The 104,847-nt window shown below is 51.9% G+C and overlaps 6 protein-coding genes and 1 long non-coding RNA gene across 17 annotated transcripts; 4 read left to right on the forward strand and 3 right to left on the reverse strand.

The window, feature by feature from the left end:
• Positions 1-2,554: 2,554 nt before the first annotated feature.
• On the forward strand, positions 2,555-7,859 carry FADS6 (fatty acid desaturase 6). 3 transcript variants are annotated; one of them, XM_059864288.1, is made up of 7 exons: positions 2,555-2,696; positions 2,918-3,273; positions 4,025-4,191; positions 4,413-4,593; positions 5,435-5,622; positions 6,151-6,330; positions 7,227-7,859. In XM_059864288.1, exons 2-7 carry the CDS (start codon positions 2,925-2,927, stop codon positions 7,374-7,376), a joined length of 1,215 nt encoding a protein of 404 aa, XP_059720271.1. In that variant the 5' UTR covers positions 2,555-2,696; positions 2,918-2,924; the 3' UTR covers positions 7,377-7,859. The 3 variants fall into 3 exon arrangements, with proteins under 3 accessions (XP_059720271.1, XP_059720273.1, XP_059720272.1); XM_059864290.1 differs by having other exon boundaries at positions 4,070-4,191; XM_059864289.1 differs by having other exon boundaries at positions 2,577-2,696; positions 2,921-3,273.
• Positions 7,860-10,302: 2,443 nt separating this feature from the next.
• FDXR (ferredoxin reductase) lies at positions 10,303-20,362 on the forward strand. 4 transcript variants are annotated; one of them, XR_009488895.1, is made up of 13 exons: positions 10,303-10,528; positions 10,813-10,910; positions 12,027-12,122; positions 13,301-13,423; positions 13,949-14,062; positions 14,574-14,675; positions 15,945-16,052; positions 16,223-16,307; positions 16,928-17,130; positions 17,443-17,614; positions 17,876-17,927; positions 18,013-18,186; positions 18,892-19,031. XR_009488895.1 is itself a non-coding variant. In XM_059864284.1 (12 exons), the coding sequence occupies exons 1-12, from the start codon at positions 10,318-10,320 to the stop codon at positions 19,020-19,022; spliced, it is 1,617 nt and encodes a 538-aa protein (XP_059720267.1). In that variant the 5' UTR covers positions 10,303-10,317; the 3' UTR covers positions 19,023-20,362. The 4 variants fall into 4 exon arrangements, 3 of the variants coding, with proteins under 3 accessions (XP_059720267.1, XP_059720269.1, XP_059720270.1); XM_059864284.1 differs by lacking the exon at positions 17,876-17,927 and having other exon boundaries at positions 18,892-20,362; XM_059864287.1 differs by lacking the exon at positions 17,876-17,927 and having other exon boundaries at positions 10,372-10,709; positions 18,892-20,362.
• Positions 20,363-26,705: 6,343 nt separating this feature from the next.
• GRIN2C (glutamate ionotropic receptor NMDA type subunit 2C) lies at positions 26,706-41,820 on the forward strand. Its single transcript, XM_059864601.1, is given in 14 exon segments — positions 26,706-26,772; positions 26,775-27,324; positions 31,423-31,846; positions 33,375-33,976; positions 34,492-34,606; positions 35,163-35,374; positions 35,487-35,655; positions 35,982-36,135; positions 37,448-37,573; positions 37,659-37,888; positions 38,097-38,257; positions 38,827-39,014; positions 39,547-39,779; positions 40,176-41,820. Coding segments are annotated over 14 exon segments (4,641 nt in total). The 3' UTR covers positions 41,586-41,820.
• LOC132336773 (uncharacterized) lies at positions 34,802-39,562 on the reverse strand. Its single transcript, XR_009488947.1, has 3 exons — positions 39,161-39,562; positions 35,967-36,182; positions 34,802-35,592 (listed from the first exon to the last, which is right to left on the reverse strand). It is a non-coding gene; the product is annotated as an uncharacterized LOC132336773 (long non-coding RNA).
• A 3,398-nt stretch (positions 41,821-45,218) lies between the features above and the next one.
• TMEM104 (transmembrane protein 104) lies at positions 45,219-88,518 on the reverse strand. Of its 4 annotated transcripts, none has more exons than XM_059864605.1 (10): positions 88,400-88,518; positions 86,979-87,103; positions 85,058-85,179; positions 83,081-83,162; positions 82,081-82,180; positions 81,629-81,709; positions 77,289-77,388; positions 76,400-76,505; positions 60,092-60,185; positions 45,219-48,744 (listed from the first exon to the last, which is right to left on the reverse strand). In XM_059864605.1, the coding sequence occupies exons 2-10, from the start codon at positions 87,021-87,023 to the stop codon at positions 47,975-47,977; spliced, it is 1,500 nt and encodes a 499-aa protein (XP_059720588.1). In that variant the 5' UTR covers positions 87,024-87,103; positions 88,400-88,518; the 3' UTR covers positions 45,219-47,974. The 4 variants fall into 4 exon arrangements, with proteins under 4 accessions (XP_059720588.1, XP_059720587.1, XP_059720586.1 ...); XM_059864604.1 differs by having other exon boundaries at positions 76,400-76,508; XM_059864603.1 differs by having other exon boundaries at positions 82,081-82,183.
• Positions 88,519-88,902: 384 nt separating this feature from the next.
• Positions 88,903-92,318, forward strand: NAT9 (N-acetyltransferase 9 (putative)). The gene is made up of 6 exons (XM_059863983.1): positions 88,903-89,278; positions 89,959-90,068; positions 91,017-91,151; positions 91,372-91,431; positions 91,602-91,696; positions 91,784-92,318. The coding sequence occupies exons 1-6, from the start codon at positions 89,202-89,204 to the stop codon at positions 91,928-91,930; spliced, it is 624 nt and encodes a 207-aa protein (XP_059719966.1). The 5' UTR covers positions 88,903-89,201; the 3' UTR covers positions 91,931-92,318.
• A 2,405-nt stretch (positions 92,319-94,723) lies between these two features.
• On the reverse strand, positions 94,724-104,635 carry NHERF1 (NHERF family PDZ scaffold protein 1). 3 transcript variants are annotated; one of them, XM_059863980.1, is made up of 6 exons: positions 104,163-104,635; positions 98,033-98,194; positions 97,116-97,269; positions 96,539-96,579; positions 95,916-96,014; positions 94,724-95,804 (listed from the first exon to the last, which is right to left on the reverse strand). In XM_059863980.1, the coding sequence occupies exons 1-6, from the start codon at positions 104,553-104,555 to the stop codon at positions 95,634-95,636; spliced, it is 1,020 nt and encodes a 339-aa protein (XP_059719963.1). In that variant the 5' UTR covers positions 104,556-104,635; the 3' UTR covers positions 94,724-95,633. The 3 variants fall into 3 exon arrangements, with proteins under 3 accessions (XP_059719963.1, XP_059719964.1, XP_059719965.1); XM_059863981.1 differs by having other exon boundaries at positions 94,724-95,786; positions 104,163-104,633; XM_059863982.1 differs by lacking the exon at positions 95,916-96,014 and having other exon boundaries at positions 94,724-95,786.
• Between the last annotated feature and the right edge of the window lie 212 nt (positions 104,636-104,847).

Here is a 104,847-nt window from a genome sequence, read left to right on the forward strand (position 1 = left end):
ATCTCTGCAGACGCAGCGCTCAGTGTCCGGGGAAGGGGAGGTGGTGGTTTTGGGAGTGTCTGGCTGAGGCAACCAGGGGATCTGATGGTGTCCCACTGCCAGCGCCTGCAGCCTGAGCCTTCCTCCCCCAGGGAGGAGGAGGAGGGTGTGCAAGATGGGCTATAGGGAGGGAAGGGCTGCTGAGGGAGCTCCATCTCCTCACCACAATCCTAGGGTGCAAATACTGCAGCCTTTCCATACTCCTGGATTTGGGCTGGAAGCTGCACTTCTGGGACTGCAGCAGGTGCTGTCCCACGGGCCGGGGGGGACCCTGGGAGGGCTCAGCAAGGAAGCCCTTGCAGCCACTGGGTCCTGATCTCTCGACATGCGTGTCCGTGTGCCAGGATTAAATGGCCCGTTTTCTCCTCTCTGGGGAGCAGGGACACGGGAGGAGCTTGCTGGGAGCCAGATTTGGCCTTTCTAGGGGCGGAGTGGGTCAGATGAGGACAGTGGCAGGGTCTGATTCCCATGGCTCCCTCACCATGGCAGATGCCTGGGGAAGCCTGTGGGACCCTCGTGGTGCCCAGGGCAAGGGACAGCCACAGGGTCAGCAGCTGCTGGCCCTAGCTTGCTGCTTCAGGGATTATGTTGATCCGCTCCAGCTGCCTGCTGTGTGCTGAAGGATTTCTGAGTCTTACACATGTTTTCCCTGCTAAATTGGAGGTGTTTGTGTCCACAGTGCAAGGGCCAGATCAGCATTTGCTTTGATCCCTAGGATTCAGCTGGGTCAGGGGAATTGTGTGACTTGGCCTGTGCGGGTGGGAAATCAGATGTTTAAAAGTTTCTTTTGGAAATGGAGCTCTGTAAGGCAGATTTAGGGCTACAATCCTGGACCTGCTGACTGTCCTTATGGCTCTGCAGGCTCTTCTTACAGTTTCTGGTCTGTTGTCAGCATTGTGACTCCCATCTTGGCTGTACCTCTTTTGAGTTCAGCATTTTTCCTCAGAAATCAAATTTCAGCCTCTCCTATGTAGTTTTCAACCCGTGATTTGTTCTCCTCACCCAGGTGGTCTCTGGTCCTAGTGGCAGCAAGGAACTGAGTGATGCCATGCACTTGCCTCTCCCTGTGCCAGCTACAGTGGGATCCTCATGGATCATGTTGGTCTTGGATGTGTGGGTGATCCCCAACCCCTGCTCCTCCTCAGCTGCCCCCACATAACCAGTTCTGCCCCATTGTGCAATGGCAGTTCCAGCACAACTCACCCTTGCCCCTGGCAAACAGCACCTTCGGAACAGGGCTGTCACCCTTCTGCCACTGTCCCTTGTGGTATGACAATGCAGGTATGTGTCTCTCAGGAGCAGCCCCACCTGATACACCTTTGGGCTTGACACCTGCCTCCCCTGGCCTGGCAGAACCCATGGGTGCTCTCCCAGCTGTGGGCAGGTGGCAAAAGCCATTCTGCTCATCAGAGTGAATCACTGTCTGGGCTTCACACACCACCTGATTCCTCAGTGCCCCTGTCTCTAGAAAAGGTCTTTCCTAATGCACGTTCTTACAGTGGAAATGAAACCTCAGCAGGTCTCTGACACACTCTCAGCTCTGCCCCTTTTGCAGCAGCTTGCATTTTTTTTTTTTTTTTTATTGTAATATTTTTTTTCCAGAGAATGGTGACAATTCCCTGGGGCTTGGTGTAACTTGAGTGTGAGGTTTTCTTCCCTGCAAATCACAGCAGTGATGTGATGTTACTGGAGGTGCTGAGCCCATCCCAGTTTGGGGCTGTGATATCCTAGTGATGGGTGCAGCAAACCAGCCTTATTTGTTGCAAATCCATACAGATTTGATTGATGTCAATGTTCATTAAGGTTTTGGTGGATCAGTTGAGCTGATTTGAGGTTTGGCAAGGAGAAATAACAAAGCAAGAAGAAATCCAGTGCCACAGCGAGGAACAATGTGATTTTAGCTTTCCTTCATAAAGAAATATGGCTTTGGAGGTTCTGGTCTGTGCAGGGGCACCCCCAAAGCTTTTGGATGCCAGTGTCTGGGTGATGAGTCAGGAGGCAGTGATGGAAAATGGGGGAAATTCATACAGAATCAGGTCAGAAGAGAAGAGAGACCCTGCAGGGGTCAGAGCTGGGTGCCAGAGCTGCAAGGGGCAGTTTGGGGTGGCCTGGTCGCTGGCAGGTGCTCCCGGCAGAGTGGAGGTGCTGGGAGGCTCCGCGGCAGCAGCAGTTTGGGCAGGCGGACACACGCACCCCCTCCTTCCTGCAGCCTGCTCCTCGCTGTGGAAAAGGCCGGTTTTCTCCCCAAAACGGCTCCCACGTGGGACATGCAAAGTTTGCTCCCTCTCCCTGGCAAAAGCGAAACCCTAACCCTGTCCTCAGTGCTCCGCTTGGGTTTCTCAGGGCTGTTCCTGGCACTTGGCTCCTCCGCCTCCAACACATCCATCGCCTCTCTACATCTTTTTTCCACTCCTTCCTTCCTCTGCTGCCATCGCTTCCCTGGGCCCTCGCCGAGCGTCCTCCGCACGGCCCCCGCCGCCACGGCTGCTCCCCTAAATGGGCTGCGAAGGCGGATAATCGCCACGGCTCATCTGCATTCGCCCTCCTCCCAGTCCTGCCTGCTCCTCCTCCTCCCAATCCCTACTCCGCCGGAGCGCGGCTCTGCGCCGCCACCCTGGAACGGGCAGCGTCGGGAGAGCCGCCGAGCCGGGGCTGCCGTGAGTAGGGGGCTCTGGTGGCTGTGCTGTCCCTGTGCTGGGAGGCTGGGTGGCTCTCCGGCCGTCTCCGCTGGCTGCGTTCTCCTTGGATTGTTTATTTTTTCCATCCCTGTCCTTCCCGTGTCCTTCGGCGGCAGCAGGAGCCGGCGAGCCCGTCCGCGGTGGTTCGGGGGGCTGGGGTTGGTCCCCTGGGGGTGACAGCCTGCGTGGCGTCTGCTCAGCAGGGAGATGCCGCTGGAGGATGGGGACCCGGTGAGGCCGAGGAGACGGCAGGTCAACGCTGAGGTCAGCGCTATCCCCCGGCTCAGGGGGATGGGGGACCCCTCGCTCCGGGGCACGACAGCACCTGGTGGCAGCAGGATAGACGTGATGGCCGAGGGCTGGGAGCCGGGGCCAGCACTGGGTGATGGGGATGTGACCCCCGGGGGAGCCCCACAGCGAGCATGGCAGCCCGAGGAAGCCCTGATGACCGAGCTTTCGGAGCTGGTGCAGAAGGTGGTGAACAGCAGCAGCTGGTGGGAACGGCACGGCGTGGACATCAGCATCCTTGCCTGCAGCTTCCTTCTGCTCCCAGCAGGTAACCTGGCTCAGCCCCCCCAAACCATGGCCTGGGGTGGGGGGGGGTTCCCAGGGGTCCTGCTGGGGGTCCCAGTCTTCTCATGACTGCTTTGTGCTGGGAGCCTGTTGGCATCTACTGAGGTTGTAACCAAGCCACAATAACTCTTCCTCCCCATGACTTGGTGCACTCTGACCCACAGCAGGTGACAATGACACCCAAGGTACAGCCTGGGCTGAGGGCACAGTGGTATCTGGAGTAGAGGGGATGGTGCCCAGGCAGATGTACACAGGGCAGGACAGTGGGTGATGTGTCCCACCATGGGACATGGTGGTTTTGGTGGCAATGGCCCTGGCTGTGGTGGGTGCAAGGGAAAACAGTTGAGTGTGGGTCTCTGGTGGCATGGCTGGAAAGCTGGGGCCTTGTCTTGATGTTGAACTCCTGGGGATGCTGAAATCCTGGCAGAGTAATGGCACCAGTAGATTCCCACAACCCAGAATTGTGGGGTGGAATCAGGCACCTGCAGCACTCGTTGCCATCGAGGCTGGAAGTGGCCAAATCTTCAGCACAAGGATGAGTGTGGCTGGTCAAGTCATGAGGATGATGAGGAGCCAAACTCTGACTTGCATGGTTTAAATACCTGTAACTACGGCTGAAGAACAGGTTTAGGGCAGTGGCTGCCGTGTTTGGGTGTAGCAACACCTCCAGCCTGGCTCAGAGGGCTGCAGGATGTGAGCATGGCCAAGCTCCTGCCCGGCTGGTTTCTCCACAGGGTTCCTGTGCCTGCGGTCAGCCCAGGCCATCCCTTTCCTGGCAGGTGTCCTCACCCTTGGTGTGGTGCATCACACCCTGACCATCAAGGGCAGCCACCTGGCCAGCCACAATGCCTTGACTGAGTCCAAGTTCTGGAGCAAAGTGTGGGCTATCTTCTTCATTGAGGTGAGTGGGGCAGCCCCCAAAAACACCCCATCGGCACCTTGTGGTGGCGGGAAATGTTTGGAATGGTGGGAAAGGTTTCTGGTGCTTAATTCTTGAAAGTCCATTTCCAGAGTGGTTTGGGGTCTGTGGGTTCCAGATCATCTCCACAGGTTCTTCCCACACAAGCCCAAGCCAGGCAGTGCCCAACCCTGGCACCACAACTTTTCTCTCTTCCCTCCCAGCTCTGCTCAGCTTTCACAGTCGAGCAGGCCACCTACAACCATGTGAAGATTCACCACGGCTACACCAACATCATTGGCCTGGGGGACTCCAGCACGTGGAAACTTCCTTTCCTGAACCGCTACGTTTACATGTTCATCGCTCCTCTCGCAGTGCCCATCCTGACCCCTCTGGTTGCCCTTGGTACGTGTCCCAAGCGCCTTGGGACAGGGTGCTGCGTATGGGAAGCTCGTGACTGCCTAGATCTCACCCCACCCAAGGGTCCTGCTTTGTTTGGAGGCATCACATTAACTGCACCAGTCCCTGGTGGGACACTGCAGGAAGGGCAGGAGATGCTGCACTTGCCCTGGGGACCACATCTTCTGCATCTACTTTCTGCTGATGCTGAGAAAACCCTTCACCTTTTCCTGGGCTGGATGTTGAAATCTCTGGCAAAAGCCATCATGAGCCTGCAGCACCCCAATCCATTCTCCTTTAACTCATCTGTGACCATAATGGGGTTCAGTCTCACACGTGGGTCACAGGTTGATCAGAACATCACACGGGCTGTTTGGTGGCCATGCATGGGTTGGAGGTTTGGGGTGCAGCAAGGGCCAGACACAAAGAGCTTGGGCAGAAAAGGTGGTGGCTCCAGGGAAATAATGATGCCAGAAAACAATCAGGGAGAAGAGCCCAGAAAGCAGTAAGAGGCTGGGGAAGCAAAGCTCTCCAGGCTGCATGACCCAGCTCTGGGCAGTGCGAAATGCACGAACAATGACTTGGCAAATTGTAAGAAACGGAGGTGCGTCCAAATCCCCTGAGTGATGTTGCACAGCTGGATCTGCTGCTCTGGGGAGTCTCTCAGACCCACACCCCAACAGTTTTATAGGGTTTGGGCCAACCTGGAGGATGGGGAAAGTGAGTTCATGGGCTGGGCTGGGCTGTGGGGCTATTGGCACACTGAGCAGCCTGACTGCTGGAGCAGCAGTGATGGTAGGGAAACATCAACACCTCTCCCACGCGCTGCCTCCTCTTCCTTGTGCAGATTTATTGAGGAACGTGGAGTGGAAGGCAGCTCTCCGGACCCTCTGCTGCATGTTTCTGGGGTTTTACTACCATTACTGGCTCCTGCTCCACGTCTCAGGCTTCCAGTCGCCGTGGTCCGCCCTGCTCTGCATGCTGGTCACCCGCTCCCTCCTGGCCCATCCCTACATCCATGTCAACATATTCCAGGTAGAGACCTGAAGCTTCAAGGTATCCCAACAGTGCTGGAGATGGGCAAGCCACCACCCACTCATGCTGCTAGCTGGAGTTTGCGTGACCTTAAGGCATGTGGGTTCAGTTGTCACCTCCCGTGTGCTGATGTCACCAGGAGGATCAGGCTGGTGCTGCCGGGTGGAAGTGGTGGCCCTAAGAAAATGTCAGGGCAGATGAATGCAAAAGGTGTGAAGATGGTGTCCTCTGCAATGGCTGGGAGGGCTGATGTGTTTCAGGTGGTGTTACTGGCCCTGGGGTGGGGAGAGGCTGGTGGCTCTGAGTGTGGATGTGTTGGGGGAACAGAGCCTGGGAGCTCCTTGATGGCTCAATGGACAAACACAAGATGGAATGACTTTAGGGACAAACCCAGCTCTTGGGCTGACAGAGAGACCCCAAAATGTGGCTCTTTGTGCCCACACACAGGCAGAGCTGCCATTGGCTCTGCTGGGAAGAGACTGGGGATGTGGCAGGTGCCTCAGGGTGCCCACCCTGCCTCTCCCACAGCACATTGGCCTCCCCATGTTTGCGGCCAATCGCAAACCCAAGCGGATCCACCTCATGAGCCTGGGTGTCCTCAACCTGCCCCGCAACCCCCTCCTCGACTGGTCCTTCGGCCACTCGCTCATCAGCTGCCATGTGGAGCATCACCTCTTCCCCAGCCTCTCTGACAACATGTGCCTGAAGGTGAGATGACTCCAGGGGGTGACTGGGGGGTGACATGGGGACAAGAAGTCTTCCCTCCCCCTCCTGCCCCCACTGCCAGACCTGTCTGTGCTGCTCCTTCTCATGTTGGACATTGCTTTGCAACAGTCCCTAACCCATCCCCTGCCATCCCATTCCTGTTCCTCCTGGGTTTCTGCTCCCTGCTCCTTCTCCTGGTCCCAATTCCAGCTTGCAGCAGCCTTCCAGCAGTCCAGGATCCTCCCAGTTATTCCACTGGGAAAATATCCCCAGCATTGCACAGTGCAGTTTTTGGTTCAGACAACATCCAGGCAAACCTCCTATCGTTCTGGTCGTGCCCTTACTTGCTGCTCTGAGGTGTGGGGTGTGTTCAAAACGTGGGCTCTGAGCACTGCCTTGGCTGGAGGGGATGCCAAGGCAGGTCCATACATCACCCTTCAGCACAGGATCACCACAGCAAGTGCTGTGCCTTTGTTTTCAGTGTCCTTTGCTTGAGCTCAGAGGGCTGGCAGGACCTACTTCCCCCAAAGAGGTGTCACAGGGAAGGAGGTCATTAAGCCTGTGGCAGCCTCCCAGTCCCATCAACGAGCTGGCTCTGTGGGCCAATAATGATGGGTGTGAACAATGAGCATTCGTGGCTGGCTCTCATTAGAAGCCTCATTAGGGCATATCTCCTAATTTGGAGCCCTCCAAAGGTGTTTTGCCAGGGTGAACTCCCTGTGATGCTGCAACTGGAAACCACCTTCCTCTTAATATTCACAGCAAAGATATTGCAGCTGGTGCTGCCTGCTCCAGCCCAGCTTTGGGCACGTGGGATGGCTTTTCTGTGCATGTTTCAGGCATCTTGTACAAACACCAGGGCACCCTGCACAGCAGTGACGTTACCTTTGCCTTTGCAGATCAAACCCATCGTCTCCCAGTACCTGAAGCAGAAGAAGCTGCCCTACAACGAGGACACCTACAGCTCCAGGCTCTGGCTCTTCCTCCAGAGATACGAGGAGCTGATGGTCCATGCTCCCCCCATAACGGAGCTGGTGGGCATCCAGTGAGGACCCTGGGGGCTGCAGCACTTGGGGGGGCTGTTTCCTGCAGGGACATTCAGAGGGATGGTTCTAGCAGGACCAACACCTCCATGAAGTCACTGTGTAGGAAACATCTCTCCCTGAAGTCTTGCTTTTGACTAGAAAATGGTGCAGAGAGCCATTGCAGGGAGAGAGCCAGGTGGTGCAGCACCTGGGACAGAAAAATCAGGGTTCCCCACAGTCATCCCCAGCCAGGGCTTACTTTTATCCACTCTGCCTTGACCCTTGGGGAGAGGAAACCACCCCATCCGTGGGGGATGCGGCACCCCATCCAGGACATCCAGAACTGAGAAGCACCAGGATCTGTAGGATGGAGCTGCAGCTGTTTGGTCGGGGTCTCAGAGAAAGGGTGGATGTGGGGAGGGGGCTGTGATTCTTCTGCTTGTGCTTTGCCTGACTTTGGGCTAAACTAGGAACAAAGATTTGTTTCAAAGATAAGTTCAGCCTTAACGCTTTGGAGTGGATTTCCTTTATCATTGGATTTTTTTGCTGGAGGAAGTCTGACTGGTATCCTGTGGTGCCCAGGGTAGGAGTGGGGGAAGGACCCCCACCCCATGGGGGGTGTCTGTGTTGGGGTGCCAGAGGTGACTACAGACCTGGTCATTGCAATGGCAGGAATTTATCAAGGGAATCATCTGTCAGAGGCAGGCAGGTGTCAGGGCCTGGGAGGCTTTCCCTGTTCAGGGAGGGTGAACTCTGCCCCCTGTGCTGCTACCAGGGCTGGGATGCTCATGTGGCCAGTTCAAGCCACCTATGGGAAGCTGTGTCTGCCTTTACCAGGCTGCTCTGTTGTCCCAGACCTGCAAGACCGATGACAAAGTCCAGCCCAGGGTCACAGTGGGGAGCTGGCAGCAGAAGAGGCAGATGGCCAAACTGGGAGTGGTGTGGTTTTGCTCTCAGCCTGGGGTTTTGCTCTTTGATTTGAGCTGTCCTCCCATCCAGCCTGCACCTCCCGCAGTGCCACATTGTGGATTTATAAGGCTTCACAGGCAAATGTGTCCCAATGCTCAAGGATGCTCTGCCCTGGTCCTGGCCTGTGGCAGAGTGATTGTTGCAGCAGGCAATCCATGGTGTTTTACTCTGCTTCTCCTCCACCAAGTGCGGGAGCCTCCTCAGATGCACGGGAGAAGTGTCCCTGTGATGTGAGACTGGAGCTGGGATGGCCATGGCATCCCTGTGCAGAGGATCCACACTCAGGACAAGGAAGAGTGGCCCTGGACCATCCACTGTGACCCCTTTGGCATCAGAAACGTTGAATTATTGATTTATGCTGGGCTGGGGTCCAGGGGCTGCTGATGCACTGATTTGGTGGCATTGCCACCTCTCTCCAGGCCCATGTGGGTCATCATACCAGGACATTATGGAACACCCAAAGGGCAAAGCCCATCCTTTGAGCAGGGCTTAGGCTGGGTCTGTAGATAGGGGAGCAGCTGGAGGGGCATGGCCAGAACAAATGGCCTGAATGGTCTGGGAGGTCTAAGACCCTCCCCAGAGTGCCCCCCCTCTCCCCCCCCCTTCCCCAATTCATCTCTTAGAGCATCAGAGACATCAAAGTTAAGATAAAAGTGATGAATTATTGACATTCCCAGCTCCAGCAAAGGGGTGAGAGAGCATTAGAGGTGCTTTTGGTTCAGGTAGGGTAATCTTAACCTCACATGTTCCTGTTTGCGGGCACAAAATGCTCTTTTGCCCTCTCCTGCTGCAAAGAGGTCAACCCCCAAAACGTTCCCAGGCATTGGTCGAAGCAACAGCTCTTTTCTCGGCTGGATTTTATGGATGTTGTTTAAAGCAATGTCAGCTGAAGGCAAGTGTTTGCAGGTCCCTCAGCCAGCAGGAGACAGCCTGTGATTTGGGAAATAGATGGATCATTCCCTGCCAGAACAGGTGGATACAGAAGTTAATGGGGAAAAGGGAGAATTCTGGAAAAAAAAGGAGGATTCTGACTCATGTGCTTGAAACCCTCCAAATTTAAACTGACTGCTTTTGTGGATGACCTCTGTGGTGATATTGGGAGCCTTCAGTCTTGCCTCTCTGGGCAGGCGCTCAATGATTGCTGTGCTGACCTGAGGATGAGGGTTTGGAGCTGTCAGAATTCCTGGTCCTCACCACAGCTCCCCTGAAGGAGCAGGTGCAGAAGGAGGCACAGAGCCAGCTGCTATTTCCAGCGTGCCTTTGCAGAAAGCCATCAACTCATTTCCAAGACCAGGAGAGAAAGTGTGTGAATTTTATGATCCATATTACAACTGGCTCCTGGCCGTAAACTCCTCATGGTCTTAATTGTATTTAAAAAGCCCCATCAAGCACTTGCCTGCGTGCTCTGGCATCTGGTCAGCTTTTAAATGTCTGCTGGGCCTGCTGAGGTGATTTTTCTGTCTGGTGTGTTGTGCAGGGTCTGAACAAGAGATGTAGTGTTCCTGCACGGGAGGTGAGAGCACCAGGATTTGAAATGCGCTGAGTGATGGGGATGAAGGAGGAAATAAAGCAGAGACCGTGGGGACGCTGGGGCAGTTCTGTTAGCATCATTTATCCACTCTCTCTGGCATTAATGTTTTACTCTTTATTGAAGGACGCTGGGGTTTTCTCGTGGCAAGAGCAGGGTCACAGTGCAGCGCGTGGTTAAAATCAGTCTGAGGTTCGCTTTCCCCGGTAGACCTCGGCAGCTGGTGGCTTTTTGGGCGATAATGGGGCACAGGCAATTAGCAGCATCAGCGATGATGATGCTGCGAGCGCGCCGGGTACCGCGGACGGCTCACCATAGAGAGCGGCGGAGCGAACGGCCGCCAGACGGCTTTTCCTTCTCAGCCTCTCTATGGTAACACCGCGTTTCCGGTCAGCCGCCGTAGAAATTGCGAGCTGCCATTTGCTGTCAGTGCGGGGGCGGGGCCTGGCGGCGGCGGGAGGAGGGGTTATGCTAAGCAAGGCGCTGTGCCGCCTCACGATTGGTCGGCGAGGAGGGGGGCGGGACCCAGCGGCGGCAGTGGAGCCGGGCCCGGGGGGACGCGTGGCCGGGGGAGCGGGCCCGGAGCGTGACAAGCGGGGCAGCCGCGGCTGCGGGAACCGCGCCCGCAGCCCCTGCTGCACCCCTGGGGCTGTGAGAGGCGCGGGGCCCAGGGACCCCGGTGCGCGGGTTCGGGGATCTCGGTTCTGGGCTGTGCAGCAGTTGACACCCGGCGGCCCCGGTCCGGCCCTAAGCGCTGTCCCTGAGCTCGAGGCGTTCCCGCCTCCCGGGTGCGGTACATAACCCGGCCCCGCTCTGCTCCGCCGCGGCCATGGCCGGCGCGGGGGGCCGAGCTCCGCTGGGTGGGTGCCGGGCTCCAGGGACGGGCCGTGCCGCCCCTGGCAGGTGGCAGCTCGGGTGGCAGCTCGGGTGGCTTCACGCCCTGCCTGTCGTTCTCCCCTGCAGGTCTGCGGCGGTGGCTGTCCTCGGCTGCCCCGGCGCCTCGGGTCTGCGTGGTGGGCAGCGGCCCCGCTGGCTTCTACACGGCTCAGCACATCCTCAAGGTACCGCGATGGGATCTGCCCGCGGGGGAGGGCAGGGACCTGCCCGCCGAGGGCATCTCTGCCCTGCCTGCCTCTCAGCAGGTTCTGGGGTGGCTTTGTGGGCTCCTGGCCCTGCTCCAGCCAGGTCGGTGTTGTTGGGGGGCGACTTGGGGCTGCCCAGACCCTACAAAGACCTTATGGGCCTCTCTGCTTGGGGTCGGTACCGCTGCTTTCATCCCTGCCCTGCCCCTGGGTTGTCCATCCCGTGAGTTTATCCCATGTGACTTTTCTAGAATCAAATATTCAGCAGGAATCTGCCTCGTTCAAAGCTGTTGTCACCCAGAAGGAATGACATTAACTGTGTGTTTAAGGTAGTTGTGTGGGACCTGCTGTCCTCCCCCAGCAGAATTAAGACACATGGGTGATGCTTTACCTCGTGTCTGCAAATTTCAGTGCTCTGGGGAGTCAGGTCTGTTGGGAAATGAGACCTGAACACAGAACTGGGCTACTGGCACCCTCCAGAGATACAGCAGCTTAACCCCATCATTAAACCATGCTGTCCTGTCTCTGGAATGTGTTGGAAAATAGCTGTTACTAAGCCTCAGGGACGAATTTCAGGGCTGCTTAATCTCTGGAAGAGGCTGACTCAAAATACAAGATAACAAAAGCCTTGTAGCTAAGTGTCTGTCTAAGGCTCTGACCCTGAGGTGACTCAGCCAGGCCATCGAAGGGCATGGGCATCTCTGCTGGGGACTGGGAGATTTCTGGCAGGTCCCCCAGCACCCAGGGTGCTGTACTGGCTGCTTCCCAGCTGGCATGGGGGCTCTCTGATCAGCCCCCCAGGTATTGGATACCCACCAGGTTAGTGGGGAAATGGAGCTCAAGACTGGATAGGGAGATGGAGCCCCAAAAGATGGACTTGATGGTGGTTGGGGTCACTCTGTGCTACATCTTGTGGTCTGAGCTGGCAGTAACAGGTGCAGCATCATCCTGCTCATGGAAAAGTCTGGAAGAGGCTGTGTCTGGCTTGCTGCAGCCCATCCTCCTGCCCTTTATTTCCCCCAGCTGCAGATGAGTGTTGCTAGGCTCCTGTGGCCTTTCTGTCCTCATCCTGGCTGTGACTTTCTTCTCCTGCAGCACCATGGCGGGGCCCTGGTGGACATCTACGAGAAGCTGCCTGTTCCCTTTGGGCTCGTCCGTTTTGGAGTGGCCCCAGACCACCCTGAGGTGAAGGTTGGTGCTGGCTCCCTGCCCTTGCCTGTATGGTTGAGTGTTGTGACAGTGGTGGGTGCAGCTGAGGTGGTCACTGTCCTTCCTGGTGCCCCAAGCTCTCTGTGACATGGAGCTGTCAGGCCAGAGAGGTCCAGATCTCCTTGTCCATGCTAAGGCCACAGACAGGTGACATGGGACACCTGGCATAAGGGCTCAGGACAGCGGGCCAGAACCAGGCTCTTGTGATGGGAAGTGCTGCTCCTGGTGCTGATCAGCCTGGCCTAGAGCAAGGCCAAGGAGCACAGATGGGTTTCTGTGTCCCTGGGCTGCTCATTGCTGTTCATTTTGCCCCTCAAGCAGTACCCATTCTGGGAACACACATATCTCCTCATGGGGGCCATAGAGTTGGGCTGTAGGTGTTCTCCTGGGCAAAGAAAAGTTAAACCAAGGATTTCCCAGCCATTTTCCTTTGCCTGGCAGTGAGTGGTACCCAGGAGTACCTGCTATATCTGAGCTGGAGTGGAGGTTGTTGGAAGGGTAGGACCCAGGAGATCCAGACATGGGAGATCCAGACACAGCAATATCTTGAAATGGTTTCCTCTAATCCCTGGAGGTCCGAAGACCAAAATGCCTGGATCCCTTTGTGTCAGAGGGGAGGAATGGACATTCTGCAGACACTGCCCCAGCTGTTACGGTGGTGTCCATCCTGTCCCCAGGCTGAGTCCATCTGGGGCTGCAGGGGTGGGAGTGGTGGTTTTGCTGTGTAGCCCTGATCACTCAGAAGAAAACGGCCTTCATGCCATCCTGTCCTGCATCCTCTCTTGAGGGAGGGGCTTTCAGGAAGGGTTGAGATGAGATGCCAGCAGAGGGGACCAGGTGGGCTGCAAACCTCGCTTTTCGGAAGGAGTTTTCCCCTGCAGTGGGGTTGAATGTACTGGGAAGGTCCTGTCCTCCCCAGGTGGGTGCAAAATATGGCTTTTCCTTTCACAGAGGGTGGTGGAGAGAGTGCCAAGTCACAGCTGTGCTTATCTCCCTGTGAGTTATCTCTGGCTGTTGGTAGATAAGAGTCTCAGAATAACTTGGTGGGGATGAGGCAGTGAAGCATCTCAAGGCTGGAGGGGACGGGCACAGGGATCTCCTGTCAACAGCAGGCCTTGGCTCTGGCTGTGGATGTAACTCTGGGTCTGTGCTCTCTGCAGAACGTGATCAACACCTTCACGCAGACGGCGCATTCGGAGCGCTGCTCCTACTACGGGAACGTCACCGTAGGAAGGGACGTGACTGTGCCAGAGCTGCGGCAGGCGTACCACGCCGTGGTGCTGGTGGGTACCAAACCTAAGTGTCCCAGGGGTCCTGGGAACGCCTGCAGGGTTATTCTCCACTGGGATCTTGGGAAGAGTGTTTGGGTGAGGTGTTTCTGGGTGCCTTGTTACCATGGGAAACTGTTCCAGCCTTGGGACAGCTCAGATGCTCGCAGGCTCGTGCAAAGCACTCACAGGGGGCATGTGCTGGAGCTTGGCATCAAGTGCAGTCTCTGAAACCTCTCTCTATGCTGGCCAGTGCTTATTTTAGCCTGCCATGGATTTGTCCTTGCTGCTCAGTCCTCAGCTTGTCAAGTTCTGCCTTGGACCAAGGACGTCGAATTTGGCTCTGGAGCCCAGGATGATGAGGCGGATGAAGCCCCTGTGCTTGGGCTGTGTTTAGCCCTTCCACTGAGTATCTCAGCCTTTGGGAGGGGATATCACAGCCATGCAGTGATCCTGGCAGCAGCTAGAAGGAGAGATATGTGTTTTGGTGTCAAACCCTGCACATGGTCACATCTCTGACTGTGTCTGCTACCTCCTCAGAGTTATGGTGCTGAAGACAACAGGGTCCTGGGGATCCCAGGGGAGAACCTCCCTGGTGTTTACTCAGCCCGAGCCTTCGTGGGCTGGTACAACGGGCTGCCTGAGAACCAGGATGTGAGTATGGCCCTGTGCTTCCCTGCCCTTCCTCCCATCCTTCTTTCCATCCCAATACAGGCATTCAGATCCAGATTAAGTCCTGAAAGGCCTGCAATTGGAAAAGATTATCAGGAGCCATGTTAAATCCTTCTTAGATGGTAGAAATGTGAACAATTTGTACATCAGTGAGAGTAGATTAGCTAGCTCTGCATGTTTGCAGCACATTTTGGCAGGGCCAGATGGGAACCTGTAGGGGTGATGCTCTGCTTACTGAGGAGGCTTTTTGGCCAAAAGAGCTCCTGCTCCCAGGAGGGCAAGAAAGGTGGGAAGAGGGATCGTCTGGAGTGCCTGGAGCAGCTGTGTTGCCCTGTTTGCTTGGGGAGGAGACTGGTGTGGAGTTTCCCAAGCTGCATCACCTCTTTTTGGGGCAAAGCAGGGTGGAAGGGAATTTGGGTGGGAGGAGCAGGTCTAAAGGGTTGGACATTGTGGAAGCCTTATGGATTCATCATAGCTGGGTCTCCCCCCACAGCTAAAGCCTGACCTGAGCTGTGAGACAGCGCTGATTCTGGGTCATGGCAACGTGGCACTGGACATAGCCCGCATCCTGCTGTCCCCACTGCATCTTCTCAGGGTGAGTGATGGCTGCTCTGCCCCATGAGGGCAGCCCACACCCTAGATTCCCTCCTTGCTGTGTGGCTGCTGGCTCTCAGCCATCTCAGATAAAACCTCAAATACTGTCTTTGGGATGTTTCCCTAGGGAAGGCGCTGCTTGTTGGGTGCACCCATGGATTCACAGTCTGTAGGGAGTGATCCAAGGCTGTGGCCATGACTTGGATGATGCTGCAGAGGCCTCTGGATTGCTCTATTGGCATCCAAAGTGTTGGAAATTGAGCATCATCCCTATGAGAAGCAAAAGAGGAGCCACTTTCCCTATTCCACCAAACCAGAAACTTCTGTTGGGGTTTATCTTTTTCTACTGGAGCTGAGGGCAGCAGCCTGGTTTCAGCTGGTGGCACTGGGCAGACTGGTGGACCTCATCCCTATAGACAGCTGGGAGCTGGTGTGCACCAGCTGCTCCATACAGCTGCTGCCCCAGATGTTGGCAGCAAAGGCTTTCCCTCTGGGAGAAATGCCATTAGGTTTGTTACATCTGTGCAGCAACTTCCTGTATTAATATCTAAATTAAATTATAAAAGCCCTCAGACTTGGAGACCCTGCCAACCAGTGACTTAAGCCAGCTGGGAGCAGTGCTGCAAAAGACATGGCACTGGTATGAGTGCAAGGGTGGGCAAGTAGTTCCCTGATAGGAATGCTGATCTGGAATGGTGTATCCTGGTGACCTTGTGTCTCTCCCATCGTGTTTTCTCTGGAAAAGATCTTGCAGACTAGATAAGCAGACATGATTGAAATAGAGCACAGGATTTCTATGAGGTGCCAATGCCAGGGTGAGGCCTGGCCATGCTTGTGCTTATGCTGGAGCTGCCTGGGGCAGGCAGGTGGTGATTTGAGCTGTGGTTTGCAGCAGGTTTCATCCAGAGCCTGTATATCCTGAGCTGGGAATTTCCCCAGCAGCATCTGCAGGCACCTCACAATGGAGCTCACTGAAGGCTTTGCTCTATTAGCCCCAAGGTGAACCTGCTGGGTGGATCCCCCGAGGCAGTCACGGGGTGCTGGCTCGTTACCTCTGGTGCATTATGGCCTCGGAAAGAACATTCAGTGATGAGGGACCAGCTGTGCAAATAGCTCTGTGCAAAGGGAGATGACTTGTTTCCCATCCTCGCTCGAGCTCTCTGCATGCACAGCCAGCTTTTCTGCTGATTTTTCACCTTCAGAGGTTGTGCCTTCCCCCCAGCTCCCTCCAGATCTGCCCTCATCCCACTCTGCTGTCTCTGTTTTGCAGAAGACAGACATCACTGACAGCTCCCTGGCAGCTCTTGCCTGCAGCAAGGTGAAGCGTGTCTGGCTGGTTGGGAGGAGGGGACCTCTCCAAGTCGCTTTCACCATCAAGGTGAGGCTGGAGGTGCTGCTGTTTCCCAGAGTTGAGCCCCAAACTGCCAGTCCCTGGTGGGGAGAGTGGATCCCAGGCATCCTCCTTCCTGCACCCATTTCCTGGCTCCTAGGGGTTTGGGGCTGTCCTCTCTCTGCTGGAGATTGCATTTTCCTGCCCACAATTTCCAGGAGCTGCGGGAGATGATAAACCTGCCTGGTGCCAGAGCTGTCCTGGACCCTGCCGACTTCACAGGCCTCGAAAGTGCTGTCAAAGGTGAGGGAAGTGTGCCGTGCTTCTCCAGACAGGGATTCACCTTGGCAGGTGAGCAACCAGGAGTGATCTGCAGGTGCCCAGATTGTACATCAGAGAAACTCTTGTCCTGTACTTAATGCCTGGCTCACAAAGGCTCAGTTACCATGGTGTGTCATGTCCTCAGAGTGCTTGGAGGCACCAAGATAAGGGAACATTGGGTATCTCTGTTTGTGCAGCCACTTAGTGCTTGCACTCTGAGTGATGAGGGCAGGAGGCTCAGGAGGGCTGAGGGAACCTTGCAGGGGAGATCTTAAGGCTGTTGATTTAAGAGCTTCCTGTAGACCTAAAAAGAAAACACTGAGTTCAAGGGTGTCCAGAGACCTGCTCTTCTCCACGGGCTACTGCCTCCAAGCACCAGCAAGACAGAAAATTGCAGACTTTGATTTGTGTGTCCCACTGGCCTGAAGCCTCAGGAGGTCCCCTGGTCACTTTGACTTGCAGTTTGTCGTCTCAAAGGTGTCAGGCTCCCACTGACATGACAGACTCACATACTGACACTGCCCTGACATCGCCTTGGCCCAGTGCTGTGTCTCAAGGGGCTTTTGCTGATTCCTGTTGTGAAGATTTCTCTCTTTTCCTAGATGCTTCCAGGCCCAGGAAGCGACTGACTGAGCTGATGATCAAAACAGCCCTGGAGAAGCCAGTGGAGATGCAGGCAGCAGCAGCAAGGGCAGCAGGCCCCCGGGAGTGGGGGCTGAAGTTCCAACGCAGCCCCCAGGAAGTGCTGCCCAGTGCTGATGGGAGGAGGGCGAGAGGCATCCGCATGGCCCTGACCCGCCTGGAGGTACTGGGGGCCTGGTGGCCTTGGGAGGCTGGGGTGGAGCAGGACACATCCATCCCTTGGGAGTCTCCCCAAAGACACCTCTCTGTTCCCTGTCTGTCAGGAGTGGCCTCTGGCGGGCTCTTAAGGAATCTGGTACCAAAAGAGCTTCTGGTACCACAAAGAGTTTTTCCAAAGGAACCTCTTTCCCTGATGCTGCTTTAGAATGGCCTTTAGCAAATAACCAGGGGTCAAAGATGCCATAGGAGACTGGAGGGGGCTGTTGCTCTGCAGTGGTGACTGTGGCAGTCAGCAGCATTTTCCTCCCTCTCTCAGGGCTCAGGTGACTCTGCCAAAGCCATTCCCACTGGAGATGTGGAGGAGCTGGAGTGTGGGCTGGTGCTCAGCAGCATCGGCTACCGGAGCCTGCCGCTGGACCCGGCTGTGCCCTTCGACAGCCAGCGCGGGGTCATCCCCAACAGCTCGGGCAGAGTGGAGGGTGTTCCAGGTCTGTATCCACAGGGATTTGCATGGGACATGCTGAGCACAGCTGGTGGGCTGGGGGCTTTGGGTGGGAAGTTCATTCACCAAGGGCATGGATATTGCACACCTTGGAGAGTGGAAACTGAGGGCATGAGCTGCCTCTCTCAGGGGTTAAGAGCTGGCCAGTCTCCCTCTCTTTAGGGCTGTCTTGTTTAGCACAGGGGATTTACTGCATCCTGTTACTAAAGTGACACAGCCCATGTAGCTGTTTTGTGCTGATCTGTAGGTACACAAACTCCTGCCACAGCCCTGTTTAAGAGTCTGTTCACATCACCAAGGTGGGGAAGAGGGCAAGGACTTGCAGCCAGAAGGGTCCAAGGCCATCTGCTGACCTGAGCCTGGCTACTCCATGTGCCCCTGCAGGTCTGTACTGCAGCGGGTGGGTGAAGAGAGGACCCACAGGCATGATCATCACCACCATGAACGACAGCTTTGACACTGCCCAGTCTCTGCTGGAGGATCTTCAGGGGGGTGTGCTGGATATATCCCCTTCCAGAGAAGGCTTTGGGCTTGTGGAGAGCATCCTGCACAGCCGAGGTCAGTGCGAGGCTTGGTAGCAGCCAGCAGGAAGGTTCAACGCAGCCAAACTCCTCCTGGATCTGTGAGGGAGCAGAGTGTGAACCATGGGAATGGATTTTACTGCTGTTTTGATGTTCCAAAGCCCAGGGAGAACAGGGCTTGAATTCTCTCAAATACCTGTGTCATTGCTAAGGTTAATGACCACTTTCTGGGAAGGGCCAGTAAAAGCAGCACAGACCTTGGGTAAAATGTCAGTGTCAGCTGCCGAGACAGTAAGCTATTGCTCTTGAGTGGTTTTCCTAGTAATCCTTCCAAGCAAGTTAGGGGAAAGATTAAAATGCCCAGGAGAGTAATTTGCTGTAGCTGTGTTTCAAGACATTCAATTAAAGTGTGTGTGTGTGTGTGTGTATGTGTGTGTGTGTGTTTTGCCTCTTCAGCTGTCTGAGGTTTAACAGTGAACTGGAAGCATTTTGTCCCCCTGAGGTGGTTTGTACTCACTGTTGTTACGGCTCACAAAGGTCTGACTGATCCGAGCTGACTGGAACCTGCTACCCCTCTCCTTCTGGTGTTAGGAATTATTTCTTCTTTGCGAGGCTGAGCTCTGACACCATGTCGGAAAAGGGCAGCTTTGCTGCCACATCAGGGCCCTGCCAATGGGGAGGTGAGGCTGAACTTCTTCTTATTTGGTTAAATTCTCTCTCCTGTCTCTCACCATTGCCTCAGGGGTCCGTCCCGTTTCCTTCTTGGACTGGGAGAAGATTGATGCTGCTGAAGTGGCAAGAGGCAAAGCTACTGGCAAGCCCCGGGAGAAGATCGTAGATCCTGCGGAGATGCTGCGGATCATCGGTCACTAAAGCAGCAGTGGTGGGACTGCGTCACTGGGGTCCTGTTGGGGCAACACCAGTGGGTCATGAGCAGAGCCTGGGAGCACAGGACTTCTCTCTGGGGCTGGTGGTGGCTCTGGAGGAGTGTGTGGCACTGGGGCCTCTCTGGTAATAATGAACTCTGGGTTCCCAAAGTCTCAAGACTGTTGGCTGGCCCCACATCCCTGCAGCCAGCTACCATTCCCAGAGGTAATTCTTGTCTGTCTTTGAAGCATTAATGAATCATGCAGTGCAGGTGAAGGGAGGTGTGTGTGCACCTGGGGAACTCCTGGCCAGCCACTCTCTCACAGCAAATCACATGGAGAAGTTTCCCTGTGTCTTGCTGCTTCCCCTTTAAGCCACAAGCCAAATGGGTTTGTTGCCTTGTCATTCATGCCAGAGCAGGCATCTTTTAATTTTTTTTTTTTTTTTTTTTTTGGTTAAATAAACCCTTCTAGGGAAGCCAAAATGGACCTACAACTTGAGTCTGGGTTCTTTTGTCTGCCACTGCCTCGGAGCAGCCCCCGAAGTGCTGCGGCTCCTGCAACGTCCCAAGGCAAGGCAGCTCTGGGTGTTCTCCACTTATGAGCTCTACACAAGTAGAAAAGGGCATTAATTTGCCTTCTACTTCCCACAGTTAATTTGCCTTCTGCTTCCCACAGTCTGTCTTACAGGGTAGATTGGGATAGCAAGCATGTAATTGCCTTGTTCGGGATCGTGAGGGATCCTGTGTCTATTGGTACCTGCCAGTGCTGACTGGTGCAAGCAGTGCCTTGAGTTCTTTCTCTCCTTTCACTAGTGGGGTTATTTTTTTTTTTTGTCTGTGTGTTTTGAAGCTTATTAAATGCTTCTCTTAGCCCAGATTGCCTACGGTGACGGTGTCAGGTTTTAAGCCAGATTACAAACCGTGAGCTGTAATCTCCTTTTATCCCTGGCGCAGGGGCAGCGTCAGTGGGGCCCCTTCCCTGGCTGTCCCCAACCCCCCCGTGCTCCCTGCCAGAGCACTGCAGGATTGCAACCCCTCCTCCCTGGCCTGTGGAAATGGTGACAGTGGCAGTGGCTCTGTGATGGAGGCAGAGGAGAGATTGAGCTAGGGCAACCTCCACCTCAGCCCAGCCCTCTCACGGCAGAGGACTTGCCCACAGGGCACTGTTCTCTCACCTCATCTCTGTCTCAACTCAAGGAATGGAGATCTCTGACTTCTCCCTATTTTTCCCTTTTTCTTTCCCATACTTTTCTATTTAAATCTCATTTGAAAGCTCATTAAGAAACTCAGGAAATGTGATAATGGGAACTCGTACTCAAACGAGCAATAAAGCTTTTGTGGAACAGCTGTTTGTGTGATGTGCTCTCCTTACGTCTCGTGGCTGATGCAGTCCTAATGCTGAACTCTTGAGCAGGAGATTACATCAGTGCTGGGTTCTGAGGTGAATCAGAGCTTTGGGAAGGGGGAGGGGGGCGAGGGGGGGCTGCACCTACCGCGGGGAGCAGCAGTTCAGGTTGGCAGCCCAGCCAGGAATGTGATGGCAAAGGGGTTGTTGTGGCTGCATCGAATCTGAAGATTTTGGGAAGAGAGGAGATGGATCCTCTCCAGGATTTTCTTCCACAACACCTTGAATGTTGATGCCAGGCTGCTTTTGTAGCCGTGGAAAAGGCCGCTGTGCTTGCACTGAGCCTGGCATGTGGCTGTTCCCAAACTGAGGATGCTTTGGATAGTTTTTGGGCTGTGATAACAGAATAACAGGAGTGTCTGTCCTTGCTGAGCTCAGTGACTTTGCTCAACCCTGAGCTTTGCCAAGGCTCTGGGGTTAATGCTGGTCTGTGGGAAAACCATGGGATGATGAAGGTCAGTGAAGGGCAGGGACAGGGGACTGAGCCTCATGGGCAGAGGAAGGATGGTTACAATCATGTAAATTCTTATTCAATGCATCCAGCTCCCTTTCCTGTGCTGCCTACGAGCCCAAGCCCCAGCCTTGTGTTCAGGTTTCTTCTGCCTCCCCATCCTCCACAGGGCACCGGGATGCATCCACCACCGGGAAGGTCCTTGTCCCCGCCGCCGCGTCGTTAGGTGGCGCTGGGAGCCTGTACCGGGAGCGGAGGGGCCGGGCGAGGATGGGGGTGACCTGACACCCCCGGGGCCAGGTGCTCCCAGCGCTCCTGCTGCCCGCAGGCTCCGGGCAGCTTGAGGCACCCTTGCAGGCTCCCGCTCGCATCCGGGTTCTGCTTTTAGGCATGAATAACCTTGTGTTTGCCCCAGGTGTGTCCCTACCGCGGAAATGCAAGAGGGCAGCCTGGCTGGGCAGCCATCCTTTCGCCCTCCGCTCTCCTGAGCTGCCACAGGAGCAGCTCCAAGGCCGTTTTCTGACGCAGGTGAGGAACTGGAAAGGCGATGCTGTAAGTGACACCCGTCTGCTGTTGGAAAGAGGCCTGAAACACTGAAAGTCGTCCCTGCCAGCTCTGCATGTGGATTGCCCTGCTTGGATGAATTATGGCTCAGCTTAGCTTTAATGAGGCTGCACAAAGCTGCTGGAGGTCAGCATGTGGTGAGCGATGGCCTGGAGAGTGGCTGGACATGACTCCCTGCTCCACGCTTCCCTCGCTGTCTCCTGTGTGCTTCTCTGCAAGGCAGCCAGGCTGGCTGTGGGGCCAAGCTTGTCACACTGTGGGGTGGTGGCATGGTTTCATTTGGGTCTTTGCAACTTCCTCTTGTCGCTTTGCACTGCTGTGCCTCAGTTTCCCTCTCTGAAGATGTCTGGGCAAGCTCTTCAGGCTCGCGGGCTGCCTGCGGGCTCCTGCCTCGGAGTAGCGGGTCTGGCATCCCAGAAGCTCCTGTTGATGCTTCATTTTCCAACCCCTCCCAGAAGACAAGTGCAGATCTCTCACTGGCTTTGCTAGTTGACTGCCTGCTGAAGGTGGCCTCTTCCAATGGGTATTTAGAGTCCACAAAGCAGGAGGTGTCCTGTGCTCTGGAATAAGGGAAAAACCACTGGAGTTGGATCTCTGGCCTGGCACTGAGGAGCTGTGTTGCTGTTTAAAAGCCAGCTCACGCGACCAGAAAAATGGTTGAAAAGGCTTTTCCCCAGCGAGGCTAACACACGATTTTCCAGCCCCATCCCCGGAGCCGGCGTGGCGCAGGGGCGGCGGCCGGCCGTGTGCCGGCCCCTCGCCGCATGAATCACCGAATTGCGGCACCCGCTGCCGGGAGGGAGCCCGGGCCAGTCCGTCTGCGCTGGGGCCTCGCCGGGAACAGATGGCTTCAGAGAGTGCTGACTTCAGCACCTTGGCTGAGCACAGCTCCGGCCCCTGCCTTAACCCACCCTCACTTCTTGCTCTCCCAGGCAATCCCTCATGCTCTTCCCCTCCAGATCCATCCCTAGCCCTGGGCAGGGATGGAGAACACGTTGGCATACCAGGCTCTGGGGTCATTGGAGTTGGATACCAGCCCCACTGTGCCCAGGAAGCCACTTCACTTAAGGGACAACATCATCCCTTCTCCCAGAGGACCCCAAGCACTTCCTTGACTCCAGACCTACCACAGGCTCATGGTTTCCCTGCCCAGTCTTACAGATCTAGTCTTGCCAGGGTTCTGCACTTGCCAAAGTCTTGTTCGTGGTTGAAGGGTTGTGCAGGGTCAGGTAGTGGTGCTGCAAGTCCAGATGTTTTTCCCTCTGCTTGGGGTGAATGACTTTGGAAATTGGGGCTGCATGAGCCCATTTCTCAAGGTCAAGAGAGGAGCAGAGGTGTAGGAGACGCAAACTCCAAGCAGCTGTTTCCAGGAGTTATTTAGGGATACGACAGCAGCAAATAAAGTTATTGGCGGGTGATGGCTGGTTACGCCCCAGAAAGCAGTGATTTCCTTCCTGCTTGGGAAATTTCCATTTCCAGCAGCTTTGTCTGCCTCATCTCCAGCCACTGGGGCAGCCCTGCAGGCACAGACCACCCCAGGGGGAGGAATTAACCCTGCAGGGATAAAACCATCCGTGTTTATTTTTGCTCCCTTAATTACTGTGAGGGGAGGACATGGTGGCAGCGGAGCTGTGCCAGATTGGAGCTGCACCGGACCCGTGCCAGGCGGGCACCATGCACAGCACTATCCTTGTGCCTTCTGTCCCACCTTTCTCCTTACTCCACTCTCTGCCTTGATTGCTTTTATGGCTGCTGGGACCCAAGATACCAGCCAGCTCTGTGTGATTATTTAAGCACTGAAGCCCTGAATTCTCTGGGGGGTGGGAGCAGACAGGGGAGGTGGAGAAGGAGGGGTGGCCCTGTCAGCTCAAGGTGGCAGAACATGGAGGAAGATGATCTACACCTATGTTTACATCTGAAGTGAGACCCAACAGGACAGGGACAGGAATAGGAGCACCTGGGCTCAGACCTTCTTAAGTTTTGGCCAGACTTCTTGGGAAGGAGAGGTTGGCAGCCAACAGGATGGACTGAGATGGATGCAGTACTGGGGTGAGTGCAGGGCAAGGAATGGGTGTAGGTCCATGGCCAAATCCCATGTGTCACAAGTGTCGCCTGCAAGACTCAGCTCTGGCAGAGGAACCTGTGGGCATCTGATGTCAGATGAAAGTAGTGGGATGCAGATGTTTGTGGGGACAGCCCAAGAGGGCTGTGTCACCCAGATGCCACCCGGTATTTCCAGAGGCAGCTCTGGCTTTATGCTGGCAGTGCACAGATGCAGGTCCTCTCCTTCCCCAAGTACTGGTCTAGTATGCACATGGATTAGAAACCTTACAGTGACTTCCTTGCAGGAGCAGGAGGCTGATGCTGGGGTTTGCCTCACAGAGCTGGAGATACCAAAGCCTTGGTGTGCTTCTCTCCTGGCTGAGGGTGGGTGATTTGAGTAGGGTCTGGGGTGCAGGTTTATGCTGGAGGTGGGGGTTCCCAGGAGCTCTGCAAGGCTCGAGTTCTGGGGGAACCAGAATGGAGAGGGCTGGGGCAGGATGTGGGGCTTTACCCGAGTTTAGGATGTGAGATGCCAGTGGGGCTGCAATGGGCTCTGAGGAGGCTGCATGGAGCCCAGGGCACTTCTCTGACATCCCCCCCTAGATGGGCCAGTGCAAACCTGGGAAACATGAGTCCCAACACGAGCCTTCCACATTCTCATTGCTCCCCCGGCCTGGCTGCCAGCAAGCAGGAGGTGGCTGCACACCAGGAGCTGTCAGAGAACCATTCCTTGCATTTATCAACCTGCTTACAGAGCCTCCTGCAAGAGGAGATGCCAGGGAAAGGTAACGAGGCGATGGAGAAGCTGGCTGAGCTCCCTTTTGCTGGGACTGTGCCGTGGTTAAGGGACCAGCTGGGATGCACACTGGGCCACTAGCACAGCAGTGGGAAGGAGGAGGATGAAGGTGGGGAAAGGCACTTGGTGCCTGTGCTGTCCCCACCCAGCCCAGAAAGCTGGGCAATGAGGGCACAGCATCCCCTGGGAGAGTGGCACTAAGAGGCTGGGGAAGTAAGAGGAAAGTGCAGCTGCATTTCCTGGGATTGTGGACTCCATCCTGGGGTGCCAGTGGTGCTTCTGTTTCAACCTGGGCCTTTGCAGCCATCAGGGCAATTAAAAACAATATAAATATCTATCTATCTATCTAGCTATCTATCTATCTATCTATAGGACTTCAGGTGTTTAGATGCACAAATAAATTAATTTGATGATGCAGAACAGCCCCCACAAGCTGCATCATGTGTGGTGACCCAGACCCAGCAGGAGGTTGGATTTGGGAACTCACTACCTTCTCCCAGAGAAAAATGTTGGGGTTTTCTTTTTTAAGACATTGAAGGACTTTTCCAGGAAAACTGCAAAACTGCAGTTGGGCTCTCAGGGCAGTTGCTCACTGCAAGCCACTGGACCCAATGGAGAGGAGATGTGTCTGGGGCCTGGCATGAGAGTGCCATCACCAGTCCTTGCCCTCCACTGCTTGTCCCCACTTCCAGACACCTTCCAGCTGTGCCCAGTTGTGGTCCAGACTTGGGGTTGTCTCTGTTTCACGTGTGGGGATTGGGCTGTGATGGGGATTAAATGCCCCATTGGGATGGGGATGCTGGGGAGTCATAGTTGGGATGGTGGAGCTGGGTATTGTCCCAGGTGTGGGGCTGCTGCTATCCCCTCAGTCCTCCTGGAAGCTCTGCTGGGAAATATTTGTGAGCCAAGACCCTCTGAGGGATCCAGTCCATGGACCAGTCAGTCCTGGGAGAGATAAATGAAGACCCTGAGCTGCTGGAGGAGTAATAAAGGCATGGGAACATCTCAGTGCTTCTATGCCAGCCCAAAGGACCAGATCCCTGGAATGCTGTCCCACAGGCTCTGTCACGCCAGATCATGAAGACAGCAGAAAGGGTTAAATGCAGCCACTGCCTCCTTCAACCTTAAACCCAAGATCCGCCCTTTTGTTGACCTGGGAGAAGAATTTGAGGGGTTGAGGACCTGTTGCCAACCCTTAAATCTCCTTTTGGGCAAGAGAGTGGACAGTGCTGCCCAAATCAGGCAGAGGTGGGCAGCCTGAGACTGGGGGAGCAGGACATGGCCAGCAGGTACCCAGGACAGGACAGATTCTGCATACCCCATTGCCCTGAGCCCTCACACTGCAACAACCTGAGAGATTTTGGCTGATTTGGCTCCTGCAGAGAGCAGGTGCTTCTTTATAGGGATTAAAATGCAGACCTAGATGCATTTTTTTCCTTTCCTCTTTTTTTTTTTTTTTTTTTTTTTTTTTGGTACCTTTCCACCCCCAAGGTGCCCCAAAGGCACCCACAGCACCTGGGCAGAAGGTGGCCAGGCTGTCTCGGGGACCAGGGATGGTGTGTGGAGGTCCTGGCAGCTCATGGCTAAGCACAGACAGAAGGTTTTTAGGCAAGTTGAAACCTCTCTGGAAACAGTCTCTCCAAGCCCAGCAGCCACAAGGATGCTGTTGCAGGTGGCTGCAGTGCCAGCCTGGGTGGCAGATACCCAACACCCAACACATTTGGGTGGCCCTGTCCCTGAGCCAGGCATCTGTCCCTGGGGAAGGCAGAAGGGCAGTGCCTGGGCACGGGCACTGCTGGCACCCGGCTCTGTTGGAGAGGGCAAGTGCACTCGGGGTGATGCCCAGGGTTTTGGTGGCTCTGAGCCGGGACATGGGGAGATTTGAGAGAATCTGCCTCCCACAGTGAGGTCTGAGATGAGCTCTAACTCCTGCCAGGTCCTGCCAGAGCCATAGTCCATCTGCCTGCAGCCACCGGCTCATTTTGGGGCAGAGTGGGCACCATACAGGGACAAGGGAGCCCCAGCAGGGCCCTGCCTGTCTCCCCCCTTCCTTCACTGTGTCTCTCCCCTTTTCTACCCCCCCGCCCCATCCAGTCCCCCAGTCTGGCTTGCTCTAAACCAGTGCTGCGGGATCAGCTGATGCTTTAATACTGGCGACAGCTGGAGGATGCTGCTGCCTGCGGGGGCTTTGCTCAGTGCCACCCCCCTCCCTGTGACCGATGGGGACCCTGAGGCTGTCCTGCACCGGCTGGGGGGCACCATGGTGGGCAGCTGGCCACTCTCCACCAGTTCAATCAACAAAGGGATGGAAGATATTGGCGGGAGGGAATGACTCCAACCGCATTCCTCTAGCCCTCACCGGGGCTAGGGACGGGCACTGCCCAGAGAGGGAGTCTGTGCCATTTTACCATGGGTTTTCCCTCCTGGAGATGGAGGAGAGGGGCGAAGGAAAAGAGGCGGTCTTGCCCCCTTCTCTCTCCGGCACCGGGGCCGGTCCGGTGCCAGGAGAGGCGGGCCGGTTTCTGGAGGGAGGGCTGCCTATCCCCCGTTCCCCCCCTTCCACCGGGGCTGGCGGCCAGCCCCGAAGTTGCGGCGAGGCGGGAGGACACACGTCCTGTCCTTCTACCGCCCCCGGGCTCCCCCCAGCCTCCATCCCCGCATCCCTCCCCCGCGCTCCTCCCGACCGTCCCGCCCGGGCAGCCCCGCCGGTCCCGGGGCGGGGGGAGATGGCTGCCAGGGCTCGGAGGTCGCCGAGACACCTGCTGCCGCCGGGCCCCCCCCCGTGCACACCCGCTCCGCTCCCGCTCCCTCCTTCCCCCGCTCCCGTCCCTGCCTCCAGCCGCCGCTGCAGAGCCGCCGCCGCCGCCGCCGCCAAGGACGAGCCGGGACCGACGGCGGCCGCCGGAGCCCCCCGCCAGCCGCGGCGGGGGCCGACCCTGCCCCGGGGGGCTGCCCCGCAGGAGGAGAAGCTTTGGAAGAGCCGAGCCCCCGGTGGGACGAGCCCCGCCGGAGCCGCGGGGCATGTAGGCACCGAGCAGCGGCGGTCCCGTAAGTACCGGGCGGGCTGGGGGCATCCGGGGTTCGACGGGCTCCGCTGCCACCCCGCCACCGCCTCCAGCAACTTTTAGGGATGAAGCGGTTGTTTTTTTTTCTGGTGTGGGGGTTTTCCCTGTCCGTCTTCCCCTACCTCAGCTTCCCCCCGCATCCCCAGAGCTCCTGCTCCCAATCCCGGGCACGGGACAGAAATGAGCCTTAATCCTGGGCGCTGTTCTGGGGGGTTTTGTGGGGAGTGGGTGGCAGGAAAAATTGAGGAGACCTCCCTGGGTGCCACCAGCCCTGTGTCCCCCGCCGCCACCTTGCGTAACCCAGCGGCAGGCAGGACACTTGGCGTTTATTTTTGGTTAATCCATATTCGACCTTTTTAAGCTGCGTTTCGGTGTGTGCGTGTGGGGCCCTGACCATCGCCCCGGCCCGCAGCCCCCGGCCCGCAACTGTTGCTGTCAGAGGTGCGGGCGAGGAAGGGGAGGGTGATGAGGAAGAGGAGGGTGATGCCGGGTGGCGACAGATGAAGGTTGAAAGGAGACGGTGCTTGCCGAGGGCTGCCAGTGTTTCTCTGTCCCGAGTCATCCCCCCTGCATGGGGACAGGGATGGTGATGAGTTGTCTTTGAGGAGGTTTTGCTGCTTTCTCCCCTTCTGAGGGGCTTCAACGAGATCTCCTTGCTCCACAGGGATGTTCCCACCGGGGCAATCAGAAGCCCTGGCACATCCTGGTGCCCTCCTCTGTGCCCCTCTCCTCCCCACATGGCTCCTGCTGGGTTTGGCTTTGCTCTGTCCTTCCCATCCATCAGCAGCAGTTCCCCATCCCCTGGCGCAGGCTGCATTTTCCCTCTGATTTCAGGCTCAGACACTTTTTTTGGGGACATAAGGTTTCTCTTTCCTGAACAATATTTGCAGTTTGGAATTTTTTTTTTCCCATTCTGGAGGTCAAAATATCTGCATGAGCTCTCCCTCTCCTGGAGCAGGGAAAGGAGTGAGGGCAAAAAAAGGGGGTTTAAAATGAGGGGCAAACTTTCCCTGTTGCATTAAAATGGCATTTCAGGGTCTGGTGAGAGGTAAGGGTTCTATTGGTGTCTTTAGCATAATGTTTCTGTGAATTGAGTGCACCAGGGGAAGTTGTGCCTAGGAAGGTGGTTAACCTGCTCAAAACTACCCCAAAGCAACAAAAAACAAGTGCCAAAGACACCAAGCTGCTTTGTGATGTCCTCTGGTCCTTGGGGAGGCAGCCAGGAGGTGGCATTGCCTTGCCCAGGCTCCTGGCCATGGCCACCTTCCTCCTGACCCTGACTGGCCACTGGCCCTTCACCCGGATGGAAAACCTCCCTTTTGGGAAAGTCTTCTCCCAAGGGACCAATTCTGCACTGTTTCCTACAAGGGGTTGGAAAATTTGGATTTTCTTTGAAGTTGGCAGGGGCTTTGCTGCGTTATGCTGAGCCCAAGAGCAGCCCCAGCTCTGGCAGTAGCTCTGGAATGGGATGAGTTTCTCCTCAGCCTCTACCACTTTCCTGCAATCTGTCATCCCCCCCAAAAAGCCCCAAAATTCTCCTGTACCACTCTAGCTCAGTAGGAGAAACAGTGGGCTGGAAACGCATGGTGTTAGCTGGGCTGGAGGAGCTGGCTGCCCTTTGCCTCCCAAATTCGGCCATTTTGGAGCAGCCCCATTTCCAACCTGCACATGCAGCCCTTGCCAGCCATAGGCTCTGTGGCCTTAAACCCCTCCATTCTCTTCCATGTCCACCAAAGGCTGTGGTGAGCCAGGCTGACTCTGTATGGAGGCACCAGGTTCCTGGGAAGGATGGGAATTCATTGCCCTGGTTGTCTCAGCACTGGCTGAATGGTGGGATGAGCCCATGCCCACCTCCCCTCTGCTGCTGCCATTGCATTTCAGCTGTGAGGGATGGAGATAATTTCCACCTGCGGCTTGGTCCATGGGAAACCAGATTGCTCAGCCCTGTCCCCAGTCACAGCCAGGAGCAGGGGGTGGCAGGGCTTGGCATTGCAAGGGATGACCACTGGTCTGTGCCTGGATTACTCGGTACTGGAAGAGGCTCCCAAGCTTAGGCAAGAGCCGAGTTGAGGAAGAGGAGGATAAGGTCCTGGAGTAGGTGAGGCGCCAGGGCTGGCACAAGCAAACCCAATCAATCACCACAAGGGCCCAGAGTATATTTAAACGTCCTTGAGGAGGGCTCAGACGGGCAGTGCTGCTGGCAGGGCAGTTCTGTTTGTTTTGGGTGGCGTGTTGCTCCCCTTCCTCTCTGCTCGGGTAGCTGATGCCGGATTCCCGATGAATTATTTATCACAGGACTAAAAATACTTGGGAATTCACAGTGAGGAGCAGGCAGTGCAGGCTGCCCTGCCACTGAGCTGGCCGTGCCAGAGCATGGGACGCTGCCAGCATGGCATGACTCACCTGCTGCCCTCACTGGCCAAGGGGCCCTGGCTGCGGCCGTCGGTGTGGCATTGTGGCTCCTGCAGCTCCACCAGCTGTGATGTGGAGTGGGGTGGGAGATGCAGTCAAGTAGAGTGAACCCCCTGGGTGGTGGTGGGTGCTGGGGGTGGATGATTCCCTGATGAAACTCAGCTGGTTGAGAGAGCTGCTGCCCGGCGAGCATCAGTGCCTGGACAAGTGCCCAACACTTCCTGGTAGCCATGGGGTACAGGAGGGAAATGCGTAGTTTGTGTTCCCTAGAGGCAGTAGCCCCAGTGCTCAAATCTGTACCGAGCAGCTCTTGCAGGGTGCCCAGCTCAGCAGCTGTTTGGTTTATATCCTGCATTTTCAGTCCAACATGCTGGCAACGTTTTTGCAGTGTGCTGAAGGGGTCTCCGTCACTGCGGCATGGAGGAGTGTTGGGGTGCAGGTCACTAGGGCAGCCCAGATCCCAAAACCAGCCAAGACTCAGTGAGAGGAGCATCTGGCTGTGCTGGAGACACATTAAGCAACAGCAGCTTTTAATTGCAAGTGACGTTTCTTAGCACCAGCTGGCACCTTGCTGCATGAAGCAACACTGGTGTGTGGCTGGTGCCACTGTGGAGGGCTGCTTGTCCCCCTCCCTGCTGCCCTGCTTGGCATGAGGGTGACTGCCCTGGGGGAAATGGGGCTCAGACGGGCTTGGATACCCCTGGCCACAGGTTGGTTTTGCTGGTGGTCCCCGACTGGTGAACTCCAGCACAGGGGTGCTTCTGTGGGCAGGCATGTGTCCCACTTCAGGGGACTGTCACCTCAACTGCTGCAGCATGAGCACCCACTGGCAGTGGGGAACTGGTGATCTGGCAGGGAGGATGTGCCTGAACAGTCCCTGTGAGCCTGGATTTGGGCTGTAGTGAGCACAGACACAGTGTGAAGGGTGTCCCATCGGGGTGGGCACTGCCAGCAGGGGACACACACGGGGGGTAAAGAGGAGAAGAAGGAAAGCTGAAGGATGCTGTGGAAAACTTGGTGGAAAAACTTGGAGATATGAAGCCAGATAGCTGCATTGGTTGGGATTTTGTGGCAGAGAAGGGGCTGAAGTAGGGTGGTGGGCAGGAGACAGGCAGTGGGACAGGCAGGGGACCAGCTACTTCAGTGACTGTGATTTGCAAAACCTCAACAAGCAGGGTGCAGAGCTGAACCATCCCTCAAGGGCAAAGCCTCTGAATATTGAAGGTGGCTGGCTGCTGCAGAGAGAGGCATCAAAGAGCTCCCAGCCCCTCCTGGCAACCCTTGCATCTGACTCTGTCCCTGGCTGAAGGGATGATATGGACCTGTGTAGCAGTGGTGGCTTTTGGATGGGGTGGGAGGGCAGTGGGAGGGAGATGGTGATGGCGAGATGAGGACAGGGTGGTGGTGAGAAGCAGGGACTGGCTGTGAAGGGTTAGTGGTTGATAAGACTGGAGACAAGTGACACAGCACTGAGGTGTACAGTGGGTGGTGAGTACAACCCTGTGCTCATTCCTTCACCACATCCAGCATCCAAAGGATGAGGGTCCCCTCGTTCCCTGGGGTCAACCCTCAAAGGTGATGCCCCAGGGCAGTGGGAAGGGCGGGGGTGAGTGGGGCTGGGGGTGCTGGTGTGCAGCTGGTTGCGAGGGCCTGTGTCCTGTGCTGGCAGGGACACGCTGGTGGACATGGGCAGAGCCCCGGCGCACGCTCTGCTACTGTCGATGGTGCTGGGCTGCTCGGCTGCCTTCACGGACATCCTGCTGCCAGGCCCTGAGGAGCCCGTGGTCAACGTGGCCGTGGTGTTTGGGGGCACGTCCTACCCCCTGCACATCCGCTCCCGCCTGAGCCCCCAGAGCTTCCTGGACATGCCCCTGGAGATCCACCCCATCACTGTTGTCGTCAACAACACCAACCCCAGCACCCTCCTCACCCAGATCTGCGACATCCTTGCTGGCCACAAGATCCACGGCATCGTCTTTGAAGACAATGTGGGCACGGAGGCCGTGGCCCAGATCCTTGACTTCATCTCCTCCCAGACCCAGGTCCCCATCATCAGCATCAGCGGCGGGTCTGCAGTGGTCCTGACCCCAAAGGTGAAGTACTCACTTACTGTTTCCAGGGGGCATGAGAGAAATGAGGAACTGTTGGAGTGGGGTAGGTAAGGGATGTGGAATGGTGGAGGGCAGAGGAACTTCTGGACTGCAGCCTTTGTGATCAGGGGCAGGAATGGTGAATCAGTGGCTGTGGCAGTGTGACTCACTGGGGTGGTGGGACATGGTGGGGACTTCAAGAAGGGGCCCTGTTAATGGGATGTGGGAGAGGACATTAATGCCCAGTGGAAGGACCTTCCCTGGTGTGCTGCTTCCTGTGCCCACCACGGGACGCTGGGTTGGTGGCACTGCAGCTACTGGGGCAGTGGCAGGGTTATCACAACCTTATCTTCCCCCCGCCATGCTGGGGCTGGATCCAGCCCTGGAATGGCTGCGTGGGCAGCATGAAGAAGAAGCCTTGCTCAGCTGTGGTGGTGATCTCAGGTGCACCGTGGCTGACACAGGATTTCTGTCTTCTCTGCTCCTCACTGGCATCAGACACTGTCAGTTACTGTCCCCTGCCTGCTGGGAACTGCTGGTGGCAGGGAGAGCTGGAGTCAGGCTGGAGGGTCCTGGGCTTGGAGATTTGGTCTATCTCCTCAACCCGCCTGACCTGAGTGCTGGAGGGGTTTCAGTGCTTGCTCTTTCCTGTGGCTGGAGGTCCTGCCCTTCTTCAGGGAACAGATTTTGTGCTTTTCTTGCATAGTGGTTTGGGGTACAATCCCCCTGGATTGCACCCCCACAACCCTGCCTATATTCACTGGTGCTCATGGAGCACCTTGAGCACATTGTGGGTGGGTGGCAGTGGGTGTGATGGGCTCTGGTCGGTGCAGTGGACTCAGGTGGGTGTAGAGGGCTCAGATGGAGCCCGGAGCAGTGGAAAAATATCCATGGCTTTGCTGTCAGGGTGATTTTCTGCAGCTTTCTTCAGGAGTTGCGTATTTCGGGGTCAGTGGAGGGATCTGTCTCCTCCTCCCTGTCTGGGATTCTCTGGGGCTCACCCCAGACTACTTCTCTGGAGGTGGGGAGGGTCTGGGTGGCAAAATCTGCTGCCTGCACGTGACCTTTGGCAACTGCCATTCGCTGAATCATTTAAGACAGAATCAGACCAATTAAGGTTTGCTAATGAGAGGCCAGATGGCCAGGGAGGTGGAGCAGGAGGGAAGGAGCCACACAGGCTCTGGCTGCAGGTAGTGAGATGGAGCAGGGATGGGATTTATGCTCCTGGCAGAACTCTCACCCACCTCCTTCTCCTGATTTAAGGAGAAACTGATGATCTCCTTTGGAGGATGGAGAAATTTTTGGTCAATATGCTAAGAAATGGATGTGAGGCTGCAGGAGTTGACCCTTTGCATGGGGTGAAGTTCTTTGGAGGAGCATTAGTGTGGTTTTGGGTGTCTCCAGCCCACGGACCGCACCGGTTCATGGCAATCTTGAACTTTTCATGATGGCAAATTCAAGGAGGCTTGCATGGGTGCATGAGACCTGGATCATGATGCCAGAGCAGCCCCTGATCCCTCTCCTCTCTCAGGAGCCCAGATCAGCTTTCCTGCAGTTGGGTGTCTCCATCGAGCAGCAAATCCAGGTGATCTTCAAGGTGCTGGAGGAATACGACTGGGGCTCCTTTGCTGTCATCACCAGCCTCTACCCAGGCTATAACATCTTCCTGGATGTCATCCGCTCCTTCACGGATGCCAGCTACTTTGGCTGGGAGCTGCAAGAGGTGCTCACCTTCGAGATGAGCCAGGAGCAGAGCAGCTCCAGGACGCAGCGGCTCTTGCGCCAGATTGATGCCCAGGTCCTCATTGTTTACTGCTCCCGAGAGGAGGCTGAGTATCTCTTCTCCATGGCAGAACAAGTTGGGCTAGTGGGGCCAGGATACATCTGGATTGTGCCCAGCATGACAGTAGGCAACATGGAGGTGCCGCCCTCCTCTTTCCCAGTTGGCCTCATCAGCGTGGTGACGGAGAGCTGGAAGCTGAGCCTGCGGCAGAAGGTGCGGGATGGCGTGGCCATCATTGCCATGGGGGCAGCCAGCTTCTTCCGTGCCCATGGCTACCTCCCAGAGGTGGGGCGGGGCTGCTGGACCCCCACCAGGGCGACTGCCACCGCCACCAACACAAGCTTCTACCGGTGAGGACTGGGGACCCCCTGGGGTGGGTGTAAAATGGGAGGAGTGGGGAAAAGGTGAGGGAAAGGGCAGGGGAGGAGGGGGATGGAGCTGGTGAGCAGCAAGGATGATGCTCACTGAGGGCTACAGCTGGTAGTCCATGCCTCTTGGCTGCGATTCTCCTGGAACATCTCCCCAGAGATCTCCCACCATCTCCCTTGCCTTTTCCCGTGTTTCTTGGCAACTCAGGACCCCTGGGGGTCTCAGAAAGGCTATCACAGCTCTGTGGCACCTCAGGGCTGCTTTAGCAGTCTGTGCATCCTCAGCCCTGCAGTGAGCCATCATCCCCGGTGCCTCCTTGCTAGAAGAGCTTTCTCCAGCTCCCCTCTGCCCCTTGCATGGGGATTAAAGCTGGTCCCCAGCTCTCAGCCCCACATGTGTCCATGGGACCTGTGGCAGCCTGGGTGAAGGTGGAGGAGGAGGGCTGTACAGCGCAGGGCTGCACAGCCAAGGGCTTACAGACTCTGTGTCCCACCAGGCACCTTCTCAATGTGACATGGGAGCACAGGGACTTCTCCTTCAATGAAGGTGGCTACCTGGTCAAGCCCACCATGGTGGTGATCACGCTCAACCAGCACCGGCTCTGGGAGATGGTAGGACCCCCAGGCCCCCTGAAATGGGCACACTGTGGGGTGGCTGGGCATGGTGAGCCTGAGGCCATGCACAGGCTGGGGTTCCACCCTGGGGTGGGTTGTACCATGCAAAACCCTAAAGTAGCATGGCTAGCCCCAAAAGTACCAATGGTGCAATGGTGGGGGTTTGCAGCAATGATGAGCACCAAAGCCCTGGCAGGAGTTGGCAGTTTTTCCTTGCAATTTGGCTGATATGTTCAAAAAAAGTCAGAAATGCAGATTCCCACTTCTGGAGAACAGCAGCTTGACACCTAGATCTGAAACAAGATGCATGGAGGGGTTTTTTGTAGTTTGAAAGTATTTTGGGTAAAGTTTGGCCAGGTCTGTGCTCACCCGAGTGTGAAGCTTGGGGCTCAGGAGGAAACACCCCACCCTGGGTCCATGAGTGTGTGGGGTAAGGGATGCTGAGATGGGGCTCACAAGGAATAAGCCCCAAGGGTGGGAGGATGGATATGGGATCATGCGGGACCTCCAGAGCCCCTAACTGGGGTGACCATGCGCTCTCCCTTGGGGGCAGGTGGGCAAATGGGATAAAGGCATCATCCACATGAAGTACCCGGTGTGGCCCCGCTACGGCTCCTTCATGCAGCCCGTGGTCGATAACCGCCACCTGACAGTGGCCACCCTGGAGGAGAGACCCTTCGTCATCGTGGAGAACACAGACCCCAGCACGGGGGTCTGCGTGCGCAACACCGTGCCCTGCCGCAAGCAGACCAACTCCTCCCAGAGGTGAGCAGGGACATGGAGCTTGGCAAGACTGGCCACCGCTCCCTTGGCACGTGTCCAGGGTGCTCAGAGCATCTCTGTTTGGTCCAACCCATCTTTACTGGTGTGTTTCCAGTGGTGATGGCCTTGTGGATCCTTACACGAAGCTGTGCTGCAAAGGTTTCTGCATCGACATCCTGAAGAAGCTGGCCAAGGCAGTGAAGTTCTCCTACGACCTCTACCTGGTGACAAATGGCAAACACGGCAAGATCGTCCGTGGGGTCTGGAACGGCATGATTGGTGAGGTAGGGACGAGCATGGCTCAGACCCCGCTTCGACGCTCCCTGGAGGGCACCACTCACCCCTGACCTGGGGCTTTCCTGGTGGAGGTGGGATTTGTGGTGGGACTGTGGGCAGGGAACAGCTTGGCATGAGCTCCTCCCTGGAGGAGTCATCAGATGAACACTTACAACCTGTGTCTGTGCCCCTGATCACTTAGGAAGATAAATTTTTTTTTAAAGGCAGAAATAAAGGCTGGAAATGCTGGAGATGAGGAAATGCCTGGGGAAAGTGGTCTGGGTCCCCCTGCTTGTCCCTCTGCCCATCCCAAGCTCACCTGCCCCTTTTCCAGGTGTACTACAAGCGTGCAGACATGGCCATCGGCTCCCTCACCATCAATGAGGAGCGGTCCGAGATTGTGGATTTCTCCGTGCCCTTTGTGGAGACGGGCATCAGCGTCATGGTGGCCCGGAGCAATGGCACCGTGTCCCCCTCCGCTTTCCTGGGTGAGCCCTGTGTCCCTCTGTCTTTCTGCAGGCTCATCCCATGCTTCCTACAAATGCAAATTGGAAATATTGTTCAGTTTTAACAACTTTCAAGAAAAAAAAGCCTAAGTCATAAGGGAAGGAGATTGTGTTGTCGGCTTTGGGGCTTCTTTCTTCCCTGCCTGAATAATCCTTTTATTATGGAGATGGAGGCTGGAGACTAAGGCTGGGCTCAGTGGTTTTCTCCTCTTCATTTTTTGTGTGGAGGAGGGAGGATGGGGACGTGGGAGGATTTGCCAGCTTGGGGCTCTGGTTTGGGGACCCATCTCTGCCACCATCACCAGAGCCAGTGGTTAAGCCAAGTGTAGGAAACCACCAGTGCTAAAAGTTTTATTTAATGACTTTTACACCAGCAAAGCTGCAGCCTAGAAAGGGGAGGATGGGCCAATGTCGTCAGGAAATTCAGCTTAGGCAGGGCTCTCTGCACTTGGCAAGGGCACAGCAGCAATGTCCCAGCTCAGCTGGCACTGGGTTCTTGTGTGGGGAGGGTGCAGGAGGGTGCTAGGGATGCCATGGAAGCTGGGACCATCAGCCTGGGCACATCCTCCTCATCCTGTCCCCCCCACACCATGAAGCCCAGACTCCCACGGAAGCAGGGTCCCCTTCACCAGCCCCAGGTTCAGACGGAGCATCCTGCCTTGGTTTGGAAGGGTTGGGGTCTGCGGTCCCCATGCCCCTGTGTCTCCTGCCTCTGCGCTAGTGAGCCATATCCCCATCAGGGGAGGCCTCTCCTCCCTGACAGCAAAGGACGCTCTGATAAATGGGCCTCGGCTGCTGCACGTTGACAGCTCGGATGCATCCCCAGTGCTCCTGCTGCTCCATCCCAGATCATCTTGGGCAGGCAGGGGCTCATTGCCTGTCACCACTCACGGGGGGCTCTCCCCAGGGCTGAGCAGGGCTGGGGGCTGCTTCTGTGCCTGATGCAGGCAGAGTCCTGTGGCCAGAACCATCATGGGGGACAACCTGAGATTCCATGGGAAACCCTCCTGCAGTGACCCTGGAGATGGGTAGCATTTTGTAAAGATCTCCCTGTTGGTGAGAACCTGCTTTGGTCTAGGCAGGGAAGCATGGCTGCATCCCCTAGCTGTGTAGCAACCCCCTTCCCTCCTGATTTCCTGTAGAGCTGCTTGGCCATGGTGCTGCCAACCTCCAACTTCTCTCCAAGGAGGGGCAGTGTTTAGGATGAGCCCCATCCATCCAGGAGGGCTCCTGGCAGTCCTCAGAGGACCAGGGGATGTCCTTGGAGGCTCACAAAGTTCTACTTGCTTTGCAGAGCCTTATAGCCCAGCCGTGTGGGTCATGATGTTTGTCATGTGCCTCACTGTGGTGGCCATCACTGTCTTCGTGTTCGAGTATTTCAGCCCCGTTGGCTACAACCAGAACCTCACCAGCGGCAAGAGTGAGTTGGGAAGGTGGGAGCTGGAAGGGGGGGACATGTCCCTGGCTGGGCTGACAAATCTCCCCTCTGATCCCTGTCTCTGCAGGGCCGGGAGGTCCCTCCTTCACCATTGGCAAGTCCGTGTGGTTGCTGTGGGCTCTGGTCTTCAACAACTCAGTCCCCATCGAGAACCCCAAGGGCACCACCAGCAAGATCATGGTGCTCATCTGGGCCTTCTTCGCTGTCATCTTCCTCGCCAGCTACACGGCCAACCTGGCTGCCTTCATGATCCAGGAGCAGTACATTGACACTGTGTCAGGGCTGAGTGACAGGAAGGTGATCATTGGGGTGGGAACCCTAAAAAATCCCTTAAAAAAACCCTTTTTGAAGTTACTGGCAGTGATGTATGTGGAGCTACACATCACTGCCAGTTGGCTGGGCATGAGTGCATGAGTAGAGGGCTGGCTGCGGGGAGGGGACATGCTGGGGACAAGGAAAGACATGGGCACTGTGTGATGCCACCCCGTGGGGCTCCCCATTGCAGTTTCAGAGGCCACAGGAGCAGTATCCACCCTTCCGCTTTGGCACTGTCCCCAACGGCAGCACCGAGAGGAACATCCGCAGCAACTACCCCGACATGCACACCCACATGGTGAAGTACAACCAGCGCTCTGTGGAGGACGCCCTCACCAGCCTCAAAACGGGGTATGGCTCCCTGAGATGGCATATGGCCCCCCCAGATGGGGTATGGCTCTCAGAGCTCCTCCAAATGACCCCCATACATAGCAAATATGGCCCCCCCAAATAACTATGGCTCCCTGGAATAGGGTACAGGACTTCCCAGATGGAGAAGGGACTTCTCAACTGGGGTACAGCCCCCCTGAAGTTGGCTGTGAGCCCCCCAGGCTGGGTACAGTTCTCCCAGACAGGGTATGGCTCTGTGCGTCTTCCCTGGATGAAGTTCAGGACCCCAAATATGGCACAACCTACTGCAGATGGGGTACAGCTTTATATACTTCCCTCGAAAGGGATGCAGCTCACTCCAGATGGGGCATGGCTCCCCCAAGCAGTAAAACTCCCCCCAAGACTGGGGTCTTCCCCTCCAAGTGTGGTTACAGAACTCCAGGATGGGTCAGGGACCCCAAGAGAACATAGAACCCCCTCCAAATAGGTTACAGCTTTCTCCAAGGGATAGAGCTCCCCAAATAGGCACAGCCCTCCCCCACTAATGGGCTTTCAGACCCCCCTCACCCTTCCTTCTGTTGGTGGGGCAGGAAGCTGGATGCCTTCATCTACGACGCGGCAGTGCTCAACTACATGGCGGGCAAGGATGAGGGCTGCAAGCTGGTGACCATCGGCAGTGGGAAAGTATTTGCCACCACGGGCTACGGCATTGCCCTGCAGAAGGACTCGCGCTGGAAGAGGGCCATTGACCTGGCCCTGCTCCAGTTCCTGGGAGATGGTGGGTGATTGAGTGAGCTCCTCCTCAGCCCTGACCCCATCCTGCCCCCACTCCTGCCCTGCAGATTAACCCAGGGAACAGAGCTTTGGTCCTCAAACCCTCTGCAGCCTTCACAGCTGACATCCTCATGGCAGGATGGCACTCACTTCATGTGAATCCGTCACTTAGCCAGCTCCTTTCAGGGGATATGAAATCCTCTGGATGTTGTGCGTGTCATTCCCTCTGGGGTTGTAAAATCCTGGCTGTGCACTTGAGGGTCCTGAGGAGAAGCCTGGGTAGAGGAGAGTAAGCATGGCTGGCTGGCGCATGGGTGGGTAACAGAGTCGGGAGAGGACCCCCCTGGAGAAGGACAAGTGACTCATGGGATGCTCAGGCCAATGCAGCAGCAACATTAGGTGATTCCAGCTCCAGAAGGTCAGGGGTCTCTTTATTCTCCTCCACCCACAGTAGGGTGGAAAGGGGCAGGGATGTGCTTGGGAAGATGATTCCCATGGGTGCATTTTCAACCCCTGCACTGTTATGCATGTCCCAGGTGAGACCCAGAAGCTGGAGACAGTTTGGCTGTCAGGGATCTGCCAGAATGAGAAGAATGAGGTGATGAGCAGCAAGCTGGACATTGACAACATGGCTGGGGTTTTCTACATGCTGCTGGTGGCCATGGGGCTGAGCCTGCTGGTCTTCGCTTGGGAGCACCTCGTCTACTGGAAGCTGCGTCATTCCGTCCCCAAATCCCACAAGCTTGACTTCCTCCTGGCCATCAGCAGGGTGAGGGATGCTGACAAGGGCTTTTGAGGGGCCCAAATGTCTTCACACAGTGTCACAGAGATGGACACGGCTTGGTGGGCATTGTCCTTTGACCTGCATGGGAAGGACTGGAGATGTTCTTGTTGATATGAGATCTTGGTGAGAAAAGCCAGGTTTGGGGAAAAGGCTCAGTCCTGGGAATGACCCCACATCCTTATCAGCAACCCTGGGTAAAGGGGTGATAGAGGATAGTGTCACCCACGTTGACAAGTCCTGGGGATCCTGGGGAGGGGGCATCAGTGCTCTGAAGCTACCTCAGACTCAGTAGCATGAATTCAGCTCAGCAGGGTGGGCTCAGGGGGGCAGGACCCCACTGATCTTGCTATTGATGGGGGGGGTCCCCATTTCTCCCCACAGGGCATCTACAGCTGCTTCAATGGGGTGCAGACCCTGTCGAGCCCCGGCCGGGCACCCACACCCGATGTCACTGCCAGCTCAGCCCAGGTCAATGTGCTGAAAATGCTGCAGGCGGCCAAAGAGATGGTGACAACGGCCAGCGTGGGCGGCTCACTGGAGCAGGCCACCCGCACCATTGAGGACTGGAGCAACCACAGCGAGCGCCTCCAGACCACCTTCTCCCTGAGGACACCCCAGCTCGTGGTGCAGAACAGCACCGGCGCACACCGGGGGCCGCCCTCCGGCCCGCACGCCGCCGAGAGGCTGGGGAGAGCCTACGCTCCCAAGGGTGCTCCCCTGGGGCTGCCGCTGCCCCAGCCCATCCCCGTGGAATCCCATCTGCACGGGGAGGAGAATTGGAGAGAGGAAAACGAGCATCCCCACCTGCTACACCCCCTGAAGTTTCGGGGTGGCTGTGTAGGGGATGAAGCTCTCACAGGTTTACCCCACCTCCTGGTGAAGACTTCCCCAGGAGGGGATTATGGGGAGCAGATGCTGGTGGGGAACCATGTCGGGGCTCCCCTCCCGCCCCCCACATCCCCCAGGGACCTCCCACCACCGGACATCTACAGGGAGCACAAGCGGCCGTCGGGACGGCCGGACAGGCTGCAAAACAACCCCTTGCTCCAGAGGGACGGGGCACACGGGGGCTCAGGGACTCTGCCCCGGCTGCTCTCGGCAGCGGAGAAGAAGCGGGAGGTGGGCAGCGCCTTTCTGCCTCCATCCTGCTCTCGCGGAGCCTTCCCGAAAGTCACCAGGACTTCCAGAGCAAGGGGCGAGCTGGCGCGGCCGGAGGCGGCGGGGATGGAGCGGGAGAAGCTGAGCCGGCGGGCGAGCTCGGCCAGGGCGCCCGGGGAGCGCGGCGAGAAGCGGCGTCCCGCGGGGCTGCGGCGCTGCGGGGCCCCCCGCCCGGCCGCCCGCGCCGACGTGCCCGACCTCTTCCCCGAAGCCGAGGCCGGCTACGGCTGCGGCTCCCGCTGCCCGCAGGCCGCTGGCCGGCTGCCACCGAGGTCGCCCGTGACAAGGCTGCCGTCCTACCGGGAGGCTTGCCGGCAAAACCCTGGCGCCACCTTCACCGTGCCGGCGTGCGCTCCCCACGCCTGCATGAACTCCTACGCCAACCTGCCCCTCTACGCCAGACACCTCTCGCGGGGGTCCGCACCGTCCCGGGAGCACCCCGGGGTGCACCCCTGTGCCCGGGGATCCGGGCGCTGGGACAGCGCCTGCAGAGACTGTGGGAGGCGCGGGGAGCTGGCTGTGCTGCGGGCGGTGGGGGCGGAGAGGAGGGACCCACCGGTGGCCCGCGGGGTAGCGAGTCCTTGCGCCGGCGGGTCCTGGCGGCGGGTCTCCAGCCTGGAGTCGGAGGTGTGACGGGGGGACAGGGGGGTGTCCGCACCCCTCTGCCTGCCCTTTGCCCGGGTGTCCCCATGGGCCAGCCAGCGGCTCCTGGCCGGGCTCCGGCCTCCCGGGGTCCTGCATCGCCGGCAGCGGGATGCTCCAAGCGGCTCGGCGGGTCCCGGTGCGCTCTTTTCGTCGTCACGTTTTGGTTTCATTCGAAGGACTCGAAACGCCATGTCCAGGTCATTAAAAAGATATTTTCAGCTGCCTGGGGACCCTTCTTCCATCCTCCGGGGCTGCCCTTGGCATCATGGATTCCCATGAATATTCGTTGTCCTGTGCATCCCCTCCCCGTCCATGTCCCGTTACTGTCGAGCCGCGGCACAGAACTCGTCCACCGGCAAGGGAAAGATGGAAAAGAAAAATGGCAGCTGCTCCAAGGGTTTAATTAGGAGCCGTCAGCCTGTGCAGAGGCTGGAGCCAGATCAGGCTTTGGGGTGCCGGGCACTGATAGCCCTGATAGCCAGGCTCGGGTCAGTGAGTGATGCTGTCACGGCTGCAGACGGCAGCCTGGCAGGGATCTCCAGATTGGCACGGCAGCCCCGGGAAGGTGTGCTGTGGGGAATGAGAAAGGGAAAAATTCCTCCCACCTTCCCAGGCTGATGGAGCCATAAATCAGATGTGATAGATGAGCCGGGTTTAATTCTTCTCTTCATGTACACCAGACACAGTCCTTTCCCTGCCGGGCTGGGGCACGACCAGAGGCGGCCGTGACTCACAGGAGCTTCAGGCAGGGGAGAGGGTCTTTGGGAAATGGAAATTGAGGATCCGGGGCCCCGGCCTAAAGCCAGGGCTTTGCCAGGCTGTTCCAGCCCCATCCCAAAGCAGCACCACCAGGACTACACAGCTGCCCATGACTGGCTGGCAGGCTGTCCCAGGGTCCCAGGCCAACCCTCAGCCCCTCTTCCCAGCTTTGGCATTGCCTTCCTCCATAAAATGTCTCCCCAGGAAGCTGCTCTAAAGCTTTTCTCTTCTCTCTTTTCTTTCTTTTTTTCTCTTTTCTTTTCTTTTCTTTTCTTTTCTTTTCTTTTCTTTTCTTTTCTTTTCTTTTCTTTTCTTTTCTTTTCTTTTCTTTTTTCTTTTCTTTTCTTTCTCTTTCTCTTTTCCTTCTTCTTCTTCTTTTTTTCTTTTCCTGTCTATTAAAACGCAGTTGTTGGGGGTTGCTGGCAGCCACTGACTAGCTGGGGCCAGTAACAGTGAGGGGACAATGGCTGGGACTGCTCCAGGATACCCAGCCCTGCCTCAGGGATGGTTGCAGAACCCTGAGGAGATCCAGAAGGGCCCGGCCACGCGTGGTCCAGGCTCAAAAGCATTGGTAATATCTGTCTGTCCATCCATCTGTCCATCAATGCATCCACCCATCTGTCTGGGGTTAAATCCAGCCAATTCCCCCAGCCTGGCTGCCATCACACACTGGTGCTGGCACTTTAAGTCCTTTTACTTATTTATCATTGCAATTGTCTCTTAATGGCTTTGGCAGCCCCCCCAAGCCTCCTGGCGAGGGTGGGAGACGCTGATGTATAAATAAAAGCCATAAATTAATAAATCCCATTGAAGAGGAGGGTATTCATCCAGGCTGCCACAGGTGATGGCACCCATTCACCCGGGGCAGCTCTTCCCAGCCAAGTGCCCCAGATGCCCCCTGGAGTGACAGGCTGATCCCCAGGAAGCTACAGTGTGGCCTTGGGAACCTTCCCTCAAATTGTGGCTCTCTGGCTCGAGGAAGCTATCATACACAGCTGCAGTCAAACCTGAGCTGAGGTTGGGGCTGTGACAGCAAAGGGGAGCAGAAAACAAAAAAAAAAGTAGCAAAAATCCCCAACCCACGTTTTAAATTAATTAATTATGTCCCTAGTGACTCAGCAGAGGCCAAATGGAGCTGCTTCATGTTTTATGGAAGGGCTTTGCTGCAGGAGACTGAGGACAGCAAGGGACAGGGCAAATGGGGTGCAGAGGGTGCTCCCAGGGGAGGTGGCCCCAGGGCTGGGTGTCAGCCCTGGTGTAAGGCCAGGGCTATTCTGGGTGCTCCATGTGAATGTCCAGGTCCCTGGCCACCATGGTGGCATTTGCATAATCATCTTTACATGCCAATTGGGATGGAAAAACAGAGTTTTTCTCCCATTTCTGTGCCAGGTGCTGGGCACTGGGGGGAAAGGAGGTGTTTGGGGCATGACCAGTCCAGTGCAGGTGAGACCTGTGACCTTCAAGGACCAAGGAAGGACCAAGCTGCTCCTGCAGAATTTCCCTGCTCATAGGTACATCAGGGACAAACCTTCAGGGAAGCAGCAGTCTGGAAGCACCCTCTGGCTAGGCTTTCCAAAGAGGGGCTGGGTAATTTAGTGTTTAACAGACGTTGAGAAATATTATTTCTTTTTGGTGAAATTGTCTAATCAATCACTTTTTAATTCAGCCTGCTCTGGCACCCATTGTACCCTGGGAGGCTGTGGGCTGCTATGCAGAGAGAAATAAGGCTGGATCACTGCTGGGTACCCACCTCTGGGGCTCAGCCCCACTGATGGGGGCAGGCACTGTCCTCCTAAACCCACCTCCTGCCTCTGCCAGCTCTGACATCTCCATAGCAGGTCCTATTTTCCCTGCCCCATTGCTCAGCATCGTAAGACCCATCCTAATGATGAGAGGGGAAACAAATCAGGCCAACACAGGTCAGCCACTGGGAAGAGGTTCCAATGGCAAGGACATACTGGTGCTGCTGGGGGGAGATGGTGACTCCGGTTAAGGCAGAGGAAACTGGTTAAATCATAAACCAGGACACATATGGGGCCAAGAAGGTGCTGGGGACAGCTGCCATGCCTGTGCCCAAGGATGCCTGAGGGAGCAGCAGGTGCAGCCACCTCCGGGTTCCTGCCTCCTGCCAAGGCAAAGCCCTGGCACAAAACCTTCCCCAGCTGAGACACTGCAGCAGGTGCCCTTCCCTGACCCACTGACAGCTCCTGGGCTGCCCAAATCCATCCAGGGGAAAGGCTGGTGAGCACTTTCCTGAAACTTTCAAACAGCTGAATCCCCTCAAGGACATGTGGCTCCTTGACGGTGGTGAAGCTTTGCCTAAAGCCTCTTCTCAGGTTCAAAGTTTTTCTTTCCCTGGTCATTGCTGTGCCAAGTGCTGCAATAGACTGAATTCCTCTCCAATGCCAGTTTGGCCTCAGATTTACAGCCGAAGCCCCAAAATCCACTGCTGCTTGTGAGGTCCTTCGAGAGAATCACAGTAGAAAGTGTTTATTTCCATCATAAAAATCTGCTTTAATATTTTAACATAAATCAAGCTGCACTTTATGGTGATAATAAATTTGCTGGCAGAAACTGCCTTTGCAGCCTGAGGCAGCGGAGCAATTCAATTTGTTTGGCTTTAAGTGTAAGAAGCCGTAATTGAGAAGGGGGAAGTACAGATGTTTTAATTGAGTTTGCAGCTAGCACCCAGAGTTGCAGTAGGCTAATAGAGAAGAGGTGAGGGTCTCCATTACCCTCTCCACTTGCCATTTCTCCTTGGCCTGCAGCCCCATCTGTCATAGCCATCCCCTCCAGGAACAGCTGCTCCGTGCCTAAGCATGAGGAAGAAAGGGATGGAAAAAGAAGTCAGACTAAACCAGATGTATAATGTGCATTTTATTGGTTTTAATCCCATTTTTTAAAAACTAATTACAGTCAGGACAAAGCATCACATGTGAATCTGCAATAATGAATTGTTACTGCTGATAATGGCCAAATAAAAATAGACTTATTCGTGATGAGTGAGAGGAGAGAGCTTATGCCCTGCACCATGGGGTCACCCAGTGTCCCCTCAGCCAGTGCTGGCTGCACTGAACCATTCCCTTCTTTCTTTTTCCAGTAATTTTTAAGGCATTGATATGTCATGTTTTATATGAAAAATGTACTCTGCTGTAGAGTTTTTTTCTGTTAATCACCCCAATTCCTCGGATATATTTGTTTTGCTGCTGTGCAAGGACAGCAGGTGTCTGGGAATTCATGGTTATTTATTTGAGAAGCACACATGCTCCCTGGGGAGCACAGTAAGGTACCATGGCAAAGGCTGGGGCTGGAACACAAGTGCTCAGCATCCCATTCCATCCAATACCTGGATCAAAGCAGCCCTTGCAGGTGCAGCCCCTCAGAAGTCACTGTCACACATTGTTGAGGGGGAGAGGGGGACACACAGGCCAGGGAAGAGAAGGCACATCTTTAAATGTAAGAGATGGCAGGAAAGTGGGTGCCAGGCTGGGCTCCCTCCTTCCTGAGAAGGGAAGGGAGGGTGAAAGGAGATGAAGTAACAGAACAGCTCTGTTTCCTGGCTGCAATGAAATCTGAAGGCAAGAAACTGAAATGGGCATGTGGAGGGCAAGAGCTGAGGCAAGGGCCTTGCAACACATGGGCAGCTCAGAGCAGACAGCTCTCAGCCCCTCCACGAAACCTCATCTGCACACTCATGCAGAGGAACAGCCCCCTCAGCCTCTCCAGCTTCCAAAGGCTCATTTCATCAGCATTCAATTCTCCCTCCAGCTCTGCCTAGCTCCCAGCTGCCACACAGGTGGCTCCCAGCTCAGCTGCCCCACAAATCTCACCTCCAAACTGCTTCCTAAACAAGACACCAGCACCAGATACTTCTAAAATACCTTCTTAATCTGGTACTGAAAACACCACATCAGCTTTCCAGGAGCACTTGGGGATGTTTAAACTCACTAGCAGGGGCTGCAAATGCCTGTTTAGGATCAAGCTAGAGAGAAGATGAACAGTCTCTCCAGATTCTCCCCAGGCAGCTCAGCAAGGGCACAGTGGAGGTGCTCAGGCTTGAGAGGTGCAGGGTTTTGCTTTAAAAGCTATGAAGTAGTTTTATACAGCTCCAGGTACTTGCATATTCCCCCAGGAGGAGCACTTCAGGTCATATGGAAACCAGAAAGTCCTACTTGAAAACAGAGCTTGATTAAAAAGAGCTGCAGTTCAAAGCTTGCTTTAGTGAGAGATGACATTTAATACTGCAGCAAGTGCCGAGGGCAGGAGGATCTGATGTGCACCTGGCTCTGAACCTGCTTTGATAACAGGGGGTTTAAAACAGTTCAGGCGAAAACTTTTGAAGTTCTTCCTTCTGTCAGGAAACCCTGTATGATCTGTGCCCCAGGGCTTCTGAACACGGGACCTGGTGACAAAGTGGGGTCTTACAGTGACCACAGTCATCCTAAAAGCAGAGCCTCACCTAGAGCTGCCTAAGGCAGGAGCAGCCCAGTTCTGAAAGAAGCAGAGCAGGAGCAGCCTCAAGCCTACCTTAACCCTGTGCCAAAAGATCAGATGGGGTCAAGCCCAGTTCCAGAAGGGTTTCAGGTTTTGCTCCCTTGTTTTGGAAGCTCCGCTGCTGCAGACAGGGCTGAGCCAGGGCACAGCCGCTTCCTCCTGGCACCAGCCCATTCCCCTGAGTTAACACCCACCTTGTTTCAAGGCTAATTACCCAACGCGGGAGCCGGGAACGCATCAGTGTGCACAGCCGAAGCCTCTCACGTGTCAGAACTGGGTAATTAGCACCTCCCCAGCCCACACCGATCCCGATATCAGCCCCGGGCAAAGCTGAGAAAGGGAGAAGGGCTCTGCCAGTGGAAAGCTCGCAGTCGCGTGCTGGTACTGAGGGAAACAAGGCTGATTTCCCTTCCAGTAGGAAGAACTGTATCCCTGCATGCAGAGGGCCATTGCTCTGCCCAACTGAGCTGTCACAGCACAGGAGAACAGGATGGAAATGCAAATGTAAACTCCCAGGCTGGAGAAATCCAGCTTCAAGCAAAAGATCCCCTATTCCAGGCAATGTGCACAAACATGATAATGCTTCTAGAAAAAGAAAATGTAACAGCACATAATTATTTCCTTCTGAATTAGGTATATTTCCACCCTTATGTTTTCCTTTAGCTGGCACAGGAGGTTGGTCTGAAGGAGTCTCAGCAGAAAGAAGAGACTCAGTTATCCCAAGCTCCTGCTGGATTCTGCACAGCACGTTCCTGCCTTTGGGAGAAGGGACATTTATTGATGCAGCCAAGGCTCTCTCCTGTGTGCCGAGACCTGCAGCACACAGAGAACCACAGACAGACAGACAGAGAATGTGCTGCTCTGACAGAGCCAAAGGCAGGAATGCTGGACACTGGTTAACGGTGCAGGCTGCGAAGGGCTCAGCCCCAGGGCTTTGTCCGAGAACCAGAACTGTAACAAGGCTGAGTCCACTCCACCCACACCCAAAGTGGAGTGAAGAAAGTCTGTGTCCCCAAGCCAACGGCCTGGAAACTTCCCTTCATACTGCCTCTCCCCCTCACTGCACAGCTCCAGAGGGGGAGCTGAAATGCTGGAGTCGCTGGAGCTCCAGAGGGAGTGTGCTGCTACCCTCCTGAGAGCTTTGACTCACTCAGGACAATGTTTGCAGTCACAAATATGAAGCAAGAGAAACCCCAAATGAGCACGAACACAATCCAGAAGCTGTGCCGGAAAGGAGAGAGGTGCTTGTTCACCGTCCCGCTGCCGAAGACCAGCTGAGTGTCCTTCCGACTGCAGTAGGCGAGGAAAGCTGGGATGAGATACTGGATCCCATTCCCAGCATAGGCTCCTGTGATCCCCACCAAGGACTCCAGATCGTGGGTGCAGAAAGCCACCAGCACTGGGGGAATCAGCGTGATTGCAGGAAAGACAATCCTATCCACCACCCACGGGTAGGTGCCCCCCTCTCTGTGGAAAAGGGTCTTCCAGTTGTTGCGCAGGGTCACTGCAATGATGGGGAAGTTGGTGCTGATGGTGAAGACTGGGAAGAGGCCCAGGAAGTACCGAATGAAGGCCACGCTGATGATCTCACAGTTGGTGAAGTTGAGCGTGTACATGTCCATGAGGGTGTCATTACGGAAGCAGTAAATGGCAGTGAAGGACAGGAGGCTGTAGAATGCCAGGATCAAGATGTAATCGAGCAGCACAAGCTTGTTGACGTGCTTCTTCTGGGAGATGGGGGTGATGAGAGATGGCAGGGAGTGCTGGCACATGAAGGAATAGACGCACACCCCAAACAGATTGCGAATGCCCGACAGCTGGGCCATGGACGGGTGACCTTCAGCTTGGCCTCTGCTGATGCGGATGAGGGCCAGAATAATCATGAGGATGAAAGCTGGAGAGAGAGAGAGAAGGTCTCAGGTCAAGCCCAGGCCCACACTCCTCATGACCTCCTTCCATTGCACTGGTAGTCTTGGCACCGGCTTTCTCCTGCTATGCAAGAGCATCTCCTTATCTCTTTGAGGCACCACCTTATCTGAGGGTGCTACATTAAAGGCAAGGTGCACAGGAATTAATCGTGATTTGCTGTCAATGCCAGTCAGCAGATAAGGGAATGGGCTCAGACATCTCCCTCCAGTCTCCTTCCCACAGGGACTCACCCTTCCACCCTCCCAAGAGCACAGGGCTGTGCTGTGCCCTTCAGAAGCAGAAGACTGACATGGCTAGTGAACCCTAAGCCCTCAAGGGTTTTGTCCATGGATGCTTCTGCTGCACACACACTGGTTAAATACTGTCATTTCAAAAAGGCCTAAAGATGTTTGAGCTCTGGCTCTGACTTGGCTCCAGTCAACCCCAGCAACAGTCCTACACATTTCTAACTGGTGTTTTCAAGAACTCTCCTACATGCACAGAAGCAGCAGCTACTTGCATGGGACAGATTTCCTGTCCCAGGGATCTGTCAAGCATGATAGAGCAAGAACTAGCCAGCCATTTCCTGGGTAGAAGGAACAGGCTGTCTGTAGCTAATCCCAGGGTGGAGAAGCCAGTCTGGAAGGGACTAAAACAGCACTGAAAGACTGCTATTAAAATTCATCATTTCTAGACACAAAGTCTGCTTGTCTACCCTTCACTTATGTCAGGAAAAAGCCTAACAACATTTTACAAAGCTTATTACACATAAAAACATGCCAGGGACAAAATGAATTGAGGAGATTGGGCTAATGCCCTTACTACTCTGAGGGTGCAAATTTGAGCCAGAGCAGTTACTGTGAGACTCTCATTCCTACCATGGCATATAAAAGCAGTAGAAAACTAATTCTGGTGTCACAAAAATTGCATCAGCCTAGGAAAGATGATTGTCAGCTGCTGGAGTTAACAAGTCATGGGGAGAAAAGGACCTGCCTGGCAGGGCAGCAAGCAGTGAGATTTACAGTCTGGTGCTGCAACGGGTGAGCCACTGTGGCTTGCACAGAGCTGTCCTTGTACCAGTCTGAGGCACAGGAACAGAGCCATGAAATTACCAGGTAATGAAAAAATCAACAAAGTGCTGAAACAACTACTAGAGACAACTTTGAATGTCATTAATATAAATCCAGAGGAATTAAACAGAACAGTGCACAGTTGAAGTCCATAGGAGGCTGGCACCAGTGCTAGGAGATGGGCAGGCTCACCATGGGGTGACAAGATCACAGGCTTGCTCTGTGCCCAGTCCTGCTCCCCACAACAGGCGGCTGGAGATGGGAAACCCTGCCAGGGATGGGACTAGGGAAAACAGTCACAGCCCAGTTAGTGAATGCTGCCTCTATTGTGCCCAGAAAGATCAGATTATTCTCACTGAACATTGCCTCCCATACACCCCAGCACTCTCCAAAACCCTCTCTCAGAAATTCACGTTCTCCTGCAGCAAACACCAGCTCCATGCTGAACCCTTCCCAAGCCACATGCTGTATTTCACCCTGTGCTGCCTCAGGAACCCTCTGGCTTCCAGCTGTTTCCCAGTGACAGGGCACGTCTACCAGCCCTCCCCCAGCACGGCACCGACAGCAGCAGATCCATTTCTTCACGATACTGCAAGGCCAGGTTGTTTTGGGAGTGCTAGGTTCTACTTCCTCCCCCAAGGGCAGTCACAGAGAGCTATGGAAGGCAACAGCTCATTGCTCTGGGGCTGTGCAATTCCCCTTGCCTTCACTCAAGCCCAGCAGGTGAGGGGCACTGTGAACAGGGGTACAGTTGTTGTGCCTCCCCCACTGCTCCCTGGAGGGGAGATGCTTGCCAGCCATATCTGCTCAGCAAGAGACCCAGAAGAGCTGTGTTCCAGGTGATGTGACATGGCTGCACTCCCTGGGGTTGCACAGGCTACAAGGAAGAGAAAAGGATGCCCTGAGTAGTAAGACAAAGCAGGCTGGGCAGCTCTGGAAATGTGCTGAGACTATTCCTTTCCTTCCTGCCTGGGCAAGGTGGTCAGGCTTTGCAGGCCCATCCTGAGCTGGTCATCTATCTGGGCTAAGACGTGACTCAGAAGTCTCACACCTCTTCCCCTGCACACTAGACAGTGGATCTCCTCATGCTCTGCTCAACACAGTAATGAGTGATCTATTTCCATCCCCCAAACCCACTCTCACCACTGGCACAAAGCCCCACGTTCTGCATCAGTGACAACAGGACCAGGTCAGGCAAACTTTCAGGCAGGCAGCACCCCATCCTTGAAGCATCTCCCACAGATGTCTCTGCCCTGACACATGCTTTTCTGGCAGGGAACACTGAAGGAGCAGAATTCTTGTGGATTCCCTAAATGATGGATGGTCTTTGGCTTATGTAACTAGAATTTAATATATTTGTTTTTCATTAAATATGCATTTCAGAAATTTATTATAATTACAAGGAGTGAGAATCCAATACTAAGATCCAAACAGTTTTGCTTCCAGCAAGGCAAGCTCTGCTTCTACTGCCTGAGCACTGGTGCTCTGCAGAAGCAAGACCCTTGAGAGGAAACGTGCTGAGTAAACTGGAAACCCCCCTTTCACAATTCTAGCCTCAGAAAGGACAACAAAAGCTCTGCCCCATGGTTGTTTTCTCTCAGTCCCTGAAGCAGAAGAGTTTCTCACTCCTGGAACTGGAAAGCTAAAACACTTGCCTGTCAAATTTATCTCTCTGTCCCTAAGAAGAGGTAAGCAAAAAAATGAAACTCTGAAACCTAGATATGGTTTGGCTGATAAGTCAAAATGAAAAGAAGATGACAGGCTGACAGACAGGCAGCTTTGAGAAGAAAGAGGCAGCACAAGATCCTCAGGCACACACAAAGCTCCCACTCACTTCCCCTACCTGGGCCAGCAGCCTGAAGGCAGGGTCACACAACACTATTTCATGTCACGTACTGTTGTCACATCAGCTGTCCAACAGCATTCCTTCACCACAAGAATCCTGGTGAAGACATGCATTCCTCTCCACACAGAACAGAGGACACAAGCAATGTGTTCCAGGTATGAAACACCTTCAGACCACGATCAACAGCACCCAGAGTCACAAAGCAAGGTTCACAGTGATGGCACCTTGGATTGTTAGATGGTTACATGAAAAATTTGCTTTAAGCCTTGTTTTATATAAATGCTTAAAAAGCAATCAAGGGTTTTGCTTGTCCTGATTTTTCCACAGTGTTAAACACACTCCAAGCCCCCACGCCACAGGCTTGGCAGTCAGCAAGGCACAGAGGCAACCTCTTGTCTCATCTCTTCTAGATGTTCAAGCATCATTTTTAGTGAAGGATCTAAGTGAGACTGAGGAAAAAAAAAAAAAGAGGGGCTACACCATAAAGGAAAATTGTGATGAATCTCAACCAAGCCATCCAACTGTCTCTCCTGCAGACTCTCTTTGCTCCCCTCACTATCTTAGGAACAAATGTTCTCAGATAAAGCAGACCTTGCGGTCAGCTACTGCTCCTCTCCTGCTTGACTCAGGAGATGTTGATTCAGAGACAGGGCAGTTCTGCTCTGGTTTTTGCAGGTGAAGTAAGGATGAATATGGATGAGCAGACGTCCAAAGTAGTACAGTTTGGGAAATACGTGAGTCTGGGGATATTAAGAAATACATTTTTGTGCATTTTGATAGAAACATAACAGAGCTGCAGAGAAGCAGAGAAGATAATTTGGCCATTCTGAGTTTAAGGATCATTTTACAGAGTCAGAGAAAACACCTCTGTAAATGAAAAATGGTGTTTGTACATGAGTTTCATCTCTCTGCAGAAAGGCTATTGCAGAAAAGAAAATAAGTCCAAGCCTCAAATACATTTTTTCCCCCTGTCATGGTAGGTTCCTGCAAGAACTTATGCTCAAAATGAGCTTCTGGTTTAACACCCCTTGCATCCCTGCAAGACACGGTACTTGTGAGATGTTCACATCTTCTCCAGCCCTGTTGCAACTCCCATTCCTCTTTCTATAAGGAAAGCCTGAGGAGAACATCACCACACCTGCCACCCCTTCCAGGGCCCAGAGAGGCAGTGGTGTGCAGCCACCCCACGCCTGGCTGCTCCCCTACCCCCAGCCATTTGTCTGAGCTGGTGCCATGACACATTTGTGGCAGGGCCATCCGTCACTGCTAGCTGACGGCATGACAGAGCTTTCCTGTCCAGGCAGAGAATCAATATGCCAGGAAATAATGATAATGGATCACCCTATCCCAACACACGCTGCTTGCTTCCCTTTTCATACATTAGGCACAGTGATGGATTCCAGGAAGAAGACATTTTCAGGAGCTTCCTAAACTCAGCCTCCTTGGAAAGGAAACCCAGTCTCTTTTTTTCCCAGTCTTTTTGGAAAAAAAAAATCTTTTGACTTGATACAATCCTGTATCAAGTCAAAATACAGCAGGCCACTCTTTAACAGAGGAATAGATCTCATTTAGTTTAATATTAGGCAGTTTTTTCATAGAAAGGGCACAAAATCAGGAGCATCTGCTCTGTACACACTGAAGGGGCAAGGAACACGTCAAGACCTTCTGCATCCCCACATGACACTTGCGCTGTCTACTTCCCTGCTGATGTCTTTCTAGGATGTTGGTGCCCCTTCTCAGAGCCATCTGGTTTCCAGCAGTGATGTGGGCAAGCTGAAGAGCCCACTACAACTCTGGAACCACCAGGCTTTCTGGATTCTTTATCATTTGAAACATTAAAGCACAGCTGGAGTCCAACATGCTGGCAGAACAAAGTATCTGAAATTAAGACATTGATTTTTAAATTTAAAACTCATTTAGCCAGTTTCTCTTGCAGAAGCTATATCCTGCCACTTGTTCATGACCTCCAGTTCTCCACAAATTCCAGAGCAGAACTGATTAACTTCTCCAACCTTCAGAGGGGGTTTCTATATGAATTGACAGTAAAGAGGTAACATGAAAACCAGGTTTGCTCTATTAGATGTGGGAGCTGGAGTAGTTAAGGACTGGATTTGACAATGGCAGAGCCTAAAACACTAAAACACTATCTCTAGGAAGATGAAGGATTTATGAGTGCAGAGACTGTGGGGAAACAAGATGGATATGTTCATAGAAGACAGCAATTCTCCAGAGAGAAATGTCAGAAGGAAAAGAGGAGGGAAATTACTTCCTAGAAAAAAAGGTATGTGCAAAAGTTGTGGAATATCACTGTGGCTCCTTCCTCTAATGGAGAGCAGAGACTTGTCTGGACAGTGTTACCCTCCCTGCCCCAAAGCCTGAGGGAGGGTCCACATGGCAGGGGACTGTTGCTTATACACAGAAGTGTGACACAGCTTACCAAGAAAGCAAGAAAAAGCCTCTCAGGCACCTCAACTCCTCCAGGTCTGGTTTGCTCCTGCTGCAGCCAACTCAGACACTGCTGCCTTGGACCAGGTGGAGCCCCTTTTCTTCACAAAGGGAAATTCCACTTAAAAAGTACTACCAGGAGTTTTTGGCAATCAAAAGCAGTTCAGTGGAGCTTCTCTGCTCTAAGGGCATAATTTCCCTGCTTTTCTTCATCAGGCTTGCAATACCATAACCAAGATTTACAAGTAGTTTCCCTAACGGTGGTAACAACGCCTGCCATGAAACCAGCGCAGCTGCCCCTTCTAAGCCCACATCAGCTGGTCCCACAGACATCTGCACACCAGCAACAGTTCACAGCAGAAAAATGGCCTTGCATTCGAATGTTTATCACAGATGCTTTTTCTCAACATACGGGAAGGAAAGAGCAGCCAGTGAGGCTTGTTTGCTTCTGGGGGAAAATTACCTGCATAGTTTATGGTCCTCTCTCTGCCAGTCACCTTTGGCAGAAGAACCATAAAAACTCTGTAACCAGGACTCTGCTCCCAGCTCTGCTGCTGGCTTGGCCTATTAGCTCTGACAGTCACTTCTCCCCATGTCGTAATATATTCTTCTGAGAGAAGGGAATAATACTCACTTTGGTGTCACCGTGAGCCCAAACTACGGCTGTGCATGCTTTGGAAAGCACTGGCTGCAGAGCACCCATGTCCCATAACATCCAGGTGCTCTGCAGACTTTGCCACATTTTGCCCATCCTGCCTTGGGCCCTACACAGCAAAGTTTTTTATCACGTTGTTCAACCAATGTCCACTCAGAACAGAAAGCAGCTTTTCATGCCACAGCTCCACTCTAAAAACCTGAGTGGGCACCATCATCCAGACCCTTTCGCAGGGTTGAATATTCCCTTACATGTCCAGCTCCCCTTCTTCAGCTCTCAGGCCCATCAGTGTCTGTTGCTGCCTAATAAAGTGGTCTTTTCAGGAGCATCAGCTCCTCAGGCAGGATCTCAGTGGTCCCATCCAGAACAGCAAATCACTATCCATCTGTGTCTGAAGCTCACAAGGCTCTTCCTCACACAGGCACTGCTTCACCCCGTTGCCTCCCACAAACAGCACTGAAATGAGCTCCTCAGCTGACAATCCCAAAAGCAGGCATGACAGAAGCACAGCATTTTAACTAACTCTTCATAAATATATTCACTTCTCTTAGTGAATTATTTACCCTGGGCTCTAGCAGCAGCTTCATCTGCTCCGAAAGGGATATAAGAACATGAAGTAACTTTGTTGAAGCAGCATGTCAGAATGAACATGCAACAGTGTCCTGATTTACAGTCCAATTCCCTCATCCTCCTGTATGCCCTGCAGTGTGAAAAGAGAGGGGCAGAGATCACAAGGACCCCTCCTTAAGCTATTTGCAGAAAGCTCAATTTTTGATGTGAAAAGAGGCCACCCACCTTGAGAACTGTGGGCACTGGCAGGCTAATTTCTCAGCAGGAGACTGGAAATGCAGGACTTCAGATGACTGTGACTCCCTCCTAAATCAGCCTCCTCTGTAATTCTCAGTCTCAGTACTTGAAGGGATATAGCACAGTGACTCCAGGTTTCTGCAGCGAGTCAACTCCAGCACAGATAACTCTGCTGCTAAGGATGGCAGTGACAGTTACCTGAGACTGCTCTCAAGGTGAGATGGTCTGAGACCAGTTCTCTGCAGAGCAGTGCTGTAAACAGCAGAGCTCTGGTGGAAAGAGCAGAACTACCAGAGAAACCACCAGATACAGAAAGTCAGCCCCACTAGCATGCTCTGGACAGCCCTTTCCTAGTTTCTGCCCCAGAAGCCTTCTACCAAGTATCCTAGAAAGGGATGGGATGGAGAAAAAAAGGGTTTAACACAGACTACCCAGAAATTCTTGTTTGCTTTCCCTCTATCTTATTGGCCAGGGGAAAGAGCTGGGGTAGAGATTTTATTCCTGAGCATGTAATTGTGAGATCATTGTTTGGGCAGGGTTGTGAAGGCTCTGTCTCAAGGGCTGCATTAACTTGAATAGATGTGGTGTGATCCAACAGGGAGAGAGAACTGAGCATGTTCAACCAAACCCAGAAGCTTATTATTTCATGAACTATCTCTTCATTAAAATACAATACTTTCTAATAACTTCAATACAGCATCATGAGCAGCACACAGAGCACAGGCCCCACATGGGAGCTGTCTGGGAACATTTGGCAGAGACAATTTAATAACAGAGATAATCACACGACCAATGTCTTTAGAGCCAGCAGTCCTCACCTATAGAGCTGGACATCTCGGGCTGCAACAGGCTGCAATTAATCAGGTTAATACACAATAGCCCAGTGTTTGCTGCTCAGCTCCACCAAGCTCTGTCCTTTTGTTATCTTTCCTAATCCATATCCTATCCCATGATGCTGCTAGACAGTTATTATCCAATATTATCCAATAATGAAGAGGTAGGGCTGTGCCCCAGTGAGCTGCATCCCCTCTGCTGTGAGAGGCGTATGGGACTTGCCTGGATCAGTCTCTCTTGTTGGGCTGTGCCCTTCAGCAGCTTACCCCTAACAGTACCCACTTGATCAGGATTGAAGAAATGAGAGGGAAAAAAACCAGCTAGATAAGCAAGTCTCTTTAGAGAGCAATCCATTGCCACCATAGATTTAAACCCTCCAGGGAAAAAGAAGTGTCTGAAATCCAAACAGCTCTAAATTTATTGATGGCTCAGTTGGTTTAGCCTTCTGCAGAAAGCCCTGCTACAATAACTTTGTAAGAGACCTGGAAACAGGGAGAACAGAGATCTCTAAGCAAGGGTAAGGCCAGCAGTTCAAGCACCAACTGCTGCACGAATTTAACCATTGGCACTCACCAATGCCAAGAGACAATCAGTTCTGCAGCCAAGTGTGTAACTGCTACTCTTCAGAAGACTGGCAACAGCTCGATTCCTCTGGAAGCGCTCTCTGCCACCAGCCCCACTCCACCTGGAGACACAGATCCACCCTCTGTGCTCCTATCACTCCTGGCAGGGAAGTGCCTTGCCATGCCAGCCTTCCTTCCAGATGAGCTGTCTGTGATCAACAGGCCCAGACAGGGAGAGCCCATCTGTCTGGGCTCTCTAGCAGCACAACACTTGGGCTTGCAAGCTCCTCCTTCAACTTTCTCCTTATAGAGGCTTCAGAGGTGCCTGTCCTGGCTTAGTCCCTTATCCTGGGAGGATGCCAGATAAAGGGCTGATCCCTGGAACATCTCCACATTCTTTGAACTGGTCCTTTTTTAATTTCCAGCTCAGATCTCAGTGTTTAAGCCTATTTTTCAGAGAGAGAATGATTTTATTTTTTTTTATCTGTAAGGTGTGGAATAAGACTGCTGTAGGCTTTGATAGCTGATGTGCTGCTTGTGATGAGCACAAGGCTCTGGAAGAGGCTGGTGACATTTGATTATCACTTAGATCAGGAGAAAGAGGGGAAGCAACTTTCAAAGGCAAGGCTGACACTGTTACAAACACCAGCAGAAATGACCTTCACACACAGCTAGCTCTCTCTGCTGCCAAGAACCATCCTCTCAGCTGCTATCATCTGAATCACCAGTACACCTGGGGCAGCGCTGCTTTACATCAGCCTCTTCTGCTCAGAAATCCAGGGACTTTCCACCTGGTTGGGGAGAAGGGTGTTTAGTGGGTCCTGTGAGAGGCACATTGCAAAGTCTGTAGTGACCTCCCAGCTTAGGAGACTTGCTTTTTTTCAAATCATGATGCAGAGCATGGGTCAGATTCCCATCCAAACCAAGCCAATGAGCACAGGTAAGCTGAATAAGCCCCTGTCCACATGGGAAGGTTTTCTTTTGCCCACGCAATAAACAGATATGTGGGAAGCTGCAGTGTTGCTCTGCTGCTCAGAGTGCTTTGCAGAACCACCCTCAGCACCGCATGGCTAAAACCAACCCAAGGAAGGTGAAGGAAAGGCACAGTTTATACCAGGACAAAGAGTTCAAATCTGGCCATTGGCATGCAGGCAGGAAAAGTCCAGAAGACCACAAAACACTACCCAAGACCATTCTTTAGGATCTAAGCTCTCTAAACACCATCCTGTGTTTAACTCACAGCCCTGCTTTTGAAGGAGAGAACAGCAGTGATGTGAGGACATGGGAGAAGCCAGTTTGACAAATCTCAGCAGTATGGGACTGATCCTTAGCCTGGGATTTGCAGCAAGAGCTTTTTCTCTGCTCCCTGCATCACATGGCTTTTTGACAAATTGTCTTTCCCAATAAATCTATCCCTCATTGTACACATACGGAATCCGTTCTTCTAAGTAGCCACTGAGGTGCTGTCAGGGTCATTAACTATCATTATCTGGGGCAGCTGTTCCCCAGCGTGCTGACGCAGGAATCAATCAGGCTAAAGCATGAAATTCCCCTACACTTCTCCAATCACTGCCTTTATCCCTCTCCATCAAGCCATGAAAGAGAGGAACAGTTCTGCCATCACACCAAGGTTTAGCAGTCCTCGTACTGGAAGGAGCTGGCTAAAGGGAAACCAATGGCAGATGAGGCAGGCATCAGACAGTCACAGAGATAGGATGAGGTCTGACTGATGTCTTTACCAGGAAAGAGGAGGCAGGGTGATTGGAATCAGGCCAGTCAGCTGAGCAGAGATCATTCTTATAAAGAAAAAAAAAACAACAAAAAATCCCCACGCAAAACTTCCTCATTTCCTTTAGTACCCCTTAATGAGATAACTTCTTTCTCTGAAGAATGGGGGGGCTTTCAAACCTTTCATGTGCTCAGACAACAAAGGAGAAAAACAGGCATTCAGGATTTTCACACCATCCAAAGTCAGGATTCATTAACTCAAACTGTTCAACATCTTAGACTTGAGAGCTTAAAATCCAACTTAATTTTCCTGAGTGTCAACTGCTTAACCCCATCTCAGGAATTCTCTAGAACAGAGGATCTCTATTCCTCTGCAGCAACTGCCAGCCACCTCCAAACAGGATGAATTCACAGAGGAGGGACAAAATCCAACTGCAGTCTGGCTAAGACTATGTGTGTAATGGGAAATAGTTGGAGAAGCAGCTTTTCTTCTTATTCCAGTGATAGGTATAAACAGAGCTAATTCTGTGTCTGAATGGTCTGTATTTACACATCAGGAGACTGTTAACCTGAAGAAATGCTGATCATTAACCTGCAGAAATGCTCTTTACTAGCCCTGAGCATCAGTCACTCTGTCTAGGTGACAGAAAAATAGACAAACCTGAACATAAACCTCCACAACCCACACACACCTCTCAGCCTTTAACAGCATGTACACACAAGCCAGACATGAGGCAGCTGCATCTTTGAATGACAGGCATTGGGAAAAAAAAAAAAAAACAGGAGTGATGGGAATGATCTTACTTCCCTTAAGGGAATGATCTGTCTTCCCAGAAGTTCTTGGCAATATTTTGGAAAGAACTTATGGGAGCAGGACTTCCCAAGGACAGCACACATTGGTTTGGGGGTTTCCAATGCAGCACATCTTACCATAAAGGAAGACCAAGGAAAATAAATGCAAGCAGATGATAAAACTAAGGGTAGAAAGTCTGAAAGAAATGCCTTTTTTCTTGGATCAAAACAAATACTGTCCAAAGTCTGTTGTGCATATGTGTGAGAATAAGAAACTTCCAACTGGTGGTTATCACAGCCAGCACCTAGACAGGTGACTCTGCCAAACCTCTTCTGCCCCTCACACAAACCAGACTAAAACCTCATTTACCAGCCACGTCTGATGGAGAACAATTTGTTTTATCAGAAATTTCATCCTAGACTAAAACCTTTCTCCTCAAGAGATTTATTACGCCTGCACAACTGTCCTCAAAGAGGTTGTTTTGACAAGCACTTGCTTCCAAACAAGAAGCTCTTGCCAAAGAGAAATGTCAGTGGCGTGACTCGGGTTCCATCAACGGTAAAGAGGTAGCCGAGCCTCTGCCAAGACTCACCTATCCATCTCATGAGGGATGTCATGATTTGAAGATACTTGGTCTTCTGCACATTGAAGAAGGTGAAAGGACCCAGGAGGAGGGTGAACGCTGCCTGGAAGGACAACAAAATCACACATTAGATTAAAAACCAGAAATTCTGCCAGCAAGATGAATTCATCAGAAGAGCAAAGCTTGTGTTGAAAGTTCACCTCCAGACATGTCCGTTTGTCATGAAGCTTTCTCTGTTGCCTAATTTTACAGCTAAATTGGCTGAGACACAGAGGGTCAAGTAAGCTGTTGGATCAGAGAACATGCCTTGGGCAGAAGGAGAGCTCAGGATCCTCTTGGCTCTCAGCCGTTTGCTATCGCTGCTACAGCACTCCTTTACTGACACATTTCAGTAAACGCTCTCAGTACAGCCTCACAGAACATTAAATATTAAACTGTGCACGCTGAGTTTAGGTATGAATAGCAATAGCCCTCACCAGTCTACTTCCATTAACATTGATGGGGTGGCTTTGGCATATCCCAGGCTGAACAGCAATGGAGCCAAGTCTGCCTGGAACTTTCCCCCCACCATGTTTTAAGTCATGTTTTAAAACATAGAGGGTTTTTTATAACCATAAAAACAGATAGTAGGAAGCTACAGTGTAACAGTTCAGCTCTTGGAAGCTAAAAACCTGTGCAAAATGAGGGAAAAAGTCATCAAAGAGATACTCAGAGAACTTAATTCAGTGTGGAAAATAAAGGTTCTTCAATGAAGAACTTCCTCCCTCCCCTCTTGGATGTCTATTAAGAGACCAGTGTTTCACAGAATCACAGAATGGTTTGTGTTGGAAGGGACCTTGAAGACAATCTTGTTCCACCCCCTGCCACGGGGAGAGACCTCCCTCTAGACCAGGTTGCTCAAAGCCCTGTCCAACCTGCCCTTGGAGACTTCCAGGGATGGGGAAAATTAAATTGGGGTATACTGCAGCACCAGTCTGTTGCATCTCTTCCAGCTGGGCTGCAAAATACATCCAACAAACATCCATCCTAGGAATCTGGACTATACAGCTTCCCATGAGAGTTTCTTCTAGCACCTCCTATCAGCCCATGCCCTGAGGTGACATGTCCTGTGCAGCACTGTCACCTCTGCTCAAAGCAGTACTCAAGCCTTACCTACCCCAGAGAGAAGAGAAAAGACTTCACTGCAGGAAGAAACAGACCCTGGCTGCAGTCTGAACATTGAGATTGAGAGAAGCTACTTATAAGAGGGAGACAAAATAGGTGTTAAGAGAAGAGAGACCTGCCTGTCCTCCATGGGATGGCACCAGCTAGCAATACACTAACAGGTCCAAATGCTGTAAGCACGCAGTGCTTAGAAAGCCACAGCACACACAGCATAGGTTTGTAGAGCATCCCAAAGAGATTTTTAAAGACAAATATTCAACATTAATATTTACACATTGCTCTTTTCCATGACTTCTTAAAGCAGTTCAAGAAAAGGTGTCACCAGAAGCGAAGAACTGGGACTCAGAGGGGCAGGTCTGCCAAGCCTCAAGGTCTCTGTCAACCCCAACGGAGTCAGGACAGAACAGAATCCAAGCTATTTTAAGACTAGCACAACCCCAAAAAACCTTTTTTGAGACAGTTTTAGAATATCTGCAAGGCAAATTGGAAATGCCTTGCATCACAAGTATTCTCAGGTGACGAAAGTAAACCCAGAAGGAGAACAGGGGAGAGAACCCTTGGTTTGACCATGTTGCTTGGTGGGGATATATTTTGATCTGAGACCATTGCCTACACCAAGTCTTGCTTTTACTGCTCAGATTAAAAAGAAAAGGACAGGAAGCATGCACAGAATTCAGATTTGTGAAGCAATTGATGGTTGTTGGATGAAACGCTGAGATCACACGGAATACAATGCCACAGGCATAACTGGCAAGACTAAGAGCCAAATCAGGTTTAACAGTTATGGGACTTGAGGTTTTAACATAGGAACAAACCAGTCAGTTACAAACCTTTTTTTACTATTTTCCCTCTTGTTCCTTTATTCTAATTGGGACCTTAACTCCACTCTTTTCTCTTTAAATAAAAAACTGAGTTATGTTAAACCACGACACCTGCCTACTATGGACTGCCACTCTATCCTAGAGCAATGCACAAACCCCAACAGACTAAAGAAACCTTTGACTTAAAAAGTGATGTAGGGCAAGGGCCCAAAGCAAACAGAAGTTGACACCAACTGTCTTATTGACAAGTATTCTTGAGTTTGTGACTAATCTCTTTCAACTTTCTCTCCCAACACTGCTCAACACAACCTCCCCTCAAATCAATTTACTACTCTTGCATCAGAAAGCGCTGAGCACAGAGAGACGGACTGAGGATGTGATAATTAAGGAACAGGTGTCTGCTGCAAATAAGAATGCTCCAGAACCAATTGGCAAAACAGCCCCTCAAACCATAGTAAGGATTGACACAAAATCACCAAGCATCAAAACAGCTGGGTCTGAAAACTAGATTTGTCTCACCCACCGAGGAAAGGAGACATGTCAAGGTGGATTTGGGGCTCAGCTGCTGAAAAGCATCCTGAGGTACTGGAAGAACCTGAGTGTTCTTCACTTTTTGCAGAGCACCCTAAACAACCAAATCCATTCAGCAAGGTTTTAAGCTCTCCTCCTCTCTGGCCATTACTGCTTAACTCATGGGGAAGAGATACAAGTTGTGCTTGAATGGTTGAATGTACCCCCCCCTCCTTTAGGATGATCAGTGTCTTCTGTTCTTAAGCAGATCCTGGTCCAAAAGAGCCAAGCAAGAGATTAATTCTAGTGCAACAGAAATTTATTACCTTCTCCATTTGATATCCATTAGTGAACCAAGATGAATATCCATGGATCAATACAAACAATGCTAAGACCTGCAATGAGATGAGGTTGTCTTGCTTTGAAGGAATTTGTGCAACCACTGTTAAGGAAGGGAAGCTACAGAACACACTGGACTGCTTGGAAGATGAAAGCCTGAGCAGAACTGGACATTAAACATCCAGACCAACATCATTTTGAAGTGAAACTGCATGCAGCTCAACAGGATTGAGCACAGGGCAGGAAAAAGGGGCCAGTTTCTCACCAACTGCCAGGACATGAGGACAAGGACTTAGTCCCTGGATTAGAGCTAATCTCACCATCAACCACCAAGAATCCCAAGGCCAGGAACTCTATTTAAAAACACATCCCCAAAAGGATGAGAAGAGACCACAGTGCTTAGCAGGAGAGTGTCTACTTCCTCCACCTCGCTGTGCCAGACACCTCAATCCTCTTCCAACCCATTAAGTTAATTAGTTTCATAAGTTCTTCCTAAGGAAAAAGTAAGCCCAAATAAGCACCTCAGACATATACCCAAACTTTCCATCTGATGTTTTCCAAGCTCCAGTCTCTCCCAGAGGGAAATAATTCACAAAGTACCTCATTACACATGTAATTCACACAATCTAAAACCTACATAGAAAACTGTACCAGTCAGCCCTGTCAGAAGTCAAATATACAGAGCCCTGGCACATGAAAAAAACCTTCCCAAATTTTCCAGTTCACCTCTTGAGTCAGCTGAGATATTTTCTACGAGTTTATAATTCTCTTCCTAAGATTCAGCAAATAAACCCACCCAAAGCAGAATGGGCATAGTCTGCTTTGATTAAGATTTTTCTGCTAGTGAAGTGGTTTATTAGAAACGAGCAGGCATAAGGGGCTGATTCATTACTAAACTGAAACAAGGTAAAGGAATGCTTCCTTCAGCTAAGGAGGAGAACTGATCTATTAAATGCTGTCTAAATTCACAGGATGGCAGAGAGAAACCATTACACTGCTTTGGCACAGGGCTGGTTATTAAGAATGATTCCCTCATTTCCCTCCAAGCTCCTCCATTAAATGGGAAAGGCCAGGTAAATCACCAGGCTCATAGTGAAGGGTATGTGAAATCCACACACAGCAAGTAAATGTAAAATTCCTTATTTTTTTCTTCCTTTCTCATGCTAAAAAACAGCATGAAAATCCAGCACACTAAGGACTATAAAAAACTGTGTTTTTCTTGCTTTTACTGACATTTCCAGTCAAAAAAAAGAGAAACCAGTGATGGTAGAAGAAAGAACAGCAGCTTGTCACCCTGAATTACGCTCTTCCCTGCAGGCTAGTAGGAGCCAGAAGCAGCACACCAGCTTGCTCAACCCCTGGGGGGGGTCTTCAAATCCATTCCTCCCACCAAGCCAAGCCACAGCAACACAAGCACCAAGGTTTGGAATCTTCCCTGAGCTGGCAACTCAGCTGATAGCACTTTCCCAGCCTCTGCACCTGTCAGTTCTCGGTATCTCAAAATGAAAAAGCAGGCTGGTCAACTTGAGTCTTCTTGCCACGGGGGAACTAACTAGGGCTTACCATTGCCAGGAATATATTTTTATATATATTTATATATTTCTAAAAGTATATTTTATTAAAGCTCTTATGTTAAAACTTGGTTACATAACCTTGTTTATTGGATTATCTTCTAAAAGCAAGAGTAAGATCAAGCGTTAATAGGACATCTGGTTGGTTTTTATCAGCTTAGTTGCAGCCAAGAGGACCACCAAGACAGCTCTCAACCACTAAGTGATGGCCAGCTAATGCCAGGAGTCTTTCAGACCATACAAACATGCTTTAAGCCAGTCAGAGGGCTGTTTGACCAAACGCGTTCTTTATTGACCTGAAGGGTCCATCTATCACTGAACCAGTACAGTTCAATAGCTTTCATCTGCTGCTCAGCATGTGGCTTTTACAGCAGCAGCCAATATAGCTCAGGAAGCAGAATTAGCATCCAAAATGTGTCTGATTCATGTATTAGATACAGTAGTTACAGCATTATGGCTAGTGCCTGCATACATTTGCAAGAGGACCATCTGAAAAACCAGCCTCATTCATAACTGTCATCAGAACTTGCTTGTTTTCATGCTACACAAACTCATCTGTAAGAATTGCATCTGTTTTTGGTGCTTGCCAAGTAGCAAATTAAAAACAGTAGCTATTTCTTCTTATTGATTCAGAGCCTTGAAACTTTCAGAAAGATTGCGTGGAAGCAGGGTATTTGCCTGACCAAAGTGAGACCATGATTGTTAAATGCAAAGAATGTGCAAAAAGCAGAGCAAAAAGCGCAAGAGTTTTTGAATAAAATAATTTGTGCAGCACATCATACCAATGAGAAGTTACTAAGTTTCAAATAACAGAGCAATGATCCCTCAGTTTTAATATGAAGATGGAGGTGTTGTAGTGCTCACTCCTTAGATATCCATCTCCCTTTGGGCCCCCAGCCACCCTACCTTTTCCTTTCCTCCTCCCTGCTTTTTAGACCCTCATTCAAACCTACAACCCACCCCAAACCATAATTTCTTGGGAGTTATTGCTTCCCTTTGATAGAAGTTACAAGATCTCAGACAAACTTCACTTGAGGATGGTATCAAGCTCCATCTCTGCAGATACTGATGTTAAGATTTCACAGCTGTTGAGCAATGGCACCACTGCCCAAGACAGCACAGCAAATAACTCTACTCTAAAGAGGGGTATGATAAGAGCTCATTAAAAAATCACTGGTTTAATAAAATGGATCACTCTCCTTGGTAGACACTTTGACACTTTTGCAAGGAAGCCAAGGGTGGAGTGCTTGATACTGCATTGTGGGTACACAACATTCCCACAGCAAAAGCTGACACCAATAAGACACAGGCTTGACTGGACGAGCACTTCCCAAAGGAAGCTTTGCTTGATTCAGTGCTCAGATACAAGGAAAGTCTCCTTGAGCATGGCAGGAAAAAGCAGACATTTCTCACATGCTGTCAGAAGTGGCAACTCTGACACTCGTTTTGCTTCTGCAAGACATCCCCGAGCTCAGAGCTATTTCACAACTCAGATGAGCACTAGAAGGGACACATGAAACAATCCAACAAAGCCAGACTGTGCAAGTACAGAGAGCAAACAAGATGTCAGGGAGCTGGGATACTCTGTTCCCACCTCAGGTGGTTTCCACTAGAGTGTGTCACATGTAGGGAAAAAAGAGGTCCAAAAAGCAAAACTGCAATAATTGGCATGGGCAGAGGTCAGAGTTGGAAGGCTGAACCAGACCTATCACCTTTAGTAATTCCTTAGGAACTGGTGTTCTGTTCACATCCTCAGGGAATGTTTAAGGCTGACTTTGCAGAGAAATGTAAAATGCATGGTGCTTTCCCCACTCTTGTTTGGAACTCCTAGATAAAGAAAACAGCTTCATGGCATTTCAGACCTACCTGCAGCCCCCCCAAGCACACGCCTGCAGCCTCTGCAAGCTCTTCTGCACCCACTTCACGTTATGGTTACTGCAGTGCTACCCCAAGGTGGGCTCCAGTTACTCCTGCCAGGGCCCCAGGGCTTTTCAGCTAAAACATCTTAAGGGAAAAGGATCCCCTCTGCCATCTCTCGTCCCCTTCATTAGGGTGACAAGCCATGTTTCTGTCCTACATGAGCTCATATCTCAAGCTACAGAGCCAGATGGCCCATCAGCAAGGGCGGCCATCCAAGCTTTCCCTGGTAAAGCTTTACCCCTTGCAGCGGACAGTACAAATATAAATACATGGAAAGAGTCTGATTGTTCAGGAAGGAGCTTTTTAGAAAGCTAAGAAAAAAAAAAGCTGAAAATCCACAGCCTCTCAAGGCTAGAGGCAAGACTGCAGCAGGGGCTGTGCTGATAGGCAGTAAGTTATCAGCAGACAAGCTGTTATGAAGCTCAGAGTTGGTTGAAAAGAGATAAACCAGCCACAGAACAAGGATTGCTCAAAGAAGTTGAGAGGCAAGAGGGATTTTAACCTCCAGATCCCCTGCAGAGTCAGGAAGTCACAATGGAGGGAGGCCACAGCCACCAGACAATCCACAAGGACTGAAGAAACAAGGGCAATTATGCTTTGGGTACAGCAGGCAGCTGCCACAGCAGCTCTGGTAATTAACGTGCTGCTCTCAGGACACCTGGCAGAGCTCTATAATCATAACTCACATCAGGCATATTCCTGGCACTGAGGAACCCTCATCCACCTTCTTCCCCAGTTACTTGAGGCAGGGAGGAGGTATCCTCCAGGAATTAAGACCTCGGTTGCTGCCAGGCTGGTTTTTGCCAGTGAAGCAGAGGCCTTTCACCCACAGCACCCTTTAAGCTGGATGCTGCCTTCTACAGTTCCTGTGCCACAGTGATCCTAATGCCGCTTCCAAAATGGAAGACCTCCTGCAAGGGATGAAAAGAAGTGCTTGTATCCCCAAAGATACCAACTTCAGTGGATCTGAATACTATCTAGAGGTACCAAAGGCTCTAGCCCAGCACCAGCATTTGATTCTAATTGCCCACCCAACAAAAAGGTGTAGTCATCCCAGCTCCTTAAGCTCTGATCTTGCTGGTGATCCAATACACCAAAAACCAGCTATGAACTGGGCAGCCTCCACATGCAGCTCTGGGAGGCCAAGGCAGAAGCAGCACATGGACAGCAAGGCAGCACTTGAGGGTGCTGCTCTCCTTTCCTCTCCCTATCCTTACTCAGGGCCACAGTCTGTTTCTGAAGCTCGTCAATCTCTGAGCACCAGGAACTTTCCACTTTGGAAAGAATACCCTAAAATACCAGTTATTTCTGCACTTAATTTGAAGGAATTCAGGCACAAAGTGTTCTCAGAAAGTCATTAGGTGCAAGGATTCTGTTCCTGGGATACCTGGGATGTGCAGGATCACAGCCAGTGGCAAGCTTACACTCTCTGGGGTAAATACACTTCCATTATCATTTTTCACAACAAGAGAAAGATAGAGGCCAGCAATAACCCCGAGGTGACTGGCATCTAATTTTTCATCATTGGAGTATTTATGGCACAGCCGTTTGCAGCATCTTGTAATCACTTTACCACCTCCTTGACCCCTGGCACCCCCTTATTCTGCATCTCCTAATTGCATCTGAACAAGCAGGAGGGAAGCAGCAAAGTGAATAGATGCAGGAGAGCTGAATGCTTGGGTTGTGATACTTGGAAGGACAGCAGAGGAGGTGCAGAGCCAAAATTGGCTGTACCCCCCACCACCAGCTTGCTCTGATCTCCCACAGCATATGAAAGTGGAGCTTTCCTCCTTCCTGACACTGGGTGACCTTGAGGAGTTGTCCTCTGCCTCCCCAGTTAATTAGCACGGTATGAGAGAATAATGAGTTTCCTCCAAGAAAGTGTGAGGGCATCATCTTTATACACAAATACAGCCCCAAATTCCTGCATATTTGTAGCCTCTCCTGGCAGGGCATTGGCAACTACAATAATATTTATATTGACTACAAAAGCCCCTGGGTTAGACAGCGCAAAGCAAGGGAGATGAGGACCAGCATGACACGGATGCACAGAGGGCCCTGCAAACATGTCAAGCTACAAGCTGCCAGGGTTAGGAGGTACTTGGGTTCAGCAAGGATGAATGTTCCTGACGGCCGCTAAGCCCTTGTCTGCCACAACACCAACAGTGCTTTCACCACTAAGCTGTTTGTTCTCTTTACTTTTCTCCCCTACAAACTTCTCAGCTGAATTTCTCAGGATTCTCCAGCTGCCTGGAGGATGTAGCTTCAGGGGCAGCATCATCCTGCCCACTGTGTCAAGCAGGAGTTGCCTGAAGGGAAGGAAAGTCTCTCACTTTAAAACTACTTAGCACAAAGGAAGAGATAAAGCCTTGTTGCACAGGGCTACTGGGGTGTCTGTTCACTTCCAGCCTTCTTCCCTGCACAGTGCACACCAAACAGGTGCAACAGGCTTGGGAGACCAGCTCTGCCCCAGAGCATTATACCGACTTCAACTTACAAGATAAATCCCAGCTGCATTATTTGTATTTATAGTCCTGCTTACAGAAGCATGAGCTACGTGTGGGATTTGCTGATGTAGTCCAAAAATCCACATTTTTGGATAAGAGTGTCAGTGATCTCACTCAGACACACAGTGCAATTTAGGATGGCGTTAAGTTGCAGACTTATTTAGGAGTAAAAAGATATATGGGTCTGTCCAGAGCTTTCTTCCACAGCTTCTGATAACGTTCATAGCAGCAGAACTGCACAGTTCTGCAGTCCTGATGCTTTCTACCTGTATATTAAAGAATTAATGGTATTTTCAGGGGATGAGAGATCAAGACTGCTGTCTTACTAGATGAAAACAATGATGTGAATCAGGCAGGCAGCAAGGTCAGACCTCTGTTTAAAAACAAAGCTGGTGCTAAAGCACCAAACAATACTGTAAAATATGCTGTTAAGAAAAAGGCTCATATTGCATTTCCCAGGGGATTGTTTAGCTCACTTAACAGATCTTCTCCAACTCTGATTCCTAGGATGCTGTCACAATCACTGCAGAAAGTAACACTGCACAGGGGAAATCTATTTTACTTATTTTCTACCAATGTTCTGAAAACCTAAGATTTGTGGCTCTGCTGGAACAGCCTAGCCCAAGAAAGAAATTTTAAAATGCCCTTTTAAAACCTTTACCACTTGGTGTAGGGAGTGGGTGATCACATATATTAGTTCTGACACCTGCCCTATTCGGGAGAGATTGGTCTCCAGCATCAGGAGAGAACAGTGTCAGCTTTGGTACCTTGCTGGCCAAGTGAGCTGACTCCAAAGGACAGCTTTATTCAGGGAAAGCAGCAGCATGGCCTCTCAGCCCTGGCAGGGTGGCTGTGCTGCACAGCAGGGCTGTGGTTTGAGCCCAACATCACCTCTGGTAAGCTCCCAACTGCAGAATGTGCAGAAAAGCAAACAGAGATCTATGTAAAGCCACTGCTTCAGCCAGTTTGTTTAGTTGGTTTGTTTCCAAGGTTCATGATTGCCATCCAACACCACCTAAGTCAAACCAAGCACTAAAGTGTACAGGACATTCTTCCTTGGGGAAGCCAAGAGTGTCTGGGCTCACTGATGGCCTCTGCCCATTGTATCTCTGCATCTCCTGCATCTTGTTTCTCTGAAGGGCTGGTACCACCTGCAGCACACCTGGCTGTGCATTCAAGCAGCACCACAGGACCCTTCCCTTCCAGACAGCCCTTGCAAGCCTGCTGGTGGTACCAGAGGGACACATTTGGTCCTTTGGGAAAGCTCAGCATCCAAGTGACAAGCACAACCCAAGCTCCACTTAGGAAAAACACACTTCTCATTCTGAAGTGAACAGACAGTTCTGTACAGAAAACACATTCCAGTCCCCTGCACTATTGATTTCCCAGTGAAAAGAGACAAGCTAATCCATTAATGTTAGCTGCTTCAAAGTGTGGTCTTGCAGTTGCTTCAGTCTGGTCCCAGAGGCCAATTCTCTCAAACACCCAGTGTTTGCCTTCTGGCTGGTATTTCTTTTACTCAAAATACCATCAATTACAAGGAAGCAAGAAAAATCACCCATCAGAAGCTGAACTCCAGCTCTTAGGTCACTAGCACAACAAGTTTATATTTCACTTCCACAACACCATACTCATCTGCCTCTCCTCCTGACAGCTCAGGAGGAACCTTTTTTTCACAAGTCCAATTATTATCTGAAGATCCCTTTGCATTAGGAAACACAAGGAGTGCAGCAACCTCCAGTAGAGCCAGTTTATCTGTCATAGGCATATGATGAGCAAGCAATTGAAAGGATTTATTGATGAGTCCACAGAAGAACGGACCAGGATGAAGGAGGCAGGATTTATGCCATATTAACAAGGCTGTGTGCCAATTTCAACCTATTAGTTGCACAATAAAAAGAGTTGAGACTTGCCTTCACATCCCACATCCAGACACCATTTATTTTAGCAGAATTTGGCTCCTATCCCTCTTCAACCACTTCAGACCAAAGCAACAACTTAACTGACCTCACTTTTTGGAGGCTGAGTAGACAAGAGGGATAAGAAGACTCCAGTCAGCCTCTGAGACAGGGCTTTTAGCCAAGCAAAACTGTATTTCAGGGGCACCTATAACAATTTGGCCTACTGATATTGATACTTAATGCAGTACTAATTTCTCTCGTGTCACAGCAATGCTTCAAAGCTCAGATGCTCTGTACACACAGAAATGGCACAATATTCTGGACTCTTGAAAAGCTTTTTTCTTATTTTGAAGGCTTTCAGAACTGCCTTTATGCACAGAAGTAGCAGCTGCCTTTTTTGTACATTTATTTCTAGATCAGTATCGCAGTAAACCACATCAAAACATTTGTGTTAAGGAAAATAATGCAATATTTTTGGCAAGAAGGTTTTACCATGAATAACTTCTTATAGGATATGCAGGGTGACAAGCTAATAGTGCCCCAGTCCTGCTGCATCCTTACTGCAAGCTGAAGTAACCTAGAATACAGCAATGCTACAGTTTAAGCAATTTCTTTGAACAAGATGATGACTTCACACCAACAGGATAAACTTCCATCAGCTTTCCTTCCTTTTTACTGGCTCACTCTGGGAGCCCAGGACAAGCACCCCAAACCTTTTAGACTGATGTGCTGTGAGATCAGCCCTCCCTGGTCCAGCTCCTGCCACTGAGGCAGCTTTCTCCCCCACCACAGGTTCTCAAGGTCTCTAGACACTGAGACCTGTAAGAACAAATATCCAGGAGACAGCAGCTGTGACCCATTTATTACTGAATGTTGCTGCAGGGTACAGATGAGGAAGGCAGGGCAGAGGAAAAGCACTTGCTGCAAAGGGAACAGTGGAGAAAACCCAGGTGCCCTTGGAAGAAGCACTCTGCTTGCAGCACTGCTCCAGCTCTGTTGCTCCAGCTCCCAGCTGGAAACAGACAGCTTAGATCAAGCATGGATGTTCAAGTACTGCCATGAGGGCTCCTCTCATATCACTGCTGGGAGGCAAAATATAAAACAAAAAAAACAACCAAAAAAAAGAGAAACGAACAGGAGCTAACAATGGACTGAGAGGCCACAAGAGCATCGTGTACCAAACAAGCTGATAAAACTGCCCCAGTTCAGGTAAATCCATTTGGAAAGAACTATTTTGACAATAAAAATCAGAGATCTCTTTACCCAGAGCAGGGCACAGGCAGAGCCAGGAAGGATAAATGATGTGGAGGAAAGCAGAGCACGTACAGCAGGCACACAAAGCCCAGCACTCCAGCCTGCAGCCGGAGCGGGCTGGGATGGCAGCACCGCACTGAGGCCGATGGGATCCACATTAACACTTATCAGTTCAGCCTCAGCATTTGCTGATTAAGTTCTGCCGGTCCTGAGCAATGGTACAAGAGCACGTGTGTCCTCAGACCACCTCCTCACCCCCCTGCACAGCCTCCTGCAGCTGCAGCCCAGCCCTGCTCTGCTCACCGATCAGAGCATCAGGCCGGGGTGACATTGTCCCCTCCTGAAGAGGGACAGTAAGCGCCTGTGAGCCCGCTCATTTTATTCACTGCACAAACACGTTTCCAACTGGGATAATCTCCATTAAACCATCTGCGCTCCCCTCCTCGCCGGGCCTGCACCCGCTGGGCTGCCTGCGATACTGCAGCATCTGTGAACCGGCACAAGCGGATGCCATGTCCCTTTCCCAATCAGCTAAAAAAACCAACAGAGACTCAGACAGAACAGATGCACCTGGTGGCTTTGACGCGCTACTGAGCCAGGCTACCAGGAGTACCTGTGCCAGTGCCTCTTCTGAAAGGCACTCGGCTCCCCTTGAGAATTTAAGCCATTTCCTTTCCATCATGGGAAGACACCATGTCCCAGATTGCCAGAAGAGGAGGGCTGAGAATGGAGTAGAGGTTTCAGCCTCAACGGCTGCCCTGGTGCAGAACAGAAGCATTTGTTCGCCAGGTCATGAACACAGTTTGGAATAGACACTCTGAATGGCTGCTGATCCCTAGGATTTAATCTCTTATTTATCTCAGTACCTGCTTTCTAGAAGCAGGGACTATCATATCACATTTCCACATGACTTCATGAGAAAAACAAGGAAGTGTTACAATGAAAGATCTGAAACTTAAATCTGCTTCCCCATCCTCATGACCTCCCCAGCATAGCCCAGTGGAACCTACAGAAAGCATGATAAAGCAGCTGCACTGAAGTGTGAATTCAGCACTGAGAGAACATGACCCTGTCCTCAGCACTGCCAGAGACAGCCAAGGGACTTGGGAGTCACTCCAGCTGTTGAGGACGTGGCAGGGTGGTAACAGGTCTGAAGCAAAGATAGAAAGCCATCGATCTGCTTTAACTGTGATCACTGCCTGCCTTAAACAAGGTTGCTGGGCTGCCCAACACACGCCTGTCTTGGAAGAAAATTTGTCCTGCAGGGTCTTGCCCTCACAGGAGGGGAACAGCATAGGAAGGCTGACCCTTCTAACCTCCCAGGTCTTTTATGGTCCCAAAAAAGAGGCAAGTATTAGCAGCAGGTGATGGGACAGGAGCAAAAGTCTACTTACATATTTCCTGCACTTGCCTTCACTTATTTGTTTTGCAAGTTTTTATTTCCCAAAACAGTTTATAAACAAGAAGCGAGACAACCATTCGTTCAGACAAAGGTTAATAGGGGCCTAGCGGTCTCTGAAGACTCTGAAGACACACTTAGGTGTGAAATCTTGGAGCAGCAATAAAGATGCTGCACAGACAAGCAAGTCTCAAGTGAAGAATTTAATCTGTCTAAATATTCTCATTATGTACATAGCTTTCAGCTTCCATTCACAGTAATCAGAGCAGAGTCAGCTTGCAGAAGCCTTTTTAGACAATAAGGTGTGAAAAAGGATTTTTATGTCAGCCATTATTCCTGTCTTCCTCCCCACCTTGAAGAGTCCAATGTTTGAAATGGTTTTTGTCGAAAAGAAGACACAGTGTTGGTAGAGAAAAAGTTGACAGGAGGAAGACAGCACGGGTCTTTGGCAGACTGGTGGGACTTGGCACAAAGCAGCTCCCATTGCACCATTTGTCCAGAAAACCTCAAATAGATTATTGTCCTCCAAAACAAGTTTTCTGTAGGGTCATGCACAGAGTATGAAATATAACACTACTTCCAGAGAACTGCTTCACTGGAACGAGCAAGACATTTCAGTTACACCCACACATCTTCCTCCTAGATCACTTCAACCTAAATACAGAACTAAGATAAGGTAGAAAAACTAGAGGCAGGCATCTAGGACAAAAGGGCTGATCCAAAACTCAGCTGCTTTCTTTTGGGATCACAGCGTCCATCTGTCCCCTTGCCACAGGGGAACTTGTTTGCAAAAAGAGACCTTGTTTGTCCACTGAAATGTGGAACCTGAATTATTGCATCAGGCAAGAATTCAAAATAGAAAGTTAAGAAAAGACAATAGTTCTCTATGGGTATGATCCCCTGGGATCAAGAGAAGCTGAGCTCTTGATGCATCTCTCCCCTCCTCACTTTCATGTTGCATTTTCCCCTTCAGACAGGCAGGTTTCAGCTTTTCTGGCATGCTCAAAACTCTACTTCTATACACAAGAAGCTTGGACAAAATGCGTAGAGATAATTATAATGGTTTACTACTAATTTTTTTTGCTCAAAGTCAAATTACTTCCTTGCCCTGCCTTCCCCTCCCCAGGTTTCTCTCAGAAAGTTTAAGAGCTCAACTGGTCACTAATTGTCTACACTACAAACAGGACAGTGGGGAAAATATTAACCAGCATAGCCACTTCAGAGGCAGCCCAAACTCAAAGCCAGGGTCAGTACCGTGATCTGAGTGTTTTATAAATGATTACATCTCTTATCCCTCTCTAAAGAGGTCACCATCCTCTCTGTTTCCTGAAGAATGAAATCATACAGGTCAAACAGGGAGTGGGACCAGAAGAGCTGGAGGCAGAACAAGTTCCAGTTTACAGTTTACTCCCATCTTCACTGAGTAAGAAGCATTAGAGACTTTGAACAGAAAAGCAGAACTTAGGGATAATGCTGACACCCAGAAGTAACCTGAAAATAGTGATTGTGAGAATTGACCCCCACCAGTAACCCACTACAGACTGGTCTGCTCTCCCACAAACAATCCCACCCTCCACCTAAGAGGGCATAGAGAACAACACTGAAGCCTCATCCCAGTTACTGAGCAGAAAAGGATTAACCACTAGCAAAGACTTTGCGATATTTATTCTCCAAATCCACAAGACAAGCAGAGGGAAAAGCTCCTCTGAGAGTTATGTACACAGACTTCAAGTCTAATGCTTACAGAGTCTTATTTTTTTTAATTTTGCAAGTCCCAACAACAATTATCTTCATGAATTATAGACACAATATCTGAGAGACACAGGCAGTAATTAATGCATGTCTGCCTTTTCTGACTAGCTCCTTCTGCTGGGTCAGGGAGAGTTATTGAAATTCAGGAAGGAAATCTTCAATCTTCTAGAGGTTTTAAAGAAACAGACCAAGACAGAATTTAATAAAGCAATAATATTTATCTTAAATAATTAACTAGTCTTTGACATTCACTAATATTTCTGAGGCCCAGCTCTTACTTTTGCAGTGACACTGGATGTGATCCACTTCATCTCCAAAATGTACTAACTCCAAAATTACCTCTGGATTTCTCTGCAAACACATAGCCACCCTCATTCCTTTTACTTAAAATTCTCACTGAGACCCTTAACAGAAGCCACACTATGCAGCACTAGCATCCTTCCCTCCTCCCATTTTGCCCTACCAACATCTGTCTCCAAATACGAGCGCTCAGCACTCCCCAGGCTCTAGAGAAGCCATGTTCATCATCCTCTGGGAAAAACCCTGGGTTCAGAGCAGAACCCCAGCACAGCATTAGATGCAATAGACAATCCTGAACTAGACAAAGCTATTACTAAGGCAGTGTATACCACTGGATGCTGTCTAAGCTGGTTGTTTCCATCATCTTTCAAGTAGCAGATTCTCCTGCAGCATTAACAATTTTATTCACATAAAGAATGGACTCAGTGATCCTTGTGAGTCCCTTCCAACTCTGGGTGTTTTATATTCTAAAGCACTCAAATAAGTTTAATATACTTCAGTATATTGAATATTGACAACAATTACCTCCAAGCAAATATTAATTAGCCAGCCACTGAAAAAAAAAAAAGTGAAGAAAAATCCAGCCTTTGGCAAAAATATCTCACCTGCTTAAGCAATATAAAACTACACACCAAGATGGACAGAACTCAAACTCAAAACCATAAGGATCATTCTGATGGCCAGCAAGTTCAAACACAGCCATGTCACCAAGAATAGGGAGGGGGTATTTGGCCAAAAAAGTCAGACTGAACCGAAAGTTTAATATTCTGTTGTTCACTTGAACTACATTATTTCTACAAGAAAAAAAAAAAAAACTCCCTGTGCACTAGAAGCAGAGTTTAAATGGTAACAGTGGTCACCCCAATTCCAGAAACTCACCAGATACAGCCTGTAAGCATCAATCCTTCGAATTGGCCCCCAGCACTTGTCCGTGTCGTTGTACTTTGTGCTGTCTCCAACACTGCAAGAATGGTTGCCAGTGACACTGCTGAGAAAGGAGGGAGAAACAAAAGAGAATAATTAACTCCTAGCAGATGTCTTCCCCTCTCCTGCATTCAAGAAAGAAGAATAAGCAGAGGCCAATCCTCCTCTCTGTCCCTGGTCACAGTCACTTCCTTACATTTTCTGGACAGTGTAACACAGCGAGTTACTGAGTACCAGAGGTTTAAAGGCAAATTCTTGGATTGCCTGCAGTTATTTGCAGGTTTTGCCATTTAATCATCAAGCTGGTGAGCTTAGCTGCTTTATGGATCGCTGCGGTTTTCCATTTTCAAGACTGAAGTACAAATCCAGCACAAATTTGATCAGACCAATCTATTTTATTATCTGTTTCTTTGAGAAAGGCACCACTCCCAGTCCAGAGCTAAGTCCATGTACCATCATCCCTCACTGGCCTCAGGCTTAGTAAGCATCACACCCCTCAACTCTTACCCAAAGAGAGAGAGAAGGCAACATATTGCAGAGTACTGCAATCAAATTATGGAGCAACAAGTCTCATGTCTGCAAGTGATGAAGCTGGAAATACTTCACACCTGAGCACTTGTCTGGAATCAGGTCAGTTACTTTGCAGTCAGGCAGCAGGCACACAGGTGGGGAATACAAAACAACTTCACCACCCACCCACAAGAGATGAGCTGTCCTTGAGTCATTTCTCCAACCCATGCTTTGGAAAGTACAGTTGATCCTAGTCAGACTTACCACCCCATCAAACCCTAAGCCTGCTCCGTTCCCTGGCAGCACACAGCCCCTCAGGAGTAAGTACACTTACCAGGTCACCTGCATTAGAGAGACTGGCACCGCTGCTGCATAGATTGCCAGATCTCCATAGAGGTAGATAATTATGCAGAAATAGAAGAGGTTGACACCCACTGCAGAAAAAGAAAATATTGTCCAGATTCAGCAGAGTACACAGAGACTCTTGTTCTCTGCACTTCAAATATACAAAATTTTTAAGATCTTAAAGCACCATTTGCCTCCATAGTTTCTGCAGCAAACCACCCAAGCTCAGGGAACTTACCATGGAACAGGAACTGATGGTGCATGAGGGGTCTCAGAGCTCCACTCTGCCTCCTTCAATACCTAGTACTGACACTAAATAAACCCTCTAGTTCAAGCCCATCCTGCAGTCAAGACCAACAGGTCTCACATAAGTCACCTGCCAGACAAAGCTGTGAGCTCTGAACAGCCACAGGCAAACATCTGGGTGATGCTCTCAGACTCAGTGTGAGCACAGCCTGACAAAGTGAAATGCAGAGAGAATGCTTCTAGGCTCTGCTGATTCCAAATCCTCTGAATGCAAACTTGCAGGACCTTCACAATATGGACTTGTAGGGATTTAGCCCTTCAGAGCTCAGATTCCAATGGGCTGAAATGGAGCTGCTTTGGGAGATTCCCTACTACTGGCAACCTGAGACAAGGTACAATCCTGCAAAGCTTTAAAACTGTTTCTGCATCTCACTTACTCTGATGCCACCACATACACTGTTCCCGTCCCTACTCATTTTTTTGGATAATTTTTTTCTGGTATTTTTTTAAAAATTATTTTTAATTTAAAGCTTGCCCTGCCTTCACCTATGAGATTAAAAGAAAATCTTACACAAATTAACTGGGTGCACAGAACAGCCTTACTGAGGCACAAGAAGACACCACTGTGAAGAACTAAAATCTAAAGGGATAAAGAAATGCTTGATGAGACTCCAGGATTATCTTCTTGCAAGCAAGTCTGTATAAATCTCACCAACAAATTGGAAGATATTTTATTTCAGAGTCAGATGAGTTACAGAATAAAAGCCTCAAATTTATTTAATTTAGGAAGTTGACATTGAAGGAAAGCAGCTCAAGAAACCTGCCCATACTTTCAAGTTGGGATGCCACCTGATGCTTAATCCCAGAGCAGCTTGAGCAAACCTCACACTCACAGCTGTGACAACTATCAAACAAGGACAGCCCTGCTGCAGGACTGAAGACTCATTCCTACAGTGCTTGGGTGCCCCAAAGCTTTGCCATGTTTTGCCATCATACTGCCCCTGGATCTCTGGATGTCAGGAAACATTATTAGGCATTCTCCTTTGTTTAAATAAATTATTCCATATGCTGAGCCTGCTTAGCATGAAAGGGGCTGTATCAGCTTCCCTGCTTCTGTGCAGTAGCACACTAAATCAGTGCTCTAGAGTTGTTGCTGGAGATAAATGGACTTAAGTACAGAAATTGTCAGATCATTCTATATAGTTCTCCCATTGTTTTCTTGCTCTGTGAAAGATGTCTTCACAGTTATGGAGTCTCTGCATTGTTCTGGAGACAGCAACAAACTACCTACCAGTCTTTTCCAATTTCCCATTAAGAAGGGTTGAAGGTTTTAAAAAATATCTAATATAGGACAGAAGCTGCAGAGACACGAAGCTGAGGACTACACAGACTCAGACAGATACTCTTTTTGGGATCTGCGACTGGTCTCAGGACTCAGCTGCCCCATACTCACAAAATAAAGCTGACATGACCAGCTAAGCCTCAGCAGCACCAGCTAGCACCCAGCAGCAACCCCATTCCAATGCAGACCTCTCTGCAGAAAGCACAGGTGACACTCCTCTCCAAGACAGGAAGACTTTAACATCAGTTATTTTATAAACTGCTGCTGACCCTCCCTAATCAATACTTTCATTACTTGGCACAAAACAAGGTGAAAAAAAAAAAAAGCAATTACTTCCTGTGAGGAAACAGTGTGATAGATGTGCCTAGAATCTATTACTGCAATAAATTACTGCTCAGTCCCAGAAGAAAGCACCCAACATTAAAAAATAAAAAAATCAAATCAAGAAAAAAAGTAGTTTTTCAGAGCCAGCTCCTTCAAAAGAGCACACAGTCTCTTCACAGCCTAAACCTAAGTCAGCTCCCTTTAAGAAAGCAGACAATCTGAAATTGAGATTTATCCCCAGCTTACCTCCTAGGACTGCAGATTCAACTCCCATCAGATTGTTGAAAATAAAAATCAGTCAAGGGAAAGGAGCAGAGAACTCACTAGAAATCAGGGGGTTTGAGGTCTACTGCACAGTTTTCATCAGCCTTCCCTCTGGAGGCTGTAAAGCCCTCCATCACCTTGGGTTTGGATCCATACTTTGTATATCAACAGTAAATACCCAGACATTTGCCAGCTGTGAAACCTCACAGGATGGTGCTTGGAGCTGGGAATTCCCCAGTGTGGCCCAGTTTCTCAGCACTGAGTGGTCACTGAGCAGCTGCCCTTGCTGAAGGCCTTTCTGTGCAGCTGTGGGGAGGGAGCACCTCAGCAGGGACTTGCAGAGTCCTTCACCTGTCTCTGCAGCCACTTGCAGGCCAGAGGGTGTCTCTGAATCAGTGACAGGGATGGAGCCTCACTGCTGAGTTCCAACACAGGGAAAGCAGCAAATGAGTTACAGCTGCCCCAGGTCCTTTGCTGTGGGCACCTCACCCCATCTGGAAGTCAACATGACAAGTAGGGTCAGCCCATGGCCTGGAGCTGTTCCAGCAACCCTCCTGCAGATGGATTCATCCCTTTATGATGGGCTGAGCAGACCCTGGGGAGGATCCCTAACACAGATAACGCTGGCTAAAGCAACATTAAGAAGAGTGATTAAGACTTAAGAGTACTAAGCAGTTTATTTCACTTTGCTTGGAAGCTACATCAGTGCTGATGGAGAGAGGACACGTATTTCCAGCACCCTCTACTGGCTGAGCACCAGAAAGGCCCAGAACTTGCCTGGCTCCTGGGGGTCCTTTCCAGCTCCCCCATGAAGCACTTGCAGAGAAGGGGCCTCCTGAAACTTGATGAGAACACCCTGACTCCTGTGATCCCCATCCTCCACAGCCCAATCCTCAGCAATACAGCTAAACCCTGTTACATGATTGCTCTCAAAGCATTTCTCAAATATTACTCCTCAGAGGAGCATCAAGAGATGCGTTCACCATATTTTACACACAGCAAAGCAAACAAGCAAGAAAACTTGACTTAGGTCATAAAAACTCAGTGGTAGAGGCAAGACCAGGAACAAGACGTTTCTGACACATTTCACTTCTCTGACTAAAAATGTGGCAACCTAGTCCAAGGTGGATTATTTTGATAGTCCTAAGTGATTCAAATCTACAAAATCCCAGAAGAGGTGTGCGGGAAAATTAAAAAGTGTTTTTCAATTAACTTTAAAAGCAAAAAAATAAAATTCAAAGAATATTCACTCCTTAAGCCCAGCTGTCCTTCAGAGGCAACAGCCTTACACTGGTATAACATTGATGTAGTGGAAAAAACCCAGCCTTCCATTACCTCTTTGCAAGCCAGCAAATAAGGGAAAACATCACTTTCCACAAAAAATGGGGCCTGACACACTCAAAACTGCACAGCCATGGTACCTGATGATGTTCTGGCTCTGCACAGCATTTCATTGTCCTGCTTTACAGGTTTCAGAATCCTCATCACTGTTTGCATTTCTATCACGCACAGCAATGGATGGGGCTTTATTAGAGCAGGGTTACAAGTTTGTTCCCTGGCATACAAAAGACATTTAAAAGCAAAAAGACAAGCCAGCTGCCTATCACACCCTCAGGAGGGACCTCTTCAGCAGGTTGTGTCCCAGCTCTCTTGATAATTCCCCAGATGCAGACAATTCCTAGAAGCTCCTATCAGAAGTCTCTCCTTCAGACTGCTATCTACAAGGCTCAGAGAAGCCTGAATGTTTTATTCTCAAATGCTACAACCAAAATGCAACTGGAAAACCTTACAGCTGGGCTCTACTGCTTCAGAAAGTGGAGATGACAGAGGACACTTGCAGTTCAGAGGTAGGTGAACTGCAGTCAGAAAAGGCACTTGCCTTTATCAAGACACTGCTCCCATAACCTGCAGTGTTTTGCTGGTTCCATGCCCACCACAGCAGGTTCTGGCCCACCTGGCCCATAAATACTTTACAGAAACACCTCATAGGAGGATGAATACAGTCCACAGTGAGAAGGAACAGCACATCTGGGTGGAATTATAACAAACTTAGGATGCAAACCCACACTGAGAAGCATGCAAACTTACAGAACAGCTATACACACAACATACAGGAGGACCCAAAGGGACTTTTGAAAATGTTCATCACTTACCTTTATTGAAGAACATGGAAGCCATCTGGCCCATTTCCACCCTCTCAGTGATTTCAAAGACATTGGCTGAGCCACGTCTCTCTGCAAGTTAAAAAACAAGAAGTCTTTCAACCAGTCCCTCCAATAAGCCCTAAGGCCATGTTACCTGGATACTTGGGAACCTCTAGCAGCAGTCTAAAGGACAGTATGTACAACTCCACAGCTGCAGAGTCACTGGGCCAATTACTCAGTTTTGAAAATAAAATGGTCTCATCTTATTGACGTAGAGGGAAAAGATCTTTATCAGGCTGCAGAAGGCAAATTGAATTCTCAATGAGTCTTATCTTCCAAGTGCTGAGGACTTTGGGATGAGAGCATGTGGAAGTAAGGATGAAATGGACAGAGGAGTCCAGTGGAACACTCCCTGCAGAGAAGAGGCCTCATAGCAGTGCAAGCAGGAACTGGGTACTCACGAACTGACAGGATAGGCCGTGTCTCTGCTCGCTCGTAACCATCTTGGAGGAGAACATCACTGTCAGACACTCCAGAGGAAGAATCCTCATCTTCATCATCCTCCTGGTCGAAAAGACCCCTGCTGAGATATCTGCTACTCACAGTACAGGCTGTGCCACCCCCAGTGTCATGGTTACTTCCAAACACTCAAAGGATAGTCCCAAACAGGAGGGGAGGACAGGCAAGCAAAGGCAATACCAGGGAACCAAGAGGATGCTGTGGAGGGCAGAAGAGGACACTAGCAGAGCAGGCTGAAGTGAGTGACATGTACCAGCCCCAGGCCACACACACATACACAGCAACACTGCCCAGTTCATGTAGTGATAAGTGGTACAAGGAAGTTGGAAACTTCAGGAAGATCTGCAGTGTTACAGAACTGGGAGAAAAAAAAAAATAATCCAAGCATATTTAGCTAGCACAAGCAGGTCTAGTTCCTAACTCCATCCCACTAACACCAAGCCAGGGGTCTAAATCAGTGCAAACAATTATGCCTCCCTCTGATCTAGTAAAGCCACAAGTAAGTTTCACAGCAAGGACATAATTCAGAACTGTCCACAACCTGGGATACTGCCCAAGTAACAGCAAGGACATCCCAGCCTGTCCCAGTTAAACGACCTGAGATCAGCAAGGATTTATAGTCTTCAGCACACTCCAAATAGCACCAATATATTGGCTGCCACCTCTCTACATTCACTGAGCAGTGCTTCTGGGCAAAGAGAGTGATCAGTAAGAAATGTGAACAGCACAAGAGATTTTTCAAAGCAGGAGCAGAAAATCCTATCTTTAATGAGCAACCCCACAGGGAACTAACAGCTATATTTTATATGGCAAAGTTAAGTACAGTAGAAATTTATTTCCTTAGAGTTAGTAACAAGACAAGGCAAAGATGCAGGGGAATGCCAGGAAAATCCTACGTGGTAAAACAACAGGAGGAAAAGGAGAATTAAACCCCACACAAACCTTGCGTTTTTCCATTCTCTTCCATCTCAGCTGGGCATTTGCAGCAGCCATGGCTTCCACCACAAAGGTTGTAGTCATATAGCTACAGAGAGAAGAATTCAATTGATATAATCAGTAATAGTAAAGAACTGTCACTGAAAAGAGATGGAGAATAATTCCCATCTGTTTGCAGGAGAAAACAACCAAACCAAAACAATCCTTTTGCCAGCTCCCCACACACTGTTTTGATAGTGTTTCATCTCAGTTTATTGCTTCTTTCTGCTCTTGAGATTCAGGTATTCAAGCAGACCACAATATGCAGAAAATATAACACCTCTTCAGATATAATAAGACACTTTAGCTATTTGGAAGGTACATTCCTGGCGTTCCTGTGGGTTGAAGACAGCAAGAGAACTTTGATCTTTGTTAGAAAGCAAGCTTCCTTCCTCTTTTTAGAACCTAGGACAAACCCAGTTCTTCTCTGAAGCTCATGGCAAAGATACTCTTAAAGAATCTTACACATGGCATCAGAAGCAAAACAGCAATACAAGAAGGAGCAGCACATCACACAGGCAGGCAAATACTGGAGGCCAGTGGAAAAGTTGTCCAGGGAGACAGGGAGAGCCACTGATGGAATGAATAATATTATCTCAGCTAAAACCTGTCCTGAATTATTAATCAATAAATTTAAAAAAAAACCCTCAAATCAATCTTATTTAAGGATTTAAAGTGGTTTCTCACTGCTTCAGGAACTGGACTTGCCTACTGAGTTCAAGTAAGAGATGAGTTTTGCAAGAATAAAAGGAAGTGCTGAGGCCTGCGTAGCAACTTCTGCCCAGGCTTTTCCTGCACTAAAGGTCCCCAGTGGGCATGAGGAAGTCATGAGTACCAGAACAAAAGCAACAGAGCTCCCAAGGCATGCAGCACTTTGAGCTGTGTCTTCTGAGCTTAATCCAATGCAGTTCTGGTACAGATTTGGAGGTTTGTGCTCTCCTGCTGACCTTGAAGGAATGTCTGCTGGTGCTGAATTCCATACGTTGAATTTATGCTTTTAAACTAATATAGCTAAAAGAAATTGCTCCTAAAGCTCCCAGTTACTGGTAACCCCACAGATATCATTTTACCAAGCCTTTGCAGCACCCAGCTCTGAGGGGGGCAGTCACAAGCATTTGACCATTCAATCTCCCCGAACAGCAGCACAGAACAGATCCCAAAAGCTCTGCCTCCAAACCAAAGGCAAATTCAGCCTGGCAGAACTGGTTACTGAAAAGGCTGGCACTTCAAAAGTCCATTGGTACAAATGACAGGAGGGTATTTTGTTTTGTTTTGTTTTGTTTTAAAGCCAAGCAAGAAGCAAGCAGGGATTCCCAGCCCACCAGAAGATTGCAATTGTAGCAGTAACTCCTCAGAAATCAGCGCTGTATCCACAGCCTTCAGCTCCATCTGCTGCTCCAGCAGGGAGGTACCTGGGCAGGGGCTCACAGTGAACCAGTGTGACAAACAGGAGACCATCTCCAGAGTCTTGAGCAGCAAAGGTCTGGAGGGGCTAAGACAGGCCTGCCTATACAGGAATTTGTGTTCCTGACACTCTTTGAGCTGTGAGAGCATTGCCAGAAGCCGAGAAAAAGCTTACACATCTGCAAGTCACAAAGCAAAGACTTGACCCCATGCCACCTACAACCTGGTGTTTGGGGAACTGATCTGTGCCAGAGGTGAGCATGGATTGTATCCACAGTGAGGACAGTGTCAAAAAGGTAGAGGGGATAAAGGTCCCAGAAGACTCTGGACTGGAGGAAAAGTCATTCCCATCAGTCAGGAAATGGGATGTACCAGAGAGTCAGGAAGTGAGTCCTTCCAAATCAGGCAACACCACCATAGAAATCAATACTCAAGGAGCAGAGGGACAGAGCACACAGTAAAATTCTTTACACTGTCCTCACCCAGCTGAACTTCCCAGTCCCCTAAAGACACACACACACACACATGCACATATCCTACCTCATAAATCCGAGGAACATGAGGAGGATGAGGCTGACGAGCCACCCTGCTGTGGCAAAGGCCTTGGGCATGGTCAGGGCTCCCGTTCCAACGATGAGGTTGAACATGTACACCAGGCCAACCTGCAATCAGCCACATGATCCAGTATCAGAGTGTGCCAGGAATCATCCAAAACACCTCACATACACCCTGATTTAAATGGAGAGGGCAGTCCCTGAGCCAGCAGGGTGGCAACAAGTCCATGTGAGAAATACCTGGAGGAAGGGACTGAAATCCAAAAAGAACAATGTCGGTGTCAGCACATTTCTGGAGAAACAACTATTCCCCTCCGTTTTTCTAATTATTTTAAATTATATTTTTTCTCTCTAGCTTGTAAAGTTATTAAGTGCATGAGATTTGTTTCTTTTCAAATCACTGCCTTCTACCAGGAGGTCTGTGCTGTGAGTTGGGGTCTCTCCTTTTTATCTGACCTGAACACAAGTAGGTATGGCTATGTACCTTCCAGGACCTTTTATTCTCAGTCAAGCAGGAGATATCCAAACAGAATTCTAATTCAAAGCCTGCTTGCTATTTTACCAGTAAGAAGCTGAGCAAATTGTGAAGAAGAGATTTTACTTCCTGAAGGGAAAGGATTTTATCTTCTCTGGCAATGAGCTTTTTCAGTGTCCAGAGACAAAAGAGAACTCTGCACATGGACAAGACCCACCCCCAGGCTAAGAATTTAGCTCAATTAAAGATCAAAAACTGCCAAAGTTGTTGTGCTTTAGTGGGCTTTTTTTAAATATAGATCAGAGTCCCTCCAGAGGAAAGCCAGTAAAGAGCTGTGTATGAGCAGACTTTTCTGGGTGTGGAGCAATTAACATCAGGAGAATGATTCCCCAGTGACCCTGAGAGAATTTCACTGGCATAAGCACAGCAAATTCATCTTTTGCTGAACATCCCAGAACCATGATTTTCCTTTGGTCAAGCAGAAATGAGAATGGTGCCTGGAATGTTCATCCAGGTTAGAAACCTTCAGGGAAAGAGGAGAGCCTCAGCCTTTGAGATTGCTCGAGGAAATTCATGCAGCACCAGCAACGTAAGAGCAGGTAACACTAATCCTTGAGGGTCCAGACATCCCAGTTACTGTCTTACTTCTCCATTTTCTCAGTTGTGACCTATTTCTGTAGCCTAATATCCACTTCTCCTACATTTAATCATTAACATGGAGATGAACATTTTAAAGCATTTAAAATCCAACATGCAGGTTTCAGGTCTGGTTCTAAAATTATTGAGTTCACTTTAAAAAAAAAAAGTGTTTACAAAGTGCTGTTTTTAAAAGCTGACATTTTGTGAAGACTTGTGGCTATGAAAACCGGTTTTTCCAGTAATATAGGAAAGCACTAATTGGCTCTGCAGTTGCACAGGACACCACACAACAGGGAAGAAACCTCTAAATTACTTACTTCCATTGAAGTGGTATAAAACAAATTACTGCAACAGCTGCAGCTAAGTAAACTTTGAGAAATTCAGGGAGAAATGTTTACATAAGGCAACAAAAAGGAAGAAAGTGGGATAGTTTCAATGTCCAAGTCCCCATTGTCTATTCCAATGAAGATTTGGGCTGATGAAAACATTAACAAAATATAAGGAAGTGGGCAGAAGGATGAAGAGCTGGTATGGGACACGAAGTTCTTTCTAGTACTTTTAGATCTACACTTCAAGCACACATCATCCCTTTACCTTATGAAAAGTGATCTGTGATGTAAAAAGGAACCTATATAACTATAAACACTAAGCATCTTTAACCACCCTTTGACCCCCATAATCTCCTGAAATGCTGAGGTTATGTCCATGATTAAGTAGGATTTGAAGCAAAATGCTGAGGAAAGAGGATTTTGAAAAAAAACTTGTGACCAAACCCACAAGCAGTGGAACTTACATAGGGAGAGTAAAGCTCTCCGGTGTCAGTGATGCCACCTGCCATCCTGGAGATGGAGGGGAACCCCAGAGCAAAGCCAGAGGGGTGGTTTTGGGAGGGTGTTTTCAACTTCTGTCACCTTTAACCTAGGGAAACATCATAACACTGTGTTATCTTTGCTGGGAAAAGGAAGAACTCACAAGTTAGCTTTGTCACATCAGTTTTCTGGTATTTGAACAGATTTCAGCAGGATCTTGCCCTTCAGACAGACCCCACTCACCAGTACCACTTGGTTCAATACTCTGTGAGAAGTTTTCACACCTGTTAAACTGGTTTAAAAGCAAACAAAAGGCCCTGCCCTTTCACAGCATGTGATGATCAAACTTCATCTTCTCCAAACAGCCAGAGGGCTATTCCAGACAACTAAAACCTCAAGAGAAAAATTACTGCCTTGAGGATGATCTCAAACTGCTGCTTCTCATGCAGCTACTACTCCTTGCAAACATGTGCCTCCTACAAATCAAAAAAACAGCCTAAATTCTCTCCTCCTAAATTCAAGTACAGAAATAAGTAGACAAATTAAAATATGGGACCTATTAAAGACACATCAAGATGCTTTTCATGCACCAGCATTTCCAAAGCAGAAGTATTTGGGAAGCTTTACATTGTTTCACAAAAACTAGACGTGTATGGAGGAACTGAAGCCTTCTGGAAGGTTTCAGTGTCAATGATTAGCCATAATTGAATTAAGGGCTTCACACTTCTACATGTGCTCCTACTCAGCCACACGAGCTGAGACAAACCATCAGCACAAGCTGAGCTCCACTAAAAAACCCAGTTATAAGCTTGTACACCCACGCTGAATGCCAGAAAAGAATCAGGCAGCATAACTCACTGAGGTCATAACTGGATCAGCCTCAGAAGCAGAGATCAAACACCACCTTTTTTAACAAACCTCGGCTCAAAACACTCAAGCCAGGCTTAGTAAATACAGAGCAAACAGGAAGACACCTGACACTCCGGGACGCGGCCGGGGCCAGCTTGTCCCCGTGCAGGCCCCACCCTAGGCGGGGGAAACCGACACCAGGACCCCCGAGGGCAGCAGGACCCCCGAGGGCACCAGAGCCCTCGGCCCTCCCCCGGTTTGTACCACAGACGGAACGCTGCTCGCACCCCCTGCCCTCTCCGGGGGAACTCACCTGGGCCCACAGAGCGCCGACAACGCCGGCAGCCCCTCCCTCACCCCAGGGCGTTCTCCCAAGGCCCGGGTCCCGCCGCTCCGGTGCACACCCCGCCCCACACCAGGACCCTCCCCAGGCCTGTCGCCGCCCGTCGAGCCCCTCCCCAGCCCTCCTCCCACGCTGTCCCCAGACAGGGCCGCCCCCAAAGCCCCTCTGAGGGCCGCGTCCCGCCCGGGACCCCCGGGACCCCCGGCCCCTCACCAGCACCAGCGGCTCGAGCCGGCGGCCCCGCCCCCGGCCGAGCGGGTGCACTCACGGCGCACGCGCTGCCCGAGCGCGGGGCCTTCCGCGCACGTGACAGGCTCCCGGGACGGGGCGGGGTGAAGGAGGCGATCGTGATTGGGTGAGGATAGGGGGCGGGGCAGGGGAGGGGACGGAGCGGAGTCCACAAGGGGCGTGAGCGCGAATGGGCGCGGCCCAGAAGGGGGCGTGGCGTGGAAAATTGGGTGGGGACAGCGAGGGGCGCGGCGGTGGCCGGAAAAGGCGTGTCCAGGGAAGGCAGGAGAGGGGCGGGGATGGAGCAAGGGCGGGGACAGGGGGAAGTCACCGACCCTGATTCGGTCACGGGAGGAGCAGGGCCGAGGGAGAGGCGGGGCCTCGCGGGAGCACGGGCGGGATAATGGAGGCGGGGTCGGAGAGAGGCGGAGGAGTGGGCGTGGTATAAAAGGGGCGGGGTCATACGGGGCGGAGCGATGACGCCACACATTTCGTAGTTGGGGGTCCTGAGGGTCTGTGCGCATGCGTTGGAGGCGGTAGGGCGGGCCCGCGTGAGCTTCCTGTGCCGATCCCCGTCGGTCCCGGGTCTCTCCCCAGCCCCGGGGTCCCGTCGGGATGTCGGAACAGGGATTCGGGCATGTTAATGCGGCCGTATTGGTGCGACCTGGGAGATCCGCACTGTGAGAGCCGCCTCTCGCTCCCGAAGCGCCAGACCGCATTGCCTCATCCCTTGGCCTCGCCGGAGACACGGAGTGGGGTGCTGGGTCTCCCCCTCAGTGCATAGGCCATGAAGATTAATCAGGACACTGTGCTGCGAGGAAAGAAGGTGACGCTGGTGCCCTACACCGCTGCACACGTGCCCCGGTACGTGCCCCGTGCCCTCCTCGGACGCTCCTGCATGGTCTGATTCCACTTCTCCCTTTGAAGACAGTGTTTGGGTCAGGAAAGGTGGCTGCCAGCTGCAGGGCCCCCTTCCCCCGAGAATCAGTCAGTGAGGTGTCCTCGGTGCCCGGCAGCACCATCCCTGTCACGGCTGAGCTCTGTGCCAGCTCTGCTCTCAGGGAGAACTTCACCTGTGCCGCTGAGAAACCCCTGGCGGTGAGGGAACACGGCAGTTCTGTTCATTGAAGCCTTTCCCTGGTGACAGTGGAAGAGCAAAGCTTCAGCGTGTAAAGCCAGGTGGATGGTTGATAAATCAGGCGTGCCAAGAGTTTGTAAAGTAGATCAGCACAAAGATACCAGCGTTAGTGTTTTATCAGTGTCCTGGAGGTGCTATTTCCATGTTGCTCGGGATGAAATGCACCAGAACTCCAAAACGTCAGGTGTGCATTGGGCACTCCAGAACAAAGCCACAGGACAGGCAAACTTCCTAAATTTCCAGAGAGCACTGTGTTCCATAAAGGACAGGGGCTTGTGGATGCATTTTAAGTTGCCACAAAAGCCAGGCTGGTGTTTCCCAAGCTGTCCGACCCCTAGAGCACTGGGAGGGATCCTCCCGAGGTGCTGCAGCTGGGGCAGTGATGTGGGGCCGGGTCCATTGCCAGGTACCACGAGTGGATGCAGTCAGAGGAGCTGCAGCGACTGACAGCCTCGGAGCCCCTCAGCCTGGAGCAGGAGTACGAAATGCAGCGCAGCTGGCGTGATGACGCTGACAGTGAGCATCTGGAATGCTTTCTGACAGAGGGTGGGAGTGGTGAGCAGGTCCTTTCCATTCTGGGAAGGACCCACAGTGAGCTGGGAGTGCCCTGTGACCAAGTTCCCGTAAGACACAGGGGATGTGACACTTTCTACAACAGCAGCTTGAACGGGTTTTCTCATTACAGCTGGTATATATTCAGGGAAGTGGAGAATATCCACTTTCTCGAGGTGTTTGTGTCTTTTTTATGCAGCTTTCCAGAGACTATAACGATTCATTTCCTGCAGCATTTTGTGCTGAGCTGAAAATCAATGAGCATCACTCTTGCACAGCCAAAACTCCCCAGGTCTGATCATTGCAAAAAGGCAAAGGAGGTTGTATTTCTCCTTGATAAATTGGATGATTTTATGATCACCTGGTTGAGGTGTGTTGACTAAATTGGTTCCCTGACTCTCCTACAGGTAATGAATCACTGCCCATAAAAGCCTGGTAGAAATTTAGTGAGCTGGAAAATACTAAAGCTGACAAAGAGCTCAGTCTGGAGCATTTGTCTTAGGTGGCATAAAAAAACCTTACTCAGAGTGGCAATAATATGGACCAGGTGAATCACTCAGTCTCAGCCTCTTGTGCTCCAAAACATTCTTTGCCCCAACTTGCTGCTGAGTAAGGCAAGGCAAGGAGATCTCAGACATGGTAAGGAAGTTTTCACACTTCTTCCACAGACTGTCTCTAGTCTTGGTTTCTATGTCACTCTCACAACAGGTTTTTCCAAGTATTTCTTTCCTTTCTGTAGGTGGGAACAGGCACACCTGGTGTGGGAAGTCAAATTATTAACTTTTCCTTGCTGTTAACATGTGGAAACTGTTTTTCCTCTGTCCATTATGCATCTTTAATTTCATTCTTTGGTCATTTATGAGTAATTATTAGCACACTCTGAAGATGCTGCCACATTCTTGTTTTCCCCAGAGTGCACCTTCATCGTGCTGGACTCGGAGCACTGGCCTGGGCAGGCAGAGGAGAACTCCATGGTTGGGGATGTGAATCTCTTCCTCACCAACACCGAGGACCCGACTGTGGGCGAGATTGAAATCATGATTGCAGGTCGAGTTCTGCTTCATAGCTTGGGCCTCTGTCATTGTGGCTGCGTGCTGCAGAGAGATGTTGATGTTCCTGCATCAGCTTTTTGTTCTCATGCTTTACCATAGCTGTTCAGCCCTGATCAGCCCATGGCGTGTCCAGGTCACAGCCTCTTTTGAGAAGTGTCTGGTGTGGCTGGTTTGTCTCCCCTAACTGAATGCTGACTCTGTGCTGTCTCTTTCAGAGCCCAGCTGCCGTGGCAGAGGGTTTGGCAAGGAGGCAACTCTGCTGATGATGGCCTACGGTGAGGGTGGCTCAGGGAACAGGAGTGTGGGGGGCTGAGATCTGGGAGCAGATAATTCCCAGTGATACAGGCAGGGTAGTAAGGGATGCATCTGCCCCACGACTGGAGTCCTGTGCTTTTATAGATGTGGCACATTGTAGAAGTGACTCTCTATCTGATTTCTCCTGCAGGAGTGAGAAAACTGGGGATTACCAAGTTTGAGGCTAAGATTGGTCAGGAAAATGAAGCCAGTATCTGCATGTTCAAAAAGCTTCACTTTAAGGAGGTGCAGTAATAGCCCATTTCCCCAGGGAATGTGAGCAGCATTTGCCCTGTGGCTGGGGTCGAGCTGCTTTCTCTGTGTGTGCTGCAGGTTGCTGTAAACAGCATTTTCCAGGAGGTGATACTTAGGCTGGATGTCAGTGACCAGGAGAGACAGTGGCTCCTGGAGCAGACAAACCACGTGGAGGAGAAGAGTTACACTGAGCTGAAGCAGCCTGCTGGGGTGCTGGACACCTGACAGATACCTCCAGACCAGCTGGGTTTCCAGGGAGAAGCTGGATGTTGTTGCAAGGCCTGGGTGTGGAGGACACCAGAGAGCCAACACTGGAACTGTTCTGTCTCCTTCAGCTGCTTTATCATCTTGTCAACTTTGCACTTTGCTCTACCAGCCAGGATTACTGCCTGAAATTTGGACCTGGGGAACAGCCATTAACTCATAGGTTTGGCTAGGAATGACTCTGATTTTGTCTTGCTGTTCCAACAGAGCCTAAAATCACCAGCAGTTGATTCCTGGACAAGCAGAAACTTCTCCCACTGCTCTTAAATCAGGATTCATCAGCAAGGAGGTTTCATATACTGGCAGCTCATTCTTTCTTACTCTTGAATAAAAAATTAAAAACCACAAAGATCTGGGGTGCCTGAGCACTATGTGTGGTTAAGCTGCTTTAATTGGCAGCTCAAAAATAGCTTTAGAAGTTGTAAAGGACAGCAGAGACTCTTTAAACCCAGTTTCCTGGGGTCTGGTAGGTAGCAGGGGGGGCTCTGCTGGGTCCTGGCAGGAAGAAGCTCAGATGTGGGTGAGCAGAAACAAAGGGCAAGTTAATATGATGGAAATAGTGTATATTAGCTGATCAAGGCTAGAGCTGAGCCCCACCACTATGAGGGAGCTGAGAGCTGCAGGAGGCTTCTGAGACAAGCCCCCTTCAGCTTCAGGGCTGTGCTCAGGTCTGAAAACCTCAGGCCAGTTGCACTTCATTTTTCTTGGCTGCTTTGATGAAAGTAAGGAGGAGAGCACACTGAAAGGAGACAGCTCCCTTCTTCCACCAGCTCAGGACTCGCTCTGCTGAGCCTGGAGGGTCCATAGTGGGTGCTCTCCAGTAAGATAAAGATGAATGTAGGGGAAATATCTCTTACTGGAGGGCAGATATATTTAGGGCAGGAGTTACCCAGTCTCTGCTGCAGTAGATCTCAGATCCATGGATGAAAAAGAGGCACTTGCCACTTGCCTCCCACTCGACAAATTTCCCTGTGCAGTTACTCAGCCTGACCTGTCTTGTCCTACACACACTGTCCACAGCAGGGCAGCTGCTAAGGGGAGGGGACAGAAGGTAACAAGGGTAAGTGATGCTCCTGTGTGTTTTCATACTGTTACAGCAGCTGTAATGGCTAATGCTAGACCACAAATTATCTGTTTCAGTGATAGAAGATCAGGTAATAACTTTCAGATTTGCTAAGGGATGTTTTGGAGATTGTTAGTCTGTGGAATTTTTAGTGTTGCTGTGCCTGTATTTTTAGGGCCTGGGGGCTTTAGTTTTCCAATTTTAGCTAATTTAAATACACGATTCTTGTGAGTAATGTTAAAACCAAGTGTGGGAACAGTGTATCATGGCATTTTAAACAAGTATTTAGTGTGGATTTAGTTGTAGTGAAAGCTTTGTGTGGTAATAAAGTGAAGAGCTGCTCTACTTCCTGCTGGGATTACCATGACAAGGGCTACTAATCCTGCTGCTCCTCAGATTTGCAGAACCTGCTGGGTGAACTGCTGGCTCTGGTGCTTCTTCAGTGAAGTGTCTCATCCCAGAGGAGCAAGGCCAAACCGGCAGGAGAGATGTAGCTGGGCTGGGATTTGCTCCCCTAAAACCGACCAATGTGGGAAAAATAATTTCTTTTAACCTCTGCTGCCAGGGGAAAGGGGCAGGGTGATCTCATGTGCCCAGCTGGTTGCTCTGGAGCCAGTGAGGGCCCCGCTTGGCATCCCCAGGCTCCACAGGCGGCTGGGAACAGCCTTTCCCTGGCAACCCACTACAAAGTTGGGTATGTCCCAGAGATCAGCTCACCCCAAAGGCTGGGGGAGAATCCTGGCAGGGCTCAAACAGGGTTCCCACAGGGAACCAGTGCCCAGCTGCTCTGACCAGGCCAAGAGGCAAAAGATGCTGCTGGGACCCACTGGGTGCCCCCACTCCTGCCCTGCATGGGCTGCCCCATCCTGTGGCATCCATCCCAGGTAGGGGTGTCCTGCTGCCCCAATGGGATGAGGCCAGGAAAACAGGGGGGTGGGAGCTCACCTTCCCTCAGAGGACACATCTTTGGAGGATGAGACAAGTTGGAATGGGCTCCCCCAGCTTCCAGGAAGAAGTGACACCTGCACATCCCCCAGAAATCTGGTGGCACTTTGTCACCTAGGTGTCACTTGAGGTGCAAAGATCTGTGACCATTTGTGTGCTCAGGTGGAAAAGTTTCTTTGTAGATTTGGGGCACAAAACAAGAGTGTGCAGAAGCGAAGATACCAGACAGAGGCCAGGCACAGCCCTGCCTTGTCCTACTGTGCCACCAGTCTGGCCCCACTGAGGCACCCAAGGCTACATCCATTCATTCAGAGGTACAAGCACCCCTCTCCTCACTGATCCCCCCTGCCTTCCCTCAAACCAGGTGCAACCCAGGCTCATCTCAAAAACCGCTGAGGGGCGGGGGGCACATTTGGGCTGCCCCAAACAGAGCTACTGCTCTCCAGCCTGGCCAGCAGACCCAGATTATAGCTTTGCAACACCACCCCCACCACCACCCTGCCCCCTCCACCCCTCCCCAGGAGATTAAAGCTCATTAATCACTTCGAGGCATTAACCCCCACTGGGACCAGCCGGTGCCAGTGCCTCTCCAACCCCCTCAACCTGTCCCCATCACGTGCTGCCTACCCAAAGCAGGCCCAGAGTCCCCCAGTTACTGTTTTTTCCCCAAGCCCCAGAGGGCCACAGCAAGCCCTGTGCACTGCCCACCCCTCCAGGCTCTGAAAGGATTTAGCCTTAAACCAGACTTGTGAAGTCAGAAAGTTTTATTCCAGTAAACAGAATTTCTCTTGAGCTCAACAGTACAACAACACCTGATTGCAGCACATGGAAACAAAACATCCACAGGAAGAATTTCCACAAAATACAGGTAAAAAAAAATATATGTGATTGGAAAAATACTCATTTCAGAAAAAAAACCCAAAAAGTCTGTGAGAAGCTTTTAAATTAAACATATTGGATTCAAACCCTGATTGGCTCTGTCTCTGGGAGTGTGCAGGAGCAAAGGAGACTATTATTGCTTACTGTGCTGGCTCCAGACACCCTCTCCTTTCCCAAAATTTGCCCCAGGACAGGGTGCTGGGCACTCCCCAGTGCTGGGCACCCATACCCTTCCTTGCAGCTGAAGAGGCAAAGGGACAGGGTCATTGTGGACGGAGCTTGCCAGGCCCAGGGTCAAACACCCTGGCTGTGGTCAGTGGCTGGGCAGGTGGGATTTGGGAGAAGACACTAAAAGCCTCAGGTTTTACAGTTAAAGGGTAATTTGGAGGGGATCTCAAATGGAGATGAGGTTTGGGGTGGGGGAAAAAACAGGGAACAGTGGGGACCAGGAGTGTTGAGCATCAGGCCACCCCAAATCCTTGATCCCTCCCAAACCCCTGCTTGTGCCTACCAGGGTGTGCAGGGCTTCAAGGCAAGGCTGGAGGAGCACCCTGGGGATGAGCTTTTGGGAGGGGGCACCCCCATCACCCCCGGCCCAGAACCCCTCTGCAGGGATGTTCACTGGCCACCAAAGCCCAGCACTTGGGTCAGGGTAGTAGGGAGCAGTCCCACATCTCTACCAGGAGCCCATGGCAGGGAGGAGAGGAGTGCAGGTGAGGTGGGTATGGGGCTGGGGGGGGGGGGAGGCTAGAAGGCATCCACCCTGCCTCAGGGCCTTCACAGGTTGCTGAATAGTTCATTTTTCTTGCTCCAGTCCATCTGGGGTGCCCTCTTGCTGGTGCGCTTCTGGTGTGCCCGCTCCTTGGCCACGGCCAGCGGGATGTCAAGGTCCAGGAGGGAGCCAGATGCCGAATGGTGTTTGTCACCCTCCTGTGTGTGAGGTTGGGGCTGAGAGGCGGTGTCAGCCCCACGGTGTGTTCCCTGGACGGCCCCATGGTGGGGGCTCAGCCCAGATCCTGCTTTCCAGGCACTGCCTCCCCCCAGCACTCCCAGCCCTACCTGGCTGTGGGTCTCGCTGGAGCCGGGGGCCGTGGCCAGCGGCACAGGGCTGGACGGGCTCTCAGACACCGAGTGGGACCGCGGCTCTCCCCCATTTTCCTGAGGGGAGCAGGAAGGCAGTGTGAGCTTCAGCCCTGGGGCTTGAGAACAACCTCCAGAGCTGCAAGTCCCACCCCGGGGCCATGAAATCGTCCTTCCTGCAGTCCTTCCTGCACGTAATCCCCTGCAAGCTCCAGGCACATAAATACCTCTAGCGCTGCCCATCAGGGCGGGGAAGGATTAAACCCCGGCCTGACTGCCCTGGCTTTAGCAGGAGGAGGAGGAGGGTGGCTGCAGGGCTGGCTGCTACTTCCCTACTGCAGCATAAGGGCTCCCAGCCCTGGAGCATCAGAAGGCAAATGAGAGCAGGAAAATAGCCGCCTCCATGAAACTCAGCACCACAAGCATCCCCCTTCCTGGAGGACACCAGTTGCCTTCCCAGTGGCACCAGCTCTTGTGTGGCAGGCTGAGACCACTGTGGTACCTGCTGGCATCACCCACCCACGGGCAGAGGGTACATGAACAGGAGGGTCCCTGACTGGAGATGGGCACAGATGGAATTAAAATCAAGACAAGGCTCTTACCTTCCCTGTATCACCATTGGCTACTGGCTCTGGCAAGGGACCTGTGGGATAAGGACACAGGCACTGGGTGAGGATGTGTTTGCTTTGTCCCCTTGCCAGTGGAGGGCAAGCCAAGGCTGTACATGGCCAATGCTCACACAACACAGCCCGTGGTCTGGCCAGGTCCTGAATTTTCTAAACACCCGCTGCAGCCAGCCCCGTGGCACAAGGGAATGCTGCCAGACACATCTCCATGATGGCAGCCGGGATGTGGAGCCCAGTGAGACCCCTTCCACATCCTCCTGGAGACCACTGTGACAGCAGAGGAGAGCAAAGAGCAGCTGATGCCTGCTTGCTCCCCAAGCCATAAACCCTGCCGAAGTGCAACCCAGGGCCATAAACGTGCCCACATCAGCCCCACCAGCCCTGCGTGGGGCCCTTGGCCAAGCAAGGAGACACCAAAGCCAGGTGACTCTGCTTGGCCCCAAGGTGATAAGGCCAGCTCCCAGGGCTCAGCACCCTTAGGTTTGGTAAGAAGGTGACACAGAGCCACCAGAGGTGGCACAAACCCCTCCCAGCAGCACAGTCCCCAGCCCACCTGTCAGGTGCTGCTCTGAGGGCACCACCTTGCACTTCCTGAAGAACTCATCTGTGAGGATGTCCACCACCAGCAGCCTGGTCTCGTCACCACTCGCCTTGATGGCTGCCACCACGTCACTGTGCTGCTTGCCCTCCATGCACACACCATTCACCTGCAGGTACCACATCACCACTGGAGCTGGGGGACACACATCCCTCGGAAGCACCAGGGAGGGGTCAGGTACCAGCCTTGGTACCAGTCATAATCCCAGCACAGCCACCCCATAGCCCCCACAGGCATTCATGGCTTCGCAGGGATTAGCAGTGAAGACAGAAAAACCTCATTAAAAGCAGATTTTCCTCTGAGTAATTGGCATGGGGTTGAATGGGCAAAGCTGGCAGGGAACTCCCAGCAGCACATGGACCCGGGGCTGGCACAAAACCCTTGTGCCAAGTGATGGTCTCCAGAAACCCCACAAGCTTCACCCCAGAAGAGGCAGCAGCCCCACACCCTGGTGAGCAGCAGTGCTGGGGCTCAGCTGGTCCTTGCTCTCAAAGATCATCATCCCATGTGGCACAAACCTGAGCTCATCCCCACCCCGGTCACACCTGACAGCAGGACTTGTGACCATCGTGCATCTTGACCCCAGCCTGTGCCACCCCAGGAGATCCCTGGGGACAGGGGACAGTGCTACTGCTAATTAACCCCCAGACAGCTAATTAATGCTCAGTCCCTGCCCTCCACAGTGCTGCACCCGTGGGTGGGGACCGGCAGGCTGGTGCAGGTTGGGCGGCTGTGCTGTGAGTCACCAGCAGCACCAGGGACACTGTGTGCCTTCCTGGCCAAGGGCAGCTGTCTCCCAGGCACCAGGATGTGAGGGAGCGCCAAGCTTTTCAGAGAGCCCCCCTGAGACCTCCCCTCACAGCCCAGCCCACCTCGATGATGCGGTCCTGGGGGGCTAGCCCTGCTGCCTCAGCCGGCGAACCGGGGTCGACAGCACGCACGTACTGCCCTGGGCGACTCTTGTCACTGTGCAGGTTGAAGCCGTAGCCATCAGGGCCCTTCTTCATGTGGCACAGCCGAGGTCTTAGCTCCTCCTGCAATGGGAACAATCTGTGGGTGAACTGCTCCCAGACCCCCAACACCCAGGGACAGCACCAGGAACCCCAGAATGCTGCTGGAGTATCAGGGACACCATCCTCAGGTGGCCACCTGTGGGCACTGACAGCTCAAGATAGGATGCAGGGTGCCAAACACCCTATGATCCTGAGCTCTAATTAATTAATTAGGTGCAGGGCACATTAATTGCAGTGAAACATTGAAGAAACTTGTTATTATGCGTATGCTCCCAGACCACACTCTTCCTTTTGGGATCAGGACTGCAACTGCCATGAAGGTGGAGGAAACACAGCCCAGGTGGCTGGGAAGCACCCCCACTCCACCCCATCCCACTCACAAAGCTTTGGCTACTGGAGAGGTCTCAGGTGCTGGCACAGGTCCCCTGCATCACACCCCCGCCAACTGCCCCTCTCCATGGCAAACCCAGCCACGGGCCCAGGGAGATGCCCAACCCCAGAGCACCCCACAGCCATTGTCAGCAGGGAAGGGGCACACAGGGCTCGGGCAGGCAGCTGGAACCCAGATGGAGCAGCTGTAATGCTGAGGCACCTCCATGCCCCAGCATGACCTTCCAGGATTGCAAAACAGAAACCAGCTCCACTGGGGCGGTGCAACTGGGACGTTCACCTCTCCAGGAGGCAACACCCAGCTCATCTGCACCTGGTTTCACCTTGACCTGTGGATCCACCAGTACCTGGAGCCAGGGAACTTCGATGGGGCATCCACAGCCATTCACTTGCCCCCCTTGGTGCCCTCTAAGCTCCCCACATGGTGAGCAGCAGGAAGAAGCAGGAGCATCCCCAGGAGCCTGGCACACAGGAACTGCCTTTACTCACCCAGGGGGGAGTGGGATGTCCAGGAAGCATTAGAGGAACCAGGTGACACAAACCAGACACCTGCATGTCACACTGTCAGAACTGCTCTGACCCTAGCACCCAATGCCACTTTTATAATTTTTATATAAAATTGTTTGATCCCACCTTGACCACCAGAACCTGGGCTTTGGCTGAGCTCTCCCAGCAGCCAAGGCTCACTCAAACTGCTGGAATATTCCTCACCAAAGGGGTGTATTTAGTCTTTCATCTGAGATAATTTTTTCTCTGTTGGTACCCATAGCATCACTGAGGATAGGCACTGCAGGAATTTGCCCTCCCACACCTGCACCAGGGTGCTCTTTACCCCCTGTGCAACACTCTTGCATCTTGCCACAAAATCACCTTTGCCCACAGCAGGGAAAACCTGGGTCCTGGGGTGCTGACAGCACGTATCTGACACTGGTGTGGCACAGAGTCCCACATGGGCCGGGGTGACACATCTACAATTACTAAGCCCAACGCTGCAATAAAGCCCTGATAAAGCCCTGATAAAGCCCTGATAAAGCCCCATCCTCTTGCACAACACCTTCCTTCATGGCCAAGGCCGGCCACCACCCCAGCACCACTTGACAACGCCCTGGGAAGGGAGGTGCAGGCAGCACCAAGCACATCAGCCAGAAGTGAAGGTGATCCCAAGATGTCTCAGTACTGGCAAACAGAACTTGGTCTCCACGTGTCAGCTTCACATGCTCAGTGCAACATCCCAGCTGTGGATTCCCTGGCTGGGTGGAGGATTGTGACCTTCTCAACTTCGCCCCTTCTGCCCTCCCGTCCCCACACCGTGCCCAGGTGGCAGCAGGTTCATGGGGTGTAATAGCATCCTGCACCCAGGCAGGAATCCCAAGCAATGGTGGGGACAGACAATACCCAGAATAACAACAAAAGGCAGGAGCTGCTGGATGAAGGTAGCACCTCCCCAGATCCCTGCCCTGGCTCAACTCGGAGCAAGGGTTCAGGCTCTGGAGCACCCGTGCTGCTGGTGCCCTTGGCAGCACTGTGGGGCTGCTCCACGCCGATAGCTCAGGACAAAGCCAGAGGGAGCACCCAGCAAGTGGTGCTGGCAGCACTCCCGGGCGAGAAGGAGGAGGGAGGGCTTTGCTCCCACCCATACCAACAAAGCCCTGGCAGCCTGGGCTCCCTGAGAGGCTGGTGCCATGAATTTTTTGGGGGGGATGGGAAGTCCTGAAGGGTGGACAGATGTCTCAGGACACAGGGACAGGTCACGACGGTGAGGGAGGCACTGATCCTGCAAAGGCAGCTGGCCAAGGCAGCAGCACTCACTGCGAGGGCAGCCTGGCTAAGAAATGACCCAGTCCCCCAGCATCCCCCCACCAGTGGCTGGCAGCTCCTCCAGCCCAGTGTACCAGGCTGCCTGTGCCCTCCCCAAGTCACAGAAACCCTGAAGGCAGCCACCATTCTGCCATCCAGAGAGGAAAACAAATGCATCTGATCCTCCAGCAGCCGTAGCTGCCCATCCATGGGGTGAGCACCCCATGGCAGGGCATCCTTTTAGCCCCGAAGTCCCCTTTGGGCTGAACGTGAGGCAAGAGGGTTTGGAGCCAACAACCCAAGAAGACCCGTGGCTATGGAGCTGGAGCTGGGCACTGGAAATGCCCCTAATTTCTCTAAGCTGCTGCATACTGTCCGGCAAGGCCAGCAGCTCTCCTGTCACACTGGGATTAGCTGGCAGAGCCTTGTTACAAACAATTACAACCTCTGTCAGGGACGGCAGTGGGGGAAGCTGGAATCAGCCCCCTGCAGATGCATCCCAAGCCACCCCTCTCCCCTCTCACCCAGGGAAGGCAGAGAGGTCTCTCTGCTGAGATGCCCACTTGGGATGAGGACTTCTGCAGCATCACACTACTGCTCCTACCCTGAAACAGGATTTGGGGCACCCCCAGATGCTTCTCCCTCTGCAGCACCTTCAGCCACCTGGCAGGACCAGCAGTCCTGGGATTGTGGGGACCCCAGCTGCACAGCATGTCAGGACTCACTCCCCATTTCCCAGCCACTCAATAGCAATTTCAGGACAGCTTTTGAAGGCTCAATTCCCAGGAAATTCCCTGCAGCCCTACAAGCAGCATCAAGCCTGCTGGTGGCAGCAACCCTCCCAGTTACTTAAAGAGAAACACAAGAGCTCTGAGGATGCCTGAGCCAGCAAATTCACATGGGTCCCAAAATCTGGCGCGCACATTCGGGCTTCATACAAAGGGGATGCAAAGCAGCCTCCTTGCAGCATCCCTGTCACGTCCTGTTTGACTGGAACTGCTTTTCATGCAGCTGCCTTGAGAAGAAATTTAATTCATTTCCTAATTAAACTCCAGCTACCCCAGTGCAACGCTCCCAATGCCAGGGGAACTGCCTCCTGTTACACTCTGAAACCCAGCCCTGGGAGGCTCTCCCAGGTTTTATAAGGAGGGATGAGCCTTGCTGGCAGGAAGGGCTCTAATTTAACACTAAATTTGCAAGAGGGAAGGCAGGGCTGGTAGCAAATGCCTTGCCCTGGTACCAGAGCACAGTGCTGGCAGCACCCGATGCTGCCCTGGGAACACTGTGCAGCTTGTATGAAACTTTCTCAAGACACCCTCGAGCAGCTGAAGCTTCCGGAAATAAAGATGGAGGCAGACAAACTGTCACAGCTCTTGGTGGGGGGGACACCCAGGGCCAGAGGGCCCCAGGAAATGGGGCTGACCTGAGGGGTGTGAAACTGTCACCACACTGGCTCAGCACCACAGACAGTAGCGCATGACCAGCTTCCCAGGGAGGCTCAAAACCTCCACAACAGCATCAGGGGGATTTGCACACTCAAGGTTTAAAAGGAATTAAAATGGAGCCCACAACTGCCTCAGGGATCTATGGGGGTGTCTGAGACCCCTGGCAGTCCCAATCATGCAGGACACAGAACAGTTTGGAGAGAGAATGGATTCTGCTGGAAGGTGGGAGACATTAAACATTGCTCACCACAAGCAGCTCTCCCAGCTCTTGAGCGTCTCCAGGCTTGTTAAACAAATAAAGATAAGTCCAGCCCAATAAAGCAAACAGAACTCTGACACGCGCAAATCTCCTGCTTCCCCTGTGATCCCAGGAAATCCTACCAACCCACAGTGGTGGGATGGGGCTGCAGGGGAATGGAGCAGCCAGCACTGGTTGCCTGCCAGTGGCCAGAAACAGGCTACCAGTGTGCTCCTGCCTCACTGGACAGAAATCTCTTTCTGCCTGCTCCAGCTTGGCTCAGCATCCCACCCAGCATCTTCCCACCCTGCTTGGTGGGTGCCTGGCAATGTCTCCAAACCCACTTTTCCACTGGGCCCTGCCCCCAGCCGCAAGATTTCCTGCTGCTACCTGTTGAGAAACGGTCTGGGGCCTTGTGGCAATGTCATCCCATGTCACCTGCTTCCTGATCTAGTGAGGAGAGAAACCGCTAGCAGAGAAACTGCCAGTAGTAACTGTGCATGAGCTGTGCCCTGAGCCTGCTCCCCAAGACCATGGGGAATCTTCAGCCAAGACTGTCCCTCAAAGTCCATGAAGTATCTCCAGCTGGGGCTGTCTCCCAAAATCTTGTGGGGCATCTCCAGCTTCCTAAGCTCTTTCCATCACTCCAGCCAACACAGCGAGCAGGCAGCAGTCCCACAGCATGAGAGGGCTCCATCCTCTTGGGGGATTGCACATCCTTAGCCCCCAAGCTGGGCAGGGGACTCACATGAGCTGCATTAAGAACAACTCTTTTATTTTTCCCAGCACATGGAGAGGTCTGGGAGCAGAAAGCAGAGCAGAGTCTCACTAGCCCCGAGGGAGAGCTGGCACTGTGACATAGGGGAGAGCAGGCACATTCTCTCTGCATGGGGCAGCACCAGGGCCCAGCAAGGGGCCACACGGGAGGGACGTGGGATGATACAAGGGACAGCCAGCAAGACAGCACAGGGATAGAACATGGCTGTTCTCACCCAAATAAGCCCATCAAGGAAGTGCTGGAGTGATGTTTTAGCCAGGCAGTGATGAGAGCTGTGTCTGCAGTGGATCAGCCCAACGAGGGGAACAAGCATAGGCTAAAGTCCCACAGGAGATACAGCTCAAAACCACCTAATCCTCAACAAAACCCTAGTTTTGCTCAGTGAGGCACCAAGATCTTCCTGGGACTCATGATCAACACTGAGAAGGCTCCACTGCACCAACCTCTCTGGGAACAGGTCATAAGATTTCCCCAGAAGGTTCCTCACACTGGGAACTCAAGAGGCTGCTGCCCAGGGAGTCATCCACACGTCTGTTGTAACAACAAACACGTCTTTGCTGGGTAAATAAAAAGCAGTATTATCTCCCAGAGCCCGGAGTGTTTCTTAGGAACCGCTTTGGGGCATGAAAGGTCAGCTGTTTCTCAATTCCCCACCTTTCCACATCACTTTTTTTGTGCAACTGCTCACTCCCACGGGTGCTTAAGGCCAACATTCCTGAGTTAGGAAGCGTCTGTGGGGACTGACTGCCAGGAACAAGCCCCCAGCCCGGGAAGAGCTCTGCTATTTCCACTCCACAGCAGAGACTGAACACACTCAAAGCAGGAGTGACTAATACCAATACCTGCAGTCTCAGCCCCAAAAACCACGGGCTCTTTGCTGTGTTTTGGGGTGGGTTAGCGCCAGCACCTCTCAGCCCAGCTCTGGGCTCAGCTGCACGTCAAAGCTCCCCCTCTGCGTTCCTCACCCCGTTTTAACGGCCCCACAGCACAGGACTGAACGGGTTCAGTCACGGGTCCAAGCAGCCCGGTGTGCCCGCCTGCCCCCGCCCGTCACTGACACGGCTGGGAGACAGGACCATTTAGAGGGAAAAAAAATTATTTAAAATTAAAAGACAAAGCAGTCGGGCGCGGCACGACCCGGGGCTTCTGGGGAGCCGCGTTTAAAGCACAGTAAAAAAAGAAAGAATCGAGACCGAAACCACACATAACGCCCAGGGCGGCCGCGGCTCCCGCTCGCTCGCCTGGAGGGCGACGACCGCGGCCGATCGCAACCCCTCCTCCTCGGACAACACCCTCTGCCCCGAAAACTTCCGAGCCGCAGTCCCCCGGCCGCTCATTTACCCGCTGGTCGCCACCACCGGGCTCCCGCTCGGCGGGCTCCGCCGGCATCGGAGCCGCCTGCCCGCCGACCACCGGCGGCTCGGCAGCCGCCCCGCCCTGCTTCGGCAGCTGATCCTCGGCCGTCGAGTCTACGACGAGGAGGCTGACGGTGCCGGCGGCGGCGCGGATCCGCTCCACCACCTGCTGATGGCTCTCCCGCTCCACGTTCTCGCCGTCCACCTCTAGCAGCCGGTCCCCAGCGCGCAGCCCCGACCGCTCGGCCGGCGAGCCCGCCTCCACCAAACGGATGAACTGGCCTGGCTTGCCCTTCTCGCCGTGCAGGTGGAAGCCGTACCCATCCGGGCCGCGCTCCAGGCGGCACAGCCGGGCGGCGGGGCCCGCGCCGCTGCTCATGGCGGGGGAAGCGATGGGAGCAGCGGCAAACCCGTCCCGCCACCCGCACTCAGCGCACTGCGTGGCAACGAGCCCGCGGCACGGCTTATATAGGGGGCGGGGCGCGGGGCCGGCGGCCGCCAATCGGAGCGTGGGATGGGCTGATGCCCGCCATATAAGGACAGTAATGGGGCGTGTCTATGCAAATTGTTAGAGGTGAGGTTATGCAAATATAGGCGGGGTGGGTATGCAAATGTGTTGTCGCCCCGGTGGGGCGCTCCGGGCGCGGCGCCGCGGGGTTGTGGTGCCTGCA

The sequence above is a fragment of the Haemorhous mexicanus genome, chromosome 20 (assembly GCF_027477595.1).
Source record: "Haemorhous mexicanus isolate bHaeMex1 chromosome 20, bHaeMex1.pri, whole genome shotgun sequence".
NCBI classification, from domain to species: domain Eukaryota; kingdom Metazoa; phylum Chordata; class Aves; order Passeriformes; family Fringillidae; genus Haemorhous; species Haemorhous mexicanus.

Bases quoted from the DNA above. Each gene is read 5' to 3' on its own strand.
- NHERF1 (XM_059863980.1), bottom strand. From the start codon at position 104,555: ATGAGCAGCGGCGCGGGCCCCGCCGCCCGGCTGTGCCGCCTGGAGCGC. The intron at 98,195-104,162 runs GTAAATGAGCGG...TTCCCATTGCAG, and splicing joins CCGGTGGTGGCGACCAGCGG to GAGGAGCTAAGACCTCGGCT. The intron at 95,805-95,915 runs GTAGGGCTGGGA...ACCGCCTCTCAG, and splicing joins CCAGCGAGACCCACAGCCAG to CCCCAACCTCACACACAGGA.
- FADS6 (XM_059864288.1), top strand. From the start codon at position 2,925: ATGCCGCTGGAGGATGGGGACCCGGTGAGGCCGAGGAGACGGCAGGTC. The intron at 4,192-4,412 runs GTGAGTGGGGCA...CTTCCCTCCCAG, and splicing joins GGGCTATCTTCTTCATTGAG to CTCTGCTCAGCTTTCACAGT. The intron at 6,331-7,226 runs GTGAGATGACTC...TTGCCTTTGCAG, and splicing joins CTGACAACATGTGCCTGAAG to ATCAAACCCATCGTCTCCCA.
- NAT9 (XM_059863983.1), top strand. From the start codon at position 89,202: ATGAAGATTAATCAGGACACTGTGCTGCGAGGAAAGAAGGTGACGCTG. The intron at 91,432-91,601 runs GTGAGGGTGGCT...TTTCTCCTGCAG, and splicing joins TCTGCTGATGATGGCCTACG to GAGTGAGAAAACTGGGGATT. The intron at 91,697-91,783 runs GTGCAGTAATAG...TGTGTGCTGCAG, and splicing joins AAAAGCTTCACTTTAAGGAG to GTTGCTGTAAACAGCATTTT.
- FDXR (XM_059864284.1), top strand. From the start codon at position 10,318: ATGCTAAGCAAGGCGCTGTGCCGCCTCACGATTGGTCGGCGAGGAGGG. The intron at 14,676-15,944 runs GTGAGTGATGGC...TCTGTTTTGCAG, and splicing joins CCCCACTGCATCTTCTCAGG to AAGACAGACATCACTGACAG. The intron at 17,615-18,012 runs GTCTGTATCCAC...GTGCCCCTGCAG, and splicing joins CAGAGTGGAGGGTGTTCCAG to GTCTGTACTGCAGCGGGTGG.
- TMEM104 (XM_059864602.1), bottom strand. From the start codon at position 87,023: ATGGCAGGTGGCATCACTGACACCGGAGAGCTTTACTCTCCCTAT. The intron at 60,186-76,399 runs GTGAGTTTCTGG...TTGTCCTTCCAG, and splicing joins ATGCTTACAGGCTGTATCTG to GCAGCGTTCACCCTCCTCCT. The intron at 48,745-60,091 runs GTGAGTCTTGGC...CTCTCTCTCCAG, and splicing joins ATCCCTCATGAGATGGATAG to CTTTCATCCTCATGATTATT.